This window comes from Nuphar pumila, chromosome 15, assembly GCF_984573655.1.
Source record: "Nuphar pumila chromosome 15, dmNupPumi1.hap1.1, whole genome shotgun sequence".
In the NCBI taxonomy this organism is placed as follows: Eukaryota; Viridiplantae; Streptophyta; class Magnoliopsida; order Nymphaeales; family Nymphaeaceae; genus Nuphar; species Nuphar pumila.
The window spans coordinates 18,503,685-18,647,863 of record NC_143263.1 but is presented as its reverse complement, the minus strand read 5'-3'; the positions used below and the strand labels follow the sequence as shown (position 1 = coordinate 18,647,863).

The 144,179-nt window shown below is 37.0% G+C and overlaps 3 protein-coding genes across 5 annotated transcripts; 1 reads left to right on the top strand and 2 right to left on the bottom strand.

Moving 5' to 3' along the window:
• Nucleotides 1-41,739: 41,739 nt before the first annotated feature.
• Nucleotides 41,740-48,664, bottom strand: LOC149814699 (uncharacterized). The gene is made up of 2 exons (XM_089988912.1): nt 47,921-48,664; nt 41,740-42,076 (listed from the first exon to the last, which is right to left on the bottom strand). The coding sequence occupies exons 1-2, from the start codon at nt 48,546-48,548 to the stop codon at nt 41,880-41,882; spliced, it is 825 nt and encodes a 274-aa protein (XP_089845038.1). The 5' UTR covers nt 48,549-48,664; the 3' UTR covers nt 41,740-41,879.
• A 24,438-nt stretch (nt 48,665-73,102) lies between these two features.
• Nucleotides 73,103-112,077, bottom strand: LOC149814698 (pre-mRNA-splicing factor of RES complex protein). 3 transcript variants are annotated; one of them, XM_089990206.1, is made up of 9 exons: nt 111,861-112,077; nt 108,226-108,270; nt 104,778-106,109; nt 103,259-103,320; nt 103,011-103,069; nt 80,666-80,769; nt 76,473-76,545; nt 76,216-76,396; nt 73,103-73,552 (listed from the first exon to the last, which is right to left on the bottom strand). In XM_089990206.1, exons 3-9 carry the CDS (start codon nt 106,079-106,081, stop codon nt 73,467-73,469), a joined length of 1,869 nt encoding a protein of 622 aa, XP_089846332.1. In that variant the 5' UTR covers nt 106,082-106,109; nt 108,226-108,270; nt 111,861-112,077; the 3' UTR covers nt 73,103-73,466. The 3 variants fall into 3 exon arrangements, with proteins under 3 accessions (XP_089846332.1, XP_089846331.1, XP_089846333.1); XM_089990205.1 differs by lacking the exon at nt 108,226-108,270 and having other exon boundaries at nt 111,861-112,068; XM_089990207.1 differs by lacking the exons at nt 73,103-73,552; nt 76,216-76,396; nt 76,473-76,545; nt 80,666-80,769; nt 108,226-108,270 and adding an exon at nt 89,026-89,133 and having other exon boundaries at nt 111,861-112,068.
• A 13,251-nt stretch (nt 112,078-125,328) lies between these two features.
• Nucleotides 125,329-137,691, top strand: LOC149814697 (putative F-box protein At3g61730). Its single transcript, XM_089990416.1, has 8 exons — nt 125,329-125,429; nt 127,121-127,320; nt 127,895-127,939; nt 130,568-130,732; nt 131,092-131,139; nt 131,753-131,923; nt 132,439-132,546; nt 137,501-137,691. Exons 1-8 carry the CDS (start codon nt 125,329-125,331, stop codon nt 137,581-137,583), a joined length of 921 nt encoding a protein of 306 aa, XP_089846542.1. The 3' UTR covers nt 137,584-137,691.
• The last annotated feature ends 6,488 nt before the right edge of the window (nt 137,692-144,179 follow it).

Here is a 144,179-nt window from a genome sequence, read left to right as displayed (position 1 = left end):
ATTCTCCGAGTTATCATTCTGCTATGCCTCAATATGAATAGGCACCACCAGTCTACACCCCAGCTTCACCTGAGCATACATGAATATTATCGGAGCACACTCTAAATATGTCATCTTTGATACATCCTTCTATGCTCAAGCCAAAGCGATGTGGGAATAAACAGTCCTATCTAAGGCTATTTAGTTAAAAAAAAACTCAATTCTTAAAACTAGGTTGTAATGTGTTTTAAGGCACTCAAATATTCAATTCTGATTTATGAAATCATCAACTAAATGGTAAATCTAAATTTAACTAAGTTTGATATTTATGCACATAAATCAGATCAGATTTAACAACTCAATAAGAAAACTAGTTCAACCATGGAAACAATGCTTAGACATATCATATTCAGACAAACGGATTTTTCTATTTTGTTTCTATTAAGTCAATTTAGCCAATAACAATCAAACTGATTTCATAAAAATAATAAGTTCTAGCATGAAACAACACTATCAAACTGATTTCATTCAAACATATTCTTCATACCTAAATCAGTCAACACAATTCAGCCAACACATTACAGCAACAACACAAGATGATAACATAAATAATTTTCAGATTAGGAGATTAAACATAAGCAACATGCAAATAACTAATCCCGACACAGTCATAAATTTTGAATGAACCAAAGCAAGCCCAATCCAAACTCCCATCATAGTTTAGTCCATGCCAAGGTGATGTTGGTTCAACTCCACAATCTGGTACACACAACAACTCCCAAAGGACGTCCTCGAGTTTGACGTCAAAAGAAAAATCATTGAAGAAGAAGGGGCGTTCTTCACTCTCTCACAAGTTCTCAAAGTCACACTCATTCTATCATCACTCTCACCGTCTCTCAAGCTCACACTTGGTCCAGCCTTCACTCACAAGGTTCAACCTTCCATTCCCATTCTTTCCCACAAATTTCAAATCAAGCAAAAAACTGGTTCAACATTTTTGGGTTAGCTTAAAGGAGAGAGGAAGTAGCCCTAGTTCTCAGTAGGTCTCATGTGAGGCTACCTCTCATGAGGGCCAATGAGAAGAAATGTGAAATTATTGTCCTATTTTTCTCCCTTTTTTGGCCAATGGGATACTTCTAAAAATATGGATAGTGGTCCTATCAAGAGGCCAGCTCTCTTTTTGGCCAATGAGAAGCCAATGAGTTGGCCTCTCTTGGATTGGATATTCTAAGAGGCCACATCTTCCTTGGCCAATCAAAAGGATCCAATCTTGGGTGGAGTGGATCTTCTAAATCCAATGATTAAAATAGATCCAAGGTCTAGATCCATTGCTAAATAAAAAAAGCAAAAACTACCCAAAATACCTTTATACCCTCTAGTACCCAAAATGAATCCTAACAGATACTAGAGCTATCCAAATCCGTAGACCCAACACTTAATAAAAAATACAAACAAATATTTTTGTTGTTCCAAAAATTCTCAAAATTGGAACTAAGCTAGCTAAAAAGAATTCTAAGATATTAACTACAAAAATCTCAAAAATGCAAAATTGTAAAATGATGAAAATACCCTTATACACTAATTTGACCTGAATGAGTCATTTTTAACTTGGGTATGCTTTCCCAGAGCAAGTCTTCAATGGTGGATCATCCTCTAGCTCCTTGCATGAGTCAGATTGGTCCAGATGCAATGCATCATTCCCCTCATACTCGAAAGGCTTCATCCTCAGAGTCGAGTCTTCATAAAGCAAATCTCTATGGTACTTCTCCAAATGTTTGATATTGAACATGTCTGAAGTCTTGAAATGAGCTGGTAATTTCACCTTGTATGCATTATCATTAATAACATGAGTAACTTCAAGAGGACCGATACGCCTATTAGATAATTTACCATGCATATGATTAGGTATTCTTTCCTTAGTTAAAGTCACTCGAACAAAATCACCAAGTTCAAAAGTTACCATTTTTATTTTTTTATGACAAAAATCTCTTATCGAAACTTGGATTGCCTAAAAAGACTTCCTCCTGCAAGGTTAACTTTGGGTGGGGTCATCGACACCCACGAGTAAAAAATACCCACACACATACACAAGAAAGTGATCACCTTCACCTTAAGGAGGGGCGGGGTCACATTTATAGGAGGGTGGGCACATGCCCACCCTGACCCGTAAAAGTCCCTTAAGATGGATATGGGTCAGGATGGGTACTGCCCACCTTGACCTGCGTCTCATAAGGGCAATGCCCACCCTAACTGGGTCATGGTTGTGTGTTCGGGGCCAAAAAATCTTATGAGTGTTCACCCTTTTAATAGGGCATAGGTCACTAGAGATGAGGGTGCCCCCTTTTCTTAATAGGGCAGCCACGTCGCGACCCAACCTAGTTGATTAGAACACTCATTGGGTCTACTCCTGTATCTTCATGCCCTAAAGAGCTATGGTAGTTATGGGTGTAACTGGGTCAGGTGTACCCAACCCAACCCAAACTAATATTGGTTGACCTATGGGTTTGGGTCAGGTCCAAAATATAAAACCTTAATGAAAATGGGTTGGGTCTTGGTTATTATAAATGAAGACCCAAACCTGAATAGACCCAACCCGATTATGTATATGGATCCAAATGATTCTTCATATTTTAAAATTGAATAGACCTAAACCCGAACTGATTATGTACCCAACCCCGCTTTGTACCCGAATCGACTATATACTTGAACCCAAACCGATCGGTACTTGACTATATACCTGAACTAATTTGTACCAAACCCACTTCATACCCAATCCATTTGAAAGTTTCTAATTGGTAAATATTATATATTCAATTAAATATTTAAAGATATTTCTAAACTTAGAATTAATTTGTATTACTTATTAGTAATCTAAACTTTAGTTCATTTTTGCATATACTTCCTATTGCTCTTTTGTCATGAACATTATTTGATTGAAATGAATCCTAGAATAATACTCGAGAACTCATTGAGTTTGATATATTTTGAATATGATATATCATTGGTTCTTCTATTTTAACTTAATATGTGTGGTTGGCATGGATATATTATTTTTGTATTCAGCTTCTATTTTGTTAGCATATAATCTTCTTAATAAATAGTTTATTCTATTGATTTATATATTTTTTATTGGCAGGTATGTAGGTCTAGAACACTAGTTATATCAAGACTCGAGTTGAAACCCAAACCCGTTAAGATTCAAACTATTAATACTTGAACCTTTTAACCATTATAGTCTACTTTTTTTAGCCATACTTAGAGTCAAACCCGAGCTGAATCAAAATGGGCCTACTAAAGTCCCAACTTGGTTATACCGGACCTAATATATACCTAAATCAGTTAACTCATATGGGTCCACAATTTTTAGTTGTATTACTTTTAATCCTGATCCAGAATCAAGTCTAATAAGACCATAACTGAACCCAACCTGGTTACACCCCTAACGGTAGTGTGACTCAACACATCTAATTATATTCTAGAGAACATCAAGATCTCATGGTTCAAGATAAGATCTAGCATGAGCCCACACCACACTCATCCCTCAAACAAATAAGAGATCTCATAGATCTAAAATTCAAGGTTTGATAGCTAGATATCTTATATACTGGATCTGAGATGGTTTGGAAGGGACAATGATGCAAATGGGTTTCACTCATCTCCAAAGTCATCCTTATCTTCATACTCTTTTGGGGGATTTCAATAATGCAAGTTTTTTTTATCAAATCAAACTCCATAGATGTGATCTACATTATTTATTTGGTGAAGATCAACATTTAAATCATTGAAATGCAACTTATGTGAGGAATTTTTTGATGATTCAAAAATTAATGGTTGACAAAACACAAAATTTTGTGATTTAAAAATCATATTCTTTGTCAAAATATGATCCAATGGTCTACTTATTAAATCTACCATGCTAAATCAGATTTGATAAAAATAACTTGCATCACAAGATTTAAGAGGGGTATGAAGATGTGCTCATAAAAAAAAGAGGGGTACGAAGATGGGGGATGACATAGGGGGTGACAGGATGACATAGGGGGGTGACGGGAACTGAACTAGCATTGATGTGGTGCTATCCCCGCATCAAGATCCTTAAGTATTGATCTGATGGATCCATTGAGAGGTATAAGGCATGTTTAGTTGCAAAAAAGGTACACCTAACAAGAGGGATTAGACTACCATGACAACCTTGCTCCAGTTGCAAAACTTGTCACTATGTGATGCTTCATTGCTTTTGTTGCTATCTATGATTGACCACTACATCAACTTGACGTTAGCAATGCATTTCTGCATAGGGATTTGGATGAAGAAATCTACAATAAGATTCCTCCAGAATATTTGATAAAGGGGGAACAAAATGTTTGCCATCTCAATAAGTCCATTTATGGACTCAAATAAGCCTCCAGACAATGGTTTGCAAAAAAAATTTAAGCTCTTAAACAAGAGGGATTCAAACAATCACTTGTAGATTACTCTCTATTCTTTATGATAAATGGAGACAAGCACACTTTTTGTTCTAGTCTATGTCGATGATATCATTGTCACAGGAAATGATGACAGATGATCAAAAAGTTGAAAAGGCTTCTTGACCTACGCTTTTGAATTAAGGACTTGGGAAAACTCAAGTACTTCCTCAGGATAGAAGTGACTCACTCGAAGGAAGAAATTTTCTTCAATCAAATAAAATATACCTTAAAAATCTTAAAAGATGCATGGTATCTAGGGTCACGCCCAATTGAAATACCTATGGAGCAGAGGTTGAAACTAAATCACAGTGGGGAGCTTCTCAAAGACCCCACTCCCTACAGAAGACTAGTAGGTCGACTCATATATCTTACCATAACTCAACCTAATATTACCTACCCAATCAATATCTTAAGTCAATTCATGCATGAACCAAGACAACCTCATTGGGAGACAATCGTGAGACTTATGAGATGTCTAAAGAGCACCCCTGAACAAGGTATTTTACTTAGTTCAAAAGCTATTCTTCATATTTCCTGCTATTCAGACTCAGATTGGGCCAGATGTCCATTCACCAGAAGATCCACTACTCGATTTTGTAGTTTTATTAGACAAAGCCCAATTTCTTGAAAAGCTAAGAACCAGGCTATCATATTCTGTTCTTCAGCAGAAGCAGGATATCAATCAATGACTGTTGCAACCAACGAAATCCTGTAGTTAAAACATCTGCTTAATAACTTGGTTTTCCTCATCCACAGCCTGTTCATCTATACTGTGATAACCAGTCAGCCTTACATATTGAAACTAATCTAGTTTTTCACTAGCGCATCCAAGAATATTGAGCTTAATTGCCATTTTATTAGAGAGTATTCAAAATGGCATCTTATGTACCAAGTTTATTCCAAGCAAACATTAAAGAGTGGGCATCCGGACAAAAGTTGTTGGAACAGATCAATTCAAATATCTGATAAGCAACTTAGGCATGTTGAATACCCATGCTCAAACTTGAGGGGGGGATACTGTTAACATGAATCAAGGGGAGTTCTCGATAACTAAGGAAAGCTGGCTGGAGCAGGATCTTGATAATCAAGGAAAGGAATGTCAAAAATCAAAGAAGGTGGTGGCTGAATTAGCAAAGAACTATTCATGGTAAATCATGGTAAGTCAGCAAGATAAGAATTCTTGATAGGAAACTTATCAAGAAGGGATCAGCTGGATAAGGCTAATGCATAATCAAATTAGAAGTCATCCAAATCAGCCAAAGTGGACATTTGAGGGCTATATGTGTAACCTTATATAACAGCTTATTTTCTTCTTGGTTGTTTCTAATATGGGATTTCTCAAAGGCTTGTAAATATATATCCTTGTACCATTTTCTAATGATGTAATACATTCCATTTTCATCATTCACGTAAAGCCCATCCTCTTCACAAGACCAGTCAATCCATGGAAGCTTGAAATCCTTCGTACGATACTTGTATGGATCTGACCCTCAGAGTTATCCATCGAGCTCTTCACGAAAGATTTTTTCCTAGAAGTTGCTGAGTATATATCTGGAGGGTAAGCTATTGGACATAGATGTATATACCAAATCTTTTGATCGTATCCTATTTAAACGTATTTGTGTGGAACTCAAGACTGGATTTAAGCCTGTCAAGAGATTGAGGTTGAGATAGAAGGTGTCGTGATCGTTTTCTAGAAAGTGGAATATGATCAAAGCTATATTTCATTCTGCGATGTGTGGCTCTACATATCACCGCAGTGGGGTATGTACCAGACCAAAACCTGACATTGAAAAGAAGACCAAGGCTAATGCTAATGGGTGGAAGGAAGTCAAAAGCAGAATGGTGTGGAGAAAATAAAGAAGACGAGGAAAAGGTTATCTCTGAAAATAAGTTTGAACAACTCTCTTAAGCAAACATGGAGATTGAAGATTGTCTAGATGAAGATCACATTAAGATTAAGGTAGCAGAACAATGGACTAACGACATATTGATCAACCGTCTGCATCATGAGAAGATGGAGATCGGTGTGAGCTAAAAAAAATGAAGATATCGTTGTGGAGGGGAGATCGGAATTCAGTCCCGAGAAGTTGCCAGATTACAGCCACACGATGTAGAAGGGGAAAATGGTAATTTTTTATAAAGATCCTGCTATGGAAGGTCGTCTGAGTATCTGGAAAGGATGACCTACTTCCTTTTATCCCAGCAGAGGTGGCCACTAATCAAGGAGGACGTCTAGAGGAAGCAAATTCTCAACCAGAAGTTTGGAAGTGCCAAGTTGGGGGATAAGAGAGGGTTTAAACAGTCCAAAAGAAAAAATTTAACCCAGTCAAAAGTTTTCAACTTAGTGATGGCCATTGAAGAAAGAATTAAAAAAAAAAAAGGGGAAGCCTTTAAAAAAAATCTAGGCCTCGTTTGCAATGTAGAAAGATATATGAGTGAGATTATGCATGTTTCTCAACATGGAAAAAGCTTGGATCTCATTTAGTAGGTGGGGCCCAAGGGTCAGCTTAGTAATCACATTCTCCAAATAAACAATGTGTCTGAGCATTATAGCGTGGAACTCTAGAGGCTTCGGGTCACTCCTGGGCCCGCAAAGAACTGGCTCGCCAAATAAAGTGTAAAGTGGACCTGGTTTTTGTTTTCAAAACGAAGATATCTAATTCAATTATGACCAAAGTGAAGAAAGAAATCAAGAATTTTCGGTTCATTGGTAATTTTAACTGCAATCCCAATTGCAGAGTTTTATGCCTATGGAACCCAGAAACCTATTCAAGTGGATTTTATTGATGCTGCGGACCAGTGCCTTACCATCGAAGTGGAGAAATATAATCATGTTGTCATGCTTACCGGCATGTTAAAAGACAAATGTTCCGGGCTCACCTGCAACAATTAAGACATTCCTTGGGCCCTAATTGGAGATTAGAACGTTATCAAAGTTGTAGATGAACGTGTGGGGGTGCAAGCTGAATCAACTATAATCCGTGAGTTCAATGAATTCATTAACTATTGCAAGCTATCTGAGATATCTAATGGTAATTGCAAATTTACCTGGTCTAACAACCAGAAAGGAAAAGATTTTAAAGCTAATAGGATTGATCGACACCTGGTCAAAACATAGTGGAAGATTTTCATCCCTAACACAAGTCTGGATTTTATTCCGAAGACCTTTTCAGATCATATCAGGTTGCACTTGAAGTGGTCGTGGGACTCTCTAAGCAGTTGTCTCCATTTAAATTTTTTAAAATATGAACTGTTTAGGAAGGCCGCTATCACATAAGCGTGCGATGTTTAAACTGGTCAGGAAACTCGATGAAGTCTAAAGGAATACGAAGGAATGGAATCGACACACTGTTGGAAATATCGAGTTCAAGAAGAGGCAATTGGAGAGGAGACTCAAGAAGCAGTGGACAGAGGAGACGTCATGGCAGGTTCCCAGGCTCAATCAATTTGATGCTGTCCCAAATTCTAAGAACTTAGATCCTGATCCTAGTGATGTAGACCAAGTCTCAAGTGACCATGATCCAGATCCTAGGATTCAGAAATTGCAATCGGATCTCCTGTGCGTCAAACCGGATTCTATATCTAAGCTCTAGATGATGCAAGCCACCTCAATCACAGTGGGACCCATTCCAAATCAGCCATGTCACCTCAGCAATCAGCTACCTTGGCAAGTGGGACCCACCCTTAGACATCCCCTTATGGGGAGCATTGAATGTAAGTGGGGCCCACATGGGGCGCCCCCTAAAAGCATCCAAGAGGGGCGAGTTAGCCTCCCCCTCTATGCACATCCCCCAAGGGCCTTAACTCCCTTGGGGTGCCCTCCTTGGTAGTCCAAGTTGGCCTTGTGAGATGGGCCTTTTTATGTGCCTTGGGGAAGAAATTATCCTAAATTAAAAGTATTGTTTCTTGTGATTTGAGTTTATTAGGCTTAGTAAGTTGTGTTTTTGTTTTAATTCATTCTTGTGATTTGTGTTTGTCATGATGGAGCTCTCTTGGCCTATAAAGGGGGCTCACCTCTTGTAAATCAGAAATATTAAACCTAGTTCTCTCTCTCTCTCTCTCTCTCTCTCTCTCTCTCTCTCTCAAGAACTCTCCCCCCTTGGTGGACGTTTCTCACTCTCTCACCAACCCTTGGTCCCTAGGCTTCTTCTAATGGGCCCCCCTCTTGACTCGTGTCTCTCTCTCTCTCTCCTCCCTACGAGTCCCTACCCCCTTGACTCATTCACCCTATCTCAAGACTCATCTAGTTCATGTAAGGTGGTTCTAATCTTTCCAAGGTCAAGAATTTCTAAAGACTATGTAAAATCACTTCTACGTAGTGTTCATGTGGACTATACCATCATTTGTAAAAGACTCCAACTGATCGAGTTGTGTACGTGATTCTCGCAACATTCTTGGATGGATTGGACCTCTTTCCTACCGTAGGACAACTTCTCAAAATCGTGTAAGTGAATAGAACCCATTTTTCAAACCCCCTAAGCCTAAAAACTCTCGTAAACTCAAATCTGAAAACAACATTTTGTTAGTGATATTTTCAGAAATTAACCTAACTTAAAAATAATTAATCTCTTAATATATACCTATTCCAAACCTGTAAAATTAACCATATACTCTCCTATGTATCCTTAACCTACTCTTCAAAAATCAGATCTTAATTCTTCTCCATTAAGGAGAATTAAATCTGACACTAAAACTTGTTCTGCCCAAAACCTAGTCATGAATCCGACCTAAACCAAACTTGTGTTCTGACTTTGTCGATCTTTAAATCCCAAAGGAGAATGACCCAGCCTCTAAAATTTCATCCAACCTTTTCATAACCTATCCCTAAACTAACCTTATTTTTTAAGATTTTTTTTATTTTTATTCTAAGGAAAATAATTCACTCTCTCAAGGTCTATTAGAAACTGAACAAAATCTAGATCTAAAACAAACCTAGAACTTTGCATAATTTTATCTTTGCAACTCTGAATCTACTAAACCCAATATTTTAACCCAAGTTTTCCTGACGTGTCTGAAACCAACTCCTATTTTCACAATATTTATTGAGGTATATTTTGAGAGAACTCCATTTTTCTTTGAATCCTACATGAACCCTATATGAACCTATAAACTAGACTTAACCTTTGACCTAGCCAAACTCAACCCAAGCCCACCTAATCCCTCAAAACTAAACCATAAACCCATCAAAACACATTAACTAGTATCAAATCAAACGATCTTTGTTCCTCTACACTTTTAAAATGAGTCGACTTTGATATCAAGTCCACCAAGAAGAGGAGCAACGCCAAGCTTGTATGTGTTTGAAATTGCATGTCTGGAGTTGCGAGTAGCTTCTAAAACATGTCGAACTTGCTGCAACAAATCCAAACATGTGTCTAAGGCATGCAGCAGTAGCTCTAACCCATTGGCCATAGTGAAAATATTCTTGAGAAATACGTTAAACTTTCAACACGCAAATTGACTCCGAGGTTGCAGTCTGATAGCGAAATCGAAGAAAGGCATTCATAAGCAACCAAGGTGTAGTCGCTTTGGCGTGTGTGAGTCACATACGCACATGGAAACCCTGTAAGCCATCTACGATAGTGGCCTTTGGATGCCCTAACCCCTGCACAGCAGCTCACGCAAGGAGAAAACTGAGTTGGTATTTCAACCCCTGAAGGTGGTTCTTTTTCAGGCATCACCATCACCAAAGCTTACCAAGGATGACTCCAAAATCCGAGACAATCATGCCTTACCCCAGCGAAATAGAAAACCCAATTTAAAACTATTGTTTGTAAATTGTAAATTGAGAAGCAAGGCATATAAAGGAAAATATTAGGAAAAATCATGAGTGGAAGAGGACTATTGAGGAAGATCCATAAGCTCACCTCCCACAGCCAAGTGTTGGGTGAAAAGGTTATCTATACGTGAAGATTTCTACTTCTTGGTAATGCTGAGATCACCTACAATCTCCTCCATTGTTCCTTTCGAGTGATCTCAAAGTGGCTCCCAAGTCTCTATAAGGAACCACGGGTCAGTTAACCTAGCTCAAGATAAAAGTATTATAAGTTGTAGATCTTGTTCATAATTATCGTGAGTTGGATAAGGTAGAGGACTTGTCCCAATCCATTGTCGGGAAGGGCCTTGTGAAAGAAAATACCTCCAGAACTTCAAGAAGTTGGGAGGAAGTGATGAGTAGCTCAAAGATGCTGGAAAATGAGAGGATGGTATTGTGGATCCTTGAATTTTTAAAGGACTTAAAAACACAAGTTTTTCACCAAAAAAATATTTTTAGACAAGGGTCAAAAAAATCATATCCGAATTTGAAAAGATGTAGGGTATGTGATTTACGGTAAAGAGTCTTTCCTTCTCCGTTGAGCAGGGATCAGCCTAACTAGAAACTCTTTGATCATTATTTTTGAAGCAGCGACATTATGGAGATTTATACCTTATTGGCAAATCCTAAAAAAACGTGAGTTTGGTGGTAGGAATCACTAAAACTTGAAAATCAAATGAAACAAACAATATATGAAACATTAGATTATTGAAAGATAAGAAAATACATCAAATAAACAAAAATTGATATAAAAAAATTAAATCTCACCTCGGGCTTAGGTAGCCCTTTCTATGGTTGACGAGCATGAGGGAGCGCAGGGGGGAAGATGAAGATGGTGTGGATGTGTGAGTGTTGAGTGCACACATCACCATGCGTGTAGGTAGCAGCAGAGCAGAACTAGCATGGACGGTGTCGACATGTCTTATGCTCAAGAAGGTGAGCTCAATGCAAAGAGGTGATGCCAAAGGTGTTGCGACCACAAGCTCTCCTACTAGCCTGAGAGACATGAAGGGGAGACGGGGGCTTCCTACGGCAGCGACTCGCGTAAGGTGAGGGCCAAATGGCTAACTATGTGCCACAGGATGGGGAACACCCTTTGAGCTGCAGCCTCGTGTGCTCCATCATAGAGAGAGAAGTCCCGAACCATCGAACGACAATGACTCACTGTGATGTGAGGGCCAAACGGCTAACCACCTATCATCGATGAAGGAGGCGATCGAAAATGGCCATATCTCAAGGACTAAAATAGGGAATGTGGCTTAGCACTACTAACGGGGAACAAAACAGGGTGGAATGTGTCTGACTTTCACGTCGGTGTCATCACACCTGTCCACCCGATCCCGAAAACAAGAGAGGAGCCCAATGAGGTGAAGCCACAGAGGCAGAAAGGTGCGAGGAGCTGCCAGGAAGTCTATTTATTCTGGCAAACTCTCGCATATGCGACCTGCACGAAGGGGAACCTAGTGAGGGGCTCAACCGTTCACTTAGGTCGGCTTGCTAAGCCTCGTAAGATACCCACAAAAGAAGGTGTAGAAGATAAGAAAAACTAAAAACAAGGCTCGACATCAGTTCAGTGAGGATTGAACCTTCCTAAGAAATAGGGCATCCAAACTGGGCTTAGGGGCAACAGAGTTATCGTTCTTCTGGGCTAGAGTCGTGCCTCTATTATTGCTTCCCCCGATGGGATGCTCCTTCCTCCTGCACCACAACCGGCTGGAAGCAAGGGAATGAGAGGAGTGTCGACCCCAGCCACTCCAGTGGCTCGGCCATTGTTGCTTCCTCACGCATGACGCTGCTCACCTTGGGAGATTTATGCCCATGGGGAGCAGGGTCGAACGAAAGGAGGAGTTGCAGAAATGAGAAGAGAGATAGCGAGGGAGAGAAGAGAGAAGAACGCGAGAGAGAGAGAAAGGAGAAGAATGGTGAATAGAGAAGAAGAAAAAAGAGAGAAAGAGACCATGCTATGTGTGCATCCATTTTTTCTATTTTTATGTATCCCCTAGACATCGTGTTAGGCCTTAAGTACCTGCCCATTTGGGTAAATGGGCAGGCACGTAGAATGGGATGGAACCCTATTGGTTCCAATCCCGCAAAACCCAATAGAAGATGATAGAACATGGTGGACTTTTCCATGTCCACATGGACTGCCACCTAAGCAAACAAAATGACAAAACAAAATGCATGAAAAAGGTGGGTTAGATAGCCTTCTAGTTGTTGTGTGCCTATCTGAGGTCTGCTCTGCAGCTTGCGTGTGTATATGACTATGCATGGCATGCCTAAGTGTACGAGCATGAGCCAGTTGCATTTTTTGCACATGTTGCCTTCATGTTGTTTTGCAGTCGTTCGTACGGGTGCAGGCCCTTTCCTCGCACCCCTGCATCTCTCCTAAGGCATGTCATACCCTTGTGATGCACCCAAGGCTCACTCACAGAGCGTATGTGCCCAAAGTGTCGATCCTTGCGTGAGTATTACCGAAGTGCATCCCCTCCTCGTCAGAGCATAACAGAATCTTCCTCCCTCATAGAGGGGTAGGTCTCTTAACCTCTGGCCCTATCCCTCGAACCCCTAGATACCTAGACGTAGGAGGGATAGGAACCAGCAGAGATTGTGCACTACCTGTTTAGGCATAGCAACTGTAAAACCACCCGACAAGTTCGTCAGGTGGGGGAAGGTATAAAAAAATGAGAACAAGGGAAGACAATTACCTCAATTAAAAAACGGTTTTCCCTCATTATCATTGCAGGGGGTGAGGATAAACCTCGCCTCCCATGATTATCAGGTGGAGTGAGGTTTATCCTCACCCACCGTGAGGAATCTATAAAGAAACCTCCTGGTGAGCCTTCCTGCCCCCTTTGATACATAGAGAGCGAGAGAGAGTGTGAGAAGAAAAAAAATGAGAAAGAGGGAAAGAGAGTTACAGAGAGAAGGGGAGAGACTTACCAGAGTCTGTTGTAGGTACGCAGTCCCCTTCTTTCCCTTTTTTCGTTTGGTTAGAAGGTCGGCAACCATGGTTGCTAGCAAGTTGCAGAAACAAAAAATAAAAATAAAAAACTCAGACAACAAAGCTGTCAGCCATATCTCTCGGCCTTGTTGCCAAGAGAGAGAGGGTCAGCTCTAGTTGTCAGCCCCTCTACAACAGAGGGAGAAGGGTCGAAAGGGGTTGTGCCCCTTTTGCCTTATATCTGATTACCGACTTGGGTCGGTCACGGTGTAACCCAGACAAAACCAAGTAAAAAATAAAAAAAATCGACCATATTGGTCCGAACCAAACCGATTTGGATTGGACTGAGCCGGTCTGACTTGATCGTACCGAATTGGACCAAACTGGTCTGGGTGTGAATCAAGTCGGGTCGAGTTTTAAGATCGACACGGTCCGGTTTAGTTCAGACCGAGTCTGGTCAACTATTTCAGACTTGACTCGGTTCTGGCAAAATCGAACTGAGTCAGGTCTGATAGGATCTCAGTTCCTTGCTTGGATCTGGTTTGATCTAGAGTAGACCAAATCTGGGTCTAGTTCGATCTAGTTGGTCTGGATCGATCCAAATTGAATTGGATCCAAACAAAAATTAGGTATGGATTCTATTTGACAAATCTATATCCAGATAATAACTGGATTTGGTTTAGATCTAGATCAAAGTTGAATCTGGATCCAACTAGATGGATCAGTTTTGGATCCAAATCAGAAATGGGTTTGGATCCAGATCAGAGTTGAATTTATATCAAACTCATAGCTGGATTGATCAGTTTTGGATCCATATTAGAATTGGGTCTAGATACAATCTGCCAATTTTGGATCCAGACCAAAACTAGATCTGGATTCAGTTTATGATTAATTATGAATTTTGAGAATCCAACTGAGTTTTTAAATCAAACCTAGATGAGTCGAGACTAGGTTTAGTAAACCTAGCACTCTAAACTCAGACCAAACCTATTTTGACCTAGGATGAGTCAAGTCAAGCCATAAGATTTGAAATGACCAAATTACCCTTGTGTATACCCAATATCTGATTAAGTAAAATGGGCATAACTTTGCACTTCAAATTCAGAATTGAGTGAGGTTTGGTGCGTTGGACTTGTATCATAGAAGAAAATCATCTTGTCCTCTGGTTCTGGTCAAATCAGGTGCACAAAATTTAAGGTCTGACGAGTAAACTCGAGAGGAGTATTTTGATAATTTTGTCAAAATATAAAGAAGTTATATGTATTAATATGAACATGCTTCTGTGATGATTAGATCCTCTTGTTAGAGCCACTTGAGACTCAATTGCAATCAGAGTATAACATTTGTATTCGAGATAAGGGATATTATAAGTAATCTTAGTTGTTAACAAACCATATTATGTTGCATGTTATTATTGATATTGTATATTAACATGTTTAAAAATGTAGCTCTTGAGTGTGAATATGATATGCATAAAATGATCATGTATGAGATTATTGCAATGAGATGATTATATGCACACGTTAGTCATGATATGTCATGTATATTAGAAATATATTGTATTTATGATAACATATCTATATTATAATCTGCAAATAACATTGTGATGAGATTGTCATTAGCCTTGAGTCCCTTGAATCTAGTCATGTCATGAATTTTATATTGAGATTAGCATGCTTAACTCCTTAAATCTCAGAAGTGGCGACCTATGAAAAGGGCTACTTGATTCACGATCAGAGTGCAACCACCATGGAGAGTGGACCACCAGCGATTTAATGACGTGGAGACTCTACCTCGCTGCATGCTTAGTATGATACAAAGTGTGAACCTTAATGTCATTATGAGATTAAGAGTGAGATTCGTAATGATTATTTTACAATAGCACTCATGGGGGAACGAGTGAAACACAAGCTTGAAAGTAAGGTTCAATATAATGAACTAAAAATATGACTTATGGTTATATTCACACAGTATCTAGGACTCTAGACAACCGTGGATGGTTGAAAGTCATCATGGTTAGGATGTAGAATAAACCATGTCGAGTTTGAGTTTGAGCCTGACCTCCTGGCTAGCTACTGGTGAGGTCCTCCTTGTTGTTTCACTGCAGTGTTTGGTGATCCGGGGATCACTGTGAGTGTATAGTTCATAGTCTAGACAACAATGTAAAATTTGGGTGTTCCATGCAGGTTGCTACTTTCATAAATGGCTATGATCGATATAACCGACTTAGTGTTATAGTTTTGTGTGAGTGAATATTTGATTAAGAGAGTTAAAGAAAAAAATTAAAATATACAAACTTTGTGTAGTGTATCAAAAATTAAACTCAGATTAGGAGTTTATAACCTACTACAGTTGTAAGTTAAAGTTATTTATTACTTATAAATATTCTTTAGTGAGTTGTAGACTCATCCTCTTTATAATTACAATTGTAGGTTTCAGGCACACTAGCACAGACAGGACTGTTAGTTTTATTTATTGTCATTGAATACTCATGCAATTATTATTTTCATATGTTATGAATGATGAACTTTGTCAAAGAAATTGAGTTTATTAAAAAAAAAACTAGTTATGTTTTATCTATGTGAACTCTGTATATTTTCTCTCTGAGAAGTAATACCGACCAAACTTGGACTCTCGAGGTTACAAATCGAGGTGTTACACCAACACCTGGATGAGAAGAAGACAACCCCTAAAGAAGGCTGAAGCGGTCGGAGAAGACGGGCCGGCCAAAGGTCGGCAATCTCTCAAAGGATGACTTTGAGAAACCTAAGGGTAAAAACCCTAGCAGAGCTTCTCTCACCTATGAGAAATTCAAGTCTCTTATAAACACATAAAACATGCTTTTACTAGATTGTTATGTTTATAAAAAGTAAGGTTTGGGTTCTTGTCCCACCCTCACTTTACTACTTTTTTTTTTAAAAAAAGAAAACTTTTTATTATGAGCCTAGCCTGAGCTTCAGCTCAGGCCGGCTAGGTTCGTCTAGATTTGTATGCAGCCATAAGGGAACGAGGATATGCCACCTCTTTGATGGATCATGTACATCTACAGGGATGAGGACCCATGATAAATGACCAATAAAAAACATATTTCTGCTCTTGTCTCTTAATATGTTTTATTTCCAGCAAAAAAAAACAGAATTGGCTATGTTCTCTATTAACGCGGGAAGTTTTGCATTTAAGTTTTAGAATGCAAAACTTCCTGCGTCAACAGAGAACCTAACCAATTCTGTTTTTTTGTTTTTGACTGGAAATAAAATATATTAAGAGACAATATCTGAAATATGTTTTTTAACGACAGCAGATCTGAAAGTGATTTGACATCTTCACCATCCATTGTTTCATCCCACAAGGACCTCATGGACGGTGAGGATGCCAAATCACTTGATCTACTCTCCTTCGCCTATAGCTGCATACAAACCGAGTCGAACCTAGCCAGACCTGAGCTGAAGCTCCAGCCAAGCTCATAATAAAAGTTTTCTTTTTTCCAAAAAAAAAAAAACAATAGTAAAGTGAGAGGGTGGGACAAGAACACAGACCTTACTTTTCATAAACAAAACAGATCTTACTTTTCTAATGTGTTAGTGTAACCCATTAGAAACACATTAATAACCCGTTAAACTACGAGAAAACTGATTTTTCTACATTTTTTCAGTAGTATTGACACTTTAATTTACACGTAAACTGATCTTTTCTGTTGTTAGCTTGGAGTGATGCTGCTGGCCTCAGGACTGCTTCTTAGGCGCTCAATAAATCTAAAAATTTGATCGGCCTACTCTTAATCTCTTGGTCACTTAGAAAAGTTTCACTGGAAAGGATAAACCAATGTTGTCAAAATCAGCCTGAATCGGTCCTTAGCCAATGGGATCGATTCGACCCTGCTCCAAAATCGACCGATTTTGGCTCGAATAGTCTGAATGGACCAAATCGGCCGATTTGAAATAGAATCTGTTCAAAATCGGCCAAATTCAAATGAAATTTTTTTTTTATTCAAAAACAATTTGATTTGATCATTTGGGTTTTTAAAGAAACTGATACACCTAGTGAACCGATTTTAACAACATTTGTGTAAACTTTTGAATTGGCAGCCAACTGCTACTGATTTTCCAATTCTATTATATAGCTCTAGACTAATGAATGGGATCATTGTAGAAAAGAAAAGAAAAATTGTAGAAATTAAATTTATCCTGAGTAGTTATGTCATGGCGTTATGTTGCAACTACATAACACTTGGTCACTGTGGACTGAACCCTGCTGACAGCTGAGTCAATTTTTTAGGCCTAAAGAAGTTGAAGAGGTGACCCAGATGATTGATATAAGCAACTGCCCCACATTGTGGGACAGTGCCCAACATGTGACAGGTGACATGGTCCCCAAATTAAGCAGAAGAGGTGTTGCACTTCAAGCTGAAGTTTGGACGAGTTCGGATCTTATACCCTTGGTGGGACCCGATCTGCTTCCGGCAGCTGTCAGTTGGCACTGTGAGATGCAGATGGCATGTAGTCAGACATGACCTGGCTCAAACTCATGGTAAGGTCAAATCTCTCAAGGATAAAAATTGGCTCTTTGTGAAGTATTAAATCCTGGCCGTTGTCTTTGTCTAATCAAAATCATGTTTGCTGTGAAATGGAGACTCTACACCATGGGTAAATTATTAGCTACTCTGGTTACTATTGTACTTTCAAGATGTAATTACTACTTTTTTTTTCTTTAATTTTATGGATCAATTTTATAGACATTATTTACATAGTTTATTTAGTGAAAACATGTTTTATATCATTCGAATGTTTTATATAAACAACTTTGTCAAGAGCGTCAGAAACTAACGGTTCACAATGCCCCAAAACATTAGAATTGAAAAAGAGCACGTAAAACTACAAAATCCTGTGTATATGATTCCTAATGAACTATGTTGAACACATTTGCAGGGTTTTGATTGATGCTGGAGACTATGGTACAAAGAGTATCAAATACAAACAGGTATACTATGGTACAAAGAATATCAAATACAAACAGGTATACTATGGCTCAAATTTTCTGGTAGCATATATAAATTTATGTAAGGTGAACTATATATATATATATATATATATAGAGAGAGAGAGAGAGAGAAATGGTAGCTGCACAACCCTTAAGTGGGGCAACTACTAGCGGGATGACGTTGAGCATCAATTTCTGAAAAAAATCTTTCTTGACGCACTAAAAGTGTGTCAGTAAAGGCCTGAGACCTTTAGCTTCGCCACTAAAGGTCACGGGTGCACAGCTCGAATCTATCCTCGCCCATAGTCCACCTCAAAGGGGATGGTCCCTTCATTCCTTTCCTTTATTATCTCTAGGGGTAGAATAATCATGATTGAGATAGATGCAAAGCTATGAAACTAAGGTGTTAGTCTTTTGTTGAAATGTAATGGCTTTACTATGCATTGATAATAGTTACATATAGTACGTCTAGTCCAATTAAACATATTTGTGTTTCACGGTTTCACTCTACAAGAACTCTTAATAATTCTCTTGAAGTTTATACTCTTTATGAGAAATGATCTTCTTGTCGCGAAATTAATGACTCAATAGGAAAATCCCAATATATTGGGTCATTCGATAGAACCAAATACATTTTCATGATAACACCATAGTCTAGCCGCCTAAACTATGTGATTGAATAAATCCAAAGATGAGAAAAAATTATAAATTTTAGGTATAGTAGCTAAGAAACCCGACAAATTCAGAATTAGAATCCAGGGATTCTATTTTTCTTTAATTGATTCTTTGGTCACATTCTGATATTTTGAAACATTTATGGGAGAACCATTGGATGATGAAGAAACTATTAGATATTGGCCTTCCTTATTTCTATTAAGAATTATACGAACTGTTTCTTGATATTGACTAAGTGATTTAATCTTCACCTTGGAAGTAAAAAGATTGGTATTATGGCAATATGACCCAATATCAAGAATCATTGAACCTGCCAGTTAATTCCTTTTTCCAATATACAAAATAGGTGACAGAAAAAAAAAGAACATTCTTTTTTATTGTTCTCGCTTTTCTTGGCCTATTTCAAATTTAATCCAAGGAGTTATAATTGAATTGGTCAAATGATATAATTAATTAAATTATTGGTTAATACAAGAGTTAAGCAGTTAATTATTAGCCTTTGATATTAATCATGAGATCAACAAATAACTCAACCCAACAAGAACTAATTATTTTATACGAAATCAAATTTCACTGATTGATTGGCTTCCACCAGAACTTGTGGGAATTTCTATGATACTAGTAACCTCCCATATACGTGTAGTAAGAGGTTACTTAAATTGCCTTAATCAAGTTCAAGTAATGGATCATTGAACAAAAGTCTTATTTGAATCGTGCAGAGGACAGTTAGGATGAACCAATTCCTCTTATATATATATATATAAGCGAGAGAGTGCTGAATGTATGCATTGGCTTAAAATCTATTACAACCCACTTAGAAACTCAATCAGATCTGAAACTGCTTAAAAAGGAACCCCGTTTTCAGATCAGGGACTTGTGGATATAGTTGATCAAAGCAAGTTCTTTTATTTTAATGTCTTTTTCTAATTGGGAAAATGCTTGCTACATTTGTGAGTTCCAATCAACCCTCTTGTTGAAGCTCATAGGGAGAGGCTGTTTTCATCATGGTCAAAATAGTAGAAATCGACCTTTACATTGTATTTTTCTCAATATAAAAGTATGCTTTTTTTTAGGGTTGAGAATTCAGTATATTGCAGGCGGTTGATTTTTCAAGCCTAAGAAAATCAGACATATTAGGGAAAAAATGATACAGCGGCTGGATTCTAACAAACATAACATGTAGAACACATCTGCAGAGTTGGATACATATAAAAATTTAAAACGAAAATAGATTAAAAGGTTTCAGTTAGGGGTTTGGAACCCACGAGGGTAGGTAACATTTTGCCTTCCTTCTAATTAACCAGTTCAAATGTGCACCAAAAAATGTAAATATTGATCAGACTTTTATGTAGAAGTATCATATTGTTCTTGTCCTAAAAGCTGTATATATATATATATATATATATATATATATATATATATATATATATATATATATATATATATATATATATATATATATATATATATATATATATATATATATATATATTTGGGATTTTGCATTGGATTTGACGCACGTACGCCTGCCACATGTGCGACTTTATGCGAATCAAAAAATAAATGTGAAAAAAAAGGCAACAATGAGCTTGTGCAATGCTTTTAATTTGTCATGGTGAGGTAACTCTGTCTTCCATCTTCATGCCTTGGCTCCTTTCACATTCAATACCCAACTTTGCGCTAAATAAATGCATCTTAAAATTGGGGGCTAGCTCCGATTGTCTGGCAGGAGCAGATATCGGTGAGTATCGGCAGAAATTCGATATGCTGCAGGCCGGAATCGGCTATTTTTTAATAATTATAAAAAATAGCAAAAAAATACTTTTTATATTATTTTAATGGTTTTAACACTTGTCACATTATGATTGACATGTAATTTTTTATTATTTTTGGGCCGATACAGAACGATTCAGTTGAGTATATCGGCCTGAATCAGTGACCCAACGATTCAGGGCCGACACCGATATTGACAACATTGGTTGGAATGTTGCAAGTTTGAATCCCAATTGTATATGATTGTATAACTGGTAGGGGTCTGCCTAACCCCACATTTCTCTGTCAAAAAAAAAAAAAAGAAATAAAGAAAAATGTATCTTAAAAATGGGAACTGCCTGTGTGCTTTAAATGTCTCCATTTAGTAGTAGTAATGTTTCCTCTTAAAACTTAGTTATGCATGAGGCACATAAATTCAATGCTTGCCCTTCCCAAAAGTAGACGAGCATCTCATCAAGTTGAACCACATGAACTTGAATATACTCTAAAAACTCCAACATACATGATATATTATATTAATTAAGACCAGTAAATGGTCCTCATTTGTTTCCTTCAAGGCATCATGTGTTATTTTAATAAGTTTAACTACGTCAAAGAAATCATGTTATCTTAACAAAAGGATCTCCGTATCGAGTCTCACTAGGGGTAATCCCCAACTTGGCTATCGAATTGGAGAAAAAAAAAAAGCGAGGCAAAGAGCTCTTCAAAATAATCATTGTTGAGAAAAGATCTTAATTACTTTTGACATCTAAAAACAACGTTGCGACTAGAGGTGATTAAAAAAATCGCTAACGAAACAAGATTACACGAAATAGTGACTGTGTTAGGTGTCGAATCCAATGGCATTGTATAATAATGGAGTAAATTTCCAAGTGTGAAAAAAAGGAAATAATATATGGCGAATAAAGTAGACAGAGGAAAAGTATAATGATTCAAAACAACAACAAAAAAAACATTTTAGTATACCTTTTAATTGATTTTCTTTTTCTTTTTGTGTTTGGTAACCAATTGATTGTTCTTGGTCTTTTGTAGTCAGAAATATATGCATTTTCATCTGCTACCCTAATAGTTGATCTCATGAATTGTCAGATATGCATTATCATCTTCTAGTGGAAACATCTTCTCACTTTGCTTGATCTTCATGTGCAAACTAAGGACAAATCTTTTTTGATGTTTTACAGCATGATAATCGCATTCTTGATAGCCCATGATCTAGTCTGAGTTCTGCAGTGAGAGGCATGTAAATAATTTGAACTTGCATAGGAACCAAATAAGGCTTAAGGTTCTAGGATTGTGTGCTTAATGTAGCTCATGCATTGAATGCTAGGGGGACCCTGGACTCTTAAAGAGTTGCCCCAAATTTCGAAAGACAACTCAGAATAGAAATGACAGACTAGAGCCAATTTACTCAGCAGCTGTCCTGCCATGCTCTCAGTGAAATCTACTAAGATCTAGTAGGACAGTTCATCACATACTGGATGGCACCTTCCGAAAGCTCATTCCCACTTGGTCTGAATCCACCATGCCTTACTAACTTGGTGCTTGTCCATTTTCACATAGATTAAATTGTTCTTGTAGTTTTAGCCCATGGGCTTGTTAGTTAACCTTTAAATATTTAGGGACTAATCTGCTAGAGCAGATCCAGATGACCAAATCTATGGGGTTGGTTATGGTTTTAGCCAACTTGGTCTGGTCCAAGTGACCTCATCAGTCTGGGCTCAAAGGCTCAGTCAAGCGAATCATCACCACCATTTCCTCAATCATAATTTCATTTGCTATTTTTTGCAATAACAAAAGGTGTCATCTTAAAAGAATCACGCGAGTGTTCAATATTAGCTGTTATGGATTGTCACAGAGATTTAATGCCAATGAGAATACTCCAATCAATCAAAACGGTTGGGGTTTGAAATAAAAATTGGCGCTCCCCTTATTAATAGTCATTTTCTGAAATCCCAACTACCTTTCTGCCACACTATTAAATCTCTCATGGAACAAGCGGGGCACAAGGAAAACGACCTGTGGCTTCTTTAAACATAATTTAAATGATTATCTACAAATTATTAACTGGTAATTAAAGTCCACATTTATTAGAAAACTATTAGTATATGTCTTCTGTACAAGAATGTGGTAATTTAGCCCTACATAAGAAACTTTCTTTTGTCTTTCCTATATGAATATTGAAAATGTATTTAGAGATTTGAGCTCAGAAATTAAGCTGCGCTTCAAGTTTCACTGAAGTGATTTTGTAGATTCCCAACTTATGGAGATGGAGTGCAAGATATTTGTTTGCATTAGAGAGACAAAATCAACAATGTTTCCTCATTCAATTACTATGCTTGTTTTGGAAACCTAGCTATTTTGTTGATTGATTATTAATTCACTTTCTAAGAAGTGTTTCCCTGCTCTGAAAAGCAAAATCTTGCCTCATGAAAAGTGCCACCCATTTCATTTTCATCTCTCTCTCTCTCTCTCTCTCTCTCTCTCTCTCTCTCTCTCTCTCTCTCTCTCTCTCTCTCTCTCTCTCTCTCTCTCTCTCTCTCTCTCATTTCCATCTGTGGGGGTAAAAGAACGTTAGATTCTTCATTTGCTACATGTCTCAATACACTGAAAAAGCCACTTCTTTCCAATTAAAAAGGTCAGATTTTAAAATCCCATCAACTATATATTCCACTTCCCTCGCTTTGACACCTACGTTTATTGCATACATCAAATAAATTCTGTATATAAATGCACCTGATGCATGTCTTCCAACCACTAAGACAGTTCCGCTTCAAGTATTTACTCACACAACCAACCTCTATATAAACACGCTGCCAAATCAAACAGACTCATTCCTCTCTTCATTTCTTTTCTTTTCTCCCTTGCTATCTGTGTTGAAGGAGCAGATCAAGCTTCACACCATCTCTGAAGTTATGGGGAGCAAGGGGAGAAGAGAGAACTCCATGATCCTGGTGTGCTTTCTGCTTGGGGTTGTGGTGTCCAACTACATGATCATTCCTGTCATGTCCTCTGCTGAAGGCCTTACTAATGAGAAGAACTACTACTACACACCAACTCCTGCTAATCCCCATGGTGGGTGGGGTGAGACCAAATGCGTGTGATCTCACGTCTGTCATTTTTAATCACATGTTTTTTGCGTGTGTGGATTCGAGAGAGAGTGAAAGAGAGTTGAGCTTTGAACCTTCTTTTTAGACCATAGTTCATGCAATATTTGATGTGGATAGCTGCTTGACACTAGATATGGGAGGTTGGTTAGGTGAATGGCTCCAGTCAACAGCCATAACACAACCGTTCTTATGTTCGTTGTTAAGTGTCATCCATCTTCGAGATGGACGGCTGTCATCTATATCTAATACTATGTCCGTGCATTGTTTCAAGTGAAATCTTTGTTTTATACCGTTCAAGTAAAACTGCCTAAAAAATTGTATACATCAAGTGTTGACTGCCGTTCATTTTTTGAGCGACATGGTTGCATCTGAGTGGTTACTGAAGAAAACCAGCATCAGCTTAAGACATGGCTGCACCAGCTTATATTGCACTCATAGATGCACAAACATGTTGGTTTTATGCTGTTTCAGGGTCAGCAGGTACTCACCATAGCCACCACACTGCACCTCCTACCGGAAACTGCGGCATCGCCGCCTAGCGGAAGCTATGGGACTCCACACGTAGGCAGAGGAGGGGCCCCAAGTGGTGGATTGCCTGGCGGTGGCTCGCTGACACCTCCATCTCAGGGCGGTGGATATTACCACTCGCCACCAACTTACACACCGCCTGCAACTGGTGGTTCCACTCCGAGCATCACGCCCGTCCTTCCATCACCAACCACCCCAGTCACTCCTGTTGATCCCAACATTGGCTCACCCTTCTTCTTCGGGACATGCAAGTAATCTCTCTCTCTCTCTCTCTCTCTTTGTCTTTTCAATCAGTTGCATGTAGCTATTGTTAAACATAATTTTTTAATGTTATATATATACATAATACATATGGAAAGGGGACCGTCCAATCAAAAGAATGTTCAAAATCTACAGCGTTCCTTCTTTAAGTATCAAGTTTTTCATTGACTATACTTTACATATTGAATTTTTATCATTCATCTAGTGAGATATGTTTTGGATTATGAATTTTTGATGTATAAATGCATATTTAGAAGCTGTAAAAATCAATAACCCACAATATTGTGTTGTAAAGTTTTAAATGCATTGTGAGCTCATATTTCCTTCTAAATAAATTATAAAGAACAAATATATTTTGTGTGATCGATGAGATGCTTAGAAATTGAAGAAGTGGGGTCGTTTGGTCGTTGGTTATAGATTTTGGACTTTTCTTTGGTTGAAGTTCCATCTCATTTTGTCTCATAGGTTTTAAATATTTTACGATAGACCTGAACTGTTAGGATTTAGTGGGAATCAACTCTTGGTTTTCGATGAAAAACATGTTTGTTTTTCTGAGTCAGGAAATATTGGTACCTTCATAGCCATTGATTTTGGATAATGGGAAAAACCTGTATACAGGTCAGGCAATTCAAAAGTCAGTTTCAATTAAACAAAACCTATAGATCGCATATACGATGTTAGATGTGAAAAAAAATACTTAAAACTGTGATTTTTGAAGGGGCCTAACGAGACCTAACAAAAAAAAAAGGTCTAAGGGATGCATTACTATATATATACATGTGTGTGTGTGTGTGAGCGCCCGTGCATGTGAGAACCTACTAAATGGGTATGGTGTTAAATGAAATATGCTATTGATTTTTTGTTGTTTTTTTTGAAATTTTGACCTTATAGATTTTATCTATATGCTTGTTTTTATAGGAATTACTTCTTGGAGCATTTAATTCCGATGCATGGATAGGTTTTTATAGGGTTTCAAAATCAATGGCTTACAATTTTCATAAATTTTCGAGACTCAAAATAGTATTTTTTTTCATCCAAAATGCATGATCCAAGTGACGATATCTAGTAAATCATTCATGCTGAACACAGCTATGGGGTTGAAATTTTCATAAAAACAACGGAAGTGCAATGTCATGTTTCATTTAGCAACGAGCCCATCTCTCTCTCTCTCTCTCTCTCTCTCTCTCTCTCTCTCTCTATATATATATATATATATATATATATATATATATATATATATATAAAGTTTTATATTAAATATGGATTTAATTCGATTCAGACTCCATGTTATGTGAAATACTTGCCATCTGCACAAGACGAAATCTTTTATACAATGTATCAAGAAACACGCACACACACAGAAATTAACTTTAAGGCCTTTGTATTAGTGTTTGCAGTATTTGACTGAATGAAATGACCAAAATATTCTTAAATAGAATTCAACTTTTAATATATGTTGGTACTTTTTAGAGTTTAAAATACCCATTTTAATTTTAAATTAAAATTATAAAAATGCCGTTCAATATTTTTTAATGCAATATTTGACTTTGTTATACCCTTCAAAGAGAAGCAAACTTTTTGAAAGCAATATTTGACTTTTTTTTTTTACCCTTCAAAGAGTAGCAGATCCAGTGTTCGACCCATATATAACACTTACCTATAAGTTTTTCCCTTATCTATAAGCTTTTGCTTTTAAAGAGAGCATCCAATTGTCCTGACAACGAACATATAGGACACAAACCTAATGCTCTGCAGGTTGCTGTTACATTCACATTCTTATGGACAAAGGCCTTATTTGATCATTTTCTTCCTTTGGCCAAATATGTTTCGTCCATTTTATGTCTTTAATTTTATTGATGAAATATTATTACTATTTATTTTTTTTTGCTTTTTTGTGCAGCTGGTGGAGAACTCACCCAGATGCCATACTTGGACTCTTTGGGTTCTTTGGCACTGTGGGTGGTATATTTGGTGCTGTTTGCACACCAGTATTCGGTCATGACCTGACCTTGCCCCAGGCCCTTGCCAACACCCGCACCGACGGGCTCGGCGATCTCTTCCGTGAAGGCACGGCTTCACTGCTTAACTCCATGGTTAACCAAAAGTTCCCATTCACAACCTTGGAGGTGAGGAGCAGCTTCGCGGCTTCGCTTATCTCCAACGATGCGGCAGCAGCTCAAGCTGCAATTTTCAAGCAAGCCAACGAAGGCCGGCTCAAGCAGAGAACGTAAACGGCTCGCTGATGTAGTCCTTGCTATATTCCACCATTTCCACTTCTTGTGTTTGATGTGATTGCTTATGTTTGGTCTACCGCGTGTGTGTGTGTGTGCCATGCATGCGTGCATGCTTGCTTGCAAGAGGCTGCCATGTTCTGCGTGGCTAGTTGTCGTTGTCATCAGTCGCCAAATGCTTGCTTTGTGGTAGGATGTTTGTGTTTCATGTTGTGACATGATTTATTTGCTTAATTGCGATTGTTCATCATGCCAATGAAAAACTTACAGTGTTCTGCAGTAATTATTGAAGCTTAGTTTCTAGTCTCATTTCATCAGAAATAAGATCATGTCAGTTACCACTGCATGAGAGCAGATCCAATGATCAAGCCGAGTACTTAACAAAGTACTTGGCGCAAAAAATCACCGAACAAATCAGTGAGAGTTGCTGGGAATGATGTGAGTGACTCGGCCAGATTGGATCTGCTCTGATTCTGCTGCTGGTTGCCTGTCAGACTGCTCAATAAGTTTTGATGTTACTGTTTGTGACCAATGAAACGATCACCGACATTTAATTGCGAAGCAGGTTATATGACCCCCCCCCACGCAGGTGCATGTTCTCAAGTTTGAATGAGCGCCATGTATGTAATCACGTGGGGCTTGATTCCCCATGTGTGTCGGCATCACTTAGCATCGGAGTCTGATGCGTTTGCAAAGACTTAAGTACCCTTTCCCACCATTAGCATCATAAAATGACGTTTCGAGGAAATAACAAAAATGTCCTCCTGCCAGAAAGGGTTAAAATCATCATCGTTTTCTCTGTAAGGAGTAAACTCCTCTGCTTTAACAGGAGCTCATTGCAATATGTCGCCCTAAACGTTCTGGATCACCCTTTGACGATGCACCATTTAACGTCGTCTACTACCGTCGAAACACCCTTTGTCATTGTCTACTATCGTCGGAGCACCCTTTATCGTCATCTGATGTCGTCGGAGCACCTTTTGTCGTCGTCTATTATCGTTGGAGCACCCTTAACCGTCGTCTGTTCGTGACAAATAATTAAATTACCAGAAAAACCAATATTTTGTCTATTGTTTATCATAATACCAGGGTGCAAGCGTCGAACTGAGTAGACATAGAATAATCATTTACAGCAGAGATAATGGTGGCAACGTCAAACTGAGTGGAGTAGTGATTTACAATAGAAATCAGATAAGAGAGTAGCGATTTACAATAGAAATCATATCAGAGAGTAGCGATTTATAGTAGAAATTAGATCAGAGAGTAGCGATTTACAGTAAAAATCAGATCAAAGAGTAGTGATTTGCAATAAAAATCAGATAAGAGAGTAACAATTTACAGTAGAAATCAAATCAGAGAGTAGCGATTTACAATAGAAATCAGATCAGAGAGTAGCGATTTACAGTAGAAATCAGATCAGAGAGTAGCGATTTACAATAAAAATCAAATCAGAAAGTAGCGATTTACAGTAGAAATTAGATCAGAGAGTAGCAATTTACAGTATAAATTAGATCAAAGAGTAGCGATTTATAGTAGAAATCAGATCAGAGAGTAGCGATTTATAGTACAAATCAGATAGTCATTTGATTTGCAACATCCTTCAGCAAATCGTTGTTCGATTTGTAATGTCCATCAACAAATCGTCATTCGACTTGCTACTTTCTTTAGCAAATCGTTATTTCGATTTGTGGTGTCTTTCGACAAATCACCATTGCAATTTGTAGTCCTCTTTAGCAAATCTTCATTCGATTTGCAGCATTCTTCAATAAATCATAATTTTTTTTAGTAAATCACAATTACGATTTACAGTGTCTCTTAGTAAATCGTTGTACGATTTACAATTGTCTTCGGTAAATCGCTATTATGATTTATAGTGTTTTTAGTAAATCGCTATTGCGATTTACAGTGTCTTCAGCAAATCGTTATTGCGATTTATGGTGTTATTTAGCAAATCGTTATTCAAATCAGGGTCAACTTGCCGGAGACGTATCTCTCTAACTGAAGATCGTATTTTCGATCCGTAAAAAGCAGTGTCTTTGTAATTTAATCTAGTTTATTTCTGGCATTTTCAGTAATTTCTATGGTCATTTCATACTCTATTTTGATTAAAAACCAGACCCCTATCATTCTGCATTATTTATATTGCACTAATTTTAGTCCATTTTCCCAGAGTCATATCTCCCCAACGAGAGATCATTTTCCAGATCTATAAAAAGGGTTATCTTTCTTTATTTGTCTTGTTTATTTTTGTCAATTTTTATAAATTTTTATATCTATTTGTTATTTTAATTCTGTTAAAAATCAGAACTGATTACATAACTTTAGGTTCTGCAATAAGTTCATTTTCTGAAACAAAATGGTGACTTCCCGAAGTCACCATTTCTAAACCAGAACTGATTTTCTCATTTTGTAACTTGAAAAAGTTTTTTAATCATGTTAGAAAACTTCTCCCATAAATTTGGTACAATTTGAATTCGTATAGTTTCTAAAGCATCTAAATTACAGAAGTATGTTCACTTTTTCTGAAATTCTTGTTTTTGACAAAAGCCCTTCAATTTCAAATTTTTCTTGCATGATTTCTCAAAAATCTTCAATCTTAAATAGTTTTAAAATAAGTCCAGAGTCTTCATAACGATTATGAGCATTTTGATACATCATTTATTTCATTTTGCTTAATTTTCTTTATTTCGAAGCTTGAAAGGCCTATTTTGGATAATTTCCTTCAATTTTTCAATATTGAAGGAAAATCCGACTAAGCCTACATTTATTACTAATATGTTTGCTCAATTCTGTAGGCATTTTATTTTCTTTATTATTTTTATTTTCGGTTGTTGTATTCAATTCGAGGGTTGTAATTAAATACTCAATGAGAATTTTTACTTTATGCGTAGTTTAGGAATGAATGAGCATTTAGTTTAAGCTTAATTTTATTATTACCATGTTCTGTTTCATTTTATTTTATTTCAAATACACAATGAAAAAACATGAATGGCACATGCACCAATATTCTAATAAGAGGTAAATAACTCTAAGTAAATGATTCATATTTATGGTCATAGTCAAAATGTGAACAATACTTAGGATTTTTATCTTTTAAGGGATAAAATTTGACCTCTACTTCAGGTCCCTTTTTTAAAACCATCATACTTCTCTAAAATAAATTTCTTTTTCTTCCTCTATCAGAATTTAAGATATAAATTAATTTAAGATATATTTGTGGTCATAGTCATGAATATATTGAAAATTAATTTTGTTTTAAATCTTATAAAGGCCCAAAAATTTATTTTATTCTTTGTTAGAATTCAAATGAAGATTAAACTATAATATATTTGTGACCATAGTCATGAATATATTGAAATTTAATCTTTGTTTTTAATTCTATTAAAGAATGAAATTTGCTTTTAATTCTAATTTTAAATAAATTCTTTTAATACATTCATCAATTAAGATAGAATTGCATCATTATTATCCATCATTTTCAAATTATTTCAAGTTATTTTCAAATTTTCAAGTGATTTTCAAAATAAGTTTTCAAAAATAAATTTTTTTTCTAAATTCAAAGTCATTTTTTATTTCTAATTATAAATTCAAATTTATCTTTTTATTTCATTTTTCAATTTCATTTTCAATTTCATTCAATTTTAAATCCTATTTCAAATATCTATTTTTCAATTTCTAAATCTTTGACTTTATTTCTAAATTTCTCATTTTTTAAATTTCATATTCCAATTTTGAATTTTATTTTCAATATTAAATTCAATTCTTTATTTCTTTTAAAATTCCAAATTTTGAATTCTAGTTTCATTTCAAATCCAATTTTAAAATTTCAAATTTAAATTCTGAATTTAATACAAAAATTCAATTTCAAATTTCACTTTGAATTTCAAATTCCAAATTCAATATCATTTTCGAATCTCAATTTCGATTTTTGATTCCCAATTTAATTTTCAAAGTTCAATTCCATTTTCAATTCTAAATTTTTATTTCAAATTTCTAAATTAATTCCAAATTCTATTTCAAATTCAAGTTTCAATTTCAAAAATTCATTTCAATTTCCAATTTTCATATTTCAATTCCAAATTTCATTTAATTCTTTATTTTAGATTCTAAACTTCAATTTTCAAAACAATTTCAAAATTCAAAATAAAAATCGAATTCAATTCAGTATTAAATTCCAATTTCAATTCTAAATTTCAAATTCGATTTTCAAACTCCAATTCAAATTTCAAGTCAATTTCAACTCTGATTTCAAGTTTCAAAATCAATTCTAATTTTTAAAATTCAAGATTTCCATCCTAAATTCAAAATTTAAACTTCGAATTCTAAGTTTGAAGTTTAAGTTCAATTTCATATTTCAAACCTAATTCTGATTTTCAACTTCAAAATCCTAAAAATTCCAAATACAATTTCAAAATTCCAAGTCGTATTTCCGAATTCAATTCTCAACCAAACTCCAATTTCAATTTTTCCTCTTTCAAATCAATTCAGATTTCAAAATTCCAAAACTTAACTTTGAATTCAATTTCAAAATCTTCAATTTCAAACTTTCAACTCAAATTCATTTCAAGTTTTGATTTTTCAAATCAAAATCGATTTCTGAAGTCATTTCTTAAAAAGATATTTTCAAATCCATTTCAAAATCACTTGAAAAACACCAAATTTCTAAAGCATTTCCAAAAGCATACATATTTTCAAGTTCAAAATCATAGCACAAGCCCGATTCAATGTGCATTTAGGACTTAAAATAATCACTTAGATAAATTTAGGCAAAGCAAAGGCATGAATTCGATCATTGGTTCAATTACCCCTGGTAAAGGCGCCAAGAACAGTTGAGTCTCGTACCGACGAGCGAATCCCATCTCTCCATTTTTCCTGCAAATTTTCAAAACGTAGGCGAGTAATTTCAAAACATCTTTTTCAAAAGGTCAAGTGAGACCTTACAAATAGTTTATCTTCTTTCTTCTGCTTTTTCCCCTAAAAAAGAAAAGAAGAAAGAGAAAAGAGAAAAAATTTGCAACGATCACAACCCCATCCATGTTAGGGCGGTAAACTTATACCGAAAGAACCCTAACAAGCTGGTTTGAATGCATCATCTACTTGTAGTAGTTAGGTTCAATCCTTAGATCTTAAGGATAACCATGACCTTAAACCCCTTGAGTGACTGAGGTCTCATTGAAATCTGTCAAGTTCATAATCAAATACATGTCACTCGGGTTGTACCAGTATCGTCTGCCACGGTGAGCGCTAGTCCTGAAGCGGTCTGTCGGTCTAACCGTTACTTGTTGGATATGTTCTTGTCATTCGGATAAGACAGTGCATCCCACACTGAGGATATATGTACCTGACCTCATTCAGTAATCTCCCCTAACATGGACATCAACCACAGGGTTCAAAAGACACTTAAGTTTGATTCATATGCATGTTTAACTGAGCTCTCGGCACTACGGCCATCACGAGCACCTCACCTTCTTTGGGTGGACAACGTACTCTGGCACAACGGCCCTTACGAGTTTAGTTGTATAAGAGTATCCACGAGCATGCACATGACTTAATCTCAACAGATCGGATGCTTGGCGTGAATCATTGTAATGAGCAGTTGGCCTATTCATGACACAACAACCACTCTGGCTTTGCGGTCCTTATGAGCAGTGGCTTAGTCAAGGCATAACAACTACTCTGGCTTTGCGGCCCTTATAAGTAAAGTGCCCTTACAGGTGAAACATGGAAATGGGACATTCTGACAGTGTTCCAACAACATGGTATCCTCGTGCCATTCAACTGGTTTCGGCAGCTCTTCTGTCAACCACTTTGACAGTAGTTCCCCTGCTTCCATTGCAGGAGTGAGTCGAGCATTTCTACGTTGTAGAAAGTACTTGACGGAATATGGGCAGCACCTCCTCTATCTGATGGAGTAACATGCTACACTCTTTCCGAGTTTGGTTGAGCTTCTTCAGAATTTTTTGCAGCACTCCCTCTCTTTATTTGAGAAAGCATGTGTTTCCTTTAAGCTTGGTGAGCATCTTTACAGAATTCCAGCAGCACTTCCCCTCATTGGTGGGAAAATTGCTACGCTTTAACTTGAGAATGGATGTTCACCGTTGTGCATACTTTGCATCCATCAAGGTTCGATAAAACCTTGGGCCATATCCAAGCCATGCACAAGTGACTTAGTTCTTACGAAAAAATAGTTTTGCGCAAAGGCAAAGCCTTTCTAATAAGGGCTTCAAATTGAATGAAATTGAAAATGAAATTAAAAAATGAAATAAAAAGATAAATTTGAATTTATAATTGGAAATAAAAAATGACTTTGAATTTAGAAATAAAAATTATTTTTGAAAACTTGTTTCGAAAATCACTTGAAAAATTGAAAATAACTTGAAATAATTTGAAAAAGATGGAAAATAATGATGCAATTCTATTTTAATTGATAAATGCATTAAAAAATTTTATTTAAAATTGGAATTAAAAGCAAATTTCATTCTTTAATAGAATTAAAAACAAAGATTAAATTTTAATATATTCATGACTATGATCACAAATATATTCTAGTTTAATCTTCATTTGAATTCTAACAAAGAATAAAATAATTTTTTGGGCCTTTATAGGATTTAAAACAAAATTAATTTTCAATATATTCATGACTATGGCCACAAATATATCTCAAATTAATTTATATCTTAAATTCTGATAGAGGAAGAAAAGGAAATTTATTTTAGAAAAGTATGATGATTTTAAAAAAGGGACCTGAAGTGAAGGTCAAATTTTATCTCATGAAAGATAAAAATCATAAGTATTGTTCACATTTTGACTATAGCCATAAATGTGAATCGTTTACTTAGGGCTATTTACCTCTTATTAGAATGGTGCATGTGGCATTCGTGTTTTTCATTGTATATTTGAAATAAAATAAAAAGAAATGGAACAAGGTAATCATGAAATTAAGCTTAAACTAAATGCTCATTCATTCATAAACTAAGCATAAAGTAAAAATTCTCATTGAGTATTTAATTACAACCCTCGAATTGAATACAACAACTAAAAAGGAAAATAACAAAGAAAATAAAATACCTGCAAAATTGAGCAAACATATTAGTACTAAATGTAGGCTTAGTCGAATTTTCTTTCAATATTGAAAAATTGAAGAAAATCATCCAAAATAGACCTTTCAAGCTTCAAAATAATAAAAATTAAGCAAAATAAAATAAATGATGTATCAAAATGCTCATAATCGTTATGAAGACTCTTAACTTATCTTAAAACCATTTAAATTTGAAGATTTTTGAGAAATCATGGAAAGAAAATTTGAAATTGAAAGCCTTTTGTCAAAACCAGGAATTTGAGAAAAAGTTAACAGACTTTTGTATATTAGATGTTTCAGAGGTTATACAAAATCAAATTGTATCAAATTTGTGGGAGAAGTTTCCTAACATAATTAGAAAACTTTTTCAAGTTACAGAATGGGAAAATCAGTTCTGGTTTAGAAATGGTGGCTTCGGGAAGTCATCGTTCTGTTTCAGGAAATGAACATATTACAGAACCTCAAGTTCTGTAACCAGTTCTGATTTTTAACAGAATTAAAATAACAAATAGATATAAAAAATTATAAAAATTGGTAAAAATAAACTAGATAAATAAAGAAAGACAACCCTTTTTACAGATTTGGAAAATGATCTCTCGTTGGGGAGATATAACTCTGGGAAAATAGACTAAAATTTGTGCAATATAAATAATGCAGAATGATAGGGGTCTGGTTTTTAATCAAAATAGAGCATGAAATGACCATATAAATCTCTGAAAATTGGCAGAAATAAACTAGATTCAATCACAAAGACGCCACTTTTTACAGATCGAAAATACGATCTCTAATTAAGAAGATACGCTTCCGGCAAGTTGGCCTTGATTTGAATAGCGATTTGCTAAATAACACCATAAATCGCAATAGCGATTTGCAAAAGATATTGTAAATCGCAATAGCGATTTACTGAAGACAATTATAAATCGTATAATGATTTATTAAGAGACATTGTAGATCACAATTGCGATTTAGTAAAGAAAATTATAAATCGCAATTATGATTTATTGAAGAATATCGCAAATCAAATGACGATTTGCTAAAGAGGACTACAAATTGCAATGGTGATTTGTCAAAGAACACCACAAATTGAAATAGCGATTTGTTAAAGAAAGTAACAAGTCGAATGACGATTTACTGAAGGACACTACAAATCAAACAACGATTTATTGAAGGATATTGTAAATCGAATAATGATCTGATTTGTACTGTAAATTGCTACTCTCTGATCTGATTTCTATTGTAAATCGCTACTCTCTGATCTAATTTCTATTATAAATCGCTACTCTCTAATCTGGTTTCTATTGCAAATCGCTACTCTCTGATCTGATTTCTATTATAAATCGCTACTCTCTGATCTGATTTCTATTATAAAATAGAAATCGCTACTCTCTGATTTGATTTCTATTGTAAATCGCTACTCTCTGGTCTGATTTCTACTGTAAATCGTTACTCTTTGATTTGATTTTCACTGTAAATCGCTACTCTCTGATTTGATTTCTACTATAAATCACTCTTTTCAATAAAGGGAATAAAAAAAAACACGACGGCTCAGAGAGAAATCTTATTGCTTTTTTCAACAGTTGCAGGAGAGAAAGAAAAGAAAGAATTTATGCAAGGCAAGGGCGACAACCCTAAACCAAAATAAGTTGGGTCTGATCCATAAGAAACCGAGTCTCAAACATAAGCCCAAAAAAATTTTCTTGCGGGAAGGCGTTGCCCCCCACGACCTCCCCTAGACCCTCGCCAGCTGACCACGCAATGAGACCTGCGCTTGAGGGAACCCTCGGACCCCCTTTCTGTAAGGGGAAAAACTATGAATCAAGCTTTACAACTCATCAGGCAGGAACGAGAAGGCGGCCATGTGTTGTAACACAAGCTAAAAACAAAGGTGAAATGTGCAAATCTATTTACGAGGAGTGGGAGGACATTTTCATCCAACGCATATCTATCTTACAGGAGGACATTTTCGTCAAAAGCATATCTACCTTTTTTATATGTTATTTTATTATAAAGTCATTGTGGGCAACATTGCATATGAATTGTCGTGGGTCCCAATCCTCCATACACACAGGAACACACAAAATTGTGTTTCGGGGAGAACACACACCACCCTCTCATTTAATTGCATTTATGATTTCTAGACTTGAAAGTTCCCGATATTTTAACTATTTTTTTGTGTCAAATATCAAAATTTGAGAACGCAATTAAGGCCAAAATGGATCACAACTTGATCGATCAAGCATACCATAATAAAAAATTCCTCCCACGGATGCACTGCAGCTCATGTTATGTGAGATTTTAACAATGTTTCTGGTCTTGGCAATATTAGCCAATCTGGAGCAGATGATATCATATTGTTATTGGGTTATTTATCTTATGGGGGGTTTCTGGATGCACCTATACATCACAAAATTGAAGCAAGTTGGATACCTTGATTGTACTTCACAATGCAATGTCCAGGCCTGATGCATCCAAACACCCCAATTGAAAGTTGACTACCTCCTTTTAGTAAAGGCCTGAGGTGCTCTGATATGAAAATAATACCACTGAGCAGTGATAATTTATTTTCACACGCATGCACACACTATACACACAAGTACGCATGCACACACGCATCGCATTCACCCGCATTGATTGTTCTATTTATTGAGAGCCAGTCAAAGGAAATTCATTAACATATGAAGGATAGATCAAAAAGCTCACTCAGATAAAGCACAGAAAATATTACACAAGCTGATTATATAGTTAAGCATAGAATCAATTGAAAGACCTACTCGTGGTTAACTTTGTGATGGGAGTTGTGTAATCTTTTTTTTTTTACTTTTTTAATAAAGTAATTTTCTTTGTTTTTTTTACTGATTATTTGAATAATTAGAAACACGGGCAAAGGCACGCCTCACCAGGATGTTCGGCTATGCTCTTATAGGGTAGCATAGACAGATGGTTGTGCAAGTATGCCCCTGTAAAAATATGATATCTATTTTCAGTGAAGGTTGGACACCACCTTAGAGGTGAGACAACAAACCAACCATTACTATTCAGATATTACCATATACATGGATAGTAGCAGAGCCATAAAAATTAAGGTAGTCGAAGGGCAAGGAGCTGATGTACAAACACACCTCAGGCTTCAACGCCTTCTAAGGATTGCAGACTTGATGAAATTAGCTCCACAAGGCTTGCATAAAAGGACATTTGGATGTCCAGTTATCTCTTGAATGTTTACACTAGTTTCAACAAATCATCTCACGTATAAACTATTTTGAAACACAGACAACAAATGCATGCTACTTCGTGTTTACTATTCCATATTATTCCTTTATGGCTAAGCTAAGAACAACTGTCCATTGAAGTTCTTAGGACAAAAGAGAGTTAGGTTTCATTTGCATTGTCACTAGAATTGGATGGCATTGCTTGACATGTGCAGGTGAATTTTTCTCATTGAACATAGTGCTTAGTTTAAGCTTAGGTGACTTGAAAAGCTACTATTTAGCTAATTTCTGATCCTTCGTCCAGAGTGCTTAGTTCAATCTTCAGTCAAGGTGGTTGCCTAATAATATCCATCTATTGCAAGTTTTACTGATTTATCGTGCTACACTTTGAAAAAAACAGAAAACGAACATACTACCCGGGAAAATAATGGTATTTCACAGCATAGTGGCAAGATATTGCAATATTTCTCTCATACCCACCAAACCGGTTTCTATCGAATTCTGACAATTTTACCCTTTTGCTGAAACGTGATCTAGTGAAACTCAAAAGTTTCAGCAAAACTCGACTTTGCCAGTGAAACTGAGATTCGCCTTGCATCTAAATAGCAAAACTCAACTTTTTTCACAGAAATTTAGTTTTGCCTACACATCGAAATAGGGAAACTCAACTTGTGACTTTTTTTTTACTACTTTTCTTTCACTCCACCCGGCGTCATCTCCATCACCATCACCACTTCTCCTCCATTACTATCACCACCATCATCATCACTACCACCATTATCACTACCATCATCATCACCACTATCATTACCATTACCATCTTCAGTATTACCACCACCACCATCCTCACCATTGCCACTACTTCCATCCACCATCACCATTATCACCGTTGCTACCATGTCCATCCACCGTTACCATCCTCACCATTGCCACCATCCAAACCATTGTCATTACCTTACATGGAAATAGTGATTGTGGTGGTGGTGGTGGTGGTGATGGGGATGACGAGGGTGGAGTGGAAGAATAGTAAAAAAAAAAAAAACAGGTCTCACAAACTGAATTTTGGTAATTCAATGTATATGTGAATCTCAGTTTTGCTGGCAAAAGTGCAGTTTCGCTAAATCTTTTGAATTTCGGTATTTTGATGAAAGGAGAATCTCAGTTTCACTGGCAAAGTCGAGTTTCGCTGAAACTTTTAAGAAACTTTCATCAAAATTTGGTGGAAATCATGTGGGTGGATATGAGAGGAATATTGTGTTATTTTGGGGGCTACGCTGTGAAATACCATTATTTTAAAGGTAGTATGGTCATTTTCCATCCACAAAAAGACCATTATGGAAAAATCTGACATGAACACAAACACGTAGGTTGGTCTGAGTGTCTTGGTTCTCAAGTTGAGGGATTGGATTTCAAAACCAATGTTTTGAGAACTGAGGATCTCTAACTTGACAAGGCTCCATAAGTTGGGTTAAAAATCACAAATTTCCTTTCGAGCTTGAATTTCAGATACATTGTTTGATTACCTAGGATTTGAGCATGGGCCCCATGCTACATCAGCTCCTCAAATATGAGATTGAAGGTAATCAAACACCCCACATTCTTGTATATCAGTGGATAGGATTTGAGCATGGGCCCCATGCTACATCAGCTCCTCAAATATGAGATTGAAGGTAATCAAACACCCCAAATTCTTGTATATCAGTGGATAGGGTTTGAGTAGCCTACAGACTATTACCAGTAAATTGGTAACTCAAGATTAACATAATTTGGCATCGACTTCTTCCTTAGAAGGAAAAGACAAAATAAAACAAATGGTATAGTTTGAGGTTCTTTAGAGGGGAGGGTGGAAAAAGTTTGGCAAGGACTAAAGGAATTGAAACCTGCAGTTAAAATAAAAGAAAATAGGTAGTACAGTTTCAAGACTCTTTATAGAGAGAGTAGCACAAATTTGGCAAAGATTTAGGTGAACACTATACCTGAATAGAAGCACTGTCTGTACTTGTACATGTATCATTATCAAATTTGGTGGGGATAAACATTGTTCAGAGATGAATTTGAGGTTTCAACTTTTTGCTGAATGCCCGTCATTAAAAGTTAGCATCACGAATGAAGGAAAATTTTATTAAGTACTGGTCAAGAGAAACTTCCTTTCGAAGATCTAATATATGTTCTTTCTGAGATGTCTGAAACCAAGTTCTTTAGAAATTTGTTTCAGGTCAAGAAGAAACTTATAGAAGGTGCCCAACAAGATGCTCATAGCATATATGTTTATCTCATATTGAAGATGTCAAAAGATCACACACATGTAGCTTGCAAAGAAATTATTATATTAGAAACAAGAGGCTACAATTACTTGTTTTTGCTGGAAACTATTCTGTCCGTTCACGTATATTCACTCAAAGCATAGAAACAAAGTGTAATGGAATGCATAAAGAGAAAGGAACAAAGAAAAGTTTATTAACATTGATCAGACGAAGAAAAAAGAAAACTTCCTTCTTCAACAGTTTCTACAAACTGGAAATAACATTGCTCTCGACAAATGCATATTGGTGGACAGATGTTCCCCACAGTAAAAAAAAAGTATGTGCACCTATGGAATCAGTCAGAAAGTTTCCTAGAAGCAGCTCAAACTCTGATCATACTGAGGGATGCTGATAATCAAATGAATAATAAACATGATAACAAATATGTTGCGGTATGGATGAGAATGAAATGTCAAAATGATTTGGTGATGTCCATGCCTGATGAGTACTATTCATCAGACACAGAATTTGAGTGAAAATGACTCTCTGAATAATGCTGAACATCATGAAAGCAAGAATGGCTTGAATTTCTAGATTTGACATCAACCATTGGCAGCATGAGTTTGAATCTGATCCATCTATTCAGAACCTAAAAATTTCTGCCCATGGAGAAGCTGCATATGACCCTACAAATTTCATGAGTTGCTTTACTGATCCTCAAATGAAAAACTTTTGCTCAGATAGTAGTTCATCTAGACAGTAAAGAAGACCTCATAACCATTATCAGATCCATTTGCAGTATCTTTATCTGCATCTAAATCCAAACATCAAGAAAATAATCGTTTGTCTGAAAGTATGCAACACACCTTAAACTCTTCGATGGTTGTGATAAGCAATCACCCATCTTAACAGCCTCATGAAGTTGTTATTCCACAAATAATGGTGCAGCAAAGTAGTGTACAAAAAGTGAAATTGGTATGGAATCTCCCAACATATGCATACAATGCCCTATCAACAAATCCCAGTACTTTTAATGGATAATGTGCTACTATTCAGACAACAGATTCATGGCTGGCTCCTGCTGCCAATGGTCTTATGCCATTTGCTCTGTATGGTTGCTTCTAAATGTCTGCACCACTAGTGTTGATTTATCAACTAGTGTGTCATCATGACTCTGTGCGTCACATGGAGCTCTCCAGCTTTGACCACTATGCATAATATTGGATACAGAATATATTCTAATTATGGATATAAAGCTACACTTGCCAACCCAATATCATGCTAAGAATAGCTAGGATTTCCAGAAGATGTCATTCGTCCGATGAGAAATAGAAACGAATATCGAAAATTCGGGTGGCTGAAACTAAAGCAGCTATTTTTGAACAGAAAGAAAAAAAGCAATGACAGGAGCAGGAGAGTATTCAGTTGATGAAACATGGCACTATTCATTGTTTACCTGGCTGTTGACAACATCTAATGGTATCATATGGCATCTTAGACGGAGAAAGGGATAGGCACTTGCAATAGCAGTCAACAACAGGATATATTTATTTGGAAGGAAACAGTACAAGATGAAATTGACTATGAAGATAATAGTATTACCTAAATAGAAACTAAATCAGTGAGGCAGTTAATAAGAGAATAGATTGAAAAGCTGCATAATGCATTGCATACAACAACAACAACGCCTTCATCCCAAAACAATTAGGGTCGGTGATATGAACCAAAAAAGAAAATCATTCTGGGTCTTCCACATGAATCCTTCTCCTCCAATCATTTCTATCCAATGTCATGTCCTCGGTGAGGTTCAAAGCATTCATATCCTTTCCTATCATCTCCATCCAAGTCTTCTTAGGCCTACCCCGACCTCTTTTAACTAATATATTTTCCCATTTCTCCATCCTTCTAACTGGAGCATCATTAGGCCTTCACCGAATATGTCCAAACCACCGTAAACGATTCTCTCTCATCTTATTTTCAATGGATGCAACGCCTACCTTCTTACATATCTCATCGTTTCGAATCTTATCTTTTATTGTATTTCCACACATCCATCTAATGCATTGCATGTTGGATGATAAATCAGTTGGTGAATGTGTCTATCGAAGCATTGAAAGGTGTAAAATTGAAGGTTTTAACCGAATTAAGGATGGTATATGCCCCAACTTGAGAGGGAATTGAGCATATTTGTATCTTTTTGTATGGTGATTTAATAGAGATTCACGTTTATAAGTAGAGGGCATTTTTAGTCTTTTGTGCATATATATTTATAACTTCAAGTAGGTGAAACGACTGCTTGAGACGTACTACTATGCTAGTTTCCCACCTACAAGAGTTCCTCTAAGTTTTTTTGCCCTCTTCTCTTCACCACTTGTCTTAATTGACCCATGTACTGAACAATTACTTTTAAACATCATGAGAATGGAAAGAGGACGGAAACTAAGATATCAAGACTACAAAATAATTTACAATTTCAAAGTGAAGCATAAAGATGGAATCCAAACCAACCATGTCTACAAAAACATCTCTTAACTCCCAAAATTAAATGGTGAAGGAGCAATAATCCTTACCAACACTTTACAAACCAACTTTATTCTTTATACTTCAAAGTAGCAAGATAAAATGTAGGCTCATCTATGAACTCAATTATTTGAAATGAACGGTCAGATGCTATCTTCTCCAAGGTAACCTTGTCAGGCAATTCAGAAGTTACCATGTCAGGATACTGCTGCCTTTGTTGTTCAACAATTCCTCGCCCTTGTGCATAGCTGAAGACTAGTCTTGCACCTATTTGCAGAGTAAAATAAGATACAACTCCTGAAGGAAGTGCATATAAAAGTTTCATTTTAAGCACATGCATATTGTTTTTTTCTAAAAAAAGAAAGAAAAAGAAGAGCTCTAGTTTGTCCAATAGGGCATGAATACTGTGAGCTTAACCAGTTTAGTGGAGCACAACATACTAGATTTATTATCCTACTCTTCTCCAACGTGCTGTCCAGTTTATCGAAAAAATGGGATGATTACAGTTGCATGTTTGTAAAACCCAGCCCGGCTGAACTGGGTCGGCTCGAACCACAACCAGGCCCAGCCAGGCTGGGGAGATAACTGTAAAAAAAATATTTTCTAAAAAACGGAGAAGACGGTTCCTCTAAATGAGGAACTGCCTCCCCCTCTCGTTTGCAGGAGAGGGTGAAGATAAACCTCGCCCCCCATGATTATCAGGTGAGGTGAGGGTTATCCTCACCCACCGTGAGGACTCCGTGTCTCTCTGCCCCACCCGATCAAAGAGAGATAAAGAGAGAAATTGAGAGGGTTGAGAACGAGAGAGAGGGAGGAGAGTCGTCGGAGCACTGTCGATGGGAGGAGCCGCCACTGACAGGTAACGACTCCCCCTTCCCTTGTTTCTTTTTTATGTTTAGTGAGATAGGCCAGCAGCCATGTTTGTTGGCGTGCCCACTGAGACGAGGCCGGCAGTCATGGCTGCCGGCATATTTTTGGAGAAGAGGCCGGCAGCCATCGTTATAGAGAGAGAGAGAGAGAGACCGGAGGTTGCCGACGACCTTTGTCCAAGAAGAGGTGGTCGGGGGAAGGACTGCACCCCTCCGCCTCAACCACCGACTGCACACCAGTGCACCCGGTCTGCAGACCATGTCGGAAGACCAACTCAGTTTGGGTTACACCTAGATCGAACCAGTTCGAAGGAAAAAAAATAGAAGTGTCTCGGTCGACAGCCGACCGACTCGGTCAGGACCAAGTCGGCCTAACCAAACCGGTCTGGGTCTGAACCTAAACCGGGTTGGGCCTGACTGAGGACCAACTCGGTCTGAGTCCAGCCAAACCGAGTTTGGTCAGTGTATAAGAAATTGAGAACCGAGGCATATTGGGTTGGACCCTATCTTGGTTCCTTGTGATGGGTCTGGATTGAACTGGACCAGAGTGGGTCTGAGTCCAGTTCGATACAGTTGGTCTGGACTGGTCCAAATTGGACTAGACCCAAACCAAACTGAGTCTGGATCCAATATGTGATTAGGCAGATCAGTTATGGATCCAGATCAGAACTTAACTGAATCCAGTCCAATATATTCTTGACTGGAACTGAATTAGATCCAATCCAGTCTATTCTTGACTGGAACTGAACTGGATTCAGTCCAATCTATTCCTGATTGAGACTAAACTGAACCAGTTCAGTTTATCTCTTAGTCGAACAGAACTCAACCAACCCGGTTTGTTCTCAATTGGAACATATTGGGTCCAATCCAGTTACACCAAACTGGGTATGGACCCGCATCACTTAGTGAGTGAACCTGATATGGGATTTAGAGAGTTCAGTTGGGTCTGAACCAGAACCCAGTTGGGTTCGAACTAGGTTCATTAAACACAGTGTTTTAAACTCAGACCAAGCCCGGTTTGACTTGGTCTGAGTCAGGTCAGATCGCAGTGAGTTGAAATGAAGAAATTACCCATGTATGTGTATGTGTGACCCGATAACAAATTAGTAAAATGAGCATAAATTCGCACCCTAAACTCAAAATTGAGTGAGGTTTTGTGCATTGGATTCATATCACAAAAAGAAATCTGCTTGTCCTATGGTTCTAAACAAACAAGAGGCATAGAAATCGAGGTCTGATAGACTACATCGAGAGAGATATTTTAATAATTTTGATAAAGTATAAAGAATGTTTATTTATTAGTATGAACAAAAATGTACGATGATAAGATCCTACTATTATATCTATAAAAGACTCGACTGTAGACTAGAGTTCAACGTTTGCATTCGAGGTAAGGAAAATTATAAGCATTTTTAGTTACTAATACATTGTATGCTTACATATTTACAAATTAAACTACATGAAATCATGTTAAATTGATATCACAATTGTATTTTAATGAGTTTAAAATTACATATTAGAAATGCAGATTTCTTGTGATTATAAAATGAATACATGTGAATTAGCCTTGATGCCATAAATGATTTCATATATTTGTAATTCTTCAGCATGAGTTGCATGTATAGAATTGTTGTATTTTAGATAAAATGCATACTTAAGATTGTGAAGGACTTAAAAATACATATATGAGAAGAGTCTTTAAGATGAGATATTGAGTCTCATACTAGTTACACTTGTGTTACTGTGACTTTAAAATACCTTAGCATGCTAATACCTCATAAATTATCGGGAGGTGAAAAGTGAAAATGGTTACCTGATAGCAGCGTGAGAATCTCCATTGTCGGGGCCCTCGAGATTTATTGACGTAGAGAGACTACATCTCTACATGCTTAGAAAATTGGTGAATATCAGAACCCTAGGATTGTCCCTTGAGAATACTTGATCGAGAATGTTCTTTGAGAACACTTATCGAGAGACAGTGAATATAAACTCGAAAGAGAGTTCATGTGAGAATGCATGAAATGCACATTTATATATGTCCTAGGGGATTAAGTTTTCACCTAGAGATTTGGAACTCTAGAGTAAGACTAAGATGTAGCATGAACCACGAACCTTGTAGTAAGTATAGTTCTACTTACTGACTTATTGGTTCGCTACCGGAGGTCCTACACTGCAGTGGAAAGAGACAGAATGAGTGGTTCATAGTCTGACCAACACCGTAAAATTTGAGTATTCTACATAGGTTGTTACGCCCATAGTAGGCTATTACCGGTATAGCCGAAGTAGATAGTAGTTAGCATTGAAAAAATGCTAACTCGTGAGAATTGAGTAAGAAACTTAGAGGATTTAAAAGACACAAACATGTGTGTATTGTGTGATCAACAATTAAAATAAGAATAGGGGCTTAAAACTCACTACAGTTGTAAATCTTAGTTTATTTTGCTTGTAATTTATTCCTTACTGAGTTTTAGACTCGCCCCCTTTTAATTATTACAACTATAGGTTTCAGGTGACTTTGTTAGACCTGACTTAGTGTTAGGACGTTATTAGCCTTCTTTAAGACGTAAGTGACTTCGTCTTCCGGCAGAGCAATTTTTTTTTTCTTTCATTTATTGAACTTGATAAGTGATGCCTCATTTGGATGATGTAGCCTTTGTGGCTTATGTGGGGATTTATTTTTTTGACATTAATTTATGATAGTTTATATAGAAAAAAAATCGGTGTCATATTTCTATGCGCTACTTTGGTATTTTCTTCTGTGAAGTAATACCATGAACCCGGACTCCAGAGGTTCCAGAGCGGGGTGATACAAAGTGGTATCAGAGTCAGGTTGGCATAAAATTTCATCATCTAGATAAGGATTAAAGTCTTTACTAGTTAGAAGCCTATTAATTAAAAATTTTGTATTGGATAGGAATGGAGAACCCAAACAACAACGAAAACACTGTGTCTACTCAGTTAGGCCACATAAATTGTGGGGCCCTCGAGATTTATTGATGTAGAGAGACTACATCTCTACATGCTTAGAAAATTGGTGAATATCAAAACCCTAGGATTGTCCCTTGAGAATGCTTGATTAAGAATGTCCTTTGAGAATACTTGTCGAGAGACAATGAATATGAACTCGAGAGAGAGTTCATGTTAGAATGCATGATATGCATATTTATATGTCTTAGGGGATTAAGTTTTCACCTAGAGATTTGGAACTCTAGATTAAGATTAAGATGTAACATGAGTCATGAACCTTGGAGCAAGTATAGTTCTACTTACTGACTTGTCGGTTTGCTACCGAAGGTCCTACACTGCATTGGACAGAGATAGAGTGAGTGGTTCATAGTCTGGCCAACACCATAAAATTTAAGTATTCTACATGGGTTGCTACGCCCATAGTAGGCTATTATCGGTATAACCGATGTAGATAAATGCTAGCAATAAAAAAATGCTCACTCGTGATAATTTTTGCAAAAAACTAAGGAGATTTAAAAGACACAAACATGTGTGTGTTGTATGATCGAAAACTAAAATAAAACCAAGGGCTTAGAGCCCACTACAGTTGTAAATCTCAATTTATTTTGCTTGTATTTTATTCCTTACTGAGTTTTAGACTCACCCCACTTTAATTATTACAACTCTAGGTTTCAGGTGACTTTATGAAATAAAATTTGGTGTTAGGACGTTGTCAGCATTCATCAGGACGTAGGTGGCTTCGTCTTTCGACAGAGCAGTTTTGTTTTTCTTTTATTTATCGAACTTGAGAGGTAATACCTCATTTGAATGATGTAGCCTTTGTGGCTTATGTGAAATTTATTTATTTGACATTAATTAATGATAGTTTATTTAGAAAAAAAATTAGTGTCATGTTTTTGTTCGCTACTTTGGTATTTTCCTCTGAAAAGTAATACCCACGAACCTAGATTCTAGAGGTCCCGGATTGGAGTGATACAATGTTACACCCCTTTCAACAGAGCATATCCAAGTTTCTTCTCATCTTTTGGATAAACGGAAAATACTGGTAAAGTAAATGTCTGCTTAAGAGATTAACAAACTCTCCAAGTTCATTTTCTCATGAAGCCATTCAAAGGGTTTGTGGACCAAAAAAAAAATAGAATTTCTCCAAAATGCAGGAAATGTTTTTTCATTAAAAGTTTCCCTTTGCTCAGTTGCAGAAACTATTTCTAATTTTTTAATAAGGCAGAAACTTGTTTCTAGTTGTAGGTATCTGATAAAAATACACCAACAGTGCATAAACAATAAGGTATCTGATAAACCACTGAGGGAGTAACTCGCATAGCCAGCGGGGTGGTTGTGAGGGTGCTGAGATGAAGGCACCGAATCAAACCCCTTTTGAGCACAAGTGTGTCCGTAGCTTTCAAAGGTGTGCCACGTAAGGCACGGTGGTGTTGGTGGCCCGCCCGGGGTTTCCTCGCTTTGACGAGGGTTCCTCATCATAAAAATAAAAACAAAGTCCGATAGGCACTTCAGAAATTTCAGTGCACAACACCAGTAACTTTGTAAATTTTATTGGCCTGAGCATGTGCCTTTTGATGTTACATATAATCAACATACAAATATATGCATATCCGGTAGTCCGGAAATTTTAAAAAAAAAAACTTTTTTTCTGCTAGACCAAGTGAAACCCCCATTACCGACCGCATATTGGCTTGCAGGCCTCCCGTTGGTAAAGCCCATGAGGTCCCCCTTGGCCACCAGGTAGTACACCCAGCAGACCTTGCGGCAAGGGATGTCCCCTCATGGGTTTCGAACCTTGGCCATCCCAGGTCAGATGACAAACCACGGTTGCCCCTAAGAAGGAAGCCAGAGACTTTGTGGGCATAGAAAAAAAGGAAAAAATAGGAACTTTATAGTGGAAAAGTAAGAGAATTTCCGAAAATGTTCAGCAGAATCACACTCATATGCTCTGTTTTGAATCAGAACGATTATAAAAAGGGTTTTGGACGAACACACTTAGCTAGGAAAGTAAGATAATTCAAGTTCCCAACTTATCCTACTATTCTGAAGTTGGTAAGATAACCGGAATATCCACAAAGAACATAGATTTCACTAAACTAACTATTCAACTGCTGCATAACATTAACTGAAACATTTATGCAAAAAATGCTCACCAATTCATGCTGCTTCATCAACGCAAACATATAACAATTGAGCAATAAAAATTGGAGAAACAACAAGGAAATCCAAGAAAACAATGTGCAGCGGAAGATGAAGAGAAATTAGACTTTACCCGGGGAGACGCGAGAGACAAGTGCATCCAAGAGGCGATCCAGAGGGCACGGCAACGCCGGGAAGTAGCTGAGGAAGACGGCGTCGAAAGGAGCCCACCGCTCCGGCACGTCGACGATGTTTCCCTGCCAGCATTTCAGCGTATCATACTTCTCCTTCACTCCCGCGAGAACATAGAGGGAATAGTGGACGACGAGCAATGGGCACTGGTGAGAAGCCCTCAGCCGGTCGACGAAGTCCTCGGTGCCCAAGCAGACTACCACCTTCGACGACTCCTCGATGGCGGCCGCGGCGATGATGCGCCGCGTCTTCTCCTCGATCTCCTTCTCCGAATTGACGTGGTCGATGTCGAGGAACGACCAATCCTTCTCGGAAAAATCATCGAAGGGGACGATGTCGGAGAAGCTTCCTTCCTCGGAAGTGGCCGGCGTAGACAACGAAGACGAAGAGCAGAAGACGCAAGAATGCGAGATAGAAAGAAGAGAACGACGATGAAGATGAGGTTGGAGGTGGATGGGAGGGGTTTTAGGATTTGGAGATGAGGAGAAGAAGAGGGGGTGGGAGGAGGAAGAGGTGGTCTTACAGAAGTTGAGGATTTGAGGTGAGGACAGTGGAATAAGCGAGTTCATAGTGGTGAGGACTTGGGTTTTAGAGCCGTGGGGTTTAGAGAGACAGAGAGAGAGAGAGAGATGCGCAGCTCTGCCTGCAGAAAGGGGAAGACAACGCTCTCTAACTCTCTTGAGTGGATAACTTTCTTTTTTTTTAGAAAGGCAAGGTGGGATTTGGCAGTCCCCTACCGGTTATACAACTATACCATTGGGTTTTGAACCTGCAACGTCCCACCGTTGGTGAGTGAGAGGATAACTTGTTGTACTACAAGCAATGACCGTTTTTTTCGTCATTACAGAAGTGTTTGGATGCGTGAGCGTTGGAACTCCACTCTCCAAATGCTCATAGACTTGCAGTTTGGGGGTGTCTGTCAATAGGTCGGCTATGACCCGATTGGATCAGTACCAGATCCGAAAAAACTCAGGTTTAGTAATAAAGAGAAGGCTGTTCAATTAAGAATTTGGGTCAGATCCATACTGTTCGATTCCTATATGGAAGTGGGTATGGTTGATGAAGTTTCATACCAGACCTTAGCCAAACTGGACTTCCTATTAAGATCTGCAATATAAAAAACATGAAACTCTACTCATATATAATAAACTCATATCCTGGAAAACCGTTGAAAACCTAGCATTTTTTGAAATTTATGGAAACCAAAATTTCCAAGAAAACCCATTTCCCGTCAACTAAGAAACTCGTTTCACATCACGTGGGAAACCTACCTACTTGACACTCATGTTCCGTATTTATGAAACATATGTTTTTGCTTATTTTCCTTAAATAAGAATTTTATTTTTCCAATAAAAAGTTTAAATACACGTGTTGTTTTCAAAAATTTTATTATTTATTTTTAAAACTAATTTTTTTTTTTAACATTAAGAAGAACATAATTTATTCGATGAAATTGAGAAATTTCAAAATTTAATGTAGCTGAATTATTTTTTCTTATTTGTTAATCATATTTAAGCATATGCTGCATTTAAATATTTTATTTATGATATTTGATTTTTTTATTAAAAATAAGTTGACTATGCACTCCTTTTATATTAAAATGTAATTAATTTTATAGTATTTTTATAGTTATAATCAATATAATCATGTACTTTATTAACAATAAATTATTAATTATTATTAGTTATGTTAATGTTAGTAAAGAAGTAAAGTTTGTGTAAATTTCAAGCATATTCTCAACATTTGCACATTTCCTAGTACAGATATCTCTCTCTCTCTCTCTCTCTCTCTCTCTCTCTCTCTCTCTCTCTCTCTCTCTCTCTCTCTATATATATATATATATATATATATATATACATGTTTGTTGTTTCACATGGATTTTAGAATGCCTTTTTTCTCCTTTCCATTTTTCGGTATATTTCATGTTTTTCTTTCCCATCTTGGCAACCTTGATATAGACTCTCTGGTTTGGGTAATCCTTATAAGACTTGGGTATAGTTTTTCTACGAAAGTTTCAATCCTTTCTGGATTCAAACCTAGATCTAGCATTTCAAAGTTAGATCAATGTTCAGACTCTCGAATGTGATAAGGTATTCGTTGAATAACTTTGCATGCTTATATTTACATTTACAACACATCGAAAATTCAACGTGCTTATGTTTTCAATTTGATTTATATTGCATATCTTAATTCCTCTAAATTGGGGCAACCAACACTGAGTTCTTTGAGAAATGGATATGAATGCAAAAAAGTTCAGGCTATACAATTTTATTGGTTCTACTACTCATGCAGATAAAAACATCAAACATCTAGTACGATATCATTGTTTATTCAATAATTTTCTTATTTTCCTCGTGCAACTAAGTAGGTCTAATATTGGGTTGCATATTAGTTTTTTTGCAATGTGGTTTGACTACGACACTTACACTGATTAGATGACTTGTGTTATGAATGGTATTCTTCAACAAAAAAATATGTAATTACTTTGCATATGTTTGTTAACTCAATTTATACATGTACATGTTCTTGACTTAGTATATGATTATTAGAAGTTTGATTGTAGTATATTTGTCATGCAATACTTGTGCATAAACACAAAAAATAATCTTACGCAATTACGTGTTTATATGTCATATTTTTTTATGTTTTTAAGATGTAAGCTATAATCAATTATTTACTAATATGTTTTTTCAAGGTGATGCAACAAACTATATGAAAGTGTATGGTCAAATTTTATAAATATATGATGAACTAGAAATAAAAATTGAAGGTTGCCTAAAAGAAGACTGATAAGGCAAAGAACCAAAAAAGACTGCAGCAAAAAACAAAATGAGGCCAAGCAGTCAGAAGAGGAGGAAAAGACAGTGAATGATGAGGTGCCAGATGACCTTGCTCAAGAAGTTGAGTTATGGACAATTCTAGGTCATCATTATTGATTAATTATAAATTTGATGGAATTGTAAAATAGAATGATTCATTAATAAATATTTTATTTTTTAGATATAGATTTGACACATTAGATGTAAATTTGATAGAACTTTAGATATTTTGGATGTTTAACTTCAGTTAAGGTTGGATGTTCCTTAAATCTTTGATATTCTGTAAATTATGGATGTCTTATAAACTTTGGTTGTTTAATTTCAGTTCAGATTGGATATTCTATAAAATTTGGATGTTTCATAAATTGTCTATAGTAACAAAGTTGTATTTCATAAATATAGAAAATTCATATATATTTATGAGGAAATTCGCAAATACATGTTATAGTTCACATGTCTATCATGTAGAAACTTTAGTACAATAACGATGTCCGTAGATAATAGAGTACATTCGCATATACATGTGAATTTTCTCAAGTTTATAAATAATAAAATACATTCACATAAAAATCATGTGAATGTAGTCAAATTCGCAAATAAGAAAGTACATGTGGACTTTCCTTCCCTCACATCATAGTGTGTGAATGTCATAATGCACACAAATAATTGATTACATTTGCATAAACATCATGCAAACCTCCGTATCCTCACAGCACAGTATGTAAATGTTATTAAGTTCACAAATTGTAGAGTACATTCGTATAAACATCATGCAAATATCATCAAGTTTGTAAATAATAAAATACATTTGCATAAACATTATACGGATGCAAATATCATCAAATTCGCAGTACATTCACATAAACGTCATGTGAATGTCCTCAAGTTAGCAAATAATATAGTATATTTGCATAAACATTATGCAAACTTTCATATCATCGCAGCAAAATGTGAATATCACCAAGTTCACAAATAATGAAGTACATTTGCACAAGAAGATGAGATGCACATTTGCACACAAAGGTTGTAAACGTGACGACCTTTGTATGTAAGATGCTTGAGGATCTCACTTAAGTATACATTAACTTAAGTTAAAAATAGTTTTCTCAAATAATAGAGTACATTCACATAAATAGCATGTGAATGCCCTTAATTTTATAAATAATAGAGTCTATTCGATAAGCACATGCAAACATCTCTATCATCACATCACAGTGTGTGAATGTCCTCTATTTCGTAAACAATAGAGTACATTTGCATCGCTGTATATAAATATCCTCTAGTTCACAAATAATGGAGTACATCCACACAGATATCATGCAAATGTATTTTCTATCATGCAAACCTCTCTATCATCACATCACAGTGTGTGAATGTCCTCTATTTCGTAAACAATAGAGTACATTCACATCACTGTATATGAATATCTTCTAGTTCACAAATAATAGAGTTCATCCACATAAATAGCATGCAAATGTACTTTCTGTCATCGCATGACATAGTGTAAATGTCTACTATTTACCAAATAATGGAGTATATTTGCATCACTGTGTGCAGACCTCCCTATCTTCACATGACAGTGTGCAAATGTCCTCTGGTTCATATACTATGATATGTGAATTTCATCCAGAAGTCACTCTATATATAACATTGAAAAAATCATCTATTGATATTCAATTCATATATATTCAAAAATTAACAAAATCAGAAATTTATATTTGTATTTACATTAAATTCAAACATTCTCACAAATCCTATACATTTAGAAATGAGATTTAAATATAAATATTATAACTTTACACAAGTTGTATATCTATTCAAATTTATAAAGGTATAGAATTAAAAAAGTTACAGGTGATATGAATGCAAAAGTATTCAAATTTAAAAATATACATTGAAGTTGTAACATTTATATAAATAAAAATTCAATTAAAACTTCAATTATAAAAGTAGCATAACTTAATTACAATCATTGTAATGATTTACAAATATAAAAAAACTCAATTGTAATTATTTAAAAATATTATTTACTAAATTACAATGATTGACAAAACAATGTTTGCTTAGCACATAAGTCACTATTGTGAATGTGTTAGGCATGTTCTTAGCTTCTTGATAACCTGGTCCTTGTTAGCGATTAGGTCAGCTTATGTCTATATAATAAACTTTTTTGTTTGATGCAAATCCTCCAACATGTGGTTTTCATCTCTTGCAAGAACCAACTTTGCTTGTGCTTCACTTGCTGTCATTTTGTGCTTTGGACTTAACCATTTTCGAATTCCCAACTTAACCATTTACGGAGCTCGAACCAAGTCGAAGTGTCACCCTTGCTCAATGATCGTAGAGATGACTACCTAAGCTTGTGGTAAGTTGATTCATTTTGATGTATTTTAATAATTTTTATAGATTCAAATTTGTCTAATGTTCACATATTGTTTTGTCTTGTATTTTCTTAAGTTTTAGTGATTCTCACCATCGAACTTACTTTTTCTAGGTATTTGTGTCTAAGGTGTGCCTTCTTCTTCGCAACGCAGGTCCTGTAACAATGATTTAACATCCTTGATCTAGTTGATTCATGCTCAATGGAGGAGGAAAGGCGCGAGGTCTTGATGAACAATTCTCATTATCTTTCCAAATTTAGATCCAAATCTCGGATCCATTTTCTAAATAAATTTTTAACAAAAAAACCTACATTTTTGCTTTCAAAAAATCAAGAATCCATATAATGGTAATCACGATAGGACCGTTCATCTGATCTGAAGATCGAAGTTAATAAAATAGTGTTTCAAGGTTGGTACCCCATTTGTGTGTGTTTTTCAGACCTGGATCTACCTCATATTTCAATTTTGCAGATTTTGTTATTCCTCTTTTTTTGTTTCTAGTATTGTCATGATGATGGAATTATATCTCAGTATTCATAGCCTATTTTTCTACATTCTTACGCTCGTTGGAAAGCTAATGAACGTGACTATGTTTCGCATGTTGGGATCATTTTCAGATTCAATCCATACAACCTCTAAAATTTAGCATGAACAGTGAGTGATTGTTTTTCATCAAAAGCACCTATTCTTTTAGCTATATCTCAACAATTCAGCAACAAAAATGCACATTTTCAGATTCATTGAGAAGTTGGGAATCAGATATAAGATTATCTTGTTTTAAGTCAGAACCGAAAACTCCTTTGGAGTGCTCATTTTTCTGGCTCAAAATCTGCCATTGATACTTTTCTAGTTCTATGAAATATTCAACTAGTCAGCATTCTCGAAGACTTATCTCTCCAAACGCTCATCGGATCGTTGTAATTTTGGTGGCATTGGAAAGATAACAAATTCCTTTATTTCTTTTATTCTTTTATTTTTTATTTTTCTAGATTTCTGATGTAGCTGGCTAGAAAATAGGCTAAAATAATCAAAATAGTCATCCTGATGCCTGTTTAGTACCTTCTTTAGGAGCAATTCTAGGGCAATATCTCAGCACTCGTATATCAATTTCAAGCATGCCATATGCCATTTGAAATATAATTTTATTTGATTTCTTCTTCTTATTTAAGTTTTTCTAGATTTTGCCATCTTCTGAGTCAAAAATAAGTAGCAGTATTTGTTGTTGTCTTCTGGACTTAGAAGAATTTTGAGAAAAATATCTTTCTTTGGTTTGGATCTGAATTTATTGATCAGGAAAAAGCCACACAATTGTATGAATCATCACAGTTTGCTTGTTCACAGGTCTACCAATGTGAGGCTTCAATCAAGGAGAAAGAAAAAAATGATTTTGGCCAAGTCCCGAGAAAAGCAATTGTGTCTCAGTCATCCATTGAGGTTGACATTATAAAAGAGGAAGACAAAGACCATGTCATGACTTCAAAAGATGAAAGTCCTCTCATGGATCCAGAAGAGGATGATCCTACTAAGATTTAAGAAAATGAAGGTTCGACTATGTTGAAATCAACCACTGGTTCTCCTGTCTTAAAGGAAGAAAAGGTGTTTGAAATTCTCATCGAAGAGGAAGATCATGAATATGTTGATGCGATAGAAGATTCTGACTCATCTAACTTGGCAAACACAGATGATTATACTCAAATGAATTGTCCAAATCATGTCATGGAGATTTTTCAAAAAGTCAAAATTCTGCATGCCTCTGTTGAGGAAGAAAAAAGTTTTGTTAATTAAACTTCTTAGGACAACTCAAAATTATCCAAAAGAATATATAACATTATCATACCCATACTCAAGTTAGTCATCAAGCTTTTGATCTCAGCTTGGACCTTGAGCAGTGACCACTCACATATTCAGCTCAAACCACTGCTTCTAATGTTGAAAATGGTGGAGTCACCTGTAGTTTGCACTATACAGAGCAAATCTATGCCGGGTTAAGAGAGCCAAAAGGTTAGAAGATATTTTCAATAAACTAGAAGATCGATATCATTTGTCATTTCACAGAGCCACATTTGGGGCAACATTAGAGCAAAAGTCCAATTGTCGTTCCTTTGAAAGATCGACGTTGGAAAGGAAGAGGATAGAATTAGAATATGAGTCAAGAGAAAAATGTCATGGACCTATCCTCACAGCACTGGAATCTATTACTTGGTCAGATCATAAGCACACCATGTTCTCTACATCAAGTGAAAAAGCCATAAGAGGTAAAACGACACCATCCAAATCAAGTTTTCTTTCAACCTCTTGCAGTCCAAAGTCATGCATTCATCATTCCCATATCTTTTGAGAATATGAATAAGTTGTGATCATCTTTTGTAAATAATTATTTGAACAACTAAAAAAATAGAAAATAAAAAATCTAAAAACAATTGGAAAATAAAAAATCCAAAAAAAATAGAAAATCAAAAATCCAAAAATAGAAATTCTTGAAAATCCAAAAAAAAAACAAAAAAAACAAAATTTTTAAAAGGATTACCTCTTTTGTTGCAAAGGTTGTCATTTGAATGGATTTTTCAAAGAAGTCATTACATTTATGAGAAGTTTATAGGGACTTCATCTCACCCCTTGCATCATTAATAATGGTCATTTCTTTTTCATTATTGTGAAAAGGAAACTTGAAAAATAAAGCCCTTTTATGAGAATGAAGTATAAAATGAAGAAGCTTGCAATAAAATAGAAGGATAAGTCTCTTTGTAAAGTATGAAAATAACAAAGGATGAATCATGGAGGGGCATATACAGTCTCATATTATATTGGTTAAGACTACGATGATCCACTTAGAGGAAAAACTCTTCAAGCTAAAAGATGTCAAGACTACCTTCTATTTTGTATTTGCTTCTCATCTCCTCTTTTTGTCGGTCTTATTGACTTATCCATCTTATGTGCTAGTATCTTTTGCCCTTAAGTCTTGTTTTCAACATTCTTGAGAAGGATTAAGTTGGTCATATCATTCTACAAAGAAAAACCTACCCATTCATGCCTTATCTTGGGGCATTTTTTTATTTTATAAAGAGGAACATAAAAAAAGGTTCCCAGAAAAAATTTATCAAAAATGCCAAAATAAGCATTACAATTTCAACCCTTACCATTGTTATTACTGTTTATCCTTATTATCTAAAGTTCAATAACCCATGTTCTATTTGTTTCTTTCAAAGTCTTTATAAAATGATTGGTTACACTTATATTTTTATACCTTTAAAAAATTCAAGATCCAAAAAGTATTGCTTAAGTCTATAAACAGATTTTTGACATTCTTTATCCCATATAAACTCAACACCTTTTCGCAAATAAAACTGCATTTTGAAGTATACATCCATGTTATTATGGTACTCTTTAGTTCTTCAATAATTATTTTTATTACTGAAAATATGTTGTTAGTTTCAGCCAAGGTTTCTAATTATGAATATCACACCAGTAGTTCTTCAATTTACTTTGCACTTGTTAATATAGTTTATTGTTATAGAAAATTTTATTTTTTATAGTGCATTTGTGGGGAGGGTGTTGTGTGTTCTCCCCGGAACACAAATTCGCGTGTTTCAGTGTGTATAGAGGAATATCTTGGGACCCACGATAATTCATATGCCAATGTTGCTCACGATGACTTTATAATAAAATAACATATAAAAAAGTTAGATATGCTTGACAGAAATGTCCTCCCGTAAGATAAATATGCGTTGAACAAAAATGTCCTCCCACTCCCCGTATATAGATTTGCACGTTTCGCCTTTGTTTTTAGCTTGTGCTACAACACATGGCTGCCTTCTCGTTCCTGCCTTGTGTTAGATAGAAAACTTTTTCTGATTCGTTCCTACCTCGTGGAGATAACTATAAATCAAACGACTGGTTCGATCATTGGTGGGCGTCAAAGGGGGATTTGTCTGCCATCTCTTTTTACAGCCTTCTCTTCTTCTTCATTTTTCTTAGGCAGTATGGAAAAAAGCAATGATGCATAAACATTTCAACAAGTGCCATTAAAGCATCGTGAGTACCTTTCTATGTCATCATGTTATTGTTGAAGAACGTATGTCATCGTGAGTGTCATTAAGGCGTTTTGTTATTGCAGGTAGATTATATCATTTCAACGCTTGGAAACTTGAAGATATTTGTAAGGTGGTGGGATCTCTTGACAAGAATGCTTGGTTACAGATGCGAGCAAGGGCCTCTACCCCATCCGGTATCGTCTATTCACTCAGTATATGCAATGTAACCAAATCGCGGATGTAGTAACATGTATATCGATTTGTAAGATATTGTTTTGTTTGTTAATATCGATTTGTAATATATTATGTTGAATTGTCGTATATTGATTTATAAGATATTATGCATTTTCTATTGTCGAATTGTGAGATATTGTTTTGTTTGTTACTATCGATTTGCAATATATTTTGCTGAATTACCATATAGCGATCTGTAAAATATTATGTGTTTTCTATTGTCAATTTGTGAGATGTTTTGTTTGTTAATATCGATTTGTAAGATTGTTGATTTGTGTGATATTGTTTTATTTGTTATAATCAATTTGTAATATATTTTGTTGAATTGTCGTATATCGATTTGTAAGATATTATGTATTTTCTATTGTCGATTTGTGAGATATTGTTTTGTTTGTTACTATCGATTTATAATATGTTTTGCTGAATTGTCATATATCGATTTGTACGATATTATGCTGAATTATCGTATACTAATTTATAATATATTATGCTGAATTGTCATATATCGATTTGTAAGATATTATGTGTTTTCTTGTGTCAATTTGTGAGATATGATTTTGTGTGTTAATATCGATTTGTAAGCTATTATGCTTAACTAATCGGTAGCCGTTGTTATATGCATCTTGAATAAATCGTAGTAAACATATGCGTTGGCTAATGCAAATTGATATTTTGCTCATGACAGTGTTGAGCATATCAACTGTTGCAGTAAAGATGATGTATCTCAATCATTGGGAAGTCATGGAGCAACGGACATCCGTACTATCGACGGACCTGAAGAATTGAATATGTGCACTAATGATGCACATGATAAGAAGGGTGCAGGCATTGGATTCACTCTTGACTTGAATATTCCAGCAGACGAAATACAATTCGATAATGAGGTAGATGATCATGACAGTGCACTTGACAAAGGTTCTGGCACCTCAAGTCTACATGATAGTACACTTGACTTTGTTCCTGTAGAGAGAATGCAGTTTAATAATGAGGAAGCGACATACAAATTTTATAATGATTATACCTTAAAACTTGGCTTCAGTGTTAGAAGGTATTTTTGGGCAAAAAATGCACAAGGTGTCATGGTGAGAAAGACATCAATATAGATTTTTATATTTTGTTTAAAGGGGGTAAAAAGTTTTTATAATAAAATAAAATCAAAAACTAAAATATGCAATATTTTTTTATATTTTGCTTAAAGGGGGTAAAAAAATTATAAAAAAAATAAAATATAAAACTAAAATTTAAAAAAGGGAAATACGAAATTTTATGATAAAATAATGAAAAATTTTAAAACTTTAAGAGGGGCTCGAGCCCCTCCTTGCCTCCCCTATGCACGACCCAGCCCGTTGCTTGGGTGTAATGTGCAAGAGTTGGAAAATTTAATTTTTGAAATATGAAACACAAGTTCTGTAAAAAATCTTGCAAGACATGAAATATTGCGAGAAATTACCCGAAAGTTAAAAAAGGTAATATCTCTCAAGTTTTTTGACAAAAACATAAATATCATGTTTTAAACATGATATTTATGCTTTTATCAGCAATTTATCATGAAAATGTGGTTTTTGTTTTAAATATTTTTAATTGTTATTTTCTTCTCAATTTTTATTTTTATTTTTATTTTTTACTTTATTTTTTATTTCCAAGATTTTGCCAAAAATTTACAATATTTTGAGAAAAAATAAATTTCTCATGAGTTTTGACTTCCAATATTTTGCCAGTTTTTACTTTTGTCACTATGGGTATAAGAATGATAAAAAAATTTAAAATTATTACTCGATAAAATTTTGGGATGTTTTTATATTTAAAATTGCATTTCTTATTGAAATATTGTTAGAAAGTACAAAAAATTATTTTAAAATGTTACATTAATATCCATTGTATCTTTGTCTATGTCAGGGTATCATTTCTAAAAAACTCTATTAGCTTACCAATTTCTAAATCAATATTAAAAAGTCTTGGGGGCAAAATGAACCTTGGATAGCACTTAAGCTCTATGGCCAGGATTCATAGCTGAGTCACATGGCACCTTCAAGTATGGAGAATACAGTTCATCTAAGATAGAGATATTAATAATGCCATGCATGTGTGAAAATGTCATTCATCCAAGATAGAGATACTAATAATGCCATCCATGTGTGAGCATATCATTCATCTAAGACATTTATCTCCCTTTGGTGACTCCTCGTACAGGTTCCCAAAGTTAATAACTCATTTGTGTTTTTCACTTTAGAAACTGCCTCTCCACCCCTTTTGTAACCCATAATAATTATGATTTCATGGAATCAATTTTTAATATTTATTTCAATTGTTAGATTGAAAATAATCAATCATTTAATATATATATATATATAGAGAGAGAGAGAGAGAGATTCGCCATGACATCCAATGAGTTTTTTTATTAATTGTTGTCATTTAACTTGGGCAATGAATATTAGCTAATGACATTTCAATTTAAGTTGGATGTTGAATGCCATCACAAGGCAGTTTCATCTCCAAAATATGAAACTAAAACATAAAGGGGCAATATAGATTTTTTTTATTTTTTTTAAAGGGGACAAACAATTTTTATAATAAAATAAAATATAAAACTAAAATATACAAATTTTTTTATATATTTTGCTTAAAGGGAGGCAAACAAATTTTAAAATAAAATAAAATATAAAACTAAAATTTAAAAAGGGCAATACAATTTTCATGAATAAAATAATGAAAAATTTCAAAACTTTAGGAGGAGCTCGAGCCCCTCCTCGCCGCCCCTGGGTACAACCCAGCCCGCTGCTTGGGTGCAATGTGCAAGAGTTGGAAATTTTATCTTTTGAATTATAAAATACAAGTTCAATGACAAATCTCGCGAGATATATGAAAATATAGCGAGAAATTACCCGAAAGTTAAAAACAATAATATCTCTTGAGTTTTCTGACAAAACATAAATATCATGTTTTAAACATGATATTTATGTTTTTATTAGTTATTTATCATGAAAATGTGGTTTTTATTTTTAAATATTTTATTTTCTTCTTAATTTTTTTTATTTTTTATTGCCAAGATTTTGCCAAAAAGATTACAATATTTTAAGAAAATATAATTTTTGTGAGTTTTTGGCTGCCAATATTTTGCCATTTTTTACTTCTGCACTATGAGTACAAGGATGGGGATTTTTTTTAATTTATTACTCGATAAAATTTTGGGATGTTTTGATATTTGGAATTGCATTTCTTATTGAAATATTGTTAGAAAGTATTAAAAAATCTTTAGAATGTTACATTAATATTCAGTGTATCTGAGTCTATGTCAGGGTATCAGTATAAAACTCTATGAGCTTACAAATTTCTAAATCATTATTAAAAAGTCTTGGGGGCACAAAGGACATTTGATCACACTTAAGCTCTATAGCTAGGATTAGGGGTGGCAATCAGGTCGGGTTGGCGGGTCGGGTTGGCGTGTCAGCATACCTCAACCCGAACCCGACCCGTTTATTAAACGGGTCGGCTGTGGCAAACACGAACCCGACCCGTTTAATAAACGGGTAACCCGACACGACCCGCCAACCCATTTAATAAATGGGTTGGGTCGGGTAAACGGGTTTTCAGGTTGGCGGGTTGACGGATCGGGTTGGAAGGTAGTCAGGTTGGCGGGTCGGGTTGACGGGTTGACGGGTCGGGCAGACGGGTTGGCGGGTTGACCCACCCGCCTAACCCGTTTATTAAACGGGTCAGCCGGGTTGGCGGGTTGGCATACCCCCAACCCGAACCCGACCTGTTTAATAAACGGGTTACGCGGGTCGAGCCGTTTATTAAATGGGTTGGCTTAAGCCCAACCCGAACCCGCCTAAGAGGCGGGTTGGCGGGTCGTGTCAGAAATTGCCACCCCTAGCTAGGATCCGCACCTGAGACACATGGCACCTTCAAGTATGGAAAATATAGTTCATCCGAGATAGACATACTAATAATGTCATGCATGTGTGAGCATGTCATTCATTTATGACATCAATTTTCCTTTGGTGACTCCCCGTACTGGTTCCCAAAATTAATAACTCATTTGTGTTTTTTACTATAGAAACCGTCTCTCCACCTCTTTTGTAATGCATAATAATTATGATTTCAGGGAATCAATTTTTAGCATTCATTCCAATTGTTAGATTAAAAATGGTCAATCGTTTAATAAAAATGAGTAGGGCCCCTGGAGCACCCTATATATATATATATATATAGAGAGAGAGAGAGAGAGAGAGAGATATTTGTCGTGACATCCAATGGTTTTTTTTTATTAATTTGCTAATGACTTTGCCATTTAAGTTGGATGTTGAATGCCATCACAAGACAGTTTCATCTCCAAACCCAACTCTAAATATCTATGAATTTATTTATTGTAAACTATACTAGCATACCAAAATAATAAGTGTTGACAGGACTTATGTTGGTATATAAACGATGAATTTGGTACCATGAACATATGACCCATGTTTTGGTTTCTTGTCTATTTCATGAACAAAAGGTGATATTTTTATGGTTAGGTTTTAGGATAGGTTATAAAAAATGTGAAAGTTATTACCAAAGTCATAAATACTGTCAATATAGTTGCAACATTTTCGAACTAATAAATTCCCGATAAATCATGATACTGCCAAAACATTGCATATTTCTAACATAACATAATTTTTCTTGTGAGTACTATCCTTTTAGCTTTTATGATTTTATCATATTTCTATTTTGTTTATGTTGTGTTATATCAAGAACATTTGTACTTTGATATTTGGGGACATAAATTGTTACGATTCCGATCAGATATCCGAACCTGTTTGGATTTGGCAATCAAAACGGTATCGGATTAATAATAGGATCTGGATCCAGTATCAAGTTGTGCATCCAAATCCAACTAAGATCACATTTCATCTTTCTTAAGCACATACAGAGTTAAACATAGAATGTGTTTCAATCACTGTTCCATTAATGCTATTCTAATGACAAGTTCAGTAAAATCTTACAAAACGATGACTTTCTTCAAGTCAGTAAATTGCTGATCAAGCCACAGAGTCAGAGAGAGTTGTGGTTGAATTCAACTGGCCACAGTTTGTAAATCACAAAAGTAGTTTTATTGTGAAAAATAAATACTATTAGTCATTTCTATGATAAAATAAATAAATCAGTGGTTTCTTCCATACATTAACAAATGCATCACTGAAAGCAAAAAGAAAAAAGAAAATTATGTGATTCAATGAATCTAAAAAAGTCATATTTTGTCTTTATCTAAGTTCACATGGGTTTGTATGTACATGTTTGTTTATATTTTTTTAAATTAACTGACAGTTGCAGCTAATGAAATTAATTGAGTGCCTCAAATTTACTGATCTTTGTATATATTTCAATAGTAATTAAATTGTCGATACATTGACGATCGAAAGCAGATCAGGTCATGTTGAACATGAGCCTTCTGCTCATGCAAAAATCGCAGCCGGAGCCACCATTGCAGATGAAGGCCACGTCTCACTCCCTTTTTTTGTTAACGGCGTCAAGTTTGGTTTTTTAATACAAAAAAAAAATAATAAAAAAAAGAAGCCGTACAGGACCCCAAAAACTCTCTCTCTCTCTCTGTGTTGTGAAGGTGGAGATGTGCAGAGATGCCGAAAGCCCCTCTCTCATCTCGTCTAGTCTCTCTCTCTCACTATTGTGGAGGTGGAGAGGCATAGAGACGTCGAAAGCCCCTCTCTCATCTCTCTCTTGTTGGTGTGGGGGTGGAGATGCGCAGAGACGCTGGAAGCCCTCTATCATCTCATCTCTCTCTCTTGTTTCTCGTTTTCTTCTCTCTCTCGAGGTGAAGATGATTGATGCGTTAGAAGCCCTCTCGTTGTCTTGTGGTGCTAATTAATGCAGGAATCCATCTTGCTCCACCCTACTTGCTGACCCTATCCTCACATATAGTTGTGAGCCACCATTGCACTCCTTTATCCTTTCATAACTGTGGAGAAGCGATGGCGTAAGCCAGTCACTCGCCTTGTCCTCGTCCGGTGCTTCTGATTTTTACCAGAGGGTACCCTCCTTCCTCTTTTTTTTCTGTGCAGTAAATCCATACCATATATAAACAAGAAAAGAATATGACGATGATGTAAACACACAACTATCTATTAAAAACCCTAATAACAAAACCATTTTTGAGCACATAGACTCTCTAGAAAACAACAACCCTAACAAAATCGTGTAACCTTTACGAAATAGAAACGTAAACCCTAGAACATCTATGAAACACCAAATCATAGAGGCACCTAAAACTAAATCATAGAGGAAAAACAATATTAGATTCACATAATATTCATTTTTTAACATAGATAAAAGAAATTTCACCATGTATCCCTATGAAACAGAAAAAAAAAGGAGCGTATCCTATGCTAAAAATGAGAAACACAGGATGGGGACAGGGCTAGTGACCGGCTTACGCTGTCGATCCACTCCTCAATAGTGATGAAAGGATAAATGAGCGCAATGGTGGCTCGCAGCTGTACGTGGGGATAGGGGCAGCAAGGGGCTTCAGGCGTCCACGAAAGTAAGGTAGAGCAAGATGGATTCTAGTGTCAATTAGCTCCATAGGACAACGAGAGGGCTTCTGACGTATCGATCATCTTCAGCTCCACAGCAAAGAGAGAAGAGAACGAGAAACGAAAGAGAGAGAGAGAGTAAAGGGCTTCCAGCATCTCTGTGCATCTCCACCTCCACACCAACTAGAGAGAGATGAGAGAGGGGCTTTCGGCGTCTATGCGCATCTCCACCTCCACAACAGCAAGAGAGAGAGATGCTTTTTGGGATCCCGTATGACTTCCTTTTTATTATTATTATTATTTTTATTTTGCATTTAAAAACCAAATTAACTTGACGCCATTAACAGGAAAAAGGGAGGGAGACATGGCATTCATCTGCAATGGTGGCTCTGACGGCTGTGATTTTCGCATGAGCCGAAGGCTCATGTTTAGCATGACCCGATCTGCTTCCTTATCAATCTAGCCGCCAAGTGGTAAATCTAACTGTACCGATGTGTTTAGTATGATTTATTTAATATGTTAAAAGGTTTTATCCTGGCTAATACACCATCAGAGTTATTTTTGAGATGATGAAAATCAATGGCTCACAATTCTTCAAAATAAGGGCAGTTTAGAAATAGAATAAAATATTTTATTTGAGTCTACTTTAACACATGAAAATGGTAAATAGGACATGTTAAATGCATCCAAAGGTTAGATTTCACGTTTGGAGTTTAGATCTATGTAAATCAAGTGTATACCACTGGAAGTTATGGTGGTACATATATATATATATATATATATATCTGTGTGTGTGTGAGAGAGAGAGAAAGAGAGAGAGAGAGTGAGTGAGTAACTATGCACGGCTTAGGTGTGCATGCCTGAGTGTGATGGTGTTAGGCATTCTTTTTCCAGCAATTCAACTATGCAGATATGCTTGGCTTGTTCATTTTGCTAGGAACAGGCCTTTTATTGATGTTTTTGGGGACGAAAAACACAATTTTAAACATTTTAAATTTGAAAAGTTATAGGTTATTGATTTTTCAACCATTTTTTTTAAAGAAGATTTTTGAAACCTTAAAAAAACCTACTTACCTGTCAGAATCCAAAGATTCTATCTATTGAAAGACAGAATCCAAAGATACAAAAGTCCCTCCCTACTAGTTAGATCATTAGAACACATCAGCGTGATCATAATTAAAGCAATAATAACAAGAAAAATGGATTGTGCTCCATCCTCACGGATAAATCCATAAATGTGTGTGTGTGTGTGTGTGTGCACGCTCACACACACACACTATATGGTAGTTACGTTGGTACGAAAGAAAAATCATTACCAATATGAATTAGTGTGCCGTTTTAATTGATTTTATTGGGGGTGCAAGAAAAGTTATGTTTTCTAATTTCCACCAATTTTTATTGATTTTGCCATTCAATTATACCCTTAGGTTTTAGGTTATAGTTGTGTTGAATACTACTGACACTAAAAACTGATAAATTAGTCATTCAATATTTTACCATTTAAACTTGGGGACAATGAATTCTGGCTCATAGCTTTGCCATTTAAAACTGGGCACTCAAAGCAGTCGTTTCATGTCCAAAACCAGCCATATAATTTTTTATTAATTGTTGTTATTTAACTTGGAAAATGAATGTTGGCTAAGTTGAATGACATCGCAAGGCAGTTTCATCAACAAACCCAACTATAAATATGTAAAAAGCCTATGAGATGGCAGTCGTGGTTTGAAGGAGCGATCAAGAAGCACATCTCAAAAGCAATATATCATCATATATATCAATATGAAGAGCGCTCAGATGTTGCTTTTGTTGGTGTTGGTGCTGGGTGCATTGGTGAGCCCGCTGCAGGCACAGGCTTCACGTCCCTGGGCTTCGGGTCCGTGGGCTCCAGGGCCCTTTTCCTTTGATGCAAGTGCTCCTGCAGCCGATGAAGCAGACCAAATATTTGCGTTCCTGTCGACCTTAAGCAAATATGGCTCAGAGTATTCAGACTTTGTAGAGAAGGGAAAGACCCCAAGTGACTCGGGCTGTGAGGCCCTTAAGGCCCTCGTTCATCTTCCACAAGAATGCTTAGATGTATTGCCCTTTGTGTTGAATACCACTGAAACCGTCGCCAAGTCATTAGAGTCGGCCTGCGGGGTGGTTAGATCCCCTTCTCCATCACCCATTTGATTAATGAATTTGTACGTGCATGGAGGGAAAGGGAAGAGATTTTGAAGCTTGAATCTCTCTCTCTCTCTCTCTCTCTCTCTCTCTCTCTCTCTCTCTCTCTCTCTCTCTCTCTCTCTCTCTCTCTCTCTCTAAGTAGCTCATTGATGTTGGGCATGTATCTCCTCGATGTACTAGACATTGGATCTTGGTAATAAATAGTATCTTTTTTGTTAGAAAAATATTGATAACCTATATCACTGAAATATGGGCACGACCCAGCATGCAACTTGGGTAGGGGGTTCAGATCAGCTCATTTGTCAAATGATATTTTTTTTCATCTGGTAATCCTGTCCGCTGAAAGATGTTCTATGATTATTTCACGTGACACTCTAGTTTTTTCGCCCAAACATCACCGGTGTGTCCAACCCGAATTCAAATTTTTTGAAGGGGCCAACAATATATAATATTGTATGTGTGACATGACATCTGCCCTTGTGAAAACAGGCATCCCTTATTAGCATATTAGCATGACCCCTTCTCTAATATAGAAACAAATGCAAGGCCAACATGACTCTTAACTACTTAGATTCATAGAGATGCAAGTGCCGGAGCTCTCCCATCCTTGCACATACAACTTCATTGGTGAGCGGGTGTTGGGGATGGATCATCTGCATCAACCGCCCTACAGACAGCCTCAAGCCTCTTAGCAGCGTAGTGACAAAAGCTAAAAATGACAAAATATCGGCAGTCAAAAAACTTGGGAGATTTTAAAAAATTTCATAAATCTCTCATTTTTTCTGAAAAATCTCGGCAATAAAAAATAAATAAAATTTATTTTTTATAAGAAAATATAAATAAAATACATTTAAAAATAAAAAACTCTGGGGTTCTGTTAAAAATGTAAATCTTGTGATATTTGTCACGCTTTGAAAATCTTGCAAGAAATTGCCGATTTAAACTTTCAAGCGATTTCTCGTGATATTATACCGAGATTTTTATAAAACTCGTGATATTTGTCACATAGTCAGCGTCCACAGGCAGGTTCAAATATTTATTTATTGTAAACTATAGTAACATACTAAAATACTAAGTGTTGATAGAACTTATGTTGGTATATAAACGATGAATTTTGTACCATGAAAATATGGCACTTGTTTTGGTTTCTTGTCTATTTCATGAACAAAAGGTGATATTTGTATGGTTAGGTCTTAGGATAGGTTATAAAAAATGTGAAAGTTATTACCAAAGGCATAAATACCGTCAATATAGTCGCAACATTTTCAAACTGATAAATTTCCGATAAATCATGATACTGCCAAAACATTGCATATTTCTAACATAACATAATTTTTCTTGTGAGTACTATCCTTTTAGCTTTTATGATTTTATCATATTTCTATTTTGTTTATGTTGTGTTATATCAAGAACATTTGTACTTTGATATTTGGGGACATAAATTGTTAGGATTCAGATCAGATATCCCAACCTGTTTGGATTTGGCAGTCAAAATGGTATCCGATTAATAATAGGATCTGGATCCGGTATCAAGTTGTGCATCCAAATCCAACTAAGATCACATTTCATCTTTCTTAAGCACATACAGAGTGAAACATAGAATGTGTTTCAATCACTGTTCCATTAATGCTATTCTAATGACAAGTTCAGTAAAATCTTACAAAACGATGACTTTCTTTAAGTCAGTAAATTGCTGATCAAGCCACAGAGTCAAAGAGAGTTGTGGTTGAATTCAACTGGCCACAGTTTGTAAATCACAAAAGTAGTTTTATTGTGAAAAATAAATAATATTAGTCATTTCTGTGATAAAATAAATAAATCAGTGGTTTCTTCCAGACATTAACCAATGCATCACTGAAAGCAAAAAGAAAAAAGAAAATTATGTGATTCAATGGGTCTAAAAAAGTCTTATTTTGTCTTCATCTAAGTTCACATGGGTTTGTATGTACATGTTCTTTGTTTACATTTTTTAAAATTAACTGATAGTTGCAGCTAATGAAATTAATTTAGTGCCTCAAATTTACTGATCTTTGTGTATATTTCAATAGTAATTAAATTGTCGATACATTAACGATATATAAGTTTTATATATATATATACCCGATATGCAATATGGGTGGCAAATGATAAGTTGCCGAGATATTAACTTGTGACCATGTTTCATAATCAAACTTCGAAGTATAGACCCTTATATATACCACGATACCTTATGGTGGTACACACTCTTGTTTGCATGGATCTGGCCACCAAGTGGTAAATCTAACTGTACCGATGTGTTTAGTATGATTTGTTTAACATGTTAGAAGGTTTTATCATGGCTAATACAACATCAGATTTATTTTTGAGATGATGAAAAATCAACGGCTCACAATTCATGAAAATATGGGCAGTTTAGAAATAATAGAAAATATCTTATTTGAGTCAACTTTAACACATGAAAATGGTAAATTGGACGTGCTAAATGCATCCAAAGGTTAGCTTTCACGTTTGGAGATTAGATCTATGTAAATCAAGTGTATACCACTGCAAGTTATGGTGGTACAACACCCATATATGTGAGAGAGAGAGAGAGAGATGCTTAGGTGTGCATGCCTGAGTGTGAGAGATGCTTAGGTGTGCATGACTGAGTGTGTTGGTGTTAGACATTGTTTTCCAGCAATTCAACCATACAGATATGCTTGGCTTGTTCATTTTGCTAGGAACAGGCCTTTTATTGTTGATGTTTTTTGGGACGAAAAACACAATTTTAAACATTTTAAATTTGAAAAGTTATAGGTTATTGATTTTTCAACCATTTTTTTTTAAAGATTTTTTAACCCTTAAAAAAACCTATTTACATGTCAGAATCCTAAGATTCTTTTTATTGAAAAACAGAATCCAAAGATACAAAAGTCCCTCCCTACTAAGATCATTAGAACACATCAGCATGATCATAATCAAAACAATAATAACAAGAAAATGGTGAAAATGGATTGTGGTCCATCCTCATGGATAAATCCATGAATGTGTGTGTGTGTGTGTGTGTGTGTGTGCACGCGTGCGCACACACACTGTATGGCGGTTACGTTGATACGAAAGAAAAATCATCACCAAATATGAATTAGTAGCCGTTTTAATTGATTTTATTGTTGTGCAAGAAAAGTTATGGTTTCTAATTTCCACCAATTTTCATTGATTTTGTCATGCAATTAATTAGACCCCTTAGCTTTTACGTTATAGTTGTGTTGAATACTACTAGCACCAAAAACTGATAAATTGGTCGTTCAATATTTTCGCATTTAAACTTGGGGACAATGAATTCTGACTCATAGCTTTGCCATTTAAAACTGGGTACTCAATGCAGTCGTTTCATGTCCAAACCAGCCATATAAATAAGTAGGTAGATGGCTTGAGGAAGCTGTCCTACAAAGAAGCATATCTAAAGACAACATCAGAGAATATGGAAAGCGGTTAAGCCTTGATTTTGGTATTGTTGGTGTTGGCCTTGATATTGGTCTTGCAACAGGCCCAGGCTTGCGAGCCCTCGGACCTGGTCGACCCGTTTCTTCCTCCCATAGTGACTGATGACAGACTCTTCAACTGTTGGCTGAGGTCGGCTGGTTATGGGTCCGAGTATTCCGAATTCGCTTTGCCACTATTTATAGTCTTTTTTTTTAGCATTTCTGTTGTGTATTTTTCTTGCATGTCGACAATATGCCCCACTTGTTTGAGTTGTTGCACTCTTTGCTTGTTTATGCAGCGTTCATGGAGAACAAGAGCATTTATTGGGGTCATTGCTGTCGCTGCAGATTTCTGGCAACCTATATGCATGGAGAAAAGAAAAGAAAATTCATCATGACCATTTTATAGTGTTGTTTCTATCCTAATAACTTATATTTAAAATTACAATTAATTTTTTTACAATTTTATTTTGACAAATATTGCAATGATATAACTTCTTTAACCTGTATTTCAAAGAAGATAAGGAGGATGTTGACATTCTACTATTCCAATTTTGCATGCCTTGTTCAAGAAGCCGAAGAACAGTATTTCCATGGTGCTCGGTATTGGGCACGAACCCAAGTCACTGGGTTATGATGTTGTGGCTTGTTATAAACATTGTTATAAAATGTGTATTGCTCTTGCATCCCATAGAGGCTAATGCAAAGTGTTTCAATGAAGCATTTCCTGCCTTCGGAGATAGCTTGTGGGTCAATGCAATTAAAATATAGTTATGAAAGCTACAACATGCACAACCTTCACAAAAAGAAACTCTCTCATAGCAGCATTTATGCACAAATCAAGGCTTTAACTAATGGAATTTGTTTCCCCTCATCTAAATTGAGACATTTTCTGCTCACCTATCTTCTGCAGTTAACAGAAGCAATTGAGTTGATTTGGAGTTTGGGTGCTCACAACCAGAGAGAGAGAGAGATTACAAGCTTTAATTATCATTTATTTTAATTACAATGTAACCAAGAACTGGGCATAACCAGTATTCCTCATGAAACCACACATTACAATCAAAAGAGCCAGGTTCTGTCTTTTCATCCCCATCAATCTGATACACAACTAAAACGGTGTTGGCAAGCTAAAGGATGAGCTGAACTCAAGGTAAAGGAGATGTCAACTGAGATCACGCCAAAGCTCCTCTAATGTCCACCTGTAAAAAAAACGAAGAGAATCAAAAACAAAGTTGTAGACTTCAATGGTGCACAAGGGGGTGGTAGTCTGTGCCATGATTCTAATCATAAGCAAGAAATCAAGCACATAAAGGTGGACTAGCACATAAATAAATCAATCAATAGTATAATCTATTCACCTGTGCCTCAACAACCTGAGGGTCGATTATACATACAGGTGGAATGACTTACTAACCACAAATGAAAAATTATTTATAACTAGATTTCATACAATTTTAGTACAATTATGATCACTAGGTTCTACACTGTAAAGCATTCAAAAATGTCAAAATATGTTAAAAATAATGATGACAAGTATGGGTGGCATTTTTCCAGACAATTTCACCAAGCTCCGGAGACTGTTTGTAGAAATTGATAAAAGAGATGTTATCTCATGAACTGCCACGATTTCTGGGTTGAACCAGAATCAGCTTGGATTTGAGTCTCTTGTGCTCTTTAGACAGATGTTGCAGGAAGGAGTCAAGCCAAATCATATAACACTGAAGAGTAGCCTATCGGATTTGAGTCCCTCGGAACGCATACTTAAAACAGAAGTTAGAGAGGCGGAGGGGAATGACAAGAAAGAGACATAATCATCCAAAATTTTAAAGAAACACAAAAAATTGAGCACCGATCGGCCAAAATTTTAAAGAAACACAAAAAATTTATATCCACGTTAAACATCCAAAATGTGAAAGTCACAACTCAAGCATCCATAATTTATATCCAGCTTAAACATCCAAAATTCAAGAGATTCTCTATTTTTAAGCATCTACATTTCAAAGAAGATTACATTTACTACATTTGACGATGTACTAGATTTGACTAATGATCCGTAAGAAGAAAAAAGAAAAATAGCAGCAAAAGTTTAAAAACAGATTAAAATCTGAAACAATTAAGACAAATAAAGCTCAGCACTTGGGCTTTCTTTGCCCAGTTGATTTTTATCTGTACCAACTTCATGCCGCTCCGGACCAACTCGATTCACCTTGTCAAACCAATTCTGAAAACAACAGCCTACAGTCAAAACTTGGGCAGCTCAGCTTCCATGGTCAGTTGGCACCCGGCTCACTGCAACTTAGCACCAAAACCGTTCAACTGGCATATCTAGTCTAAAATCATTTAAATGTAGATTCACATGTTGTTGTTGATTGGATCCGGATTGACCATTGTAATCCACTACGCTAAGCAAGATGCGTGGAGTTTGGACTAACCATGAGTTTGTTGGTGACTCCTTGATTGATCCTATGACGGACCCGAATGCACACTGTGGCCTAGTGAACATATCAAACTTAAAGATAAGCTATCCCGCTCACAATGACAATGGTTCCATCTTTGGGTATTTGTATAATGCATGGACCAGCACATGTGACAATCATGTGCCATCTTTGACAAATTTAAAACGGGGGAAAATGGCAAAAAGGGATTGTCTAAATAGGGTTGAACTAATATTCTATCATCTTTATATCTCACGAAATGTTCTTTGGATGGACCTGGATTCATTCAACCCACTGTTAGCATAGGTAGGGTTGTCAATGAGCGAGTCAGGGTTGACCCAGACCTGCCCATACAAGTAGTAACCCCTGATTGTTTGGTAGCAGCTGTTATTACACATCACCTTGGGACGTTGCAAGTTCAAATCCCAATGGTACGTTGTATAACTGGTGGGGATCTGCCTAACCGCAGCTTGCCTATCAAAAAAAAAAAACAATTCACTCGAGTTCTTGGTGCTCGGGGGCTTGCAAAAGCCTTTTTTGGGCTGGTCGGCTATTGCTAATAAAGTCTCATGGAGGATCAGCAATGGTAATCTATTCTGGTCTAAACCATGGTAACAATCCATTTTCACCCGAGAAGCCTTCAGTGTGAACTATGATGAGGTGCAAGGATAGTTGAGGTTTGCTATGAGAGACGATATAGAATTCTATTCTAGACTCTGAAGAACTGCAGAGGCACTTCCAGTTTAAAATCATGTTGGCTTCAGGCAATTCACGTAGTAATTTGGAAGGTTTAATGGACAAGGAACAAAATCATCGACAACAATGAGACTTTTTCCATAAGGATGCGACCGGAGATTTGAGCAGCCGGTTCAGAGAAGCTCCTGATGTTTGAATGGCCAACAGCCGCTGGTGGACCAGATTCAGTAATATCCAGGAGGACAGACCACCAAAGGAGGCCTGTTAATTAGCTTCCACATTCTTTAGTAACTGACAAAATGGATTTGGATTCAGTCAAACATGCAACCCAAATCCGTATCATGACATCCCAAACACTGTTGTACGTTAGGATAGATCTATGGAAAAGAGCTGCCGCAATATTAGGCGTATGCCTAAATTTCCACCCATAAACACACTGCCACAGTTCATTTTTTGTGAGCAGCAGAAATGATTACAAGACCATAAGATACAATGAGAATCCACCTTCACGATGCACAAGACAAGCACGAGAGCTCTTTTTACCAACGAAGGATGAAAACACTATCACATAATTGCGACAATAAAATCAAACAGCGCAGCCAATCCTTTGGCTTGGATGGCTCAACAAGCACACGAATAAGATTACGCTTTATTTGGCTGGCTGCCTGTCTGCCTGTCGGAAAATGGAATATACAGCAAACCCCATTGTTTGCAGGACCATCATAAAGATGTCTTCGGATCTTCAATTGGCTTTTTCACATATCTGCAACAGACCAGAGATAGGACTCATCTGCAGTTGCCTTCTTATCATTCTGTCTCTTGAACAGATCCCTTTCAAATCCTGAAAGCAAATCAAAATTTCATTATGTAACGACCATTGTACTCGCTACTATGTATCAAATTATCAATTCTAATTCAACTTAACATGTGTAGTTTTATAGCATTCAGGTCCATGCATCAGTTCAAATATTATCAACTCACATCAAGCATTCCAGCATGAACACTTGCAGAACATGTGCAGTTGGGTATACAAGTGTTAATAACTTGATTGTGCATTCCTCGACTTCAGTCCAGTATTCGGTAGGTCTAAACAAGAATCAATCGTGGTGAAGAACACGCAGCATCGATTACATGATCAGACTCTACTAATCTTATGTGATGAAATAATCACGCTTTTTTTTATTGTGCATTCCTCAACTTCACTCCTTCATGGAGGAAGGTGAGGGATGCAAACGAACCAGATCCAGTATGAGTTTTATAATTTTTGGTTGTTCCAACCCAATCCAGATCCAACTTTCCTATTTATTTAACCGATACAGATGTGATCCATTTGCATCCCTAAGGAAGGTAGCTAGAGAGGAAGACAAGGATTCTCCATAATGACATTTCACAATGCAAAGGGTCAAGATTTCCTTCATTTCCCTTCAAGCAAGCAAACAAGCAAAAAACAAAAAATGCATTTTGACAAAACTTGAATTTAACCATTCTTCAGTTAGCATATTCCTTTAAAATCTTTTTGTCATAGGTATTTATTAATCAACCACCAATTAGCAAAGACTTCCAACAAACCACTCAAAGAGATCATTCTAGTCACATGCAACCAGCTATAGTTATCTTGCGAAAAAAAGGGAAAAAAATCTAAGTTCACTCTCCATGAGGCCAACCACACAAAGACGTGGAAGCGGCTCCCAAATCTCAAATAACAGCCCTAACTTATCACAATAAACCCATTTTTAATTCCTTTTAGTGAAGAAAATCACAACAATCACGATCCTAAAAACTGCATGACTTGTTCATTTCAAAAACCTGACAGTAAAGACCACTAAAATGCAATGAGCCTCTCCCAGTTCTGATCAAACCTAAGTAGTCCATATTTGCAATGACCCCTATTCGAAAAGCTCACAGTAACAACCACTCAAATGTAATGATCGTGTCCCAGCTTTAATCACACTCCAATACCTACATATTTCTAATGTTTTCCGCTTTATCCTTATAATGTCTTGGAGGAAAAAACCCAAAGTTTAAGTTTCAACACAAGACACTGAAAAGCTGTCCTTGTTGGTATAAAAAGATAACCCACTCCCAACATGTCAAAATGCATCCGCACAGAAAAGTGATAATTAATACTTCAATTGTTGTGCACTTTAAATGTTTTATGTGCTATCCTAGGCCTATCATATAGGTACCGGAGAGCATGAAAGTAGGGTACAACACAAGAATTTCAAAAATTACAGATACGGGAGTAAAGCTACACATGTCTGTGTGTGTGTGTGTTTCTTTTGAGAAATGTATGTGTGCATGTATGTGAGCATGTGTATCAAACACCATAAATTAATGGATGAAGAACCATTTATGCATTAACAATTGATGCAAATGATCCCACATAACTAGTAGTGGGTTGGGTCAGGATCAGGTCAGATCCGAAACTGGTCTGACCGTACCCATACTAGTACATTTTTTGACACCAGTTAACACGAGTATGCACCCTTATGGAAACACCCATGTTACATAGTCCTAGGACATTTCAGCCATGTTTTTATAAATACAGCCATCATGCCTTGGGTACATGATACGTTTGTCAAAATATCTCACTCATTACTTTCTGTTTATCAAGTAATACCAGCAATTTGCGCAAATAATCAAATGTGAATAAGAAATTTCAAGACATGCTACAAAAAATAAACAATGACAGTTTAAGAAAAGCCTAACAATACAAGATGTCACAATTCTCAGTCTCAGAAAAATCTTGCGATATTTTGAAATTTTGGGTTTTTTCAATAAAATATCAGAAAGTTTCAGTATATATAAAAATATAATAACATAGTATAGATTACTAAAATATTTAAAATTTACTTTTTATTGCATTAAGATCGTTACAAAAATTCAATACTTTCAAAAGTCTCAGTATATACATGTACCATGAAAGCATGTTCCAATTTCTAAGAACTGATGTGTCATACGAAGCATATCTGCAATGTGTCCCATTACCGCATCCATATCCATGTGACTTAGGCCAGAATAGCTGAATAAGGTAGATGCTGGACGCAACTTTCAAATGGAGTGGAAACCCTAATCCCTCGGTAAGCCCCTTTCATTTACAATTTATACTTTATATTCCTTTTAAATTACATGCAGGTCATGGGTGGTTTGTACCTGGTACACCAAATGGCTGGGCCAGGCCAGACCTAAAATATCCCGAGTGGCACAACTTGAATATATATATATATATATATATATATATATATATATATATATATATATATATATATATATATATATATATATATATATATATATATATATATATATATATAATGCCACATTGAGACTCCGTTTTGACTGTCATTCTCTATCCCTTTATATACAAGTCATATTGGAAATTCACAAAAGTGGTCTAATCCCCATATCCATGTGATATATATAAGATTAATTTCAACTAATTTGTCTCGATTGAAATATTGAAGATAAAAGGCAAAAAGATGTCAAAAAATAAAAAGTGCATACCATTACTACGATCAACTCCATCCCAATGACGTCCTGGTCTTATACCATAACGGTTTACAGCCGGATCTATTCCTCTCCTTAACCAGCTATGGCTGGGTATGGCTTGAGGGACCACAAAACCTGACTCCTTCATCTTCTCATCATTTCCCAGGTCTTCCAATTCTAGAACAGGATCTTTACGCTGAAATTTTAGTTGAATCATAAATAAACAGTCCCAACAAGCATAACATGATAAACATTTAAGTAAAATCTATTACCTTGATCAAATGAGCCATAGGATCACCCCATCGAATTTTCTCCTTAAGCATTTTGTCAAGTTCAGGATCATCACTGAAATTTGCACAAAAGTATGATTGGACTAACTTAAACATCAATAATTCACTTGAGAAAGCCATAAGAACATAGATGCCACCATTATACAAACGAGAAAGCAATGACATACAGATACAAGCTAACGAAGTCTATTAATGAGAGCGACCTTTAAAATATAATGCGTCAGTGAATCTAAAAAATCATTGCATTACATATGAAAAATAAAAAAACACATCAACGACTAGAAAACATGGGTGACTACCTGTGTCACATGGACAAGGACACAAGCAAAACAAGAAACAAGCATGCCATTTTTCTAAAATGAAGGACGGGAGATTTATTTATTTAACCCCACACACACACTTGGAGGGTTTTAGAACTCCAAATTCTTATTAGTTATTGCATAATTACAATTTATAAGTTACCACAACACAGTTGGAAAGCTCGCCAATCCAACTGTGACACGGCCAAATTCGATCAAAGTGGTCCCCAACTGAGTAAAAAATCTAGGTAACTTGGTTAGGAACCAAAATTGGCTGAGTCAATGTTTCAACTCAGCCAATTGTTATCATTGACTCAGTGGAGTCTTATATTCTTTGAATTTTTTAAAGTTATAATATAAATAATAATAATTGTACATATGCTTATTACCTATGTCACATGGGTACGGGTACGGGTGCAGGTGCGGAGGGTACGACACGGCAAGTTCAAAAAATGTGGGTACGGGGACAAGGCTATATATATATATATATATATATATATATATATATATATATATATATATATATATATCTGTGTATGTGTGTGTGTCAGTCTTGGCGGACAAATAAGATGCCTAATGAGTGGAGGAAGAGTACTTTGGTGCCTCTCTATAAGAATAAGGGTGATATACAAGATTGCACAAATTATCGTGGTATAAAACTCATGAGTCATACTATGAAACTTTGGGAGAGGGTGATTGAGTATAGGTTGAGGAAGGTTGCCATGATATCAGAGAATCAATTTGGTTTTATGCCTGGAAGATCAACTATGGAAGCTATACATCTTCTTAAACAACTTATTGAGAGATATAGAGAGGGGAACAAAGATTTGTGTATGGTTTTTATTGATTTGGAGAAGGCATAAGATAGAGTACCTAGGGATGTTCTCTGGTGGATAATGATGAAGAAAGGTATCTCTCTCAAGTACATTAGTATAATTAAAGACAATGTCCGCACTTGTGGAGGGGTGACAAACAATTTTCCTATAACGGTTGGGTTATATCAAGGATCTGCATTAAGCCCTTTCCTTTTTGCTATAGTGATACATGAACTTACGAGATCAATTCAAGAAAATGTGTCGTGGTGTATGTTGTTTGTTGATGATATTTTTTGATTGATGAGTCTAGAGCTGGGGTTAATGCTAAGTTAGAATTATGGAGACAGACTTTGGAAGCAAGAGGTTTTACGTTGAGTAAGAGTAAGACAGAATATATGGAATGTCGGTTTAGTAAGCAATGAAGTAGTGATAAGAGTGTAGTGAAGTTTGGTGAGCAAGAAATAGTGGTAGATGACTGTTTCAAATATTTGGGATCTATCATTCAAAAGAATGGAGAAATTGATGGAGATGTAAATCATAGGATTAAGGTTGGGTGGATGAAATGGAAAAGTGCAACTGGAGTGTTGTGCGATCGTAGAATGCCATTGCGGTTGAAGGTAAAGTTTTATAGAAGGACAATTAGACCCGCTTTACTATATGGTACGGAATGTTGGGCTGCCAAGAGACATCATTTTCAAAAAATGAGTGTAACTGAGATGTGTATGCTTCAATGGATGTGTGAAAAGACACTAAAAGATAAGATTCGGACCGAGGAAATACGTAAGAAGGTAGGCGTTGCATCCATTGAAAATAAGATGAGTGAGAATCGTTTACGATGGTTTGGGCATATTCAGCGAAGGCCTAATGATGCTCCGGTTAGAAGGATGGAGAAATGGGAAAATATATTAGCTAAAAGAGGTCGGGGTAGGCCTAAGAAGACTTGAATGGAGATGATAAGAAAGGATATGAATGCTTTGAACCTCACCGAGGACATGACATTGGATAGAAATGAGTGGAGGAGAAGGATTCATGTGGAGAACCCAAAATGATTTTCTTTTTGGTTCATATCGCCGACCCCAATTGTTTTGAATGAAGGCGTTGTTGTTGTTGTATGTCAGTCTTGACTTTGATCCAAGTCTGACTCGGACCTAGATCAGACCCAGGTCTGATTCCTATATAGGTTAGACTCAGGACTGAATCAGACCCGGATCAGATCAGAGCCAGGCCTGATTCAGACCTGGGTCAGATCCAAGCTTAATTCAAATCTGGTCTGGATCTGATCCAAGAATGATTCAGTTATACTTATAACACCTTCAGGCCTAGGTCTGATCTGATCCTAATTCAAGTCTGGTCTGGGTCTGATCCAAGAATGATTCAGTTATAACACCTGGACCTAGACCAGAGTCCAGACCCCAGCCTGATTGAGACCTGGGTCAGACTCAGGTCTGATTCAGATCTGGATCAGCCACAGGTCTGGGTATGACCCAAGAATGATCTCTCTCTCTCTCTCTCTCTCTCTCTCTCTCTCTCTCTCTCTCTCTCTCTCTCTCTATATATATATATATATATATATATATATATATATATATATATATATATATATATATGTTAGTCTTGACTTTGACACAAGTTTAACTCGGACCTAGATCAGACCTGGGTCTGATTCCTATATAGGTTAGACTCAGGTCTGAATCATACCTGGATCAGATCAGACCCAGGCCTGATTCAGACCTGGGTCAGATCCAAGCCTAATTCAAATCTGGTATGGGTCTGATCCAAGAATGACTCAGTTATAAAACCTGGCTGCCATGTGTTATAAGTGTATGCCAGAGTTGGGAAGAGGAAAAGAAAAGGAGTGAGAGAGAGAGAGTCTGGTCATGGTGGACAAGAGGAAGGGGGAAGGGGAGGAGGAAAGGGAAGCATCAGAGAACGGCAGTAGGTACTGATGAGAGAGAGAGAGAGAGTTACCGAGAGAAGCGTTCGACGCAAAGGCATCGAAGGGAAAAGGAGGATAGCGTCAAAGGCTCACCAAGTAGTGCAGTGCGGAGGACCATCACATCAGGTCATCCTTCGGGTTTTTTCAAAAAATGGAACATTGCTCTCTCTCTCTCTCTCTCTCTCTCTCTCTCTCTCTCTCTCTCTCTCTCTCTCTCTCTAAAGAAGAAGAAGGAGCCGCTGATGCGCACTCTCTCTGCGAAGAGGAAGAACAAAGAGGAGGAAGGAAACCTCATACCCACTGTCTCTGTCTCTCTCTCTCCCCATGCGAAGAAGAAGAACGAGGAGGTACCCTCTCTCTCTCATGTTGCTTCTTCGTCTTCTCCTCCCCTCGTTTTTATTCTCAAATAGTAAGAGAGAGAGAGAGAGAGAGTTGGGGTTTGGGTTGGGTTTCAATTGGACCCGACCCAACCCAAGCCCAGCACGTACCTGTGTCATGCCTGGTACCGGTACCCGTGTCGGGTCATGTCGACACGGGTACGTGGGGCCTTTTGTCGTGTCTATGTGACATAGCTTATTACTTATGATGTATATTATATATATGGGAAAACTTAAATATATACATATATATAATACATATGTTAACTTTTTTATGGTAAACATATATATATATATATATATAATAACACACGTACATGTTACTTTTTTAAAGTTTTTGTATTATAAATATATACTTATCATTTAGGTTAAATGTTTAATAGATTAAATAAAATCTGTGACTTGTCTCAGTCACTGAGTTGCATGTGGCTGATCTGATACGAAGCCCCAAGAATGCCAACCATGGCACAACACGATTCATGTTCATTAAGGCACGTACACAGAAGCATGTTAAAGATTAATTTTAAAAGGAAAAAAAAAGAATGGCAACAAAACAAAGGATCAAGGTCATAAAAACCACAGTTGCCATATCCCTAAAGTGTCTTTACATGTACCAGAGTCAATATTAACTTGGAGACAGACACTAACTGAAGGCTCCCATGTGACACAGAGACTGCAGTTAATCGTATAATTCAATAAGAAATAAGTGTTGTGTACAAAAATAAACATTTAAACATCATCAGATTACCTTCCTCGAGCAAAGGGTCTGTCTTTCTCAAGCTCCAACTCTTGCAACCTTGCTTCAGCTTCTCTTTTTTGAGCTAAACCTTGTCCCCATTCCAACTTCTTTTCCTGGGAAAAGAAAACGAAACATGCTTTATTAGTCATAATTGACATTCTTATCAATTATATCTTCAGATCCGCAGAGGTTCCCCAACCCACATGCATGTTCAGCATAACCAAGTGTTTAGGACATGTCTTTAGTTTTTTTTTTCTTTATCCTCTTTACCCTACTTCATCAAGTATCCCCGGAGACAGGACATGACAGCACTCACATTTGAACAAAATCTTGAAAGCACCTAGTCTCCAAATTTGACAAATAGGTCATTTCTATATAATGCAGGCACGGATTTGTGGGAAAGCATGCTTCATTCTATTTACTTAATAAATTTTCACTAAAAAAGCGTGATGGTGATGCATTAGGCTTATTACCACCATGTTCAGCAAGGTAAGCAAATGAAGGATTGAAAGCAAGGACTTGGAAAGTTGGGAACTTTTATGGGGCATTTACTGCAAGCATGCATCACTAAACAAAATTCTCAGGCATTAATATATAAGACAAATGGAAATGATTTTTGAAACTAAAACTACTGTATCTCGCAAAAATGCTTCTCAGAAGGCCATGAAGCCCTTGGAAAGGAGATTATCAGCCAAAGTGGGAATGAAGCATCCTTACCTCCCCTACCTGGTACAAGTGTTTAGTTTTTTTCATAAACTTTTGCACGTCAGTTACATTTTTTTCAACGCTAACTTTATTAGAAAGTCACATACACAGGTTCACAATTCAATAATATCATCCCATAGTCCCTCTCTCACTCGCTCCAGGTACTCCCTAAGTAATCAATGCAGCTGAAATCTCCAATATATTTAATAAAAGGTAAGGTGATGAAACTAAAGATGCTGAGTTTCAGGACAGCAAGGAGCTAGCGCTTTTATCTAGATGGAACAAATTATGATTTATGGATATAGAACTCTCAAGTGATAGCAAAACTCAGTTATGGACATTGATGATGATGCATCATGATGATAATGATGGGAAAGAGAAAAGCAGTATAGCAATGTGAATCCTAAATGTATCTATTTTTGTAGTTGACTATAAATTTAAAGCTTTTCAAGACGTGAACTTTCACCAGAGACACAATCAAGTTAGTTACATTGTTTCCTCCAAAAGATAGATACATGCACAATTAGATGGAACGATGCAACCTATTCAGTGGAAGAAACATCCTCTGAACAAAACAGTTTCTTTTGATAGAATTTCTATTTGTTTTTGTTTGCTTACACTAAAGTAAATTTTTTTTTTTGCATGAGTTGCATTTAGGAGTAGACACGGACTTGGCTTCAACCAGGTTCAACTAGCTTAGATTTGTCATGCCCAACTTATGCTGCACTCAATTCTTAGTACTGGTGATAATGTGCTTGGTCCTTTCAATTCAGGAAAATGCAAAAGGCATCCACATTTGGCTCAGTCCAGACTCCAGACAACCTGGAATTTAAGACTAACTCAAATATTAAGCAATCCATTGTGATTCGTTAGGTGAAAAATCCTGGATCAACCACTGTACTCAGCTACTGGAACCTTATGGGACTCATGCTTACTGGATGGCTCAAATTTGTTGTCAAACATTGCTTCTTCAGACTCAATTTTAAATACATAAACCTAAAAACTCCATTCTAAAGTGGAGATTCACAATCCCAAGATTTTAGATGAGTCCTACTCTTCTTCAAGAAATGTATTTTCATGTAGAACAAGTGGAAAACTTCCATGCTTTTTGTGAATTACGATGCCCTTCAAATTTACATTTTTGCAATCTTTCTAATGCTAGACTTTAGTGGTCACGCATTGGAAATATTGTTGGTCTCATAAGATGTTTCTTTCTAGTAATTTTATAGGCTTCATAATGCCATGGAAGAAAATAAGTGAAACTGAGAGGCTTTAAATACTACAAAGAAAATAATTTAGATAGGAAAGTGAGTGGAAATAACACACTGAATCACTTGCCTGAAAGGAGTTTTCTACAATGAAATCAGCTAATAAAAGGACCAAGAGAATTAACACTTTGATAATCTAATACCACGAGAAAACTTCATGATGTTCTGCACAATCTTGAAAGCAAATTTTAAACAATCTCCTGCCCCTTGGGTGAAATACAGCTAGGAGCCACTACTTAAAGAGTATGGGTGAGAAACAAGCAGAGTGTATCATGAGAACCTTACGCTCATATCACAACAGCATGACACGATGTTGTTCATTTAATAAACCAACGATCGAGCTTAAATATGAGGCCCATTTAATTAAAAGAGTCAAGGTTGAGCATGAACTTGAGCTCATTAAGAGCTTGATAAGCTCATTTAGTATTACTAAAAATACCAAAAAGGACAGATATATATTTTGCAAGAGTTATTTTTGGCACTTTAGAAAACATTTATAATACTAGTAAAGGATTTTGTTTCAAATAACACATGATTGGTTCAAATCCTCGTCTCCCCATTATAACAGTTCAAAAAGTTTACTTTTCATCTATGTAAACCGTGACACGGCATCTGGGATGTCATACCCATGTCAACACGGGTATGGGTACCGAACTCAATGCGGGTACGCCGTGGGTCGGGTCCCACATTGCACCAGTTTGGGTCGGGTCTAATTCTGACCCGAATCAGAAAAAAACAAAATGAAATGAAACAACCCCCCCCTCCCTCTAAACCCTTGACTCTCTCTCTCCCAAAACCCTCATCTTCCCCTTTCTCTCTTGCTTGCCCTCGAAAACCTTGTCTTCCCCTTTCTCTCTTGCTTGCCCTCGAAAACCTTGTCTCTCTCTCTCTCTCTCTCTCTCTCTCTCTCTCTCTCTCTCTCTCTCTCTCTCTCTCTCTCTCTCTCTCTCTCTCTCTCTCTCTCGCTCTCTCTCTCTCTCGTCTTCCCCCTCTCTCTTGCTTGCCCTCGAAAACCTTGTCTTCCCACTTCTCTCTCTCTCTTGCCTTCCCCCTCTCTCTCACTCGCTCTCTCATCTTCGCCATTGTCTTCCCCACCTCTCTCTCGTCTTCTCCCACTCTCTGTCTCGTTTTCACCTCTCTCGTCTTCTCCCTATCTCCCTCGTCTTCCTCCTCTTCGCCATAGACACTATCTCTCTCTGTCTCTAGTCTTCTCCCTCTCTCTCTCTCTCTATCTCGTCTTCCACCTCCCCCCCCTCCCCCTCATCGTTTTTTTTCCTCTCTCTCTCTCTCTCTCTCTCTCTCTCTCTCTCTCTCTCTCTCTCTCTCTCTCTCTCTCTCTCTCTCTCTCTCTCTCTCTCTCTGTGTGTGTGTGTGACTACGATATTCTTAGCTCACCTCCGCCGATATTCCAGTGGGCAGTGAAGAGGTACTTTCTGTTATTTTTCTTTAATTACTAAAAGTTTGCTATTTCATGAGAAAAAAAATTGGTTTGCTTTTTTGTTGAACATGGGGATTTTGAAGTTACCTGTATTATCATTTTGTTGGTATAATACATGTAGACGTTGGTTGTCCAGTTCTTTCCTTTGATTTGTGATTGATGTTATGGGCCCTTAACCGGTTCCTACTTGTAAGATTGACTAAGAAATTAATTTGCTCTTAGAAGATTTAGAACTACAATCTCTATAACTTTGTTCTAAACTTTATATTCAGTTTGTATCTATTCAGTATATATTTTCAAATTTCAATTTATAATTTAGATATATTTAGTTTTTAATTTTCAGTTATTTATTCGGTATATATTTTCAAATTTTAATTTATGTTTTAGATATATTCAGTTTCTAATTTTCAATTTACATTCAGTTTGTATTCAATATATATTTTCAATTTATAATTTAGATATATTCAGTTTATATTTTTAGTTTATATGAGTTTACATAGGTTAGTTCTTGATTTTATCATTTATGATTTGTTGATTTATTCTTACATGGTATTTTTGCTTTGAATTGTTTGATTGTGTGATAGGATGGCTGATAAAGGAAACTAAGTTGCAAGTGCTAGTAGCAGTGCGACAACAAGCTCAACATGTGCTTCTAGTTTGGTACCCGAGGATCAGCCATTGTGGGCCCTTGTAACAAAGTTGGGTAAATGTCCTGGAGAGGGGGAATATGCAATTTAAGTATAATTTTTGTAATATAGAGTTTAATGGATCATACACGAGTAAAAGTTCATCTCTTGAAGATCAAAAAACAAGGTATTAGGTTGTGCTCTCATGTTGATGATGTCACACTTAAGCTGTTGAGGAAGAAACAAGAAAATGTTGATAAAAAAAGGCTATGGCGGCATAGAGTTGTATTAACATACCACTATCTAGCGATAATAGTGGTGAGGCTATGAAGAGGAGGAGATTAGATTTTGGCAAAAAACAATTGAAGGCTCGTTTAATGAACATGGAAGGGAGGAAATTGATAGGAAAGTGGCAGATTCTTTTTTTCAAGTTTCATACCATTCAACATAGCTAGAAATCTTTACTGGAAGGATCTAGTTACATCCTTGGCAAATTCTAACTTGAGTGGGTATGTGCTTCCCGGTTCAAGTTAAGAACAATCATTTTGAAAGAGGAGAAAGCAAATGTGGATAAATTATTGGAATATAAAAAGTTTTCTTGGGCTGAAAGTGGTGTTTCTATAGTGTCTGATGGGTGGACGGATATACAGAGGCGCCCTTTGATAAATTTCATTGCAACTTCAATAAAGGGGTCAATGTTTTTGAAATCAATAGAAGCGTCTGAAGACTACAAGGATACAAAGTATATGAAAGGAAAATGGAAAACTTTTAAGACAAAATATACTAGCAAATATAGTCAAAGATATGTGAAAGCAATGACCTCTTGCTATGGAATCTTGAGGTTTGCGAGACAGAGATAGGATTTTTGCTTTCCTTTCTCTTGATTCATCAATTAATGCATACGAGGAGATCCTTTTATATATATTTATATGGTTTGGCAGAGGATTTTATACATAAAACACACTTTAACCCCTTATTAGAGATTCCTTTAGATTAGAAAATATGCCTATGAACAAAAAGACTCAATCAACCTAGTCATTAACTAGTCAACCAGGTTGACTAGCTGACTAAATCAACTAGTGATAAATTAATCATTCCTCTAGTTATGATCAAATAAGCAAGAGTCAACTAGTTGACCCAGCTCATCAAAGAATGGCTTAGGAGCACCTATGACTACAACTGATGGAGGAGTCCCGTAAAGTGGTTTTTGCCTTGCCAGATGATAAAACAGCCAAGGTGGATGACAAACAGCACCTAATGAGTTACAAATTGCAAATTCAAAAGATATTTGAGTGGCTCCCAAATCCTCATTCGCTGTGGCAATGATGCAATGTTTCTGTACTCTGGTAGGGTTCTGCCCAACCGTGGCTTGCTAATTAAAAAAAAAGGAAAACCTGAAAAATCAATGTCCCAAAATGTAGGCTAATTTCATTGCTCTCTTGGTTCCTACAACCAAATGGTGTTTTATCAAAGGAGCATTAATCATGGTTAGCAATATCTTAGCAAATATGCATAAAAAAGCATTCAACAATTTCAACAAGGGATTCATATCTTGAGTTCAGAAAAGAACATCCTAGACAACTTGAAGAGAATTTTTTTTTCAATGGAGTGGCCTATGGTTCCAGCAGTGAGATTATTTGCTTGTGGAGGGCCAGTTGTGGAGCAGATTTGCTCAAGTTATCAGCACCAGGTGATCTTCAGATTTAGATCTGTTATGCTTAGATGGTATGATCATGTATCTTTTGCAGCTTATGGTTCAGAGAAAATTTTCTTCATTGGAGGTATAAAAAGAATTCAAGACAGTAATCCTGTAGATGAAGAATGTTGCCACTTTTTCAGCGTGATTACGATGGGAACAGGCGTGCAGGTGATTTTTAACAGCAAGAGGTGGTGCAAATTAGTTTCAGCTGCTCTAGAAAGTCGTGGAGACTCGTCATCAGCAAAGTCTCTATCCCTTAACTTTATTATTGATAATGTTTCTTGTAAGGGTCCATTTTTGGCCATGGAATACATTCTCCTAATGTTGCATAATTGTGATTCCTTGTATTGGAAGGATAAGCCACCAGATTGGCTACCCTCTATGGTTGATCATTTGTAATTTTCATCTTCATATTAATAGAATCTGGGGGGGGGGGGGGGGGGGGCTAGCATTATCCTCTAAAAAAAAGAACACAGGTTGCACCTAATCAACATTGGGTAAAAAAAATCAAAAAAAAAAGGAAAAAGATGTCATTCTCTCTCCTCATCTTAAACTTAGTGGAATAATAGCAATGTTTTAAAACTCCTCGAGTCAACTCGGTGACTCGGCTCGGCTCGGCCCTCCAGCGAGTCAACCCGGCAAGCTTAACTCGGGCTGTGAAGACTCGGCTGCTGACTCGGGCGAGTTCTGGGATGTTTGAAATTTGATTTTTTAGGTATTTCACACATATTCACTCTTGTACTGAATAATACATTTTTCCCATGGACTGTCAGGAAAGATCTTTTTGAACAAATAACTGTTATAGTATATAAATCAAACAACAAAGCATTCTAGTCTATAAACCCAATTAACAAAGAATTCTATGCATCTAAAAGCAGGGATTTCTTTCAAGACACATATGGAAATTGGAGAGTTAGGACCTAAGGATTCCTTATTTGAATATCACATATTACTTTACATGCAACTTTATAAAAAAACTCTGCCTCTATAACTAACATTGCCCAATCACCACCCTTTCGTAGACCACTAGAGGTCCAAGGCAACTTCTAGTTTTCCACTTTATGTTCTTGTAAATGATAGTTTATCTTATACAGTGATACTTTTCCCCAGTCTGTAGCATTTGGTGCAGCGTCTGGGCCATTTTACCACCATCATCTGTCTCTGTTTCTGACATTGTCTAAATGGAATCTCTTTTATTTAAGAGCTGGGCATCATGAATCTAAGGCCCGCAGCAATTTCACTTTTCCTAACCTCTAATCTTAGGCATTGGAAATTTTATTCTATCTTCTTTCGAGCTGCTAATAGTTGTTTGAATTCTTTCAAGGTGATGCATGGTGCAGAAAATCTGTCCAACTCCATTATGTGTTCTTTGTTTGTCCAAAATAATGAATCTCTTAACTCGGACCTGCCATTCTCTATATATTGCATGATCCAAGTGACTTCAATCCATAATCACACAGGATACCAGTGCCATTGGGATCATGTAGTTCCCAAGGGCTATGAAGGTGTTGGCGTGATGAATCACTCTTGTACTGAATTATACATCTTTTCCATGGACTGACAACTTATATATTGTTTTTCTTTTAAAATCAAAAGTTAACAAAACCCAGTCCGAGTCACCGAGTTGACCCGCCGAGTCACGAGTCAATAAAGAACGAGTCGAGTCCCGAGTCACTGGGTTTTAAAACCTTGAATAATAGTACATCCAATTCAATATCCATCTAAAAAGTTGAGGTATGACCTTGCTATCATCGTACAACATGACGCTACAATTTGTGTTGACATGCTCCAATAAGCTTGAAGATTTTCCCAAATCCTTAGATTGCTGAAGGCAACCATTGTCTTAGAAAAAAATGCTCAATTTGAATTTTGAGCACAGGAAAGAGTTTCTTCTGAGCACTTTTTGTTGCTTGGTTTCAATTCCTAAAGCACTTGGGCAAGATTCTGTATGTAGGGAGGACCAAGGTTGCCAGACTAGGAAGTGGAAGAGGGAAACGATATGAAGATCAATGTGCAAAAGCACATACAAGTCCAAGAGTGGCAACATTCTTCATCTACAAACTTACTATCTTGAATGTATAGGAAGCAGAAAGCGAGAAATAAAAAAAGCAATAAAAGAAATGAATGGGAATCAAAATGGAACACAAATAAAAACTACAATAAAAGTGACTACTTTTAAATTTCATGATTTTTTAGTGTAAGAATTATTTTTTTAACAAAAATCTAAAAATGATGACTTCAAATTTAGAGAAAACACATGGAAGTGAACGAGAAGCGTGAGAGAAAACACATAAAAACATGAAAAGTAGAGTGAGAACATATAAGAAGAATAAATGAAGCGTGTAGAAAGCATAGGAAAAGCATGGGAGAATCGAGATTCTCATCAAGTTTCAGAAGAGAGGAGTATTATGTTTCCGAAGCGAGTTTCCGAGAAGCGGGCTTCCCACCTATCTAAGAAGCTTTTGGTAACTCTGTTGAGGACTGACATGGCTCTTTTAAAGGATATAGAAAATATAACATGCAGAGGATATGCAAGGCTAACTAGATATATCTCCCTGGACTTCAAATTTACCTTTTCCAGCTAATCAACCAGCCTCTCTTCGAACTTATTACTGAAGAAGATTCTTGTTAACTGAGTGAACAAAAATTTAAACCGTTCCTTTAAAAAAAGTCATTTTTGTTGTTTCCCGCACCCTTTTGAAGCAGCTGCTTCTCACTGCCTTGTCATTGTGCACCTCAATCTAATAACTCATTACCATAGAAAATGATATGAAATTGTTAGTTTGAAAAGCATGACATCATAAGCCTACGAGTCCTACCCACAATCCCCTCTGTCCCTATGTAGCCAAAAGCCTATTCAAGACCCAAAAAAATACAATAAAAATAAAAATGCAAAAGATTCTTAAAGTCATAAAGCACGTGTATATGCACAAAAATCATAAACACGGCAGCAAATCATATATACACACACAGCAAATAATAATACACATACATGTAGGTATTATGTATGAAAACAGATATGTACACAATATATGTATAAAATAGATAAATATAAATGAACAAATAAACATTATATGTAAAAACAGATATTATATATAAGTACATATAGAAGAAAAACAAATAAAGGAAAAATGAAAGATAGGACTCTACCGCGTAGGCGAGTGGGCCTAGGCCGTAGGACCTCGACTAGGCTGACAAGGTGCCTAATTGTAATGAAGTATGCATAATTACAAGAACAATGTGCAAAAGCACATACAAGTTCAAGAGTGGACAAAACAAGGCATAATACAAGCACAAAAATACATAAACACAAGTCCACTATGAAACAATACAAAAAGCCAACAAAGGGCTACACAAACAAGTAAAAGAATAGGCACTTTATTGATAATATGCTTTGAAAAAACATTGACCAATAGGGGGAAGCACATCCCTTATTTATATACAAAACCAAGGAGGGAGGCCATTGAGAGCTCCCCGTATAGAGTCATTGGGGAGCTCCCAACGGTCATGCCCCAACAACTCTATGGTGGGGAGCCCCAATGGCTAGATAAAATACAAAATAAAATAAAATAATAAAAATAAATTAATAACAGTTGCTAATAAACAGTTATTATTACAAGTGAAAAGACCAAAATACCCATATAATGCATTAACTATTACAATACTTGAGAATATATAAAATATATGAATATGTATATACATACATATATTTTAACACCCCACCCCCTCAAACTTACGGTGAAATGACAGAAAGTTTGCTAAGAAGAAAAATAAATTGAGCAGAAAGAGCCTTAGTGAAGAAATCTGCAAATTGATACTACGATGTGATATACAACAACGTAATAGTTTCTCCCAGATACTCATCACGCCCATAACGACAATCCATCTCAATAATGTTTGGTTCGCTCATGCAAGGTGTGGTTTCTTGTAATGTGGATTGCAATCGTATTGTCGCATCACATCTTTGAAGGTATTGAGATGATGATTCCCATATCACTAAAAAGACTTTTTAACTACACAAGTTTCATTGTTGTCGTAGTCATTGCACGATATTTTGTCTTAGTTGAGGATAATGATGATATTTTTTGTTGCTTCTTGCATCTCTAGGAAATCAGAGAATCACCTAAAAATACACAAAAACCTGTATTGAGACTATCATTGGAATTTTCACCCCAACATGTAAATCTAATAAAGAAGATGAGGATAAAAAAAACCTTTGTTATAGTATTATTGATGTATCTGACAATTCTTAAGACAACATTCATGTGCACAATAGTCAAAGCTAGCTAAAGAGTCAACTAAATGAGCTATGTCCCATCTGTAATGTCAGACTTAGTACAAATATCAACAGCAAGTTTCATTTGATAAAGAATGTACCAATTGGGAGAGTACGCAACTTCAATACGTAAGAAATATCTTAAGAAGCCTAAATCAGATATATCAATTTTTTTTAAATATTTTGAATATCACTAACTCCCTACGTGTCACATCCAGTGATAATCATATCGTCTACATAAAGTAGAGGAATAACAACTTTAGAACTTGTACTTTTGATAAAAAGAACAGTGTCAATATAGCAGGAATAAAAAACCGAGATGAGTCATAACATTACTGAATTTATCATGTCAAGCCTTAAGAGCTTGTTTAAGACCATACAAGGCTTTCTTAAGTTTAAGGATTTTTCTTTTTTCAATACAAAACCCCGTCGAAGGATCCATGTAAACTTTTTCATTTAATTTACCATTTAAAAAAACATTTTTAATATCTAGTTGGTAGATGGGTCACTTTTGAATAGATGCAACAATTATAAATGTCCTAACACTAGTCATTCTGGCTACTGGGGCAAATGTTTCTTCATGATTAATTTCATATTTTTTGGAGTACCATTTGGCAACTAACTTAGTTTTATATCTCTCCAAGGTCCCATCACTTTTGGTTTTAACTTTGTAAACTCATCTACATCTTATAGGTTTCTTTCCTAAGGGCAATGGAGCTACCTCCCATGTTTTAGCCTTTTAAGGGCATTCAATTCGATATTCATTGCTTCAACCCATTGAGCAAGATTTTTTGCTTCATTATAATGTGATGGTTCATGATAGGAATGTAAAGTTATTAAACATGCTCTATAGTTTGGTGTAAAAGTGTCATAGGATACAAACCTTCTTGGTGGATTGTAGACAAGATTAGATCTTCTAAGAGAGGTTTCTACTATAGAAGAATTTTGAGAATATTTCACTAAAGAACTTGAATTATTTCTTTATTCTCGTCGGATATATATCTGTATGGGTTTATCAATGATATCAGCATTTAGTGATTCCATATTCTCATCATTTGAATGCAAATCACTACCTTCGTTCAAAATGTTATCCCCATCATTAATTAAAGAATCATCACAAGAAGTTAACTCTTCTTAAGGTAAGAAATCAAATAGAAAAGTATAATCTACATCTTCTTTCTTTTTAGTTTTCTGAAGCTCATTTTAATTTTCCAAAAAGGTTACATCCTTGGAAACATATAATTTATTATGTTTAGGGTCAAAACATCTATATCCTTTCTGGTTTTCTCCATAACTCATGAATACACATCCAATGGCTTTTGGAAACAATTTATCCCTTTTACATAAGAGAAAAAACATTTACAACCAAAAATACATAATCGATTAAAATCGGGTGTTCTTTCAAATAAATTTTCATATGGAGATATATTTTGTAAGTATGATGAAGGTATCCTATTAATCAAATAAGTTGATGTTAGAGCAGTCATGGCCCAAAAAAAATTTGGAATATCTTTATAAATAAGTAGTGTCCTAGTGGTTTCTATAATATGCCTATATTTTCTTTCGGCAAAACCATTTTGTTGAGGAGTTCTAAGACATGACTTTTGGTGACAAATTTCATTTAGTTTTAAATCATTTTTAAATTCATTTGATAGGTATTCTCCACCCGAATTGGATCTAAAAATAGTGATATTACCTTGAAATTGATTTTTAACAATCATATGGAATTTTTCAGAGGAGAAAACATCAGATTTAAACTTGAAAAAAAAATCATATATATCTAGTGAAGTCATCAATAAATTTAACATAATATGAATACTCTACTTTTGATATGATGGGAGAAGATCCTCAAACATCTGTATGCACTAATTCAAAGGATCGTATAGAAATAAAAGTTTTATTAAGAAATGGGATGGATTTCATCTTTCCAAAAATGCAATCCTTGCAAGTAAATCTTTTTCATTACAAATATTTGTCCCAAAAAGAAAAAGATACATCTTTGAGTAGCTTGGATGTCTAAGTCTTTTATGCCAATTTTTTATATACTTGTTTTTTACATAATTACAAAATGATTTTGAAGAAAGATTCAAATAGTTCATGAAGTAGAGATCTCCCTTCCTATGGGCTTGCCCGATCCGTTTCTCGAACCAGAGATCCAGTACAGAGCAACCCTTATATGAAAAGAAAATTTCACATCCATGATCGAAAATTTAAGAAATGGAAATGAAGTTTTTGATTTAGTTAAGGAACAACCCTCACTTTTGGCAAAAAAAACTTTGAGAAGGATTTAAAGTTCCAATATTTTTAATTTGCAAAGATGTTCCATCACAGTTGAAACATACGTAGTTTTTAAGTTAGTGTATAAATCGGATAGACCAATCTCATGAGGTCTCATATGAAATGAGGCTCCTTAATCAAGGATCCAAAAAGACATACCTGGACGAGAAGATAAGGCTATCGCAGCACCCAATGTGGATGGAGATTTGAGTAACCGTTGAAGTGCATCCGATAATTGGGCAAGCGAAAATGAATCTCTTCCTTTAATTAGTTCCTCCTTTTTTCATGTGAATTCTTCAACGAAAGCCACCTTGTTCTTGAGCGTGTCATATAACTTGAAACAATTTGGTCATATATCTCCCGATTCACGACAATGATGACAAATAGCCTTCTTGTACCCACCATTATAACTATTTTGCCTCCCAAATTGTGGAGGCTTGTAAGCTTTCACAAGATTGTCGAATTTGGACGCAACCAACACTTCATCTCCTCTAAGAGTCTCTTCTTAGCATATTTCGGCAATGACATATTCTAATGGAAGAGGCTTAGATCTATGAAGGAGAGAAGATCTAACATGTTCATATTCGGATGTATGCCCGTGTAAAAAATAAAAAAAGTGCTTTTTTCATTTGCTATCTTCTTAGTTCAACATCTTCACTAGCAACCCACTTGGGTTCAAAAAGAGATAATTTGTCCCATCAGGGACCAAAGAGTATTAAAGTAATCGCAAACACACATGTCCCCTTGTTTAATGGTTCATATTTTTTCTTGTAGAAAAAATTGCGCCTCAAGGCGTTGTTAAAAACGCGCCTCAAGGCGCAAAAAGCGCGCCTCGCCTCAAGGCGAGGGCCTTTGTGCCTTGATGCGCAGTTAAAAAGCGTAAACCCATGTAGGCGTACGCCTCTTGCGCCTTGAGGCGTACGCCTTGAGGCGAGGCGCGCCTCAGCGTGAGGCGCACACGCCTTATTTTGTTGGTCAAATGAGGGTCAAATCCCTCATTTGACCAACAATAACATCTCACCCCGACCCTAATAAAGGTCGGGAGCCCTAATTTCCCTAATCTCCTCTCTCGTAGCCCCTGTCTCCCTCTCGTCTCTCGCAACCCCTCTCTCCCTGTCGTCTCTCGCAGCCCCTCTCTCGCTCTCTCGTCTCTCACAGCCCCTCTCTCTCTCTCTTGTCTCTTGCAGTCCCTCTCTCTCGTCTCTCACACTCTCTCGCTTCCCTGCCTCCTCCTCGCCGAAAGTAGCTGCGACGCCGGCAACCCTTGTCAGACACCTGGTAACCCCGACCCCCTTCATTCATCCTTGGCTGTTACTACAACCTTTCTTTTGGATAGTGTTGATCAACAGCATAGACAAAAAAAGAACAAGCTTAAATGTTTAAAAGTTGGAAATGTAGTGTGAATGATTACTGATGCAAAAACACTGATTTGGTCCTCTTGATGCTTGCAACTATGTATGGACCAAGCGATTCACGTGCATGGATAGACAGTGAGTATTTGAGCCAGCTGGGCAGATGGTTTTTCAACCCAAAAATTGTTATGTCCAATTGTCATTCACGTGTAGAATTTTCGGTTGGCTTACTGAGATATTTAAGTGATTTAACTGACAAGCCAAATTCCAGATATTGAGGTTTTGCTACGAGCAGTATCACGGTGTTGTAGTCCATTAAACAGAAAAAGAAACTATTGAGTTACTCTTTAAGAAAGTGCCCTGCAGCCATACATGCGTACGAAAAAGATTGTTTCCAACCTCTTTCAATTGTGCCTAACCTTTTTTATGAAATGGAGGTTTTGGAGTTTGATTCAAGTGGAAGTGAATCCATGATCAATTTGGACCATGTTTTCGTATAAAAAAATAAAAACAAAAATAAAAAAAGATGCTTGATAACAACATAACCAAGGTCATGGTGCAGTTTCTTCAACCATACAAATAAATAAGTTTGTTTTTGGCAATATAGTGGATCTAGTAAGAACCCTTATAATAGGCATACTTCTGATTTGATGTTTGCTTAAATATTGCTAGAATGCAAGTCCAGTGTTAATTACAAACTCTATACTTCTGATTTTATTTCGTGTTGGTTGTTGCTTCATCAATAAAGCATTTCTTATTTATTTATAATTTTAAATAATTTTTATAGTTTTTTTAAGTTTAAAATTTTTTTTTTTTAGGCTTACGCTTTGCGCCTCGAGGCTTACGCCTCCCTCAGATTTTGGTGGAGCGTCTCGCTACGCCTCAACGCTTTTCACAACACTGTTTAGTATGCATACATTTTATAAAGAACCATGACTCATTCAACTTGCAAAACTTAGCAATGTTGGCATATATTTTTAGCTCAACATTGTTCATAAACCACGCAAGAATTTTTGCATGTCTGCTTCCATAATTTTCTATCTTGGATTGATGATCTTCAATGTCTTTCGTGTCAGCACTTCCTTCCAAAGCTTTTTTTTAACCTACTTCCAACTTAGTGAATTTGAGTAGAGGTTCCGGAATAGAGCCCATCACATGTCCCCAAAAGTTTTTGCCTTTGAGGTTATTTTTCACGGTGAATGCCCACGTGATGTAGTTGGAATCATTTAATTTGAATAAAAGATCAATCTTTTGTTCATTCTCCATTTTTGGCTTGATAGAAAAGGGAAGAAGGATTATGAAAGAACACGGAAGATTCCTTCCACTAGAGTTACCGCAAGCATCACGATCCCAAGAATCACAATCTTTCAATGGCCACCTTCCAAATGGCCAAGAGCATTATGGCTCTGATACCATGTAACTAAGTATGTGAAATTACAAGAACAATGTGCAAAAGCACATATAAGCTCAAGAGTGGACAAATAACAAGGCATGATTCAAGCATAAAAGTTCATAAGCACAAGTTCACCATGGGACAATACAAAAAGCCAACAAAGGGCTACACAAACAAGTACAGGAGTAGGCAATTTATTGATAATATGCTTTGAAAAAACATTGAACGAAACCAAGGAGGGAGGCCATTGGGAGTTCCCCACATAGAGTTGTTGGGGAGCGCCCAACGACTCTCGTGGGGAGCCCCAATGGCTAGGTAAAATACAAAATAAAAGAAAAAATAATAAAAATAAATTAATAATCGTTTCCCTATAAAGAATTAACTATTATAATACTTGAGAATATATAAAATATATGAATATGTATATATATATACATATATACATGAGTATATATATACATATATTTTAACACTAACCAGAACCTCTGCCTAGCTCCCCAACGACTCTATGTGGGGAGCCCCAATGGCTAGGTAAAATACAAAATAAAAGAAAAAATAATAAAAATAAATTAATGGTTGTTTATAATAAATAGTTATTATCAGAGTTACCGGAAGCGCCTATGCTTGAGGGGAAGCGCGCTTCTCAGGTACGCATTTCGGAAGCGCGAAACGCGACGCTTTTGAAACGCACGGGGAAGCGCACTTAAGTATTAGGAAGCACGTACCCCTTTAAAGGGGTACGCGTACCCCTTTAAAGGGATACACGGATCCCTTTAATGGGGTACGTGTATCCCTTTAAAGGGGTACGAGTTACCTTTATTACTATTTTGCCCTTTTTTTTTAAAAGAAAGAGGTTTTTTATTAAGGGCAAAATTGGAATTTTAAAAAAATGCGCGAAAAAAAACATAAAAGAGAGGCTTCAGGGTTTTTTTTTCACGCCTCTTCCGAGTCTCTCTCTTCCTCTCTCTCTCTCAGGATTTTGGCCACCGACCGACGACCTTCAGAACTTCCGACGACCTTTTCCGACGTCCGGCGACCGCAACCGATTGACGATGGGGATATTCAGGTACGCATATCCATTTCCCCCCCCCCCATCTCTTCTCTCCATCTCCCATGACTCTGATTTTTCCCCTTCCCCCCTTATGTTCAGGTACGCTCTCCTCTCACTCCATCTCTTCTCTCACGCTCATCGCACGACTGCAACCCCTTCACAAGCCAAGCATGGCGACTCTCGCTCAGACTCTTCAGATTTTGTTTTCTTTTGTTTTTTTTAAGGCAAGTTGGGGTTAGGCAGTCGCAGACCCTAACCATCTCTTAAGCCCCACGAGGTAGAGGGATTCCAAGCTTTCAGCTTGGCACGAGACCCGTTTACCACATGGGATATGATATGGGATTAAGTTAGAGTATCCCTGTGACATGTTTTACACTCTTTGTCGGTTCTGCAGAATTGTTTATTCATGTGCATGTTGTTGGAAACAATTTATTCTATCTATGTTTATCATTATTTATTGGGTTGCTTATAGCTTACCGTTGCCTTGTCACCGTAACCTTGATCTTTTGAAAACGGAAATTATTTTCTAAAAGTTTTGGTCCTTGGAGATCCGATTCTCTACCTAGGGTTTGGGACATCATTGCCTAACTTAATTTTATTTTGGTTCACTTTCTGGAAATCTGAGATTTGTGTGGCTACTCAGAGGGTGTTAAGGTTGGGAAATAAGGTCAGTTAATGAGTTTAGACCTGTTTCGACCCATCCAAATTGTTTCCCCCAAATGGTGGGCCCATATTTTGCGTTGATGAAAAGTTTTCGAGTGATATAGGGCTGGTGTCTGACCTGTGTGGTGTGAGGTTCAGCTCGTGAGTAGAGGTTTGATTCCTTCATTCTCTTTAGAAAGTACATTTAGGGAACAGGGGATTGTTAGAGACTATTTGTTTCATTTTCCTATTGCAATAACATGATGGTCTTTATCTTTTGTGTTATCAATATGATGATCATTTATATTCTTATTTGAGTCCCCTGAATGAACAGTATATTGGTTGAGAAACATTTCACATTTTGTGGTTTTACTGAGTTTATTTGGTCGTCTTTTTTAGGAATAAGGGTTAATGCAGTATTTTTTTATCATTCTTGTAGGTTTTAACTTTTAAGTCATTTTGACGATTGCTTGAATCCTAATCAGATTGACTGGATCACTTTTATTATTCTTTTACTGTTGGATATATATGGATTATTGATTTATTGTTTTCAATTTCAAAGTCAATGAAAAACACAAGTTGTCTTATGGTTTCATTATGGTGTTTGATCTTGCAGACGTCCATTCTCTCCTTGATCTCTTGAAGTGACTTTGCTTCATGTGAATTCTGAACTTACATGTTGATCAAGTGAACCAAGCATGATAAAAGAAACAAAACAAAAGAGATACTTATTATAAGTATAAATTAATATATAAAAAATATATTATAGGAAAATTATTGAATTCATATTATAAAAACATATTATACAAAATGTATACCAACCATGATTGAGCTTATCATCCTTATTAAGTATTAATTCTTTGATATACCGAGCGTGGGCACGCCCAGGCTCGGCTCGTTTACTCTATCAGAAGAGTGGGGCAACTAGTATGCTGCAGCTAGTTGTTTAAAATTTTAAATAAATATCATTATTGATAGTAACAGTCGCCCAATATGAATTTTGTTTTTCTTCATTGTTATGTTATCTTTCTTTAGCATTTTTTCATAAATGCAAACTTTTGAAAGAACTTCCTTTTTTTTTAAATTTGGTCTGCTTTATCATAGTATATTATAGAATCATAGATCTTTCACCTCCTTAAATGATGTTTATTTATTTGTTTTAGTAATTGGTAAATTATGAGTAATGATTTGTGTTCTTCACTCTCCATCCTTTACTGTTAATAATAACTTTTTTAAAGTGTTTTAGGTTGATTTTTATACTTTTATGTTGCAGATATATTTGCATGTTCTTTGCTTCATTAATGACCATCCCAAGCTATGATCACGATAATTCTGATGACGATGATGATTCTTTGTACAATTTGGAGCATGAATCATCTAGTGGTGTTGGGAAGGGCAAGAAGAGGTCTTTTGCTTGTCCATATCAGTTTGAGGACAGAAACGAAAATTGTTTTGATAAAGAAGATAAAGAAGAATATGACTTGGATGACTACTATTCTGAAGATGACCAAGATGATGAACCACCTAGCATGCATAAAACAACAGTGCTATGGCCCCATGTATTGAAACAAAAGAAGAGTGGGCAAGAAAAGCAAGGTGAAACCCAAGTTTTTATGTGCAGGCACTGCAAAAATATTTATCATGGGTCATATACTCGAGTTTTTGCACATCTCATGGGATATCCAAAGGGACAAAGTGTTGGGATTGCCTTTTGCCCTGTAGTTGCAAAAAATGCAGAATTGGCAAAAAAAATTAAGAGGCAAGTTCGCCGAGTGGAGGTTTCATCAAGTGCATTTGAGTTGAGAAGATCAAGAATTGATACTCCGAAGAAGCCTATTAGTATGACTACATCATCTAGTGGAAGCCGAAAAACAGTTGATATTCGTGATACCTTTAAAAAGGTAGAAATAGATGTAGATCACAAAATTATCAGATTTTTGTGTGCAAATGGCATACCTTTCAATGTGCTTCGATCACCATATTAGGAAGAGATTATATCTGCAGTTAGTAAAGTGCCGGAATATAAACCCCCATCATATGAAAAAGCGCAAACAACGTTGCTTGACAGTGAGAAAGAATGTGTTCACAGGGAGTTAAATGAATTTCGAGAAAAGTTTAAGGAGTTTGGAGTTTCCATTGTCTCAGACGGTTAGACAAATATCAAGAACAAACACTTGATAAATATAATTGCCTCAAACTGTTTTGGCTCGATGTTCTTATATGCAAGCGATTTTTCTAACGTGCAACAGTCAGCTGCAAACATTGCCGAGTTTTTTAAGACGGGATTTAAACATGTGGGGCCTTCTAACGTAGTGCAAGTGATTACAGACAATGCAGCAAATTGCAAGTTAGCAGGTGAAGAATTAAAACAAACGTACAAGTATATTTTTTGGTCACCATGTGTTGTGCACACACTTAATTTGATCTTCAAGGATTTGGCACATGAGTTTCATTGGTTGGGAGAAACATATTTGCAGAGTAAAGAAATTGTGAAGTATATCACAAATCATTCAAAATCACTAGCAATCTTTAGAAGCAATGAAAAATTAGAATTAATAAAGATTGCAAAAACAAGGTTTGCTTCACATTATACTACTTTGAAACGCTTGCTTGATATGAGGGAGAGCTTAAGGCTCACAGTAATTTCAGATAGATGGAGCGATTGGAAGCAATCATGCACGGATGAAACTATGAAAAAAAGGGTTGCTACAACAGAAACAACTGTTCTTGATGAACAATATTGGGATTCTGTACGTTTAGCATTATTGATTACAAAACCCATCTATAAGATGATTAAATTTTGTGATCAGGAATGCCCTATAATTGGTGAAGTATATGAAGGCATGGACAACATGTTGGGGGAAATCAAAGACAATCTAAAAGGACAACCAGATTTATATGAAAAGATTCATAAGATTGTCTCAAATAGATGAGATAGAATGAATGTGCATCTCCATAGTCTAACCCACATGCTTACTCCAAAATATTATGAGTCGTAGTATCTATAAATCCCAGCAGCAGGAGGGGTCAAACAAGTTTCTCCTGGTAAAAATTTTGTTTAATAAAGTTTAAAGTTTAATGATTTAATTGTTTTATTATTTTATTATTTCATTTGCATTTTCTTGTTATAGTTACTAAACATTTTTTTTGGCAGAAAAGGATAATGATATCTTAGACGGTGCAATGCTCGCGCTTGAAGTCATATCTTCTGGAAATGAAGAGCTATCTACACTTTATAGGTCACAACTTGTGGCTTTTGCATCAAGAAGTGGAAGATTTAGCTGAAATGCAGCAAGAATAGATGCACTGAATACTACAATGTCGGTGCTTAATTGGTGGTGTTTTTATGGTGGTGATACACCTGAGTTGAGAGCATTAGCCATTAAGGTTTTATCTCAACCTATTAGCACATCTTCTGCAGAAAGAGTGTGGAGCACCTATAGTTACATTCACAATGTTAAAAGAAATAGGCTCAATGAAGATCCTGCTGATACCTTAGTGTATATTCATTCCAATCTTCGATTGATTGACAGGCATAATTAAACTGTATTGTACTTTTGTTTTGGTATTTTTTTTTTCTCTTTTTCTATCATTGATTGTTTATTAGCATTCATATTTTATATTCTTGTTATAAAAGGTGCAACAATCGCCACAAAGAAGGGCCTAGTCGAAAATGGGATATCAATCCAGAACTTCCTATTATAAAAGAAAATACGTTGAGATTAGAGGATATGCGATGGAGAGATTTGGATGATAGTGCACAACAATCAAGCACTATTTCCAAATCCAAACATAAAGATGCACAACCAAGAGCTCCATTACCTCCAATAATTATACGTACAAATGAAGTTGAAGAGGATACAAATCAATCCATCAGAGCTAGTAGAACTGCAGATATACAAGAGCAACCATCAGTTCCTCATGGTCGGATTGATCGTTTCTTTAGCCGGAGACCTAGGCAAGGTATGTTGATATTGTGTTTTTTATATTTTAAATTATGGTTTTTGAACATTTTAATTTTTTAATGTATTCATTATAGGAAATGAAGAAAGGAGCAGAAGACATGGTCGTGGAGGACAAGAAGCACGTGATGATGCAGAAAGTTCGCGATCTATTGCTGACTTGAAGGGGAAGAGAAAGATGACAGATTAATAAACTCTTGAATTATTAATTTTTTTATGATGTAGTTGGAGTAGTCCAACTTAAAAACTTTTATGTTATTTTTTTGTCATGGTCTTGTAATCTTTTTTTGGTATACTTTTATTTTGAATCTTGCATAATGAAGTGAAGTAGTGGATTATGTTAATTTTAAGTTTAGAGTTTAGAACTTTGTAGCTTATAATTTACAATTTAAAAATTTATAGCTTAAAAATTTAACCATATCTCTATATGTAATCTTTGAGTTTATTGATTTCTCATTTTCTACGTTGCAGAGATGACAAGATTTACGACATCAAATAACAAGTCATTTGATTCTTTCGTTAAAAAAGGTACGCTTTTTAATCAAATTTATTTATTTTCTTAATGCATTATTTAGTGTTTGCATGCATTTGTTAAATGGTTGCAACAAGAACGTGAATTATGATCTTCTCTTGATGTATCATTTTTTAAATGCTTGACAGTTGCAATATGATGCATTTGTTAGATAATTACAACTTATATTATTTATTGTCTATATACATGTTTTATTTTGTCAATGATGACATAAATCTTAGTTTTTGATAAAATAAAAATATATAATTACATTTTTGCTTCCCTTTCGATTCTTATTCGCTTCATTTTCGCTTCTCACTCGAATCCTATGTCGCTTCCTTTTTCGCTTCTTAGGTCGCTTCCGGTTCGCTCCCTAGGTCGCTTCCGAGACGCTTCCGAGACGCTTCCTAGTTCGCTCCTAAGTCGTCCCGCGCTTCCCGCTTCCTAAAATTTTAGAAGTGTCTCGCTTCCCGCTTCCGCTTCCCGTATCGCTTCCCGCTTCCTCGACTGGCAACTCTGGTTATTATTACAAGTGAAAAGATCGCAATGCCACTATAGAGAATTAACTATTATAATACTTGAGAATATATAAAATATATGAATATGTGTGTATATATATACATACATACATATATTTCAACACTAATCAGCACCTCTGACTACATAGCTCCCCCCTTGCCTCTATCACTTTCAAAAATCACTTCTATGTAGCAATTATTTGATATTTGTGAAACTGGTTCTTAGGAATAATTATGTGTTGTCCATTAGAGATTTTTTCCTCTTTTCTGAGAAGACTGCCTTTCAAACTGAACATAATTAAGACCCAGATTCTTGCTAATATTTATTATTTTATCGATTGGGAAGACACTCTGCTTAATATTCTACTAAAACAACATTCCATCCTCTAACTTTTCTACTATTTTATATCATCTTTTTTGGGACAAGGTGCTATCCTCATTTATAAAAATTGCAGAAACGAAAGTAAAAAACTTGCACAAAAAAGAGTGCATGGTTATGCATATGGTGGTTTTTGTGCTTGTTTTTCGAAATAATACAAACTAACTTTCCAAATAAAAGCACAAGTACACAAGGATAAGCAATAACATGAAAATGTTATTAGAATTACCACATACAACCATGCCATATGAAGATACCTTTGGTTTTTCTTCTTTGGACTGCAACTTCAAGAACTCTTCTTTGGATATCACTCTTCCTACAACATGGTCAATGAACACAAACATAATATGAATAGGATAGTTATAACATTTGAAAGCATATATCTTGTAAGGTTTCCAATATAATGATGTAAAACCTCAACTCTTGACTGAATTAACAATAACCCTTCTATCAAAATTATCATTCCATAGAATTACAAGAAAGCAATTGGGCGTTTTGGTCATACCATTTTCACGATAGACAGGTTCAGCACCTCGTCCAGTCATAGCAGGATCCATCTCAGAATATCTACAAGAAAAAAACATAGAGTCACATTTAAATCGACAACAACAAAAAATGGAATAGTATAGTAAATGAATGATGGCATTTTTCTTTTCCATGCATGTATCAGCAAGATGCATGGCTCAAATGATAAGTTCATTATGCTGATAATACAAACATAGGTAAAGGGTGCCATAAGTTGTATTTAAAGGATTCTTCATGATGACAAATTTATATAAAACAAAGAAACATCTAATATTCAAATAAATCCAATCAATATACTTAATAATGCAGCAGAACAAATGATACTAGACAAATCCTCTAATTTCTTCTAGCAGCAGAAACTGTTACAAATGAAACACTGGGATGTCTATGCAAAGAAATTTTGAAAACCAAACCTTAAAGCATCTGACTTGAAGCATACTAGCTCCCTTGGAAATATATTAAATTTCATGAAAGAGTGCAACCACAACTCTAACTTTGAAGAACTTCCAATATTTCTATTAGTACACAAATTGAAAATGGTTTGTTAATTGGACAAGGGAACCTAGAAACTAAAACCTAATGCTATTTAAATAATAAAAGAACTATTCAGTCAAAAAGCCTACTAAATGATAGAAGATACCCCCAACCCTCAAAGCACAAAACATCCATTTAAAGTAGTAGACCAAGTTTTAGAAACTTGTCAAATAAAATTTGCAATAAAAGTTTGAAAACAGAAATCTAAAAACTTGGAGATGTGATTGAACCACTTAGCATGATCAGTATCTACACCAGTAGCAAGTAACTATAGACCTTCAGAGCCCAACCAATTTTTAACTTGGGAGCATGCTCATGTCATGGCACATGTTCCCATCAAATGGGAGCAAATTGCTCCTTAATCTGTTTTATGAGGATGGTGCTTGCTCAATAGCAAATACCAAATACCACTAGAAATGCATTCCTCTCCCCTGATGTCAAATCATATACTCTTACATCTGCATACCACCATAAACAGATCATGCATATTTTCTATGGGCACTAACGGAGCATATCAAACCCCCATCCTCAAATACAGTCATTAAAGCAGATCAAATCCCTTGGTCTATTCCAGTGTCTATAGCACATGGGAGAAACTTGCATATATACATGCACCAAAAAGCAGACATCCAGCACAAATGAGGTCAGCATGCTCAATTAAGCAGTTCATGCATGACAATATTGTTGCAATGCCTTCAAACTGTGAGATCTCTGGTTGATGTATTGAGACACCTTGTTCTTAAACAACATTAAAAAGTAAATATTTAGTTTGCATGAGCACGCATCAATTGCTTCACTATAAATGTTGATTGCTTTCTTTTTCTGTACATGCATATATGATCCAAATCCAAGCATTAAGCACTACCAAAACATACATAAAATAGTTTAGAACGAAGGGACAAAAATATAGATGAAATAACCCAGTGTTAAATTAAACATAGGCATGATAGGTATGCAAAAGTTACCTCAAAGCCTCTTCCTTCTTCTTCTTGGAGATGTCTTCCTCCATTTCTTGCTTAGTAAGTAATCCATGTCTTCTAACATCTGCTTTGGATTCAGGATGTTTAATAGAAAATGCAAGCTTCTTAGACTGAGATAGATCAACATCTTTTTGCTGTGACAATGAAGAAGTGAGTTTTTGCGGCTGTGACAGATCAGCATCACCCCATCGTGAAGATGAAGAACTGAGCTTTCTGGGTGGAGATAAATCAGCATCCCCCTGACGCGTAGATGAAGACCTGATCTTCCTTGGAGGAGAAAGAACAACATCATCATGCCGCAAAGATGAAATGCCATGCTTCCTTGGAGGAGACAGATTGACATCAGCATGCTTCATCAATGAAGAACAATTCTTCCTTGGGGGAGAAAGATCACCATTATCATGCCGCAATGATGAAGAACTGTGCTTCCTTGGAGGAGATAGATCAACATCATCATGTCGAAATGACGAAGAACCGTGCTTCCTTGGAGGAGATAGATTTACATCATCATGCCGCAATGATGAAGAACTGTGTTTTCTTGGAGGAGATAAATCAGCATTCTTCAGTTGCAAAGATGGACTACGCTTCCTTGGAGGAGATAGATCAACATCATCATATCGCATAGAAGAAGTGTGCTTCCTTGAAGGGGATAAATCAACATCATCCCTCTGCCGAGACAGTGAGTTGGATTTCCTTGGTGGAGATAGGTCAATGTGATCCTTCTTGTAAGATACACGATGATGGCGCAGTGAGGGAGAGAGGTCAGCATCTTCAGATTGTTCACGAGTCCTCCCACTCCGACGCTCTGGTGAGGCTGATTGTCTACGCCGTGGTGGAGATAAGTCAGCGGAAGTGTTCAGCTTCTTGTCATGATCTTCCCTCTGGTCAGAAACAGAGACCCAGCCACTACCGTCATCCGAGAGAGCCAGGTAAGGACGCTTGGCTCGGAGTTGTTCCAAGCGTTTAAGCCGTTTCACCTCAACATCTTCATTAATTTGTGCTTCCTTTATCTCCTCATCATCTTCTTCTTCATCATCATCAACCACCGGCTTGTGCCATATGGGGTCTTCATCGACAACACGAATTCCTTCAATATCTCCGACCCTCTTATTCTTAATCTTCTTCTTACTATTAACATTTACCGCTTCATCACTCAAATTCTTATGTTTCTTCTTCTTTTTCTTCTCTTCTCCTGGCATAGGATCCTGGTAGCTGCCTTCATACTTCTTCAGGTAGTCCTTAAGGGAAGAGACAGACGCAGATGCAGATTTAGAGAGAGAAGTAGTCATTGTCTTTTCTTCTACACCTTACTCCAAGCTGCAATCAGAAAACGATAAGGAACAAAACTAACACCATATATGATACCAAAACAGCTGCACCAAACCAAAAATAACAAGCTTAATTCAAATGCAGTTGGCCGAGTCGCTGGCCAAGCATAAGATTTTCAGGGTCGAGGAATGCAATCTTACCAACGAATTAGGCAACGCATAAACAAACATCATATGATATAAATAAAAAAATTACACTGAATAAAGTCATGAGTTAAAAACCGTTAACAAAATATTGAAGGGGGATAAGTAAAAACCATTGAGAAAAAGCTGGAAAACACTCATAGAGGTTGGTTGAGGTTTTTCCTCGAACAATTCAAGTTCATTCTAAGAAAAAAAATGAATTCCTTGAAATCAAGAGTAATGATAAATCCAAAAAAGTGGACAACGCAAAGAATAGAGCAGATTAAGACGAAAGGAACTCAAAATTTGGAGGAATGATGTAAGATTAAGAAATTTGAAGAAAATGAAAAAAAACAATAAGGAAGCCTACCACACATTCACTGGGGTCTTCTCTTTTGGGAGACCTAGACCAGTCGAATGAGAGGGAGAGAGACGTCGAAAAAACGGCCCACTCGTGGGCCTTTTGTAACACCCCAAAATCCAGGACTTATAACATTTTACAAAAAAATTGAAAGCCTCAAAAGCAATCATTTTTTTAGAGTTTTAAAAGCAGTTCAACGGAAAATGGTATTTGAAATAGCATGTCAATGGACCTTGGGCACATTACAGCATAAACTTCCCTACAACAGATTTGAAATTTCGTCCATTCATTGAAACCAGATAGATTCAAAAATATAGTTTTAATAATTTAAAGTTTATACAAAATAAGAATTTTCAAGAAAACATTTATGCAAATTTACCGAGATGTCCTCAGGAGCGAAACGTAAGGGAAAGAGTCTCATCTTGATCTCATCACGTCATCGTGTCATCGCCTAAACTCATGCTCATGCCCCTAATTGGGGTGATCCAAATTGTATCGAAAACTCAAATAGCAAAAGTTAAACACTTATCTCAAATGAGTCGACTTGAGAAAACTAAATTGTTATTTCGCAACCTATAAGCTCGCAAACTTTACTTTACAAAACTGTATATTTGGAAAGCGGAACTTACGAAAAGAAATCCTTTTCTTAAGAATTTTAGCGCCCACGTGCAAACTCGTATCTTTTGAAAAAGAGCATAATTAGAACATGTTGTAACCAAACATCTTATTTTGAACATGATTTATCTTTCAAACTGTGGGTACAACATTGTGCAACTCGCACGAGGCAAGATCACCATGGATCTCACATTCATTTATCACAACATCAGTATGTTGCGTATATCTCGCGATACTGGTCTCGATAAACGGAAAAAGGGGGAAGCGGATCAGGTCATGTTGAACATGAGCGTTTTTGCTCATGATGACATCGTGGCCATCCGATTTGCATTTTAAAAAGCTCAAAAGTCAACAAAACCACGTGGCATTCATCCAAAATGCAAACAGGCGGCCACAATGTCAGCATGAGCAAAAACGCTCATGTTCACAGCATGACCTGATTCGCTCCCGAAAAAGGGTCTCCCAACAAAACCACACCCAAACACACACTCGTGCCCCTAATCGAGGTTATCTGAGTCGTATCGGATACACGAACCAAAGTTGTAAAACACTTCTCCCAAATGCGCCGACTTGGGAAGGCTTAGTAGTGATTTCGCAACCTGAAAGACTTTCAAATTTAACTTTGCGAAAACTGCGTGTTTGAAAAGCTAGAATCTCGCAAAGAATCCTCTTTTAAGTAATCGTGGCACACAAGCGCAAGAACACATCTTTTTGAAAAAAGAGTAAAAATATAATACGCTCTTGCGAGTCCTACGAGGTTGCGTTTATGCAAGCACATATATCACAAGGCAAGTATGGGCACATTCCATTGCAACGACAAAGTGCAAAACAAGACTCAATGTGTGAAACCGCATGTCAAGCGAAAAATGCGCAAGCAACACACGAGGTACCATACCTTGACCAACTATATACACAAGAAAATAAATTCGTAAGCAACGCACGAGGTATGAAATCGTACATCGGATAAATAAATGTGTAAAGTAACTCACGAGGTACGAAGTCATACCTCGGCTAAACCAAAAGTGTAAGCAAGTAAATGCGAGAGCAAAGCCTGTGCACGAAGCGTGGTAACAAAGTCAGAACATAACAATAAATGCAAAAGCAAACCATGTGCGCGAAGCACGATGACAAAGTAAGGACATAACAATAAATGCAAAAGCAAAGCCTGTGCGCAAAGCACAACAGCAAAGTAAAGACAAAACAATAAATGCAAAAGCAAAGCCTTTATGGGAAGCATGGGGGCAAAGTAAAGACAGAACAGTAAAGACAAAAAGTAAATGTGAAAACATGCATGTATACAAAAAGCGCGGCGACAACAGAAAGCAATAAATCAATAAAGTAAAAACAAGTAAAGATAGGAATGTAAATACAAGAATTAAATGTGGAAACAGCATGAGCATGTAAAGCGCGGAAGCAACGAAAAGCAGTAAAGCAATAATAGGAAAAGGACAAGGATCACAAAACTGCATCCTTGAGTTAAAGGCATACTTATATATGTATAAGTACACACACACACACATATATATATATATATTATTGTCTTTTCTTTTTCCATTTTAATTTTAATTGCTTAATTTATGTTCGGCTATTGACTTTTGCACAATTTTTTCCTACCTTGAAGCTTTCAGGATTGCACATGTCTCCAATGCATGAGATGAACGTCTCAGGCCGCAGGGCTCGAGCGAGATCCGACATGAGAGATGCTAAAGTAAATACACTTAGTATGACATAAGGAAGAAGGAAATGAAGCAATAGAGAAGGAAGGGGACCGCAAACCTGACAACAAACAAAAAGGGAGGGGGCAGGCCCGCTATCCAGTCTACAAAAGAAGTAGGGGCAGGGGGCGCACCCCTGCCAACCTATTGAAAGCAAAAAGGGGCAGGGGGCAGAGGCACACCAGCCTGACCAAAAAGAAAGGGGGCAGGGGCGGCTCCTGCCCGCGTTCCTGACAGCAGCGTGAGGGAGCAGCCCCTGCCCACCGACCAGACAAGCAAAAACAGGGTGTAACGCCCCAAAAACTTAACCCAGAAACACCAGAATTTTTTTTTATACAATAGAATCATTTTATAAATCATGGTTAAATGAATGGAGAGATACAGGTAAAAAGATCTTCAAACAATCGGCACATTCTTTATTTCACTTCAGTTCATGAACTTTTACAAAAGTATGTTTACAAAGAACGAATCACTGATGGCATATCCGTTACAAGTTGGCCAGGGAACCAGTAGATCAAACAGATGTCAAAACCTCTTCTGTAACCGCTTGTGGTGACTACTCAGGACCTGAAAATGTTGAAATAAAATAGGAATTAGACTACCATGTCTAAGCAGGAATTCTATTCTGATAGTGCAAGTATATCGTGAATCGAGTGTGTGGTATGAGTGTTATGGTTGATCTTTAGTGTATATCAAGACAGGTAAGCAATATGTAACAAAGATCTAAATTCATGTACATGAGCAGGTGAGCAGTTATATAACAATAACAACTATGCTACATTAATGTGCAGGTCAGCAGTGATTAAGCAATAACAATTATGCAACATTGATAAGCAGGCGAGGTATGCCACAACCAATGTATTCACCTATACCCTTTCGGATAACCATTTTAATTACCTCGTATCTACCAAGTTAAGAATTTTTCTAATTTACAAGTTGATAATATGAAACATCTGAAATACAACTTACATATATCTCTTTAGTGTCTCCACTAGTTGTGAACCTAACTCTTCTAAATGATATTTAATTATTTTATCCCGTGGGTACACACGGGCACAGGTGACCATCTCAGAAGAGAACGTTCGGGGGTATATTATTCCAGGTAATTTATTAACCCGAACATTCTAACGGAGACTGAATCCCCAAGGGAGCGACCAATAGCCGAGAGAATCTCCCAAGGGCTCAACTCAAGACAAGATGCATCCTTAACTTCTGCAGAAGACATGGAACTAATACCTAGGACACACAGGTAGTCCTGGTCCCTAACTTCGAGGACGAAGACCCGCGAACCGCTTCACGCTCGACACCAGACACAAGTCCTCGAAGTCTTGTACCACCCACCCTCTCCAAGGTAGGTCTCAACTGAGAAATTGGGTTTAATTAATTCAATTATTTTCCCGAAATTTAGAACAATCCCACAGCTTCTAGTCACCGTCATAGCATTAAACCCCATTCTTAGTGATATACCCACTCAAACATTGAGTCCCAATTTCCTTTGTTCACACGTTATGTTCATTGTTCACCATGTACCAAACCTGAATACCCATCATAGGTATTTATCTGCTAACTAGAATTCAGCTGCTCTGTTAATAAGAGTATCACATACTCCCACATATTGTTCTAACCAAAGTGTCCCAACTAGATAATTTTTTTTCCAAAGAACACAACCAATCAGCTATCATGAGATTTGTGTTACACCATTTATTTTTCTTACAGACAAACATCCAATAAAATTTGCAATTAGTCAGAAAGAAAAATTGCATCGATGTAGTTTAAAAGAACATGACAATTCATGCACAGAGAGGCAATATATATACAATTAACAACCCTAGCTGAAATCAAACATGAACAGAACAACTACTCCTAAATATAACCTATATAACCTTGCATGTAATGTGAAATGATATACAATTGTAACGTGTTCATTATAATATGAGATGAGCTATATGGATCACCACGAAATTCTGTGCTTATAAACAGAAATTTTGTTCTTAAAGGAGAAAATCAAAATCTACAACAACCCATAAAATTCTGTGCTTATAAACAGAAACGGAATTTGATACTGTATATACAGCTATTAGTTATTCTGGAATCTGACGCAGGCATCAAGAACTCAGGTTCTTTATGAGGTTACAGAAATTTAAATGTGAGATATGTTGTATGGATCACCCACGGAATTCTGAACTCAGGTTCTTTATGATGTTACAGAAATTAAATGTGAGATATGATGTATGGATCACCCACGGAATTCTGAACTCAGGTTCTTTATGATGTTACAGAAATTAAATGTGAGATATGATGTATGGATCACCCACGGAATTCTGCGCTTGTAAACAGAAATTCTGTTCTCAACAGAGAAAAATCAAAATCTAACTAAGAAGAATCAATCTGCTCAACAGCATATATGATCAAGAAACCATACGCTCAAGAGAATGAACCTAAGCGTGAAGAAATAAAAACCATCTGATCACAAGCATATACGATCAAGAACATCAATGTTTTCCAGAGAATGAATTAATTAAGGGAAGGAATGACCCCCAAACTGTTCCGATTTCAAGATTTAGGGCTTCTCAAGAAAACCCCCAAATCAATTTGATTTGGGTATTTAGGGTTTATCAAGACCCCCCCCCCCCAAATCGATTCGATTTGGGTATTTAGGTACTATTTTGTTAGGGTAAATCAAGAAGACCCCCAAATCGATTTGATTTGGGGATTTCCTGTTTAGGGCTAGGCACGAAACCCTATTCCCCCTCCAACTACTATCCTTACCCTTATCGGAAACCCCAAACCACGGAGTTGGATTTTCCAACAACCAAGAATCACTCGGCAAGCTCATACGTGCCCACTAAATTGGGGTTTCTCTGGACCGACCCAACCCCATCTCGATTCAATCCATACCCAACAAAATCAGAGATAGAAATCCTACCTTCTCTTTTCCGGCGACGAACGAAGAAGGACGAGGCTGACGATCGAGCTCAGGTACCTCCAAGATCGCGTTTCTTGCTGCACTCTGATGCTCCGTTATAGCGGCGACCCTCCCCTCGTCTCCGATGCCCGGGGAGAATCGGTTACCAGACTGCAACCCCTCCCCCGACCTCTGTTATTTGCGCCTCTTGAGTAAGAATCGTGCCCCAAGCACGATTCTGAAACTCAAGTTTTAATAACACTCAAAACGGGCCCGGGTCCGAACCCGATAACCCACAGTGCAGGATCCGTTTACTGTGGATCCGGATCCATAACAGCTTATTAACCCACTCAACCCTTTCAAACCGGTGAATTCTAAAGTGGATCTACTGACGTGGGTTCGAAATGGCCCCATTGGGCAAATTCTTAAGCGGATCCATTTGGGTCCAGGGTGAATTCGACCCAACACATACGATTCGTACCTTATCGCCTACTCCATTTGGATCCAGTGAAGGAATCCAAAAACCCAAATCATCCTATTTTTCGCAGTTATTACACAGGGGGCGTCGACCCCCTGTCCGATGAACGGGAAAGAAAGCAGGGGGCGTCAGCCCCACTGCCCGGTGATCGGAAAAAGGGCAGGGGGCGTCGGCCCCCTGTCCGGTGACGGGAAAAGGAGCATGGGGCATCGGCCCCCTGCCCGCAGGCTGGAAAAAGGAGCAGGGGGCGTCGGCCCCCTGCCAGCCGAAAACGACAGGCGGTGGCAGGAAGGCAACGCCCTCCTGCCGGCCGTACGTGAGTGAGGGAGATTGAGAGAGAGGGAGTAGAGGAGGGAGAGAGAGAGATTACCTGAAAAGGGGGAGAGTCGCCAGACGGAATTGCCGGACGGTGGCCGGAACACGCCGAGCGAGAGGGGGGGTCGGTGTGTTGGCTGGGCGTCGCCGGCGCACGCAGGGAGAGAGGGAGAGAGAGAGAGAGAGAATAGGGTGGCCGGCGACAGGTGGGGTTGCCGTCAGCTGCTACGTCGAGTTGAAGGGGCGAGAATGGGAGTGGGGCGCGGGCGGCATCGGCAAGAGGGGGGGTTCTCTGATGAGAAACCCTACCCCAGGCTACCCTCTCGTGTGTTTTAGACAGGCACACGAGAGGGGGTCACTGGGTATAGATCAGGGTGGGATCCGGATCTGACCCGGGTCCTAAAATATATTTACAATACAGTTTGGGTCCGAGTCGGATCTGAATCCGATCCGGATCTTCTTCTTCTTTTTCATGGATTTTACAACATTCCCCGGCCCCCTTGAGGACAAATACACACAGAGACCGGAAAAGGGGCCCGCCTATAGCCGAAAAACGGTACTATTTTTTACACCCCCGTGTTTTATCAGAAAAAACTTACATAATAATAAAATTTAAAAAATTTAAAAGTATAAGAACAGGAGTAAAATTTTAAACATACAAAAATAATTAAAGTGATTGTTTCTTCGAGAATTTATATCTAAAAAAAGTGCATATGCATAGAAAGAGAGAGAGAGAGTGAGGATGACTGGTGTTGATCTAATCAAGTGTCTCTGTCGATCAAGTGATGAGGAGGAGGAAGAAAGCTAAGGTTTGGAAAGAGGAAGGAAAAAGAGGGGTTAGGGTTTGGAAGAGAGAAGGGAGGAGGGAGAGAGGTGTAGAAAGGATTTGTTGTCGTTTGGGAGAGAAGAGGTGGACTTCATAGTAAGGTCGGAAGAAGAGAGGGTAAAGGACGGTTTGATACTTATATTTGGGTTATGAGACTTCGGGTTCAGGTTGAATCCCACATTGTTTACATATGCATACAAGAATATGACACTCGACTCCGTCTACGATTAGGGGTGGCAATTTCTGACATGACCCGCCAACTTGCTTCTTAAGCGGGTTCGGATTCGGCTTAAACGGGTTCGTGTCATAAACGGGTCGACCTGCCTAACTCGTTTATTAAACAGGTCAGGTTCGTGTTAGGGGTATGCCAACCCGTCTGACCCGTTTAATAAACGGGTTAGGCGGGCGGGTCAACCCGTTTACCCGAACCTGACCCGCCAACCCACCCACCAACTCTTTTACCCATTTACCTTTGGGTCCTTTTTTTCTTTTGAATACTTGATTAGGGATTTAGGGTTTATCTCGGAGAATGGAGGCTAATCCGGTGACGATCTTGCCTTCCTTGTGGGCACTCTTCGGCTTGATTGTCGGCGACATCTACTTCGTCACCACCACCCTCATCTGACCACCACCACCGGTGGCGTCCTTTCCCTGTCCGAGATTGTCGCTAAAGCACAACTCGAACTCGTCAAAAAATCTGGTGGTAGAGAGGCCGGAGGGTTTCACGACGATGGTGGTGGCGGCCTTCTTCTCCTCTTTGCCCTAGTTCGGCTTCGTCCGCTCATAGGGGGAGAGCCATTTGGCGCGCGTGTACTCGGGCTTCCGCCAGGGTGGGAAGTGGAGCCCCTTCCTCTTCAGCGACTGCTTCGCGACCTCGGAGACGATGGTGACGATCTGGTGGAGCCGATCGACTTTCCCGACGAAGATGGACGGCACGGACTGGAGCACTGTCCGGTAGTGGCTCGTCGACCCGACCTGCCAACCCATTACCCGACCCTACCCATTTATTAAACGGGTTAACCATGTTGTGTCGGGTTACCCGTTTAATAAATGGGTCAGGTTCGTGTTTGCCACAGTCGACCCGTTTAATAAACAGGTCGGGTTCGTGTTGAGGTATGTTGACCCGCCAACCCATCGTGTCGACATGCCAATCCGACCCGATTGCCACCCCTATCTACGATTAAGGGTTTGTTTGGTTGCTTTTGCAAATCTCATGTGAATTGGATTGGATCTAACGGAGCATAGATTGGATCAATAGTTTTTTAGATTTATTGGACCATGAATTGGATCTAATAAATCATGGATTGGATCAATGGATTTTTTGGATTCAATGGATCATGGAACATGAATTGTATCAATAGATTTTTTGAATTTAGTGGATCATGGATTGGATTTAATGGACCTGTAAATGAATTTTTATTGGATCATGGTTTGAATACATACCAAATATGAGTTTGGTTTCAAAATACAAACAGTAGATCCAAATCTATCTGAAACATATCCAATCAAAAAAGGGTTTAATCTGGATCCAAAGATATATATGTGTAGAACAGAATGCGGCAAAAAAGGATTAGCATACATCCAAAAAAAAAATCAATCAAACCAGATTTTTGGTGCGAACCTAAATTAGATTGGACCTAAAAAACTAATTCAAATTCATTCAAAAAATAACACAAATAATTTCAAACCTATACATTCAAAATATATATTTGAACATTCAAAATAAAAAATAACATGTCAGATTCGGATATGATATCCTACTATAATTAATTTGTGCTCCCATTTGCCAAAGCCCAAATCCAACAACTCAAATAAAATGGAGGAAAACGTTGAGTGAGGTCACATGGTGCCTCCAAAACTCAACTTCTCTCTCTCTCTCAACTCCTTTCTTCTCAAGTGGTTGATGGAGCCCGTCAGAATCGATTATGGCAAGCTCCCCCAACCCCTTATTTTTCTGGCAATCTTTCTTTTTTTGGTGAGCCTTCCCTTCCTTCGGTGTGTTTTCCGGCGAGATTGGTTGCTTTTGCGCCCCCCCCCCCCTTCACGTGAGCCTTCCCTTCCTTCACGTGAGCCCCAAATCTCATGTTTGGTTGAGTATGGCATTTTGGGCCACGTGAGAATCAGTCTCATATATACAAATGGTGATTATCATGTGATCGAACGTGTTGGACACGTGCCAGGCATGTGTTAGACACGTGCTGAGGTCGGTCTGCAGTAGTAAACCTGGATCGGATTTGGTCTCGGTCTCGACTTGGACATACGACCCGACTTCTCAAAGGATCGAGAGTCTGCATCTTTTAAAGACGCAGGCGGTGAGGCGAGGGGCAAAACCCTCGCCCCTTCTCTCTCTCTCTCTCTCCATTGCTTCGCCTCCCGTCTCCAACCCCTTCCCTGTTCCCCTTTTCCCCTCTCTCTGCTTTTGTCGGGCAGACTAGGGCCTGACCCCTATATCTGCTCCCTTTCAGCAAACAAGGGGCAAAACCCTTGCCTCTGTGCCCTTCCACATGGTTGGCGTGCAGGGAAAGTCTCTGCCTCTGCACCTCTGAGCCCCTTAGCCCTCTCTGTTATTCGTGCATGCAAGGAGCAAGGCTCCCTGTCTCTGTCGTTGCTTGTTGTTGGCGGTCAGCAAGGCCCTGTCAAGGGGCCTTTTGCTGTTCGAGCAAGCAGGGAACCCATAACACCCTGCCTTTGTTGTTTTTCTGCAAGGAACTGAGCTCTCTGATCGGGGTCCGATACTGCTGCAAGTCTTACCGGATCTGCTTCTCGTTGAATTTTGGCATGCTAACACTTTTACGCTCGCAGGATGAACGACGGATCTGGTTCACCCTTCTCGTGGCTTGAGCTCATACCTACCTACGGTCGCAAGCGTATGTTGCACCGCAACCCCTCAAGGTAGGGGATTCTTGCGTAAAAGGATAATGAACGAATAAATGCTAAAACAAGGAAAGATAACTAAAAATGAAAGAGGACGATGATATATGTATACATATAAAATATATACGTAAGTCTTTTAACTCAATGACGCAGTTTCGTAATCCTTGTCATGTTTACTTTCCTTGCACTTTCCTTTTTTGTTGTCATCGCGCTATATGTGCCGAGACATTTAATTCATGTCTTTTAATTCAAGGATGTGGTTTCGCGATCCTTGTCCTCTTTACCTTTTTGCACTTTATTTTGTTGTTGTTGTGTGCTTTATACGCCATGGCTTTTTACTTGTCTTTATCGTCGCGCTTTATGTGCCCATGCTTTTGTTGTGTATTTACTTTTTGTACTTTCTTTTCTATTGCCCCACGCTTTATGCGCAAAGGCTTTCCTTTCAATATGCTCTTTTACCTTGCATATTGCTTGCATGTCTGGTTAACCGAGATACGATTTCGTACTTCATGCATTGTCATGTGTACTCATTTGCTTGCATGTTTGATTTGGTCGAGGTAAAATTTTGTATCTCGTGCATTCGTTTGAGTGATCATGTACCTGTTTGATTGATTAGTTGAAGTATGGTTTTACACTTTGTGCACTGCTTACGAGGTTTTGCACTTGACACGCAGATTTGCACTTTGCATATCAATTGTACTCTATCACCGCACTATAACGTGCACGAGCTTGCGCATTGTTGGCTTGCACTCACTAAGTGCAGCTTCGAAAGTATTTTAACTTGCTCATTTGTCTTAAAAGACACGATGCACACTTATGCATTTGGTTCTCCAAAGAATACTTTTAAGCACAAACCTATTTTTGAAACGTATAGTTTTGTAAAGCAGATTTCGAAAGTCTTTTATGAGATAGCGATTGGATCTCCCAAATCGATATATTTGGAGGAAGTGTTTACAACTTCAATTCGCGTATCCGATACAATTCAAATAACCCTATTTAAGGGCATATGCATGAGATGGGTGAATGTTCTACTGAGTAACTTGCGCTATTGCTAGATCAGTACTACGTCACCTTTGAGGTGAGACCTGGTTATTTGGGTTTTTGCAAAACTAAGATAGTTGGCGCTTTACCTTCCTTTGTGAGATTATTGTTGATGGATTTCTTTTGAGGAATACATGTTCCTCTTCTCATAGTTGTACCCTTAGTCATCTAAGATATATCAGACTACGAGGAGCAGGATGAGTGGTCTGTAGTAACCTCGAGGCGTGTTTTGACGCTTTTTGTTAAGCATGTAATATCGATGTTAGCCGAACAGGCAAGAGGCTCATGACCGTCTAAAGGGACTTGAGCATGACAAGTTTGAACTGGAATGGTTACACCATATCTTATTGGTAAAGCATTGTTGTGGATATTTCCTTTTGAGAAATTCACACCCCTATCATCGTAGTTGTACTTTTGAATAAGTATATTGTGTACAACAATGAGTAAGATGAGTGGTCTGTGTTTACCTCGAATGTGCAATGATACATGTTTTGAGATCATCAAAATGATGATGTCTTCACACTCACTATGAGTTGACCCTTCTCATCATGGATGTACTTTTGAATAGGTACATTGCATACTTCGATGAGTAGAATGAGAGGTGTGTGGTTGCCTTGAACACGCAATGGCGCATATAATTCACGTAATGGTGACTATGCACCTTCACAGGCAAGATGCTCGAGCGGGCATAATGGTTCTAAACACGTAGAATGGAGCGACAGTTAAGAAACCCTCATCGTGCTCGTTTGAAATAGTTAATCAAGAGAGATGATGGATGGTACAAAACTCTGATGGACAAGCCATTAATGACTAGTTCAGACAAATGACTCAGCTTCTCTAGTCACCAGAGTTAGGGAAAATGCTATAAAGATAACCTTCAGGCCACTTCTACAGAAGTTTGGATGCATCCACAGGCCACAAATGCCTTTGGGGACCTGGTCACTGACCATTCCATTACGAGCGAACGCAGTCAGTCATTCGAGGTATCATAAAATACATGGCATAAAGATAGCCTTCAGGCCACTTCTACAGAAGTTTGGATGCATCCACAGGCCACGAATGCCTTTGGGGACCTGGTCACTGACCATCCCCTTACGAGCGAACGCAGTCAGTCATTTGAGGTATCATAAAATACATGGCATAATACACCTCTGGATTGATCTCGACTGTTTTTACGTTTTGCCTGTGTACCCACAATAGCCCGCTAATAATGAGAATATAAATGTAACTTGCTCACCTTATCATGAGATGTGTGTGTGTTGTGACATGACTTACTTACTTGTTTGCCCTGTAGTTCAGCGTATACCACTCGTGGAACTATGCACACCTGTTGTGGTGCTCCTCCAGTTGGTTAAACTGCTTGCGCAGTTTCTTGATACTAATATCTAGCTGCTTGTACTAGTTAAATGCTTATGATAATAAGTATTACGTTAGTTGCAATATGTTAGCATGTGACTTGCTTCACTACTTGGTAGAATTGTTCGTGCTTGTTGAAATATAACACTTGCTGACTTGCATCTCTTATGATGAATGTGATTGCTTACAACTCATAATCTATGAATTGTTTATATAATAAATGTAACTACTCATGGCTCGTAATCTATGAACTGTCTACAACTAGAACTAATGTAGTTGCTTGTCTTACAAGTTGCTTACACCTTGTGGTTAATATATAACTGTTGTTATGTGATTGCTTATCATATGTAGCTTATAAACTGTTTTTGGTACAATAGCTTCCACTTCATGATTAATGTAGTTACTTGTCAGTGGACTCGAGAATTCAATGACTATTATATGCATTGTAAACTTTGTTATGATTACCTATCTTATTACTCGGCTTACAATACTTGATTGCTTGGTGGAGTTGGTTACTTCTTATATGTAGAGTTAGTCAGACTGCTACAGTTGCTTACTTTGCTTGTTTAGCACTTTTATCCGATACTACTTTGCTTTATTGGAGTTTTGCTTGCCATACTCGACAATATGTATGGATAGCTTTGCTAGTTTTGCTTCTTTTGTTTAGTTGAGAAATTATCTCGCTTATCGCAAACTTTGTTCCACCTTGTCTTTTGCACCCCTACTAGTTTTTCGCGGAACTGACTCATTTTCTATGCAGGTGGTGGACAAGTTGAGACAATTCGCTATGACACGATGACGTGATGAGTTCAATGAGAGACCCTTTCCTTGACGTTACGCTCTTGAGGATATTTTGGTAAATGTATTATAGAGTTTATTTGAAAGCATCTCTTTTGATTAAAACTCTGAATTATTAAAACTATATTACCAAAATTCCGTTTTGTATATTTATTTCAATAAATATATATGAGTTGCAAATGAGTTTGTAAAATGAAAGTTTGCGGTGTAATACGCCCAAGGTCTAGGAACTTGTTATTTCAAATATGATTTTCCGCTGAACTTCTGTTTCAAACTCTGACAAATTATCAATTTTAAAGCTTTCAACCTTTTTTCATAAAAGGTTTAAAGTCTAGCATTTTAGGGCGTTACAAAACATGCCTTAAACTTCTACCTATAAACGACATTGACTTGGTTCTGAGCGGATTCAGGCGCCCAACAAGTATCATAGATCCCATTATAATCATTTTATGAGTGACTTTAAAATATAGTCGGTGAATAAATTTTTTCTCAGGAAAAACTTGGCAAAAGATTGTTTTGTACAGGGTTTAATGAATATAGAGAAATACATATTAGAATATATATATATATATATATATATATATATAATGATTTCTTTAAAAGTGTTAATGTGATGATAAAAATCGAGATATTTTACATGTAGGAATTATAGGAGTAATAGGTTTTTTGGTATTTTATCTGTTTTTGTGTACCTCTGGGATTGAAAGAATGTTTGTGTAAGACTTTAATAAGACCAACACTATTATATGGAGTTGAATGTTTAGCGGCTAAAAAACAACAATAAGATGGAGTACATTTTGCAGAGTTGCATGTGCTAAAATAGATGTTTGTGTTATAAGAAAATATAAAATTATAAATGAATATATTATAATGCACTTAGAAGTTAGGCCAATAAAAGATAAAACAAGTGATGAATGTTGACATGGTTAAGTAAACGAAGCTAAAAAAAACAATATGATTGAAGAGTTTGAAGGAGGTAAGTAGAAGTTACATGAGAGATTGTTAAGTAGCCAAATATTTGGCTCTAGATAGACAAGATGGAGAAATAAGACTGGTATATATATATATTTGCATCATTAAAGGTACAGAATTATTGAGTCTAGATCACCTCTTTTTCGTGTGCACAATGGACTTGATGGAAAAACAGTGATACACAAAGCATTAAAGGAACGTGCCTTTGACCTCACCATTTTCTCAAATTATCAAATATGCAACAAGTAAAATGTGATTGCAAACTTTAAGCGTGCTAGCGCACGTTATCACCCACCATCTAATGTTGGGGCCCATAGCATCCAAGTTGGATGCCAAAGATGGTGGGTGATGAGGTGCAGCAGCACACTTGAAGCGTGCACTCACATTGCACCTAATCTCAATCACCCCAACCAATTAGCATCGGGTTTGGGGTCCTCTAAATGTCGTCAGGGGCCTCACAAATTCTTTTATGAGTAATTTACTTGTAGGCGCTTGACTTATCAAGAAATTAGGTTCAACACTTCACCTTTCAAAATTTAAATACAATGCCCAACATTTTCAGAAAATGCTCATACACTCACTTTGGGTTACTTTTTCTGGTGAGTGGGGGATGTCAAATTTGCTAGAAAATTACCAACTTACCCTTTTTTGTTTTTATTTTCATCAAAATATTCTTTTAGGGTGGTTTCTCCATGTAAATTAAAAAAAAATGTTTTTTTATAAGAAAAGTGAAAGATGAAAGCCTCTAGACACGGAAGGTGCTCACTAGAGTCAAAAGGTGCTCACAGTTACGCAAAAAATCACCACGGACATAATTTGTCTCACTGCCTCTAGCCTTTCAAAATTTCTTATTTATTGGATCAAAAGTTATATAATTATTCTTATCCTTGCATGCACTGTAAAATTGGCCTTCAGGGCTTTTTTGTAATCTTGAAAGGGGGTGGATTGGGACATGTTCAACTGAGAAGTGCCCCTTTAACCCCAAGGATCACAGCCCTTGATCCTTAGTTATGTAACTTATATTTTTTTTTTATATTTTATTATCTTGACTTTAAGTTATAATTAAGTTTATAATTTACAAATATATATATTTTTTATCTGTATGATATAATATATATATACATATTATATAATACAATTTATATAAAAGATATAAAAATATGCATATATATTAGGAGCAGTACTACATCATTGTCAGTATATGCAATATATATAAGTTATATTATTTAAATATGAGAGAGAGAGGGGTGGGTGGCGGCAAAATGGCCACTCCTAAATCAATAGAGAGAGAAAATGCAAGATGGAGCGATGTTGGTTGGATAGGGCAAGAAAGAGAGAGAAAAAGAGTTGATTGGAGAAGGGCCACTTATAATCATTTTTCAACAAAAAAAAATGCCAAAACATTTTTTTTATAGGCAAGCTGGGCTTAGGACCAATTATACAATTGTAGGTTTTGAACTTACAATGTCCCTAATTGTTCCTATTAAGGGTGGGCATCAGGCTGGCTTGGCTTGGAGACGACCCAGTTCATTTACTAATGGGCTTGGGTTTGAAGAGTAGCCCATGATTCGGCCCATTAACTCAATAGGCCAAATCAAAGCCGACAGGGCTGGGTCAAGCCTGACCCGAACTCATTTATAGGTTTTTTTAATAAAAATAATAAAATATTTTTTAGAATACCAAAAAATGAATAAAATAAAAAAAATAAAATTCAAAATTTCACATATGATAATGTTCAAAGTATCCAAATCAAAAGTCCATAACAATATTTCAGCATAGCATTTGAACTAATAAATCAACATCAAATTTCCAAAATAACATAAAGCATAATCTTTGAATTCTAGTCCCTCGTGTGAAACACAACATGGGTTCTTCAATCCATTGATATGGTTTAACCCGTTATGCATCATAACCTATAAAAAAAAAACAAAATATTTAAAATTTATTGTAATTATTCTAATTAAAATTATAAACTACAACAAAATTATCATTTTTGACTAAAAGTTTGAATTTGTATCATCATCCAACTCTTTTGGTGAATTCATAAGCAAACTAAAACAATAAACAAATAAATTAGTTCTTACATAAAGATTAATAAAATATAATATCTAAATGATTCAATTACCAAAAATGTAAATTACCTTGAATCAGGAACATTTGAGACCTTTAGTAATTTATCTCAAATTCAACTTTGGGTGCAAATTAATGCTTGAACCGACTTTGGTTTCATTGAGCACCGAGTTTGATCAAACACTCTCCCACTTGTGCTAAATGTAGACTCAGATGCAACTGTTTATATTAGAACTGCCAAAATATCTAGTGCAATTTTTGCACACTTACATACCTTATCTTCTACCATTCTAAGATATTGAAATCACTAACACTTTGTGAGGAATCTAAATTCACCTTTTACGATATTGTATGTATAAATCCTGCTGTTCCATCATCATGATAAAATTAGTGCAACTAATTAGGTAATTCTTAAATAAGCCAGTTTCATAAAATTATCTTTTCTCTTTCTCCTAAAATTAGTGTAACTAATTAGGTAAATAGTAAATAATTAACAAGTTCTCATGTACCCAACTAATTATCTTTTTAGTTTCAATAAAATGAATGCAACTAATTATATAAATAATAATATTTACCAAATTACTATGCAATTAATTAATTTTTTATTTTGTATTATTAAAAAATTAATAAATAGCTTAGGCCCGTTGGGCTGGCCCGATAGCCTACAGGTCAGGTTTCAGCCTGGTAGTTAGCAGACCCGGACCTAAAACCTTGACCCAAACCCAGCAAATGGAGGGTTGGATTGGCTTGACCCATCACTGGCTTGTTGCCCACCCCTAGCTCCCATGGTATTGACAAAAAAAAAGGCCACACTTATTGACGGAAAAAATAGTCAGATGGCATTGTCCTTTCTTTATGGTACCATCACAACTGTCTTCTAGGTGAATAGTAGTAAAAAAAAACAAGAAGAAAAAGAATTTACACAAACAAAAAAGAAAGAAAATATTATGCCTAGAGGGTGTTGGATGGTACTGTCTCACCATTGTTCGTCCATCTACCAACCGGACATGGTGGGAAATCGAGGGTGGAGGTAGGAAGGGAGAAAGTGATTGGAGGAAGAAGGGAGAAATATGGGTTTGGTGCCGGGTGAGGAGAGGGTGGCAATCAACCTGGTTTTCGAGTGGAAAAACCAGGCCTTCTTCATGTTTTGCATAATTGGGTTAGAGTAGAGGTTTTGGTGGCAACTGGCAACCAAACAGGCCCCTGAGCCACTTTCGCCTTAACTGGTTTTGACATCCAAAAAACCAGGTTTTGGGTGTCATCAAAGCAGGGCTTAAGTTTTTTGATAAAATACACCTAAACTTTTTTCATGTTTAATGGAAAAACCCAAAGAGTTTACTTCCGTTAAAATTTTCATTAAATATATGTTGTAATTACCAAAAAAATTGCCAAAACTTTTAGGCATATTCGGAAACTTTAAAAATGGAAATAATTGTTTAGAGGGAAAATTGGTACCTTTAATTAACTCTGCTTGAGTTAATGGTAACTCAAGTTAATTTGACAGCAAAGTGTTTCTGATGAATGAAGCATACATTTATCACCAAAGCTTTATGTGTTTTTTTAAAATTTCTCTTTTAAATCGTCTAAAATAAGTTTTATTACATATATTACATCCTTAAGGGCCACTTTGTTGCAAGGGAGAAGAAGCCTTTGTCATTGGAAAAATCCAATGCAGCACAGGAGCTCTAAACTTTCTCTTCTTAAGTGAAAGTAACAGAATTTGGCTGGTGTGTAGGGATGGCAGTGGATCCGGGGACAACGGGGCCACTTTCCGTTTCGACCGGGGATGAAGGGCATGAAATGGAGATGGAGGCAGGGATGAAGGTTAAAATCTATCCCCGTGCGAGGATGGAGGCAGGGATGAAGGTTAAAATCTATCCCCATGCGAGGATGGAGGCAAGAATGGACTTACCCTTTACCCTGCTCCGCCCAGCCCTGTCCCCATCCTAATCTCTGCCTTGCCCTGTTCCCAATCCTTCAAGAGATGACTATAGACCGAGGAAAAAAGGGACCCCGCCCCACCTCACTCCTGTTTGGACTGGTGATGGAGGACATGAAACGGGGATAGAAGCGGGGGTAGAGGTTAAAATCCATCCCCGTACAGAGGTTTGGATTTTGAGATGGGGCGGGGGTGGAGACCTTATCCCCCGCCCCCGCCCGGTTCCACTGCCATCCCTACTGGTGTGGGGCCTAGTGTGTGGAAGAATAGAGTATGGCAATTTTTTTTTTGGGAGGATGAAAAGGCCTTCCCTTTCATGGAAATGAAACATGCGAGCCCATATATCCGACCCATTTTCACTTACTATAACCTAGTTCAATTTGCATTTGGATTGAGACTTGCTGCCCAATATTCACATATGGATCCACGGGTATACCATGACCAGGCCCATTTCCAACCCGTTTGCAACTCTATGTGATGTGACAGTTTTGGACCAGGCCCATTTCCACCTAGATCATTCCGGTTACATTCGATCTGGACTGAAGATGGTCAGGGTACTGAATCCATAAACGGTAAACCCGTTCGGTTAACCAAGGGACATGAATCTCGTTTTGGAAAATATTTGAGGGTAAAGTTGACTATATCTGTGACATAAATTAAAAAATTTAAATTTGAACGGGGCCCAAAACGAGAGTATAAATAGAGGCGGAAAGGTTTGGTCTTTTTGCGTCATTTCCTTTAGTTTAGCTTCTTCGGCAATTTCTGTTCCCGCGCAATTTAAAGAAAAGTGAGAGGGAGAAGAAGACGAGAGAGAGAGAAGATGGGGAAGTACATGGCGAGGGCTAAGACGATCTCTTGCTGCCGCTCCTCTCCACAATCGGCCGCTCTCTCCCCCCCTCTGCCGAGATCTCAATTCAGATGGTACGCATGAGCTCTCTCTCTCTCTCACGTTTCTCGGTACATAAATCTGTAGTTTTATTTTTGCTCCGAAGAAGATCGATGATGCCGGGTTCTTCAATTTTTCTGACGAAAATCTATTTCGACAACTCAGCATTCTTCAGATCTGATGTTTTTGTAAGAAGATCGCTCATCCGGAAAGCTTTTCATAGCTTTGCAGTGACTGTATAATTCAAAGCATTCCTATTATAACAGAGACTTTAATGAGTTTCGATCTGCCGGTCTATCTATGAAGATCGATCATCAGTATTTTGAAAGCGAGAAAATTTTGGACGGTTTAAATACTTGAAAGTAAAGATAGACGATCTCAAAGTTAAAGTTACAAACTTAAATATTGAATAGTTCAAAACGAATTTCAAATTTGAATCTCTTCTGTTTCTATTTTTACTTTAGATGGGATCCTTGTACATGCAGAGATTCAAATTATTAGCACGAGATCTTGTAGATCAGAGAATTTCTTGGTGAGCTTTCTATTACTTGAATGAAAGATGAGAACGATCAGTAAATTACTAGTCCTCGTAGCAAGCTTGAACCTTCGGTTCGAATTTTAGATACTAGCTTAAGTTTTGAAGTCGATCGTTTCAATAAAATGCTGAACTCACTTTCTGGTCATACTTGTACAGGTCAAATAATAACTAACAGCTCTTTGATAAGCTTAATCGCAAGGGGCAGAACTACCAGAAATTAGAACGGCATTGCTGTAATTTGGAGTTCGTAGCTTGAATTTCCTGAAGATCAGCCACTTTTAACGCTATAATTTGAAATTTCGGGCTACATTTCCCAAAATCAATCTTTTCTCTCTCTCTCTATTCAGTATATTTTAATGAAAAAAATAAATAAATTTGAAATTTACTGAAAGATCTTTTAGCTAAAATCCAATGGATCTGCTGAAACCTGGAGTTTTTTCCTTGGAACTGGTTGCTTTTCAGTAAGAGATGACTTTAACAATGAAGAATTTCTTTTAACTAATTATTTTGAGAGGCTCTATCAGAACGTTTTCTAACTCATACCGGCTAGCTATTTGACATTTGTCTGCTATCCCCAATTCGGAGAAGCTGAAAGAGGTTCCTAAGTGAAGGAGCTACGCTAATTTGAAAACTGTATATAGATCGGTATCCACAACTGCCAAATCGTGTTAACCTTTTGTAAGTTTTCTCTACTTTGGTGTCAACATGTCCTTCTGGAAAGGAAGAAATGAATTAGTCACGATAAAGAAATGCTAAAAGGATACTAAAGTTATTTGACTTTAAAGCAAAATTTAACTTTGCGAATATTTTTCTCCGTCACTCACGCACACAAATGCACACATTCTGAAATTTCCGTTTTTTCGGACTGCCCTCTGCGCTATGTCGTAGGAGCCATTTAGTCATGGGATATATTCGGCACTAAGAAGTCGAACAACTGGGTGAAAACTTTAGCTCAGCAACCCGCGTCAGGCCGATGACTTTTCATTTCTATTGAGGAAAACCAAAGAAGATGAACGGTTTCTTGTCAATTGTGAGAAATCTATCATCAAAGCAAATGGAATTGCCCGTTTTAAGAGTGGAAATATGGTCGCCAATCTTCTGAAGCTGGTCTCCTCAATGAAAACAGGTCTTCAGTTTTACGTCTCTAACTTCGTGATGTGTTCTCTTTCTTTCTGTAAAATTTTGAAGGTACGAAGTGGATACATGGACTGAGATAGCCAAGTACCTGGACGGAAAGTCGCTAGTGAGGCTGGGGATGGCGGACAGTTGGTTCCACAAATTGATGATGGAAGAGAGCGTGTGGAAATACGCGTGTTTACGAGAACTTCACGTCCCACCACCAAAGGAAGTCGCCTTCAAATGGAGCGAGCTATATGCTGCCTCCTTTGGTAACGTTTACCAACATCTTTCTTTTATTTTATGATTAACGCAGACTAACTCCACTTGTCAGGGGCGTAGCTAGGATTCATGCGAGGGGGGTGGGGGCCAAATAGGGGTGTAGAGAAAAAAATTGTGTGATAGTCGGGGGTTCGGGGGCAGCGCCCCGAATTTTTTTTTTTGAGATAGAATAAAAAATGGCTACAATTATTAATAAAAATCTATTTCATATGGACAAATCAAACTATTTGCTGCAGTCAGGGCTGGGCTAAAAAATGGATAAAAATCTATTTCATATGGAATCAGGGCTGGGCTAGGACTGAGCTTTTAAAAAAAAAATTAACTGTTTCGGTAGGCAGGACTGGGCTACAGCCCAGTCCTGCCCCCCCTAGCTACGCCTTTGTAAATCCCTGTTTTTTCTTACTTTAACCAACAAGATAAATATTGACACTCAAGATCTTTGGTGAGGGATGATAATATATTGACAAGGATATGAAACTTAGCTCTTCAGTAAATAAATGGTTGGGAAGCAAATATCTGACTCTTCGTATAGCAATTTATTTGATTTGGGTACTTTTTGTGCAGACGGCAGACATTCATACACCTACAGGCAGCCAAAGAAGCACATCGGTAAGTTTGCTACTAATAATGACTTCTACCACAATCAATAGTGTATTTAAAAAGTATGGGAAATGACCATACTGTCCTTGTAAAATAAAGTGTTTTTAGAAAAACCTATCAATTTGCACAAATCCACTTTAGGTCCAAAATTTTGATTCTTGACTTTTTTAGGATATTTTTGCTCCTCCACAAATATAGCATGACGCTTATAAATCATTGTTGTGAATGTTCCCAAAATGTGCCCACAAGGGCTCCGCTCATCTGGTAGGGACGACTTGTGAATTTCACAAAGTTGATGTGACATCACAAGTTTCAAACCCACCAGTGGCGTCCCTTGCCACAAGGACAAAGCTAGGTAACTCCCAGAGGGGGCCTCAAGGGTGTTAGTAACTGGAGGCCAGCCAAGGTGTGGTTGGTGAGGAGGGTTTTTCCCTTGAGTTATCCAAAAAAATGTCCTCAAAATGTGCGAAGCTTCTTTTATTATAAAAAAAAATGGATGAAAGGCAAGAGGACATTTACAAATATAGTCACAATTCATTGTTGTGAATGTTCTCAAAATCTGTGAACCTTCTTTTACTATTAAAAAATGCATAAGGGACACAAGCATGGGGGTATTCACAAATATAGTATTATCTTTGCAACTTATGCTTGTAAATGCCTCCAAAATGTACGAACCTCCTCTTACTAAAATCACATAAGGGACACATGTAGGAGAATACAATCTTCACAACTCATGTTTGCAAATGCCTTCAAAATATGCGAACATCTTTTTACTAAAATCGTATAAGGGGCACATACAGAAGGACATTCACAACACATTTTGGAGACCTTCACAACTCATGTTTGCAAATGTCTTCAAAATGGGTAAACCTTTGTTACTAAAATCACGGAAAGAGCACAAACAATAAAACATTCACATGCAAAGGTCAAAACATTAGCAAATGTGAGTATTTAGCTAAAGAAGTTCCCACATTTTGAGGACCATAGCAAATATGAGTTGAGGATGTCGTACTATATTTGTGAAAGTCCTCTTGCCTATGCCCCTTATGTTTTTTTTAATAAGATGTTCACACATTTTAGGAAAATTCACAACAATGAGTTGCGAAGATTGTATTATATTTGCAAATGCCATTCTTCCTATGCCCCCTTATGCATTTTTTTTTGTTAGTGAAAAGAGGTCTCTACATTTTGAGGACATTTACAACAATAAGTTGTGAAGGTCGTACTGTATTTGCCAATGTCCTGTTGCTTGTGCTCTTTATGTGTTTTTTTAGTAAAAGAAGGTTTGCAGATTTTGGAGACATTTACAACAATGAGTTGTGTTGTGAAGGTCTTGTTATATTCGTGAAAGAACAAAAATATCCAAAAAAGTTAGAAATCAAAATTTTGAACATAGAGTGAATTTTGACAAATCATGAAGCTTTTCCCAAAACATGCTATTTTACTAAGACAGTACGGTCATTTTCTGTTAAAAGTTTCCCCATGCCTCTGGGCTATGTAACATAGGCATGATCACCAAAGGAACATGGAACAGACTATTCTTGTGTAAATTTTCATCAAGACAGTATCTAAGGGTACACAACACGAAAGTAAATTGGAGTATCCTTGCCACATAGCTCCTATGACAGTTTGCTAGACACGTCTGTAGCCTGGTGAATGTTGGAGCAACCTATATACGAGTCTCCAATTAGCCGTCAAACCAATAGAAGGTTGAACCATGCAAAACCTCACTTTCCTACTTACCACTGAACTTACCTAAATTGTCCACATCGGACAGGTTCCTTCAACGGATCCTTCTTATCACCTATGTCCCATGGAACAAATTTGGTCGTCTAGGTCTACAAGAGTCTAGAGGAACTGGATTAAGAGAAGACTCAAGGGGACTCCATAAGACATGTCATAACTTAAGAAGACTCCATGAGGACCAAAACTAATTCAACCAGTTTACATTACAGATTCGACCTACATTTTGGCATCTTGATGGCCAATAACCAAAATTTACATTCAAGTCTCACTTTTCTATGTTCATTGTCACTGAAGACTGTCATCTGGTTCAGCTGGGCATGCTTTCATGTTCTAGAACAAGACCGAACTGGGTGCAAAACCCCAGATCTGGATGATTTGGGGATGAATAGGAGCTAAATTAAGAACGTGAACTTGATGCATTATGGTGCTGACTATCGACTCCTTGGCTAAACTATCTTAGCGGTGGAAAATCATACCTCCTGACTTGATTTTTACATCCGACGTGATCACCCAATCACTACTCTGTTGTGATTGATTAGCTTAGCCGAAAAAAGCCACAATTCTGAATAAAGGGTTGCCAAATATGGCTTTCCTTAGTGTTTTGATGAATGAAAGCAAAACATTTCCCCCGTGTCTTGATGTTTTTGTTAAACTGTCCTCCCCCCACCATGGCTCACTGCATCAAATGCTAATTTTTTTTGAAAGGCAAGCTGGGGTTAGGCAGACCCCTACTAGTTATACAACGATACCATTGGGATTCGAACTTGCAACGTCTAGCTGCTCCTACCAAACAAACGAATCCCCTTGTTGGTACCATAAAATGCTAGAATGCTACAATATAATCAAATCTAAGGCTAAAACCAACATGGATCAATTGATTTGCTCTTCCAGATTGGATGAGAATTGGGGCGTTCTTCTTCGACTCATCAGTGGCATTGGCAACAGAGAAGCTACGGATTCCAGATGTTTCCTTGAACAAGTTGTCAGTGGAAAAGATGGTGCAGACAACGGGTTGTTGCGTCTTGACGGGCATCAAACAAGGGATCTGGATTGCTGGTATTACTTTTCACCTAGGAAGTACCTAATGGAGAGGGGCTCAGGCTATTTGATCCAGACATGGCAAACTCTCAGGTGGGCTTGATGCGATTAGGGGCACCTCCTGCCAAGTCAAGCTCCCTTTACTTCAACTGAGTCAATATGATGGGTGTCTGGGCCTAGACCTAGAGTTAGAGAACAGGTTGCTCTGTTTTGAACATGAGAGGCTTAATTTGGCTAGCGTATGGCGTGGCCTTTAAGCATACCATGTAGCACTTTTTTGCTTGGTTTTTGCACCATCAGAATATTGAAACGTTAACGTGACAGCTCTTGTGAAATAAATTGCTGTTCCTAATGCTTCGGAGTTGTGATGAATGCAGATCTGCAGTTGGTACGGTGTACTGTTTGCAACCTCAACAGCTGTGAAGGTCTGATGCTAAACCTCCGAGGGCCCCTACATTTTTTTAGCTTATTTTTTTAAAATAGTCTCTAGTGAATCCTCATCATTGACATCAACCATCATAGGTATAATGGGAAAAAGAGGATAGCCGGAACTTCCATTTGTGGGAAGCTAATTGGAACCCAATTCAAATGAGGGCGGATCAGGTGCAATCACATTGCACACTTTCAACTACCCTCCATCTCATTGGTACAGCTTGTCAGCTGTGGGGCACAAGAGAAGATGGAGGGCAGATCAGGTGCAGATGCACACTAAAGTATGCAATGTGATTGCACTTGATCTGCCATTGATTCAAATGAGATCTTTGCTACATGACATCAATATATTGCTCTTAAGGGGTGTTCGGATTTTCCCATTTATCCAAATAAACAGGATACGCAGGAAAATTGCCTTATGCTCTAAATTGGAGCATCTTACCTTGTACCGTTTATCTTGATAAGTGCATTAAAACACAAAGTATGATTTCATTGCTGATGGGCCAGTTATGAAACAACGCTACCATATGATCATGTAGTAGCAGCTCTCATCATTACGAATTTGTTCCTATCGTGTACAATTCAATTGAACACTTTTCACTGTAGGCACTATGCAAACGCTGGATGCCAGGCATTTTGAGCTATTTCTCCACGAGGGATACAAGCATGGGACGTGGGAGTACGAAGAGGTTGGATCTCATCGGGTTGAGGAGCACTGCAGCGGAGCCACCGGGGGCATCTTCGATGCTAAGCACCTCAAGAGCCCCTCCACTGCAGGTACAAGTGCCTCACACTAGAAAGTTTTTATTTTTTTTCCGATTTAGCCTCTCTTTAAACCATTTGTTTCCATGAAGGATGGGAAAACCATCCTTGACATCAGAGACCTAGTCGTGCTGGCTAAGCCTGCCGTACTTACGGTGGCACACCCTTGCTCCCAAGGAGTCGCCCAGCTTCGGCGGAACGAGGGCTTACCTCTTGGCTTTTATCCTTTGTTATGGTAATGGAGCCCTGACCACCCAGTCTGGCCAAGGCCCCTTCTACTGCACCAAACCCCTTGGGGCTCCTCTCTTTAGACCGTTGCAACTTGAAACTCAGCCTAGGTGGTTTGAATGTAAAGCATTACTGATCTAATCAACCATTGTTTACACGGCTTTCCGGTCATGTTTTATCTGCAGTAACATATCACCCGTACATCTCTAGATGGACGGTTGAATGATTCATTGCTGCAAATAGCACCACTCCAATGAAATTCGAGTCGCATTCTTTCTCAATGGTTGGTGTTGTTTCAACAGAGATTCTCAACATGAAGTCATGGATTGGAGAACCAACCAACTGGCAACCAAAGGCAAGGATAACTCAGCACGCAGTCGCAGTCAACACAAACTTACAGAAGAATAAAGGTACAGAATTGCTGCCTCTGCAGAGCTCACCACACCATAGAACAAGGATTTGCTGAACATAAAACTGATAGAAACGTCCCCATTTTCCTCCATCTTTCAAGAGAGGATGCCTCGCTTCACAATAGCAGGCAGCCATCTACACAGCAGAGAGTTGAGACTGATGGTCCAGCTCCATCTTTCAGATGGATGTGCACAGGGTGCTGCTGCATCAATTTACTATATAGTCTCTTCTCTACAAGTTTGATATTTGGTAGAATTCTTCTCAGATCGTACACTTGGAGGTGCACTGTCTTGAAAGAGACAGTTGCCTCACTAGGACTTATCCCGGGCGCAGTAGGGTTAAACACATCCCTTCCGAGATACAATCAAGCCTAGAATACTAACCTGACATTGGATAGGTTAGTCGCTACAACACAATTACCTTGAACAACTTCACGGGCAGAAAGAGAAGGAGAGAGATTTCGAAACAAGCCAAAACCAGAGGAAGTTAACTCATTTTTTGTAAAAACCTTTTAATATAAAGCAGTTGGGGTATATTACCAAACCAAGTAGTGCAAGGTAAATTCCCCATTTTGAACATTCGTTGACCCAACATGGGCTCCATGTGTTACTAGCATTCCATCATGGGCGGCTACCGTCCCAACAAGAATGCCATGTGTCACTACCATCCTATTATAGGCCGCCACCATCCCAACATAGACATCACATGTCACTAACATGAATGCCATGTCTCACTGCCACTGTTCCATTAAGAGCGGCTACCACTACAACATAGGCTCTATGTGTATTGACCTCTCAACGTGTTTATACTTTGAGGCTATAAAAAAAAGATATAAAAAAAAGATATGTGTTGCTTCTTATAAAAGTCATAAAGAACCTTTGAAAACTTTTAAAAGTCAAGGCTATAACCATGAGCAGGTCCATCCCAACATAGACGTCATGTGTCATTAGCGTTCTATCATAGGTGACCATCGTCCCAACATGGATGTTATGTGTGACTGCCGTCATCCCATCATGGGCGACCATCGCTATAACATAGGCTTCACGTGTCACTGACCTCTCAATGTGCTTACACGTAGATGCTATCCAAAAATGATAGGTGTCTCCTTCGAGAAAAGTCACAAAGAACCTTTGAAAACTTTTAAAGGACAAGGCTAAGGTCAGGGCCATGACCATGTTATGTTCTAAGTTTAGGTCCATGATTAGGTTTGGGTCCAAATATAAATATAAATATAAATATTAATATAAATATTAATATTAATATTTAAAGTTTATTAGACAAGCATTTGACAAGCTCAAGATCTAATGTCCTTGAGGGACTTGCCCTTTAAGGCAACCCTTCTCATTATAAACTTGTAAAGTTTTTCAACAATGATCGATATAGGACAAAATATTTATCACAAAATGGTTTTTTTTTTTTTTCAAATGACTTTCTCAAACAACTAGTAATAAAAAAATTTATTTTGCGAAAAAATCTTACTTTCAAAGGATTATATTTTGAGCCAAATAATAATAACCCCCCTAAGTAGGTCAAAATATAAGATAGGAAGAAAGAGTGAAGTTGTTTATAAAAGTCATGTTTAAATGAAGGTACCTTTCAGTTTGAATCTACACTTAGTGTGAAAAAGATTCCGATAGTCTCAAAAACTAAGTGGCTAACAACTTTGAACTTAGTCTCTAATGTGGACTTCTTAAGCCTATTAACCCACATACTCCTTTCAGGTAATTATATGTGTCATCAAATATATAGAAGTTGCATTTATTAAGGGTCTTATACAATATCCTACTTCATGAGTGCTCTATAGACAATCTTCTTCTCATAGAAAGTGACCCTTAACACTTATATCATTGTTTGTCAAAGGTGAAAACCTGTTTCAAATACCTTAGTCATTCTAGCTTACAAATCTTATTAAGAACCAAGTGACTCATCCTCATGTCACAGGTTTTTTAAGCACTTACATATGAATGAGACTTGAAGATACTCTATCTTCATGTATTCCTTTGTGCTTACCTAATTGTTCCAATGACTTGTTCTTCCCATTGAACCAAGAACTTAGGCAACCCAAGTCACTTGGTTGGGTTTTCATTATGGGTAATCATTTTAGGGGGTTTTAATCCATTCCCTCATATGTAATTGTAGTAATTTTACATGAAAGGCCTTTTGTAAGTGAATTTGCCAAATTTTAGCAAGATTTCACATATTCTACTAAAATTACTCATTGCGTGAGTAAATTATTCATAGTATTGTGCTTTAGACTAATATGTCTAGATTTTTCATTGTATATATTGCTCTATGCTTTATATATAGTAATTTGGCTATCATAATGAATAACCACAGGAGGCAAGAGTTTGTTATCCAATGGAATTTCAATCAAGAGGTTCTTTAGTCATTCAACTTCCATACTAATAGATGACAATGCTATGAGTTCAACCTCTATAGTAGATTGAATTTTAATGGTTTGCTTCTTGAAAGCCCAAGAAATAGCTCTAGACTTAAGGGTAAAAACCCATCCACTTGTGGATATTGAGTTATTCCTATCAGAGTTTCAATTAGCATCACTATAACTTTCAATGTTAGCGGGTTCTTTCGAATATAATAACCCATAATCCAAAGTCCCTTTAAGGTACTTCAGGACCCTGAAAGAAGCATCCCAATGATAAGTTTCTGGATTGCTAATATATCTATTCAGTTTTGTTATGCAAAACGCTATATCTGATCTAGTTTCATTAATAACATACATAAGACTTCTCATAATACTAGCATACTCAAGTTGAAAAATATTTCTTTAAGTGTATTTAGATAATTTAACACTAGTTCAAATGGAGTATCAACAGTTTTACAACCAAAATAATTAAAAATTTTAATCACTTTCTCAATATGACATGATTGATTTAAGCCATATCCATGTTCATGTCACATAAATTTGATTCTTAGAATCACATCAGCAAGCCCCATATTTTTCATGTTAAAGTTATGTAACAAAAAATGCTTAGTATCATTTATGTATTCTATATTGTTGCTAAGTATCAACATGTCTTCTACATATAAACAAATTATGATAATGTTTCTACAATCAACTTTAGTATATATGCATTTATTAGAATCAAGAATGTTAAACCCAAAATCGAAAATTACTTGGTCAAATTTTTGATGCCATTGTTTTGGAGCTTGTTTCAATCCTTTAAGGAATTAAGCAATTCACAAACTTTGAGATAGTTTGGGAATCTCTTGGTTCTCGATCTTCACAGTAGATTCCATGACGCTAGACATGTTACTTTCAAATTGTTTGATATTTGGTAAAGTTCTTTTCAGATCGTTGGGACCGAAGCTTGGAGGCATACAACAAAGGCATTGTCTTGAAAGTGATATTTGCCCCACCAGGACTTGGCTTGGGTGAAGTAGGGTTAAACATAATCTCACTTCTGGGATACAACCAAGCCTGCACCTCTTGTGCAATACTAACATCCCTTGGCAATGGGTAGATTAGTCACTATGACACAGTTACCCTGAACAACTTCACAGGTAGAGAGAGAAGGAGAGAACTTCGAAAAAAGCCAAAACTAAAAGAAGTTAACTCATTTTTTGAAAGAACTTTTTTCATATAAAGCAACTAGGGTATACCAAACCAAGTACTGCAAAGTAACTCGCCCATCTTGGGCAACTACTGATCCAACATGGGCGCTACGTGTCACCAATGTCCCATCATGGGCGACACCATCCCAACATGGATGCCATGTGTCATTAGTGCCCCATTATAGGTGATCACCGTTCCAACATGGATGTCACATGTCACTAGCATTTCATCATGGGTGGCCACCCTCGCAACATAGACATCATGTGTCACTGCCATTGTTACTTCAAGGGCGGCCACTGTTACAACATAGGTTCCACGTGTCACTGACCTTTCAACGTGCTTACACATAAAGGCCATCCAAAGAAAGAAAGGTGTCGCCTCTTAGAAAAGTCATAAAGAACTTTTGAAAACTTTTAAAAGTCAAGGTCAAGGCCAATGCCATGACCATGACCATGATCAAGCCCTGTCCAGGTCCATAGCCATGACCATGACTCCTCCTAGAAAAGTCATAAAGAATCTTTAAAAACTTTTAAAAGTCAAGGTCAAGGCTAATGCCATGACCATGACCAGGTCCTAGTCGAGGTCCATAGCCATGACCATGTCGCCTCCTAAAAAAAGTCATAAAAAACCCTTGAAAGCTTTTAAAGTTAAAGGTAAAGGTCAAGGTAAGGGTCATGGCCAAGACTAGGACTAGGTTCAGGTCTATGATCATGACTATATCGCCTCCCAGAAAAGTTATAAAAAACCTTTGAAAACTTTTAAAGGTAAAGGTCAAGGTTCACATCCTAAACCAGTCATAAAGTACTTTTGAAAACTTTTAAAGTTAAAGGTCAAGGTCAAGGTCAAGGTCAGCGCCATGACCAAGACCGGGTTTAGGTCCATGATCATGTGGCCTACTAGAAAAGTTATAATGAACCTTTGAAAACTTTTAAAGGTAAATGTCAAGGCCGTCAGGGCCATGGCTATGATCAGATGAGGGTCAAATCCAAATATTAATATTTGATATTTGAAGTTCATTAGACATGTATTTGATAGGCTCAAGATCTAATGCCCATGCATTTTAAGTCAACCCTTTTCATTATAAACTTATAAAGTTTTCCAAGAATGATCAATACGAGACAACACATTTTTCATAAAATTAGCTTTTTCCTCCAAAAGACTTTCTCAAACAATTAGTGATAAGAAAGAGTTATTTTGCCAAAAAAACCTTACTTTCATAAAGTTATATTTATAATTTGAATCCAAAAACAACAAAGAGCACTCGTGTACCTTTCCCATGTTGTCCTCTGTAAGAGGTAACACAATTTATATAGTGTCTTTTTAATTTTTCACGGATAAAAGCAGATGACAAATATTTCTTATGTGTGCTGCATGTACAGGTTTGCAGGTAAGGTACCACATAATGAAGGCTGGAGAGAACGGGCCCATTGTTTCCATAAGGATCTCACAGCAACTCCTTTGAATTTCCTTCATTTTTTCCGCAGGCCACTTCTAATATGAAGTTTCCTCTTAGAAAATAAATAAATGTGAAGAATACAAGGAAATAATGCAGAGACAAATGTGTAATAAGCATCTATCACAAGGCAAGGGAACGGAATAAGGTCCCACTCGAATTAGATCTACTTTGATTGTGACATGTTGCCCTTGAACATCACTTTTCCATCCGTGGATCCCATTCCAAGGTAGAAAAATGGATCATTGGGGAATGAAGAAGAATGCTGAACTAACAAATAATGCCTCTATAGGAGGGTTTTATGGAGTCTTCTTCATTTGAAATATCAAAAGATCCAGTTTCCACACCAAGGATTCTGCCAAACTATACAAAATATCAAATCTCTATCCATGTGGTAGGAGGAGATTTTTTAGTTGCTCTGTTCTTTACTACCAAACGTGCAATAGGAGGGATTATCTCCCAATGCCTTGTTTGCAAGGCCCTATGAAAGTGGTATTTTCTCAGCGATTATAAATCACAACCACAATTTTCAGAGCAATACAAATGTATGAAAATTGAATCACAGTCTGAGTCACAACTGTGATTCTTTGCACCTTCTTAACCAGTGAAAGTTGGTCACAAGACTAGAAAATGAGATGAGCAGCTCATTTGGGTAAAGGAGATGAGCACAAACATGGCAAACTCAGTTCTCCTATAGACTTGTTTTACATATTTTATACTGCATATATATATATATATATATATATATATATATATATATATATATATATATATATATATATATATATATATATATATATATATATATATATATATATTGTCAAGTTAAAAAGCAAATGCTTAAAAGCAATTTTTTAAGAAAATGAGTCGGCTCATGATTGCCGTAACGAGCTCGAGCAAGCCTATACCTTTAACAAGCTGAGCCCAAACAACCTAAGCTCAGCTCGTTTACCAGCCCTAGCAACCAGTATGAACCTGTGACCATTAATCACAGGCTGAAGAATCACAACTCAGAATCACAATGACAGCTGTTACTAAAACAAACATATTTGCGTCAAACAGATGCACCTGCTCATCCAGTATAATTAAAGATACAGTAGCCACATTGCGTCTCTTTTTAACAAGGCAAATCCTAGGGAGTAATTTTCTAATAATCAGTTTGCAGACTTTCTTTAATAGTGCATTTGTTAAACGACAGGTGGTGGGAAGACGTTTTCACGCGAAACCCTTCCCTATGCGGGAAAGCGCTTCCCCGCGGAGGGAGGTGTGACACAATTTTAATAGGAAACAACACGTGGAGCGTGTTTGTTTGCATCTCACGTGATTTATAATTACAAGGCTTATCGAAAGAAGTGATTTAGAATCATATGACATGGAATCAAATGTGATTTGAAGTTTATATGGTTTCAAATCACATATTCCACAATGTGATCTGGAATCACACGAGATTTACTTCAAATGTGACATTCCGTTTCTCATTTGCATGAGATTCCCAATCACATATTTGGTTAGCTGTGTAAATGAATATCCATTCTCTCATTTACATGAAATTTCAAATCACATTTGAACGCAACCAAACATACTTAGTGTGAAAGAAAGGTGGCCCCACAACCTGTTACTTACAGGGGTGTTCGTTTCACTTTTTTGGGCTGAAACAAACATAGGTGCCTAAAATGCCTCTAATATTTACTTCATAGGGGCTGTTTGGATGACTGGGAGAAAAACCTAGTTTTGGTAAACAACTATTTCAAACCTGGTTTGCCAAAAACCAAGTGCTGTTTTGGTGACCAAAAACTGGTTTTAAGATTTTTTGACAGAAAAAACCAAAAAAAATTAAAAATAAAATAAAATATTATGCCCTGCCATTTTTTTTACCAGCCACCAGCCGGAAAGTAGCCTGGCCAGCCATTGATTTTGAAAAAATTAAAAAAGGGCAATGGCTGGCTTGAAAAATGGTCGGCCAGGTTAAAAAAATCGTAAACAAAAGAATGATCGGCTGGCCATTTTCCGGCCAACCACCACCAAAACCTAAAATACAAAACAAAAAAAGGTTTTCCTGCTAGTCACCTACCAAAGAGAGGGTGGTGTGTGTTCTCCCCCGAAGACAGACTCTTTGCTACAGTGCGTGTTCGGGGGTCTCAATGAGCGCCACGTATGTAAGCACATGGGGCTCGTATTCCTGTGTGTGTTAGCATCACTTAACATCGAAGTCCGGTATGGTTGCAAAGACTTAAGTACCCTTTCTTGCTATTCTCGCCATGGAACGATGGTTTAAGAAAATGACAAAAATGTCCTCTATTCAAAAAAAGGAAAACGACGGTTTGAAAAAAGGACAAAAATATCCTTCATCCAGAAAGTCAAGGATGATGTTAACTCTTCAAAGTCCAAACAATGAAACAAACCTGAAATACTCTCTCCTTCTTTTTCATTTGAACTTTCCGTTGTCATCTTCTTCTTCTTCCTTCTCCGTGAAACACTGTAAAACCTTCTTTCTCTCTCTCTCTAGAGAAGAAATTAAGGGAAGCAAAGAGTTGGTGATCTGATAGTGATCATCGTCCTCTTTCTGCTAGCAATGGCCGGAATGCTGCCTTTATCCAGTGGGCAACCGACTGCGGTGAGCCTTATGCCACCTTCAAGGGACACCTACAACAAAATCTTCCTCCAGTATACCTACAATTGAGTCTTTCAAAGTATAATCCGTTTACCCCTACGTCGGCAATACTTTCGATCATGGCTATGCCTTCTAGGACACCCGGACACTACTTAACACAGGCGTTCGCACCCTCATGTCTTGGCGGGCATTCGTCGGGTTCTGTCACCGTGAGGTCCTCATCTCGACCTCCGGCGTCGTGCTCTCCGACATGACCCACTTCCCTGCCAACATCAGGAATGACACGTTCCTCTTCGGCTTCCCCATCACGGACCTCAAGACTACCATCAGAATTGCTGGCGACTACAACCTGATCACAACGAAGATCGTGCAAAAGGGGGCAGTGTTTGGCATCGTGATTTACGATTTACACATAATAGCGATTTACGAAATTCATGTAGCGCAAAAAAATGACATATTCCAAAATCGAGTAGCGATTTACGAAAATTGCGTAGCAAAAAAAAAGGCAAATAGCTGTGCAATTTTTGTAAATTGTTATATGGAGTAACGATTTACGAAATTTGCGTAACGAAAAAAATTGGCAAATCTCTAAATCGAGTAGCAATTTACGAAAATCGCATAGTGAAAAAAAAATGGAAAATCGCTAAATCGAGTAGCGATTTATAAAAATTGCATAGCGAAAAAAACAAAAACAAAAAATCACGGGAAAGAGTGTTACGAAAACCGAAGGAAACATATGAGCGTCACGATCTAACAAAACACTTTATTGTTTTTTTTCGACATTTATTATACAAGGCCAAAAAAACTTTATTGAGGAGTTTTTCTTAGTATACACCATAAAGAATTCTGTAACATAAATTTCACAAGCATCATTCCAAAGTCATTGCTACTTGAAGGTTATGTTCAACAATACAACGACAGATTTACCTGCAATTTCCCTACATTTCAAAAAAAGAGATCAAATGTATCGACTTATTAGAAAAACTAGCTTCATAACAAAAAAAAGAAAAGAAATACTGATAGCAAAGGAATTGAATGAAGAAAGCAGGATGAACGGATCTACAATATCTTAATCCCTAACTGAGAGGCCGTCGTTTAGAATCCAGCCAGTATATGCCCTCATATGGTTCTGTGATAACTATACTTTGTCTGTGTCGAAATAATAGCAATTTGAACGCTAACATTGTGGTCCTTATTCATGTTCAGCATTCCACACGAATAAACTATTTTCCTACAATTCAAATGAAATTGGCCGACGTATTGAACAATTTATAGAAAAAGAAAGCAAACTAAGAACGAAAAGCAAACAAAAACTAACATAGACGAAGGAGCGACGAACAAGGAAACCGGATCGGTAAGGCCAGAGCATCTGAACCCGTTCCAATCCGGCAGGTACAAAATTCCCACTCCGCCACAGTAAATCTAGAAGGAAACACAACTCGCAAGCCTCAGTCTTCGTCTGTGACAGCAATTGCATCGGAGACGCCACAATCATAAGTCTGCATTTCGGTTTCCATCCTCATTCTTTCGTGGATCACCACGGAAACGTCAACGGCACGGCCAAATTGCCTTGGAATTAGGTGTTTCGATGAACGTGATCACAGAGTTTCAGGCACAACACCAACGTGTTCCAATTCGTTCAAGGCATCAGACCGTCTAGCAGGCCAATGCATAAAACGAGAGAAAGGGGAAAGGAAAAAGAAGTTCAGAAGGCTTTCCTGAAGCAAACTGTTTAAGCGATAATAAGAATGCAAACCCCAGAAAAAACTTAACCCCCTCCTTAAGGGCAAACCTCTAAATTTTCCTCCACAACTCATCAAGTTAAACCATGCTAAGTGTGTCAATAGGATGGCACAGACGCATAAAGAGAAGGGAGAGAGAGGGGGTTGATGTTTATGGCCTTCTTCAGGAGAGATTCCTTTCTTGGATAATCCTGCAGTTAAATAGCCATCTTCACGGTACTTAAGTCTTTGCAACCACTCCTTTTCTAGAATCGTCGTTTTATGGTACTAATGGAAGAATGGATACTTAAGTCTTTGCAACCACACCAGACTTCGACGCTAACTGATGCTGACAAACATAAGGATACGAGCCACACATGCTTACATATGAGGCACTCATTGAGACCCGAACATGCGATGTAGCTAATGGCCATCTTCGGGGGAAGGGAACATATAACCTGCTTCGCCTACCAAAAAGTGGGTATTGACCAAAATACACCCACCAAGGTCAGCGTCGGTGAATATAATTTAAAACCAAATAAAAAAGGGAGTTTTTTTTCTTTTCTGCCATCATTACTCTCCTTCTCTGTCTCTCTACTACCTCACTGCATATTCACATTATCTGCAGTCGCGATCATATTTCAGGTGGTCAGAGAGTGACCCAAAACCTATTAAGGTGGCCAGAAAGTAGCCCAAACTCCGAGAAATGCATCCCTAATGTCTTGCTTCTGCATGCATTCGTTCTTGCTTCAGTTTCTGTGGAGTTTTTTACAGTGCTTTGCATGATCATCGGGGAGTTGAGAGTTGTGGCCATTTCAATTTGGAGGTACAATTTTATGGTTTTTCTTGAGTTTTGAACTCGGAGTTTTGGTATTGTGTGGTTGTTTTGTTATTTAGGGTGGAGAAAGGGGGTACTGGAGTTTCTAGACTTTTTTGTCTTTGCGTTATCCAAGACTCTGGACTTGGAGGATCCAAATCAATATGTATTTGAGTCCAAATTCTAACTCAAAACACAAAGGACCAAACTCCATTTAGATCCAATTTGGATCTAGATACACAATGACTTGTTTCGATGCATATTAAATTCAACTCTCCGTTAGTACTCTAATGTCATCTTGTTTGGACTCAATTTGGATCCAAACAAAACTTGTACATGAACGAGGATAAGTGTACCACATTGTATACCTCATACCTCTTTATCCATGAATTCCTTATTAAAAAAACTACAGTTGACCCAGCCCATGTTGATGAGGGTGTTGCAACAGTTCCTCCAGCTTTTGGAGACTTGGACCCTAACTATTGCTCTTATATATATTTGACCTTCTTGGTGACATTCATGCATTCTTTAGCTTTCACAATCACGTGGTTGGCTTTTTTAGGGTTTTATTGACCTTGCTGAGGTAGTATGAGCTGCAAAGAAAAAATTGGCATGGGTCTAGAGCGAACATGGGTATAGCTATAAATGTTATTCTATTTTTCTTTTCATGTGATTCGATGGGAATGCACCTTTGTATACTTTTCATGTGAATCAGTGGTTGATATAAGATCTTGTTATATAACAGATACTAATTATTTAATGGCTATGATTGAACCATTTGAGGGCCTTTTGAAGCTATGTGTTTGTAATCTATTATTGAGATATTAATCGTGAAATGCATTGATATGTTAATTTTATAATGTTGATGATTTAATTTCACATGTGTCACAATATTACACTGTTATGATCGAGTACGGTGAAGGCTCAATTAAATAATACATATTGATTTGTATGTGAAAAACCCTTAATAATTTAAGAAAGGTCTAAGAGATCAAAACAATATAATTATTTTTCTTTCTTGGTTGCCCTTTGAAATGGTGGGATTCTTGGATGGTGGTCATGGGGAATCGTAGGAATACTGAATGCCGTGTGCAATGTTTACTTCAAAAAACTGATAGATGATTCGTGTTTCTAGCTATGGTTGTAGGAAATTTTCACCACTTTGCCTGGAGATGGTGTTGTTTTAACTCAACTGTAGTTACTTGTATAGCAAGAAAAATATCGTCTAAGAGTGATGATATTCTTGCCGTCTCGGCATTAGGTGATGATTCATAATGTTTCAACTTAGTGTAATGATTTTTGACGTTAGTTGAGGAACATGTGTGAGACTTAGTTAATACAATACAAATTATGTGTTTAAAATACAGATGAAGACTATCTTGAACTTCGGGATTTGATCCATTTGTAGTATCCGTGGGATTTATGCAATATGAAAACTTAAATGAGGTGCATTAAG

What these genes read in the sequence shown, in the direction of transcription:
- LOC149814699 (XM_089988912.1), bottom strand. Translation starts at nt 48,548, where the DNA reads ATGAACTCGCTTATTCCACTGTCCTCACCTCAAATCCTCAACTTCTGT. An exon ending in TGTCTCTCGCGTCTCCCCGG is followed by an intron (nt 42,077 to 47,920) that starts GTAAAGTCTAAT and finishes CTCTGCAAATAG; the next exon opens with GTGCAAGACTAGTCTTCAGC.
- LOC149814698 (XM_089990206.1), bottom strand. Translation starts at nt 106,081, where the DNA reads ATGACTACTTCTCTCTCTAAATCTGCATCTGCGTCTGTCTCTTCCCTT. An exon ending in ACCTGTCTATCGTGAAAATG is followed by an intron (nt 103,070 to 103,258) that starts GTATGACCAAAA and finishes ACCATGTTGTAG; the next exon opens with GAAGAGTGATATCCAAAGAA. An exon ending in CCAAAGAAGAAAAACCAAAG is followed by an intron (nt 80,770 to 103,010) that starts GTATCTTCATAT and finishes TTCTTTTCCCAG; the next exon opens with GAAAAGAAGTTGGAATGGGG.
- LOC149814697 (XM_089990416.1), top strand. Translation starts at nt 125,329, where the DNA reads ATGGGGAAGTACATGGCGAGGGCTAAGACGATCTCTTGCTGCCGCTCC. An exon ending in ACAAGGGATCTGGATTGCTG is followed by an intron (nt 130,733 to 131,091) that starts GTATTACTTTTC and finishes TGATGAATGCAG; the next exon opens with ATCTGCAGTTGGTACGGTGT. An exon ending in AAACTTACAGAAGAATAAAG is followed by an intron (nt 132,547 to 137,500) that starts GTACAGAATTGC and finishes CTGCATGTACAG; the next exon opens with GTTTGCAGGTAAGGTACCAC.